The sequence below is a fragment of the Monodon monoceros genome, unplaced genomic scaffold (assembly GCF_005190385.1).
Source record: "Monodon monoceros isolate NGI ecotype Baffin Bay Population unplaced genomic scaffold, NGI_Narwhal_1 Super_Scaffold_16, whole genome shotgun sequence".
Lineage (NCBI taxonomy): Eukaryota > Metazoa > Chordata > Mammalia > Artiodactyla > Monodontidae > Monodon > Monodon monoceros.
The window spans coordinates 60,534,746-60,670,059 of record NW_021703772.1 but is presented as its reverse complement, the minus strand read 5'-3'; the positions used below and the strand labels follow the sequence as shown (position 1 = coordinate 60,670,059).

Here is a 135,314-nt window from a genome sequence, read left to right as displayed (position 1 = left end):
AAAGGAAAGTAGTGTTAGGGATGGTCCTTGTCTTTCAATATTGTAAGAGCGTTGATTCATTCTGTTCTGTGCTAGTACTGATAGACTGTAACCTCTACCACTTGAACCATATGGAAAGGAAGGTGCTTGAATGAGTGAATGAAAATCTGTGAAGTGTACAATTTTTCATCTTTCCATTTTGTCGGGCAATGCTTTTTAAATGTCTTTCCCACAATCCTGGTATTTTAACATTGGCATTGTGATATTTTATAATTAGAAAACGGTGTACAATTAAGTACATTGGAGAGAATGGAGCTCTGATTATAGCTCCAGCTGCTCAGTGGCTGTGAGAAGCAAGTTGTTTCAAACATGACATAGTGCCCGAGGTGGTGGTATTATGCCTGAATCTTGGGCATAAGTCTAGGTAAAAAGCCATCGGCTTTGCCTCATTTGATGGTTTAGTGATGGGATTCCCATTGAGATTCCCCACACACACACCCCGCCCCAAGATAGAGGCAAGAAACGAGTTCTTGCTTTCCTGCTATTATCTTGCTGATTGCTAGGCAACTAGGGACCTTACAAGTTTGGGAAAAATACCTGGGAATCTCTCTCTTTTTTTTTTTTTTTTTTGGTTACGAGGCATTTGGGATCTTAGTTCCCCGACCAGGGATCGAACCCACACCCCGTGCATTGGAGGCACGGAGTCATAACCACTGGACCGCCAGGGAAGTCCCAGTGGGAATCTTATTTTTGATTCATTAAAAAATGCTAGGAAATCTTTTACTTAGAGATCTGGTTTACAGGTTCTGGGGGCCTCTAGTGCTACCAAAGAATAGGAAAGTTACCCCAAAGGCAAGAAGAAAAGAACGGCCATGTTCATTATTTCTTTTGAAGTAGAGGATTACAATTAACATTCTTTTAACTAATCAATTTTAATGCCCTAAGAAGGTAATAATTTGCTTGCACTTAATATATTATAATTTTTAAATCCTTTTCACGTATAAGAAACACGTTTTAGAGAAAGATCCTACAATCCTAACCAGAATGCCAACTGGAAGACTTTGAATAGTCATCACATTGTAATGCTTTTCTCAATAGGACAGTGCTCTCAGACCTTTTCTTGGAATTTAGATGTACAGATTCTCTTTCTGCCTGCCATGTTCACTGTCCCCAAACTTCTTAAAGTTCAAATGGGTTTCTGGTATTTAAGTTTTCAGTATGTAGCTTCCAGCCACTGATAGTTTGAACATAGCCAATCAGCAATCTTTTACAAACTTTTCTAAAATTACAGTATTTTGTGTTGTTAGTTTCATAGCAGGAATCTCAGTTTTGGCTTCTTAATATTCCATTACCAGTTCCCAGTCAGAGGACGGAATCAGCTTGCACTCAGGTAAGCTTTCAGAAAAGTCTGTTTCACTTTGTGAGGTCGTTTATTCAGGTCTGTGGTAATGTATTATCCTGCCTCTCTTGTAATGCACTTGATTTGGTTGGAAAGCTGTGGGGCAGTGATTGTGTAGGCGTGGAACACACCCACGTGGTGCTGAACACGCTGAGACCCGACTCTGTGACTCCGGAAATCAGTGTACCACCAGTAAGGCTTTGATGGCGAGTAATTTTATCTTTTGTGAATTTTTGTAGTAGATTAAAAAAAAATTTTTTTTCTGAACAAATACAAATGCTTTGGATCAAAATCTTTTATACTTAAGGGTGGCTTGGTATATGGAAAAAAAGAATACTGGGCTCAAAGGTCCCAAGTTCTATTTCTGAAACTCCCCATTACCAGTAATATCACCTGGGACAAGGATCAGTATTCTCATGTTAAGTGATGAAAATATTTGCTTTCTGTGAAGGTTACATGAGATATATGTGAAGACTTGTATATTATGAAGTACCAAACAAATAAGGGATTCTTTTTTCTTTTTTTTTAAGAATATAAGAATGGAGAGAGACCATTTTATGTAGCCATCTGTGCAGTGTAACAAGAGCTAATCTAAGGATTAGGTGGCTTGGTGTTCAAGAAAAAATTTTTTTAAGAAATCACGTCACAACTTGAACTCTCAGATGTTTAGGAGTAGAAGTGAACTGAGGGAGAAATATTAATTGTCCTTAATAATACTTTTCCTAGGAGTATTTTCTCTTACTGCACTCTATGGTAGAATTACAAATTATGCTAGTAGAAAAAAATGACCCACTCAGTTTCCAGCTGATACTCAGCTCTTGCTCTTATGTTAGTTACATAACTAACATATCTGGAGCCTTAGAAAAGGGGAGGTGGAACCCCTTTTTCAAATCAATGAGAAAACAAACTTGATCCAGCTACATAGTAGTAGAACTGGAATCAGTCACTTCCACGAAAATCTGGGGAACAGTAGTTACTCAACTGTTACAACTTATGAAGTACCCATCCGTCTTCCCTAGGGTCAGTCCCCTTGGAAATAAGACAGGCTCATTTTAGGAAGATGGTCACTAGAAAGAGGAGCTTCGGTCCTTGAGGATCTGTGTTTGGTTGCCAGGCGTAGAGGAAGCCCTAAACTTAGTTCTGCAGGAATAGCTTTTATCTAACTCATATCTAGATTAGTAGATCTCTGCTGTCCCATTGTATCCAAAATATGATTTCCAGAAATAAGTCAAAACCTGACTTGTTAATGAATACTAATTGAGCAAGAAACTTGGTAAAATGACTAGGCCCTTCTTTTTTTTTTTAAATAAATTTATATTTTATTTATTTATTTTTGGCTGTGTTGGGCCCGTTGCTGTGCACGGGCTTTCTCTAGTTGCGCCGAGCAGGAGCTACTCTTCGTTGCGGTGCATGGGCTTCTTATTGTGGGGACTTCTCTTGTTGCGGAGCACAGGCTCTAGGTGCGCAGGCTTCAGTAGTTGTGGCTCGGGATCTAGAGTGCAGGCTCAGTAGTTGTGGTGCACGGGCTTAGTTGTTCCACGGCATGTGGGATCTTCCCGGACCAGGGATCGAACCCGTGTCCCTTACATTGGCACATGGATTCTTAACCACTGCGCCACTAGGGAAGTCCCAACTAGGCCCTTCTTAATGGGCCTCATTTCTAGTAATGTTTGATACACTCCTGAATTTGTCAGTACATTGAGGGTCATTAGATGGATTTGGAGGACCCTTCATCTTCCAAGGCAAAAGAAATGGCCTTAGCCCTTCGGAAACTCAGGAGCTTAAGGAGAATTTGTATCAGGTGAGAAAAAGGACTTTTGTATTTTGTGCTGAAAATCAGATAAGGAGTACAGTGTGATTAGTAGAAGGTTACCCTTGGGTTTTCCTGCTTATTTTAGGCAAGTCCTTCATTTCTCTAGGCCTTCATCAACTGTTGTAAAATGGATGCTGCTATCATATCAGCGTTACATGAGAATAACCAGAATAATACATCCACATAGATCAAAAGCCCTAAAAGGCTAATTGAATATCAAGATATTGTGCTTTAGTTGGAATTATGTCAACTGGGAGGAAACAACTGACTACTAAATCCTAATGTTTGGTTTGTAGATAAACCCCTTCAAAACATGGGGGTGCTGAGGTTGTATTTCTAGTTCAAAGTATCTTAGAGTCAACTTGTGTTGAAACTCAGTTAACCATACCTTTGAGCAAATGTCTTCATCTCTGTAAGCTTATTTCCACATCTACCACTTCACAGGGCTGTTATGGAAATAACCCAGAATATGTGTGAAAATGAAGCACTGTACAAATATGAGGCATTGCTATAATGAGAGGTGATGATAACTTTCAACAGGTTCACTTACTGCTGCTCTTCAGTAGCTCCTACAAGTTTATAGGCTCTATCTCTTGGCTGTTAGAGGTTAAAAACAAGCTTTTACAAATTCAGAGATCTCTGCTGACACTTATGCTTTACCACAAAAGGCTTGACCAGTTAGGATTCCTGTCTAATCTTATCTTAGCTTTTTTTTTTCTTCTGCTTCCTCTACTGAGAAAGACCACAAAACCAGTATGAAATAAGTTTCAAAGGAATAGGATTGGAAAGATGTACTCAAAGATCTTATACCAACACTTTATACGTAATGGAAGTGTATGTCTCTTGTTTCCAGAGTCTGTTTCCTCTGCCTTATAAATTAGTACATTCTGACCATGTATTAATAACTGGTAGCACTTATTGAGCATTTGCTACATGATTATACACACACACATATACATACACACACACTCACACACACACGTTCTCATCCTAGCTCCCCTATAATGTGGGAACTATTGTGATTACTAAGTTAAAAAACAGAAACTAATTTGAACCCAATTTCTGTGGTGTAAATGCTTCCACCATGGCCAATAGCAGACTACCAATGTGATGTCACTGAACATGGAGTTGGGAAGATAAACATATAATGGGCTCTCACTGAGCTGTTGCAAACCAGGTCCAGCATATTGTCACTGTGCTTAGGGACATTAATTGACTCACAATCTAGGAACTGCACCTAAGCAGTCTGATGATACAGTTGTGTTCTTAAACACTATACTACACTGCCTTTATGATCTTAGTCAACAAGTCAGTTTTTTACTCAGATAAGCCTACATCCAGTGCCACAGGCTTAGAAGACCATAAGATGTTGTAACTCTGTAAGAAACAGAGGAATTAGGATTAGTCTTCTGGCTTCTAGGAACCTACAAAGTGATCCTAGAACTTTCTGTTGTCCTGGTTGCCTCAAACTTCAGGAAGAAACAGATTAGATATGGAATGTAAGTGTCCACTGGCTAAAGAAGATGGTGGTAGCTGTAAGTGACTTAACCTACAACTGATCAGGACTTCCTTGTGGCATCTCTATTAACAAGGACTCTGCCTGAAATCCACTTAGCAATCACTACCTTTCTCCTTCCTAGGTCCTCCCCTAACATTTTCAGGGCCTGAGGCAATAGGTGAAAATAGTTTTATGTAATAAAATCAAGCTAACAAGATATTAAATTATGTTCACAACAACATGCGTAGACAGCTTGGCTTTCAGAATTTTCAGACTTCTCAGAATTCCATGTCAGAAGGTAGCAGCCAGGAGACAGCCAGCCCACAGCCCATTCCTCTCCTCTTCCACTGCTCCATCTCTTACGAGCCACTAAGGAACATTTGTAGATTCTTCAGCCTACATGCCTAAGTTTTATCCCTCTGCAAATAGCCACCTCTTGGCCACTGTTAGATATTAAGGTGCGATTTTGGGAAAATGGGCCTGACTGAAGAGGCTCATGCAGGCCATGGAAGCTGAGCTGTCTAGGCAGGAAATTTGAGTCCCGGGTGCCTTGAACATGACCTTGAATGGAACGAAATGGGCTCCATATGGTCATATCCTATTGGCCCTGCAGATGGGGACACAGCTACAGGAGGGCCTAGACGTAGAATTCTTGATTTAAGAGGCCCTCTCAAATGAGGCAGCTAAAGGCAGTGCTGGGCCTTTTCCTAAAGTCAACAGAGTAGGTTTTTAAAAATTTATTTTTATTGAGGTATAATTAACATATAAATTGTGTAAGTTTAAGGTGTACAATGTGTTGATTTGATATGTTTATATATTGCAATGCATAAATAGGTGTAGCATGATACAGGTGTAGCATTAGCTACATGTTGTCACAAATGGCAGGATTTCCTCCTTTCTCATGGCTGAGTAATACTCCATTGTGTGTGTGTGTGTGTGTGTGTGTGTATAAAGCTATATATATATAAACTATATATATATACATATATATATATAAGATAATATATATGTTATCCATTCATCTGTTGATGGACATTTAGGTTGTTTCCATCTCTTGGCTATTGTGAATAATGCAGCAATAAACATAGGAGTGTATATGTCTCTTCAATGTCCTGTTTTCATTTCTCTGGATATATACCCAGAGGTGGAATTGCTGGGTCGTATGGTAGTTCTATTTTTAACTTTTTGAGGAATTGTTGTAGTGTTTTCTATAGTAGCTGTACCAATTTATGTTCCCACCAACAGTGTACAAGGGTTCCCTCACCCTCACATGCTTACAACACTTTTGTCTTTTTTTTTTCATAAATTTATTTATTTTTGGCTGCGTTGGGTCTTCGTTGCTGCATGCAGGCTTTTTCTAGTTGTGGCAAGCGGGGGCTACTCTTCGTTACAGTGCGCGGACTTCTCATTGCGGTGGCTTCTCTTGTTGCAGAGCACGGGCTCTAGGCACGTGGGCTTCAGTAGTTGTGGCATGCGGGCTTCGGTAGTTGTGGCTTGCGGGCTCTGGAGTGCAGGCTCAGTAGTTGTGGCGCACGGGCTTAGTTGCTCCATGGCATGTGGGATCTTCCTGGACCAGGGCTCAAACTCATGTCCCCTGCATTGGCAGGCAGACTCCTAACCACTGTGCCACCAGGGAGGTCCCTCTTTTGTCTTCTTGATGACACCCATTCTAACAGGTATGAGGTTTTGATTTGCATTTCCCTGATGATTAGTGATGTTGAGCACCTTGTCATGTACCTGTTGTCCATCTGGATATCTTCTTTGGAAAAGTGTGTATTTGGTTCCTACATCCATTTTTTAGTCAGATTATTTGAGTTTTTGTTATTAAGTTGTATGATTTCTTTACATATTTTGGATATTAATCTCTTATTTGATATATGGTTTGCAAACACTGTCTCCCATTCCATATGTTGCCTTTTTTTTTTTTTGATATTTTGCTGTGCAGAAACTTTTTAGTTTGATGTAGTCCCACTTGTTGATTTTTCTTTTGTTGCTTGTGCTTTTGGTGTCATGTCCAAAATATTGCACAGATCATTATCAAGGAGCTTCTTCTGTATGTTTTCTTCTAGGAGTTTTATGGTGTCAGGTCTTCTTTTTAAGTCTTTAATCTATTTTGAGTTAATTTTTGTGAGTGGTGTAAGATAGGGGTCCAATTTCATTTTTCTGCATGTGGTTATCCAGTTTTCCCAACACCATTTGTTGAAGAGACTGTTCTTTCCCCCCTCAGTGTCCTTGGCTCCCTTGTCAAATATTAGGTGACTGTTTATGCAGGGGGTTATTTCTGGGCTCTCTATTCTTTTCCGTTGGTCTATGTGTCTGTTTTTATGCCAGTACCATACTGTTTTAATTACTATAGCTTTGTAGTATAGTTTGAAATCAGGAAGTGTAATGCCTCTGGCTTTTTTCTTTCTCAGGATTGCTTTGGCTCTTTAGGGTCTTTTTTGATCCCATATGAACATTAGGATTGTTTCTTCTATTTCTGTGAAAAATGCCATGGGAATTTTGATAGGGATTGCATTGAATCTATAGATGGGTTTGGGTAATATGGACATTTTAACAGTATTAATTCTTCCAATTTGTGAGCACAGAATATCTTTCCATTTGTTTGTGACTTTTTCAGTTTCTTTCATCAAAGTCCTGTGGTTTTCATTGTACAGATCTTTCACTTCCTTTGTTAAATTTATTCCTAAATGTTTTATTGTTTTTGATGCTATTGTAAATGGGATAATTTTATTTCTTTTCAGTTGTTTTCTTACTGGTATATATAAATGCAACTGATTCTGTATGTTGATTTTATATCCGTATATCCTGCAACTTTGAGCCTGTGTGTCCTTCAAGCTGAACTGAGTCTCTTGTAGGCAGCATATAGTTGATCTTTTTTTTTTTTTTCAATCCATCTAGCTACTTTGTACCTCGTTTGGTGAATTCAGTCCATTTATGTTTAGCATTATTGATATGCAAAGGCTTACTAATGCCATCTTTTTCTTTGTTTTCTGATTGTTTTGTATTTCCACTAATAGCCTAATGGGGGTTTCTTTGTATGTTACAATCTTTTTTTCCTGGCTGCTTTTCTGATTTTTTGACAGATTCATTATAATGTCTTAAAGAAGGTCTTTTTCCATTGAGATCATAGGGTGACCTGTTAGCTTCATGAACTTGGATATCCAAATCCCTCCCCAGGTTTCTGCTCAACTATCATTTCTTTAAATAAATTTTCTCTCCCCTTCTTCCTCTCTACTGCTTCTGGAACATTGATTATTCATATATTTGTTCTTTTGATGGAATCTTATAGATAACAGTGGCTTTCTTTACTCTTTTGATTCATTTATCTTTGTTCTGCTCTATTATTTCAAAATTCCTGTCCTCTAGGTCACGTATCCTGTCTTCCATTTGCTTCACTCTGCTGCAGATGCTCTCTGTTGCATTTTTCATTTCTTTTATTGAATTCCTCCAGCTCCAGAATTTAGTTCTTTTTTATAATATCTATCCCTTGGGTAAATATCTTGTTCATGTACCTCTTTTCCGGATTTGACTGAATTTTCTTGTAATGGAATTTCTTCAAAACAGCTATTTTGAGTTATCGGCTAGATCACAAAATTCCATACCTTTGAGCTTAGTTATTGGAAAATTATTCTTTTGGTGATGACATGTTTCCTTGATTTTTCATGTTCCTTATAGTTTGGTACTGCTGCTTTCACATTTGAAGTAGCTGACATCTTAGTTAAATCTTTACTGTTTGGCTTCAGATGGGGGGTATACTGTTATTTGGAGCTGTTATATCTGGAGATTTCTTTGCCTTTGTATAGGAATACCTGCTGCACTCTTCTTGCCCCCATCTTGTGGCAGAATTCTTAAGCTTTATTTTTTTAAACTCTTTATTGGAGTATAATTGCTTTACAATGGTGTGTTCATTTCTGCTTTATAACAAAATGAATCAGCTATACATATATATCCCCATATCTCCTCCCTCTTGCATCTCCCTTCCACCCTCCCTATCCCACCCCTCTTGGTGGTCACAAAAGCACTGAGCTGATCACCCTGTGCTATGTGGCTGCTTCCCACTAGCTATCTGCTTTACATTTGGTAGTGTATATATGTCCATGCCACTCTCTTACTTCGTACCAGCTTACCTTTTCCCCTCCCTGTGTCCTCAAGTCCATTCTCTACATCTGTGTCATTATTCCTGTCCTGCCCCTAGGTTCTTCATAACCATTTTTTTTTTTTTAGATTCCATATATATGTGTTAGCATATGGTATTTGTTTTTCTCTTTCTGACTTACTTCACTCTGTATGACAGACTCTAGGTCCATCCACCTCACTACAAGTAACTCAATTTCGTTTCTTTTTATGGCTGAGTAATATTCCATTGTATATATGTGCCACATCTTCTTTATACATTCATCTGTCAATGGACACTTAGGTTGCTTCCATGTCCTGGCTATTGTAAATAGTGCTGCAATGAACATTGTGGTACATGTCTCTTTTTGAATTATGGTTTTCTTAGGGTATTTGCCCAGGAGTGGGATTGCTGGGTCATAAGGTAGTTCTATTTTTAGTTTTTTAAGGAACCTCCATACTGTTCTCCATAGTGGCTGTATCAATTTACATTCCCACCAGCAGTGCAAGAGGGTTCCCTTTTCTCCACACCCTCTCCAGCATTTATTGTTTGTAGATTTTTGATGATGGCCATTCTGATGAGGTGATACCTCATTGTAGTTTTGATTTGCATTTCTCTAATGATTAGTGATATTGAGCATTCTTTCATGTGTTTGTTGGCTATCTGTATATCTTCTTTGGAGAAATGTCTATTTAGGTCTTCTGCCCATTTTTGGATTCGGTTGTTTGTTTTTTTGATATTGAGCTGTGTGAGCTGCTTATAAATTTTGGGGATTAGTCCTTTGTCAGTTGCTTCATTTGCAAATATTTTCTCCCATTATGTGGGTTGTCTTTTCATCTTGTTTATGTTTTCCTTTGCTGTGCAGAAGCTTTTAAGTTTCATTAGGTCCCATTTGTTTATTTTTGTTTTTATTTCCATTTCTCTAGGAGGTGGGTCAAAAGGAATCTTGCTGTGATTTATGTCACAGTGTTCTATGTTTTCCTCTAAGAGTTTTATAGTGTCTGGCCTTACATTTAGGTCTTTAATCCATTTTGAATTTATTTTTGTGTATGGTGTTAGGGAGTGCTCTAATTTCATACTTTTACATGTACCTGTCCAGTTTTCCCAGCACCACTTATTGAAGAGGCTGGCTTTTCTCCAGTGTATATTCTTGCCTCATTTTTCAAAGATAAGGTGACCATATGTGCGTGGGTTTATCTCTGGTCTTTCTATCCTGTTCCATTGATCTATATTTCTGTTTTTGTGCCAGTACCATACTGTCTTGATTACTGTAGTTTTGTAGTATAGTCTGAAGTCAGGGAGCCTGATTCCTCCAGCTCCATTTTTCTTTCTCAAGATTGCTTTGGCTATTCGGGGTCTTTTGTGTTTCCATACAAATTGTGACATTTTTTGTTCTAGTTCTGTGAAAAATGCCATTGGTAATTTGTTAGAGATTGCATTGAATCTGTAGATTGCTTTGGGTAGTATAGGCATTTTCACAGTGTTGATTCTTCCAATCCAAGAACATGGTGTCTCTCTCCGTTTGTATCATCTTTAATTTCCTTCATCAGTGTCTTATAGTTTTCTGCATACAGGTCTTTTGTCTCCTTAGGTAGGTTAGAATTCTTAAGCGTTTATGTCTTCTCTGGGTCTTACCACTCACCAGACTGGCTGCCGGAAGTCTCTTTTGTTTTCCAGAAGGTGGTGCTATACCTCAAGTTTGTGGTTTCTCCCTTGCCCACCTATCCTGGTCTTTTTTTCTGATAGTGTTCACTGGACTTGCTCTTGCAGCTGCACCCCAAGAGTGCATAAGGAGCTGACCGCAGAGTGGGGGAGGTGTGAGTTTAGCACCTGGGGCATTGGGGATGCCCATGGATCCAGTAGGGTGATCCTTGGGTGAGGCACTCCCTGAGGCTTGTGGGTAGACTTCCTGCTAAAGTCCTGAATGCTGTCAGCAGAAACTGCATTCCTCTAATGCCTTTTGATTTTCTTATCTGCCTCTTTCCTGCTAACCCCCTAGTCATAGAGTTCCTGCCTCAGTACTTTGGGTACTGCTGGAGAGAAACAGGTTTCTCCTGCTGTGTTCTACATCACTGGGGTAGTTGGGCACTCACTCACTGCTCCCTTTTTTCCCAACAGAGGTTGCCACTGCTGGATAGTTCAGCCCCTCTTGCAGTGTTGCCTTGGAGGTGGGGGTCAGCACTGGGAAAGTCCCTCAAACTGTCAACGAGACTTGGGGTTTTTTTGTTTGTTTGATTTTCCTTCTCTGATGGTGGGCTGAAATCTCCCCTTGGAAAGTCTGGATTTCTGTAAATTTTCTCCTAACCATGTGTATCTGCCCAGGTCACTCTCCAGGGTTTTTTCCTGACTGACTGGACAAGAGGGTTTGGGACACTGTTGCTTGTTCCACAGCCCGTTACTGGATTAACAGGTCAGTGAGACTCCTTCTGGGTCCCTTGACATATGGTGCTTGTTCCCACAGCAGTGCTTTTGTTTGTGGATGGATGTCTAATTCATTGTTTAAATGGGAGGGACAAAAAAGAGGAATGTCTTACTCTGCCATGATGCTGACCAACTGAGTAGTTTTTAAGATAGTTCTATTGTCTCTAATCTCTCCTTCATTGCAAATAAAATTGGTTATTACTGAATACTATTTTATGACCCCAAGAGTGTTCACTGCTAGGATATGCTTTTGAGTATCAATAGGTTCATCACAAAATTGTGCATACTAGGAAGCAGAGTAAACAGCTGATATTTCAGTAATTCCTTGTAAATAATACTTTTCATGAATGGCTAGTGGTACAGCACTTTTTGTAACTATAGGACCAGCCCAGGAGCCACTGCAACACTAGTTCTTTTCAAGAAAATTAACTGGAACGAAAGGCAGGCTACAAAAGTTTTTTTTCTGTTGCTTAACATGGTAATAGTGAGATTGGATCAAGATGGCAGATGGAACAGAAGAATCTACTGTCTCTTTGAATCCTAAATTCCATAAGGTGCTAGAGTAGAACAAGAAAATCTGCTACGGCACTGAAAAATGAGAGGGCTAGCAATGGAATTGAAATTTTGAGGAATGCCAGAAAGAGAGCCCATGGGATCAAATTTATTGGCAAATAAAATGAGAAAAATCACAACACAAAACAGGTAGGCTACTGCAAAGGGAGGAATGGTTTGGAACCCAGAATCAATAGGTGCAAAAAAGCAGGAGGGTGCCCGTGGATGCTGGGCAGGGTGAGTCATTAGGGAGCTGACTGAGAATAACTAAACAAGTCCCATCCTCCAAACATGGGCCAAGTTGGGGGCTGATGGGGTGTCTGTACCCAGCCTATAACATAACAGTGGATGAAGCCAGTGGAGCTGGAGAAGTAGAGCAGTGCCCCCCAGGTACTTGCTTACCGTCAAGAAGAAAAGAGAAGCCTATGCCCAGAATCAAAATACTGATCTGTCCTTACCTGGCAGCACAGCCTACCTCTCTCATCACTGTCTTTGATAAACAGAACAAGATCCATAAAAAGGGGCTCTCAAATATAAAAATCAGATACTAAATAAGCAACCAAACAAACTACAACTATGAATCACCAAAATACTTCAAGAAAGGCCCAAAGAAAAACTTCGAAAAAAAAAAATCCACAGAAGAGGACAATAAGTGTATTTGATATCACAAGGGCATAGAATAAGATATAGCCATTAAATAAAAACAAAAGACAGGCTGAATGGTAGAGGGATACAACTTAAGAGCAAAGCTGTGAGCAGGATGATCTGGCAAGACTCTCATTACACAACCTAGAAGTATAGATGGAGAAAATATCAAAGAAAGCTAAAAGACACAGTATGATAGGTCCAAATATTCCAATACATGACTAAACAGAAAGGAGATAAAAGAATGTAGAGAGACAGAGTAGAATGGATTTTTGTTTCTTTTTTGTCTGAAAAGTCTTAGGATTAAAGGGTTCATCTCCATATAGCACAGAACCAGATGAATTTTTAAAAGGCAAAATTTCAAAACAACAATGATTAACAAATCCTAAAAGCTGCCAGGTGCCAAAAAACAGGTTATGTACAAGTTAACACTGTTGTTGTCGTCATCAGGCCTCTCTTTGATAATTATGATGACAAAGCAAATTGTTTTGACCCAAGAATTCTAGACTTCCAGTTTCCAGTCCTGCATGTAAGAAGGTTATATGTTGCCAGTCCATCATTACAGTGTGTAAACAGCTAACAAACTGAAAGTAACTCTTCCTAGATCTGTAAGGGAAGAAAAGTAAGGTCACAGGACAAAGTACTGTCTCCAAAATTGGAGAGACTGACAGGCATATACAGAAAACCACAACATACTGGAGCAGTAACCTCTGTGGGAACCAATGCTGGGGGTAGGGAAACCTGAATCATAATTGACAAATTGCTGGAGGTTCAGTGTGGACAACTCTGAGTTTAAAACTCCAGGGGAACCCGTGTGCCTAGAGCCCGTGCTCTGCAACAAGAGAAGCCACTGCAATGAGAAGCCCGCACACTGCCACAAATAGTAGCCCCCGCTCGCTGCAGCTAGACGAAGTCTGCGTGCAGCAATGAAGATCCAACGCAGCCAAAGATAAATGAATAAATAAATTCATTTAAAAAAAAACTGGGGCTTCCCTTGTGGTGCAGTGGTTGAGAATCTGCCTGCCAATGCAGGGGACATGGGTTCAAGCCCTGGTCTGGGAAGATCCCACATGCCACGGAGCAACTAAGCCCGTGCACCACAACTACTGAGCCTGTGCTCTAGAGCCTGCGAGCCACAACTAGTGAGCCCACGTGCTGCAACTCCTGAAGCCCACGTGCCTAGAGCCTGTGCTCTGCAACAAGAGAAGCCACTGCAATGAGAAGCCTGCGCACCACAACAAAGAGTAGCCTCTGCTCACTGCAACTAGAGAAATCCCACGTGCAGCAACAAAGACCCAACACAGCCAAAAATAAATATATTAAAAAAAATCAAATAAATGGAATCACACAGTATGTAACCTTTAAAAAAAGATCTTGTAAAAAAGTGAAGGGAGGAGGAGTTACAAGATGTTGGAGTAGAAAGACCCTGAGCTTCTCTCTGGGCACACCAAAATTACAACTATTTACAGAAAAACTATCAATGAAAAAGACCAGAACCTACCAGAGAAGATCTTCTACAACTAAAGATATAAAGAAGGAACCACAACAAAACAGGTAGGAAGGGTGGAATCATGGTATAGTCAAGACACATACTCTCGGGTGACTGACCCAGAAATGGGAAGAACAATTACAATTGCAGAGGCTCTCTCTCAGTGAGGGTCTGAGCCCACACATGAGATTCCCCAGCCCAGGGGTTCTGCACCAGGAAGATGAAACTCCAGAACATTTGGCTTTGAAGACTAGTGGGGCTTTAATTTCAGGAGATCCAGAAGGCTATGAGAAATAGAGACTCCATTCTCAAACGGTACACACACAATCTCACATACTCTGGGACCCAGGGCAGAAGCAGTCATTTGAAAGGAGCCTGGTTCAGACCTACCTGTTGATCTTGGAGAGTCTTGGAGAGGAAGGTGGCAACTGGAGCTCACTCTGAGGACATAGATCAAGGGATCAATCCAAGAAGAATATATAACAATTGTTAACATATATGCACCCAAAATAGGATCACCTAAATACATAAAGCAAATATTAACAGACATAAAGCGAGAAATTTATAGTAACACAATAATAGTAGGGAACTTTAACACCCTACTTACATCAATGAACAGATCATCCAGACAGAAAATCAATATAGAAACACTGGCCTTAAATGACACATTAGACTAGATGGACTTGATATAGATAGATATATATATAGAGAGAGAGAGAGAGAGAGACAACATTCCATCCAAAAGCAACAGAATACACATTCAAGTGCACATGGAACATTCTCCAGGATAGACTGATTCCATGCTAGGCCACAAAACAAGCCTTGGTAAACTTAAGAAAAAATTGAAATCATATCAAGCATCTTTTCCAACCAGAATGCTATGAGACTAGAAATCAACTATGAGGGAAAAAAACCCCGCTAAAACCCAGAAACATTTGTAGGCTAAACAATATGCAACTATATAACCAATGGATCACTGAAGAAATCAAAGAATAAAAAAAAATACCTGAAGACAAATGAAAATGAAAACACAATGATCCAAAATCTATAGGACACAAAACAGTTCTAAGAGGAAAGTTTATAGTGATACAAGCTTACCTCAAACAAACCACCTAACCTTACACCTAAAGGAACTAGAAAAAAGAATAAAACCGAAAATTAATAGAAGGAAGGAAGAAAGATCAGGGCAGATATGAAATAAAGCGTTAAAAAATAAAAAAGATCAATGAAACTAAGAGCTGGTTCTTTGAAAAAATAAACAAAATTGATAAACCTTTAGCCAGACTCAAGAAAAAAAGAGAGGGGAGCCAAACCAATAAAATTAGAAATGAAAAAGAAGTTACAACCAACACCACATAATACAAAGGATAAGAGATTACTGTGAACAATTATATGCCAATAAAACGGACAACCTAGAAGGGATGGACAAATTCCTAGAAATGTGCCATCTCCCAAGACTGAACCAGGAAGAAATGGAAAATATGAAGAGACCAATTACCAGTAATGAAACTGAATCAGTAATTAAAAACAAACAAAAGAACCCTCCCAAGAGATAAAAGTTGAGGACCAGATTTGCTTCACAGGTGAAGGAACACTTATGAACTCATTCTATGAGGCCAGCATCACCCTAATACCACAACCAGACAAAAATACCATGCACACACACATGCACACACACACAGAAAATTACAGGTCAGTATCACTGATGAACATAGATGCAAAAATCTTCAACAAAATATTAGCAAACTGAATCCAACAATACATTAAAAGGATCAGACCCCATGATCAAGTGGGATTTATCCCAGGGATGCAAGGACAGTTCAATATCTGCCAATCAACCCATATGATACACCACATCAACAAACTGAAGACTAAAAACCACATGATCATCTCAATAGATGTGTTAAAAGTTTTTAACAAAGTTCAACATTCATTTATAAACTCTCCAGAAAGTGGGTATAGAGGGAACATACCTCAACATAATGAAGGGTATATAAGACAGGCCCACAGATAACATCATACTCAATGGTGAAAAGCTGAAAGCGTTTCCTCTAAGATTAGGAGCAAGACAAGGATGCCCCCTCTCACCACTCTTATTCAACATAGTATTGGAAGTCCTAGCCACAGCAACTGGACAAGGAAAAAAATAAAGGAAATCCAAATTGGAAAGGGAAAAGCAAAACTGACAGTCTTTGCAGATGACATGATATTATACATAGAAAATCCTAAAGATACCACCAAAAATCTATTAGAGCTCATCAATGAATTCAGTAAAGTTGTAGAATATATAATTAATACACAGAATCTGTTGCATTTCTATACACTAACAACAAACTATCAGAAAGGGAAGTTAAGGGAACAATCCCATAACATCAAAAAGAATAAAATACCTAGGAATAAACCTACCTAAGGAGGTAAAAGACCTGTAGAAAACTTGTAAGACACTGATGAAAGAAACTGAAGATGACACAAACAGATGGAAAGATAAACCGTGTTCTTGGACTGGAAGAATTAACATTGTTAAAATGGCCATACTACCCAAGGCAATCTACAGATTCAATGCAATCCCTGTCAAAATACCAATGGCATTTTTCACAGAACTAGAAAAAATAATCTTAAAATGTGTATAGAAACACAAAAAAGACCCCAAGTAGCCAAAACAGTTTTTTGTTTTTTGTTTTTCTGTTTTTTTGTTTTTTGGTGGTACACGGGCCTCTCACTGTTGTGGCCTCTGCCGTTGCAGAGCACAGGCTCCGGACGCGCAGGCTCAGCGGCCATGGCTCACAGGCCCAGCCGCTCCGCGGCACGTGGGATCCTCCCAGACCGGGGCACGAACCTGTGTCCCCTGCATCGGCAGGCAGACTCTCAACCACTGCCCCACCAGGGAAGCCCGCCAAAACAGTTTTGAGAGAAGAAAAAACCTGGAGGAATCATGCTCCCTGACTTCAGACTACACTACAAAGCTACAGTAATCAAAGTAGGATACTGCCACAAAAGCAGATATATAGATCAATGGAAGAGAATAGAGAGCTCAGAAATAAACCCATGCACTTATGGTCAATTAATCTACAACAGAGGAGGCAAGAATATACAATGGAGAAAAGACAGCCTCTTCAATAAGTGCTTCTGGGAAAACTGGACAGCTACATGCAAAAGAATGAAATAGAACATTTTCTCACATCATATACAAAAATAAACCCAAAAGTTATTAAAGACCTAAACATAAGACCAAAACCCATAAAACTTCTAGAAGACGACATAGGCAGAACACACTTTGACATAAATTATAGCAATATTTTTTGCATCAATCTCCTAAGGCAAAGGAAACAAAAACAAAAATAAACAAATGGGTCCTCGTTAAACTTAAAAGCTCTTTCACAGCAAAGGAAACGATCAACAAAGCGAAAAGACAACATACTGAACGGGAAAAAATATTTGCAAATGATATGACCAATAAGGGGGTTAATAGCAATATCTATAGATATACAGATATATACATACAGCTCATACAACTCAATTTCAAAAAATAACCCAATTAAAAAATGGGCAGAAGACCTTTTTATAAAGAAGACATATAGATAGCCCACAGGCTCATGAAAAAATGCTCAACATCACTAACCAGAGAAATACAAATCAAAACCACCCTCAGGTATCATCTCATACTGATCAGAATGGCTACCATCAAAAAACACAAATAACGAATGTTGGTGAGGATGTGGAGTAAAGGGAAACCTTGTACAATGCTGGTGGGAATGTAAATTGGTACAGCCACTGTGGAAAACAGTATGGGGGTTCCTCATAAAAATAAAAATAGGACTACCATATGATCCAGCAATTCCACTCCTGGGTATATATCTGAAGAAAATGAACACACTAATTCAAAAGGATATACTCACCCCAATGTTCATAGCAGCATTAGGAAGCAACCTAAGTGTTCATCAACAGACAAATGGATAAAGAAGATGTGGTATGTATACATACATACATTCGTACATACATACACACACATACATAAACACCTACAGTGGAACAGTACTCAGCCATAAAAAAGAATGCCATCTGTAACAACATGGATGGACCTGGAGGGTATTATGCTTACTGAAATAAGTCAGAGAAAGACAAATAGTGCATGTTATCAGTTATATGCAGAATCTAAAAAATTAACTAATATAACAAAAAGCAGACCCACAGATATAGAGAACAAACTAGTGGTAACTAATGGGGAGAGGGAAGAGGGAGGGGGAAAGATAAGGGTAGGAGGTTAAGAGGCACAAACTAAATAAGCTACAAGGACATAAGCTAGAGCACAGGGAATATAGCCAATATTTTATAACTATAAATGGTATATAATCTATAAAACTTTTGAATCACTGTTATACACCTGAAACTAATATAATATTGTAAATCAACTGTACCTCAATAAAAAATAATTTTTTAAATAGTTTGCAAAAAAAAAGTGAAGGAGAAATAAAGTTTTTCTCAGACAAACAAAAATTGAGGTAATTTGTTGTCAGTAGACGTGACTTGTCAGAAATGTTAAAAGAAGTTCTTTAGAGAGAGAGAGAAAAAAAAAGTGATACAGGTCAGAAACTGATCTACATAAAGAAAGGAAGTACATCCGAGAAAGAATAAGTGAAAAATCTTTATATTTCTTATTTATTTTTATTTATTATTCTTGATTGATCTAATGTTCAAAACAATAATAGCAACACTGTATTCAAAGACATGTATATATAACATATAGATATACATGCTATGCATGCTTATGTACAAGTGAAATGAATGACAGCAATGATAACAGACAAAAGGGAAGAATTAGGATTATTTTGTAATCATAAAATACTCTCACTAGGTTAGCTGTAAATGTATATTGCAAACGCTAGGGCAACAACTAAAGTTTTTAAATTTTTTAAAAATGAAGAAAAAGAAGTATAACTGAAATGCTAAGAAAGGAGAGAAGATGGAATCATAAAATGCTCAAGTAAAGCCAAAAAATGCAGAAAAAGAATGGAGATGGAGGATGAAGATAGGAATAAAAAGAGCAAGAATTAGAAAACAGTAACAAATATGGTAGGTATTAATCCAAGTAGATCAATAATCACTTCAAGCATCAGTGGTCGGAATGCACCAATGAAAAGAGAGTTTGTCACACTGGATCAAAAAATAAGACCCAACTATATGAAAACCACTTTAATATCAATAAATAAGAAAGAACTCCACTTTAAATATTAAGACATATATGGATTAAAAGTAAACAGGTGGAGGGAATTTCCTGGAGGTCCAGTGGTTAGGACTCTGCACTTTCACTGCCAAGGGCACAAGTTCAATCTCTGGTCAGGGAACTAGGATCCCGCAAGATACACGGTGCAGCCAAAAAAAAGGTAAATGGGTAGAGAAAAATATACCATACTAACACTAATCAGAAGAAAGTAGGGGGCTTCCCTGGTGGCGCAGTGGTTGAGAATCGGCCTGCCAATGCAGGGGACATGGGTTCGAGCCCTGGTCTGGGAAGATCCCACATGCCATGGAGCAACTGGGCCCGTGAGCCACAACTACTGAGCCTGCGCGTCTGGAGCCTGTGCTCCGCAACGAGAGGCCGTGATAGTGAGAGGCCCACGCACCGCGATGAACAGTGGCCCCCGCTCGCTGCAACTAGAGAAAGCCCATGCACAGAAACGAGGACCCAACTCAGCCAAAAATAAATATATTTAAAAAGAAAGTAGGGGTAGCCATATTAATTTCAGACAGAGCAGACTTCAAGAAAAGTTATCAGGGATTAAGAAGTGTATTATATAATGATAGCGGGGTCAGTTCTCCAAAAAAGACATAATAATCATAAATATATATGCACCTAACAACAGAGCATCAAACTATGTGAGGCAAAACTGATAGAAATGCAAGGAAAAAAGATGAATCAGGGACTTCCCTGGTGGCACAGTGGTTAGGAATCTGCCTGCCAATGCAGGGGACACGGGTTCGAGCCCTGGTCTGGGAAGATCACACATGCCGCAGAGCAACTAAGCCCATGCACCACAACTACTGAGCCCACGCTCTAGAGCCCAAGAGCCACAACTATTGAGCCCACATGCCACAACTACTGAAGCCCATGTGCCTAGAGCCCATGCTCCGCAACAAGAGAAGCCACCGCAATAAGAAGCCTGTGCACCACAGCAAAGAGTAGCCCCCGCTTGCTGCAACTAGAGAAAGCCCATGCACAGTAACGAAGACCCACTGCAGCCAAAATTAAAATATAAATAAATTTATTTTTAAAAAAAAGATGAATCAATCATCATAGTTGGAAACTTCAATACCCCTCTCTCAGAAGTGGACAGATTCAGTAAGCAGAAAATCAGTAAGGACACAGTTAAACTCAACAGCACCGTCAGTCAACCGGATATAATCAATATCTATAGACTACATCCAACAGCAACAGAATACACTTTGTTCTCAAGCTCACACTGAACATTCACCAAGACAGACCACATTCTGGGCTATAATATATATGTTAACAAATTTTAACAGCTAGAAATCATATAATGCCTTCCCTCAGACCATGATCTAATTAAACTAGAAATCAATAACAGAAAGGCAACTGGAAAATCTCATAATACAGGGAAATTAAACAACATACTTCAAGTAACACATGGGCCAAAGAAGTCTCAAGAGAAATTTTAAAATATTCTGAATTAAATTAAAACACAACTGGGCTTCCCTGGTGGCACAGTGGTTGAGAGTCCACCTGCTGATGCAGGGGACACGGGTTCGTGCCCCGGTCCGGGAAGATCCCACATGCTGTGGAGCGGCTAGGCCCATGAGCCATGGCCGCTGAGCCTGCACGTCCAGTGACTGTGCTCCGCAACGGGAGAGGCCACAACAGTGAGAGGTCCGCGTATCACAAAAAAAAAAATTAAAACACAACTTATCAAAATTTGTGGGATGCAGCAAAGCAGTGTTCAGAGGGAAATTTATAGCATTGAGTGAATATATTAGAAAGGAAGAAAGATCTAAAATTAATCATCTAAGTTTCTACCTTAGAAAACTAGAGAAAGAAGTGCCAATTAAATCTGAAGTAAGCATCAGAAAAGAAATAAAAACTAGAGCAGAAATTAATGAAATTAAAAACAGGAAATTAATAGAAAAAAATCAATGAAACCAAAAGCTATTTCTTTATAAAGGTCAATAAAATTGACAAATTTCTAGCCAGGTTAAGAAAGAGAAAAATTATTAATTACTAATAACAGAGGTGAAAGAAAGAACATCACTAGATATCCCAAGGACATTAAAAGGACAATAAAGGAATACTGTGAACAACTCTATGCCCACATATTTGATGATGAAACCTAGATGAAATAGACTAATTCCTTGAAAGACACAATTTGCCAAAACTCACAAAAGAAACAGATCATCTGAATAGGATTATATCAAAGAAATTGAATCGATAACTAATAACCCTCCAAAAAAGAGAGCCCCAGGCCCAGAAGGGTTCACTGGTGAATTCTACTAGACATTTAAGGAAGAAATCATAATAATTCTCTACAATCTATTTCAGAGGATACAAGAAGAAGGAATATTTCCTAACTCATTCTATGAAGACAGCATTACCCTAATACCAAAGCCAAAGACATTACAAGAAAACTATAGACCAATATCTCTCTTAAATATAAATGCAAAAATCCTCAGTAAAAAACATTAGGAAATCAAATTCAACAATGTATAAAAAGAATTATACACGACAACAAATTGGGATTTATCCAAGGCAAGACTGGTTCAACATTTGAAAATCAATGTAATCCATAACATCAACAGCTTAAAAAAAAAAAATCACATGATCACATCAATAGATGCAGAAAAAGCATTTGAAAAAATCTAACACTCATTCATGAGAAAAACTCTCTGCAAACTAAGAAGAGAGGGGAACTTTCTCACCTTGATTAAAAAAAAAAAAATCTACAAAAAACCCTACACTAACATCATACTTAATGGTGAGAAACATGAAGCTTTCCTATTAAGATGGAAGAGGAAGAGCTTTCCACTAGGAGGAAGAAGGCAAGGATGCCCCCTCTCAGCACTCCTTTTCAACACTGTACTAGAAGCGCTAGCTCATGCAATAAGACAAGAAAAGGAAAGGTATACAAATTGGGAAGAAAAAATAAAACTTGTTTGTTTGCAGATGACATGATTGTCTATGTAGAAAATCTGAAAGAAGTTGACAAACAACAACAACAACAAATCTCCTGGACCTAATAAGTGACTACAACAAGGTTGAAGGATACAAAGTTAATGTACAAAGGTCAATTCCTTTCCCATATTCCACACAATTTGAAATTAAAAACAAAATACCACTTATATTAGCACTTCAAAATGAAATATTAAGGTATAAGTTTAAGAAAATATGTATAAGATCTATAAAAGGAAAACTACAAAACTGATGAACAAGATCAAAGAACTAAATAAATATTCCACATTCATGGATAAGAAGACTATATTATCAAGACATCAGCTCTACCTACTTTGATCGATAGATTCAATGTAATCCCCATCAAAATCCCAGTAAGTCATTTTGTGGACATTGTCAAACTGATGCTAAAGTTTATATGGAAAGGCAGAAGAAAAATAGCCAACATAGTGCTGAAGAAGAACAAAGTTAGAGGACTGACATTACCTGACTTCAAGACTTACTACAAAGTTATAAAGTAATCAAGACAGTGTAATATTGGCAAAAGAATAAGCAAACAGGTCAAAAGAATAGAGCCCAGAAATAGACCCACATAAGTATAGTCAACTAGATCTTTGACAAAGGAGCAAAAGCAATACAATGGAGCAAAGACAGTGTTTTCAACAAATGGTACAATTGAGCATCCACATGCAAAAAAAATGAATCTAGGCAGAGACCTTACAGCCTTCACAAAAAGAAATTCAAAATAGATCATACACCTAAACATAAAACACACAAATATAAACTCCTAGAAGGTAACACAGGAGAAAACCTAGCTGACCTTAGGTATGGTGGTGACTTTTTAGATATAACACCAAAGACACAATCCATGAAAGAAATAATTAAGTTGGATTTTATTAAAATTAAAAACCTGCTCTCTGAAACACAATGTCAAGAGAATGAGAAGACAAGCCACAGAATGGGAAAAAAAATATTTGCAGAAGCCACAACTGACAAAGGACTGTTATCCAAAATATACAAAGAACTCTTAAAACTCAATGATAAGAAAACAATCCAATTAAAAAATGAGCCAGGGCTTCCCTGGTGGTGCAGTGGTTGAGAGTCCGCCTGCCGATGCAGGGGACACGGGTTTGTGCCCCGGTCCAGGAAGATCCCACTTGCCGCGGAGTGGCTGGGCCTGTGAGCCATGGCCTCTGAGCCTGCGCATCTGGAGCCTGTGCTCCGCAACAGGAGAGGCCACAACAGTGAGAGGCCCGCGTACCGCAAAAAAAAAAGAGCCGAAGATCTCAATAAACACTTCACCAAAGAAGATATACAGATGGCAAATAAGCATATGAAAAGATGTTCCACATCACATGTTATCAGGAGAATGCAAATTAAAACAACAAGATACCACTACATACCTATTACAATGGCCAAAATCTGGAATACTGACAACACCAAATGCTGATGAGAGAGTGGGGCAAAAATAACTCTCATTCATTGATGGTAGGAACACAAAATGGTACAGCCACTTTGGAAGACAGGTTAGTGTACAAAACTAAACATACCCTTACCATACGATCCAGCAATAATGCTCCTTGTTATTTATTCAAAGGAGCTAAAAGCTTCTGTCCATACAAATACCTACACATGGATATTTACAGCAGGTTTATTCATAATTGCCAAAACTTGAAGGCAACCAAGATGTCCTTTAGTAGGTGAATGGATCAATAAACTGTGGTACATCCAGAGAGTGGAATATTATTCAGTGCTTTAAAAAAAAAAATGCTCAAGCCACAAAAAGACAGGGAGGAACCTTAATTGCATATTACTAAGTAAATGAAGCCAATCTGACACACTATGATTCTAACTATTTGACATTCTGGAAAAGGCAAAACTATGGAAACAAAAACATCAGTGGCTGCCAGGTATTGAGGGGAGGGGACATATGAATACATGGAGCACAAAGGTCTTTTAGGGCAGTGAAAATACTCTGTATGGTACCATAACGGTGGATGCATGTCATTATACATTTGTCCAAACCCACAGAATGTACAATATTGAGAGTGAACCCTAATGTAAATTACGGACTTTGGGTGATAAAGATGTATCGATGTAGGTTCACATCGACTGTAACAAAGGTACCACTCTGGTGGGGGATGCTGATAATGGGGGAGGCTGTGCATGTGTGGGGACAGGGGGTATATGGGAAATCTCTAGACCTCCTAATTTTTCTGTGAATCTAAAACTGCTCTGGAAAAAAATTAAGTGTTTTTTAAAATAGTAAAAACAAAGAAAGGAATTAAAATGGCACACTACAACATACTTATTTTAAACAAAAGAAAAGAGTAAAGGAGGAAGACAGGAACAACGACAACCAAAAGAATTGAGACATAGGAAACAAAACCCAACAAAACTAATAAGTGAGTTCAGCAAGGTTGTAGGATATAAGATCAATGTAGAAAAATCAGTCATATTTCTATATACTAACAGTGAACAATCTGAAAATAAACTTAAGAAAACAATTCCATTCATTAAAACATCATAAACAATAAAATCCTTAGGAATAAATTTAACAAAAGAAGTACCAGACCTGTTCACTGAGAACTATAAAACTGAAAACACTAAAACTATGAAACATGAAATTTTAAAAGATCTAAATAAGTAGAGGGAGATTCCAAGTTCATGAACTGAAAGACAAGATTGTTAAGAAGGCAATTCACCCCAAATTGATTTATAGATTCAACAAAATCCCTATCAGAATACTAACTGGCTTTTCTGAAGAAACTGATAAGCTAATCTAAAATTTATATAGAAGTGCAAAAGATCCAGCCAAAACAAATTTGAAAAACAAAGCTGGAACATTTACACTTTCCTATTTTAAAACTTAATATGAAGCTACAGTAATCAAGGCAATGTGGTGCTGGCATAAGTATAGTCATATAGATGAATGGAACAGAACTGAGAATTTATAAATAAACCCTTACATGTATGGTCAATTCATTTTTGACAAAAGCACCAAAGCAATTCATTGGGGGAAGGATAATCTTTCCAACAAATGGTGCTGAGACAATTAGACAGCCACATGCAAAAAGATAAATTTAGACCCTTCACACCATACAAAAAATTAGCTCAAAATAGATCACTGATCTAAATGTAAGAGCTAAAGATAAAATTTTCAAAGAAAACACAGGAGAAAATCTTGATGACCTTGGTTTAGGCAGAGTTTTTAGATGATACCAAAAGCATGATCCATAAAATTTAAAACTTGATAAATTGGACTTAATCAAAATTTAAAACTTCTGTGTTTCAAAAGACACCATTAAGAAAATAGACTAGGAGAAAATAATTGCAAATCTGATATAGAACTCATATCCAGAATGTATAAAGAACTCTTAAAACTCAATAATAAAAGGGAAAACCCCAATTTAAAAATAGGTTGAAGACTTAAACACAAATATCTACAAGCACATGAAAAGATGCCAACATCTTCAGTCACTGGGGAAATGCAAATTAAAACCAAACTGTAGTATCACTACACACCCATTGAATAACTATAAGATAGACAATAATAAAGTGTTGCTGAGAATGTGGAAAAACTGTAAATTCATACATTATTGGAATATATAAAGTAGAAATATAAAATGATATACTGTACTTTGGGGGAGGTGATGGAAATATATTCAATATTAAAATTGGATTGTGGTGATGGTTACAGAGCTCTGTAAAGAATACCTCAATAGAGCTGTTAAAAAGAAAAATTAACTTTACCACTAAACTAACTTCCCATTTATAGTACTGGAACAAGTTAGACAACACCACAAGGAAACAATCAGATATAAAATGTGGGACATTATGTAAGACAAATGACTTACAATGTTAAGGACAAACAAGCAGGGGATTATTCCAGAATTAAAGACTAAAGGTACACAGCAATCAAGTACAATGCATCATTCTTGATTAGATTTTGCATCGGAAAAAACAAAGACATTTCTGGTGTTGTTGAGGAAGTTTGAATTTTGACTATTAGATGATACTGTGAAATTATTGTTGAATTTTTATGTGTGATAATGGTATTGTTCGGTTGCAGCATGTCCTCATTCTTACGAGATATATGTGGAAATATTTAGGGATGAAGTACCATGATGTCTGCAACATACTTTCAAATGGATCAGCAAAAACAAATATGTATTTATAAAGATAAAGCAAATATGGCAAAATGTAAATAAGTGAACCTAGTTGAAAGGTATCCAAAAAGTTCATTTTACCTCTTCAAACTTTTCTGTAGGTTTAAAATTTTTAAAAATAAAAAGTGGGGAGGAGACCTTCAAGATGGTGGAGGAGTAAGACGTGGAGATCACCTTCCTCCCCACAAATACATCAAAACTACATCTACATGTGGAACAACTCCTACAGAACATCTACTGAATGCTGGCAGAAGACCTCAGACTTCCCAAAAGGCAAGAAAATCCCCACATACCTAGGTAGGGCAAAAGAAAAACGAAAAAACAGAGACAAGAGAATAAGGACAGGACTCGCACCTCTGGGAGGGAGCTGTGAAGGATGAAAAGTTTCCACACACTAGGAAGCCCCTTCACTAGCAGGGATGGAGGGTGGGCAGGAGGGAAGCTTCAGAGCCACGAAGGAGAGCACAGCAACAGGGGTGCAGAGGGCAGAGAGATCCCTGCACAGAGGATCGGTGCCGACCAGCACTCACCAGCCCGAGAGGCTTGTCTGCTCACCCGCCGGGGCGGGCAGAGGCTGGGAGCTGAGGCTCAGGCTTCAGAGGTCAGATCCCAGGGAGAGGACTGGGGTTGGCTTCGTGAACACAGCCTGAAGGGGGCTAGTGCGCCACAGCTAGCCGGGAGGGAGTCCGGGAAAAAGTCTGGACCTGCCAGAGAGGCAAGAGACCTTTGTTTCGGTGTGTGCAAGGCAAGGGGATTCCTTCCCAGTGTGCCCACAGGAGGCAGAGCACTGCACGAGCTCCAGAGACAGGCGTGAGCCGCAGCTATCAGCTCGGACCCCAGAGACGGGCATGAACCTCTAATGCTGTGGCCGCTGCCACCAAGAATCCTGTGTGCAAGCGCAGGTCACTATCCACACCTCCCCAGCCCCCGCCAGGAGCCTGTGCAGCATACCACTGCCAGGGTCCTGTGACCCAGGGACAACTTCCCCAGGAGAACACATGGCGTGCCTCAGGCTGTTGCAATGTCAAGCTGGCCTCCGCCACCTCAGGATCGCCCGCATTCCAATTATGACTACTGTACCCCTCCCTCCCCCTGGCCTGAGTGAGCAGGAGAGCCCTAATCAGCACCTGCTTTAACCCCCTCCTGTCTGGGCGGGGAATTGACTCCCGAGGGCAGCCTACACCCAGAGGCGGGACCAAAACCAAAGCTGAACCCCAGGAGCTGTGCGAACAAAGAAGAGAAAGGGAAATTTCTCTGTGCAGCCTCAGGAGCAGCAGATTAAATCCCCACGATCAACTTGATAAACCCTGCATCTGAAGAATACCTGAACAGGCCACGAATGTTCCCACAATTGAGGCGGTGGACTTTGGGAGCAACTGTAGACTTGGGGTTTGCTTTCTGCATCTAATTTGTTTCTGGTTTTATGTTTACCTTAGTTTAGTATTTAGAGCTTATTATCGTTAGTGGATTTGTTTATTGATTTGTTTCTCTCTTCCAGTTTAAAAAAAATTTATATATATATATATTTTTTTTTTTTTTTCCTTTTTCTCTCTTTGTGTGTGTGTTTCTTTGTGTTATTTTGTCTGTACAGCTTTGTTTTTACCATTTGTCCTAGGGTTCTGTCTGTCCGTTTTTGTTTTTGGGGTTTTTTTTTTTTTTTTAATCTTTCTTCCTTTCCTTCTGAGCCCTGTGGTCTTGGTGCTCTGGCTGGGTGTTGGGCCTGAGCCTCTGAGGTGGGAGGGCTGAGTCCAGGACACTGGAACACCAGAAACCTCCCAGCCCCACTTAATATCAATTGGCGAGAGCTCTCCCAGAGATCTTCATCTCAACACTAAGGCCCAGCTCCACCCAACGGCCAGCAAGCTCCAGTGCTGGACGCCCCATGCCAAACAACTAGCAAGACAGGAGCACAACCCCACCCATTATCAGAGAGGCTGCCTAAAATCATACTAAGTTCAAAGACACTCCAAAACACACCACTGGACGTGGCCCTGCCCACCAGAAGGACAAGATACAGTCCCACCCACCAGAACACAGGCTCCAGTCCCCTCCACCAGGAAACCTATACAAGCCACTAAACCAACCTCACCCACGGGGGACAGACACCAAAAATAACAGCAACTACAAACCTGCAGCCTGCGAAAAGGAGACCCCAAACATAGTAAGTTAAGCAAAATGAGAAAACAGAGAAATATGCAGCAGATGAAGGAGCAAGGTAAAAACCCACCAGACCAAACAAATGAAGAGGAAACAGGCAGTCTACCTGAAAAAGAATTCAGAGTAGTGATAGGAAAGATGATCCAAAATCTCGGAAATAAAATGGAGAAAACACAAGAAACGTTTAACAAGGACCTAGAAGAACTAAAGAGCAAACAAACAGTGATGAACAACACAATAAATGAAATTAAAAATACCCTAGAAGGAATCAGTAGCAGAATAACTGAGGCAGAAGAACAGATAAGTGACCCAGAAGATAAAACAGTGGAAATAACTGCCGAGGAGCAGAATAAAGAAAAAAGAATGAAAAGAATTGAGAACAGTCTCAGAGACCTCTGGGACAATATTAAACGCACCAACATTTGAATTATAGGCGTCCCAGAAGAAGAACAGAAAAAGAAAGGGTCTGAGAAAATATTTGAAGAGATTATAGTTGAAAATTTCCCTAACATGGGAAAGGAAGTAGTCAATCAAGTCCAGGAAGGGCAGAGAATCCCATACAGGATAAATCCAAGGAGAAACACACCAAGACACATATTAATCAAACTATCAAAAATTAAATTCAAAGAAAAAATATTAAAAGCTACAAGGGAAAAGCAACAAATAACATACAAGGGAAACCCCATAAAGTTAACAGCTGATCTTTCAGCAGAAACTCTGCAAGCCAGAAGAGAGTGGCAGGACATATTTAAAGTGATGAAAGGGAAAAACCTACAACCAAGATTACTCTACGCAGCAAGGATCTCATTCAGATTCGATGGAGAAATTAAAACCTTTACAGACAAGCAAAAGCTAAGAGAATTCAGCACCACCAAACCAGCTTTACAACAAATGCTAAAGGAACTTCTCTAGGCAGGAAACACGAAAGAAAAGACCTTCAATAACAAACCCAAAACAATTAAGAAAATGGTAATAGGAACATACATATCGATAATTACCTTAAATGTAAATGGATTAAATGGTCCAACCAAAAGACACAGACTGGCTGAATGGATACAAAAACAAGACCCATATATTTGCTGTCTACAAGAGACCCACTTCATACCTAGGGACACATACAGACTGAAAGTGGTGAGGGGACAGAAAAAGATATTCCATGCAAATGGAAATCAAAAGAAAGCTGGAGTAGCATTTCTCCTATCAGAGAAAATAGACTTTAAAATAAAGACTATTACAAGAGACAAAGAAGGACACTACATAATGATCAAGGCATCAATCCAAGAAGAAGATATAACAATTGTAAATATTTATGCACCCAACACAGGAGCACCTCAATATATAAGGCAAATGCTAACAGCCATAAAAGGGGAAATCGACAGTAACACAATAATAGTAGGGGACTTTAACACCCCACTTTCACCAAAAGACAGATCATGCAAAATGAAAATCAATAAGGAAACACAAGCTTTAAAAGACACACTAGAGACTTCCCTGATGGTGCAGTAGTTAAGAATCCACCTGCCAATGCAGGGGACACAGGTTCAAGCCCTGGTCTGAGAAGACCCCACATGCCACGGAGCAATTAAGCCCATGTGCCACAACGACTAAGCCTGCACTCTAGAGCCCGAGAACCACAACTACTGAAGCCCGTGTGCCGAGAGCCCATGCTCCGCAACAAGAGAAGCCACTGCAATGAGAAGCCCGTGCACCACAACAAAGAGTAGCCCCGCTCACCACAACTAGAGAAAGCCCATGCGCAGCAACGAAGACCCAATGCAGCCAAAAATAAATAAATAAATTTATATTAAAAAAAAAAAGAAAAGCTGCCCATTCATTAAAAATCAATCAATAAATAAGACACATTAGACCAGATAGACTTAATTGATATTTATGGACATTCCATCCCAAAACAACAGAATATACTTTCTTCTCATGTGCTCATGGAACATTCTCCAGGATAGATCATACCTTGGGTCACAAATCAAGCCTCGTAAATTTAAGAAAATTGAAATCGTATCAAGTATCTTTTCTGACCACAACACAATGAAACTAGATATCTATTACAAGAAAAAAACTGTAAAATATACATACACACAGAGGCTAAACAATACACTACTAAATAACCAAGAGATCACTGAAGAAATCAAAGAGGAAGTCAAAAAATACCTAGAAACAAATGACAATGAAAACACGACGACCCAAAACCTATGGGATGCAGCAAAACCAGTTCTAAGAGAAAAGTTTATAGCAATACAATCCTACCTCTAGAAACAAGAAAAATCTCAAATAAACAACCTAAACTTACAGCTAAAGCAATTAGAGAAAGAACCAAAAAAACCCCAAAGTTACCAGAAGGAAAGAAATCATAAAAGATCAGATCAGAAATAAATGAAAAAGAAATGAAGGAAACAATAGCAAAGATCAATAAAACTAAAAGCAGGTTCTTGGCGAAGGTAAACAAAATTGATAAACCATTAGCCAGACTCATCAAGAAAAAAAGGGAGAAGTCTCAAATCAACAGAATTAGAAATGAAAAAGGAGAACAACTGACACTGCAGAAATACAAAGGATCATGAGAGATTACTACAAGCAACTATATGCCAATAAAATGGACAACCTGGAAGTAATGACAAATTCTTAGAAAAGTACGACTTTCCGAGACTGAATCAGGAAGAAGTAGAAAGTATGAACAGACCAATCACAAGCAATGAAATTGAAACTATGATTAAAAATCTTCCAACAAACAAAAGCCCAGGACCAGATGGCTTCACAGGCAAATTCTATCAGAGAGGAGCTAACACCTATGCTTCTCAAACTCTTCCAAAATATAGCAGAGGGAGGAACACTCCCAAACTCACTCTACGAGGCCACCATCACCCTGATACCAAAACCGGACAAAGATGTTACAAAAAGTGAAAACTACAGACCAATATCACTGATGAACATACATGCAAAACTCCTCAACAAAACACTAGCAAACAGAATCCAACAGCACATTAAAAGGATCATGCACCATGATCAAGTGGGGTTTATCCCAGGAATGCAAGGATTCTTCAGTGTAAACCAATCAATGTGATACATCATATTAACAAACCATATGATGATCTCAATAGATGCAGAAAAAACTTTTGACAAAATTCAACACCCATGTATGAAAAAAACTCTCCAGAAAGTGGGCATAGAGGGAACCTACCTCAACATTATAAAGGCCATATATGACAAACCCACAGCCAACATCATTCTCAATGGTGAAAAACTGAAATCATTTTCTCTAAGATCAGGAACAAGACAAGGTTGCAAACTCTCACTACTATTACTCAACATACTTTTGGAAGTTTTAGCCACAGCCATCAGAGAAGAAAAAGAAACAAAAGGAATCCAAATTGGAAAAGAAGAATCAAAGCTGTCACTGTTTGCAGATTACATGATACTACACATAGAGAATCCTAAAGGTGCTACCAGAAAACTACTAGAGCTAATCAATGAATGTGGTAAAGTAGCAGGACACAAAATTAATGCACAGAAATCTCTTGCATTCCTATACACTAACGATGAAAAATCTGAAAGAGAAATTAAGGAAACAATCCCATTTACCACTGCAACAAAAGGAATAAAATGCCTAGGAATAAACCTTCCTAAGGAGACAAAAGACCTGTATGCAGACACTGATGAAAGAAATTAAAGACGATACAAACAGATGGAGAGATATACCATGTTCCTGGATTGGAAGAATCAACATTGTGAAAATGACTATACTACCCAAAGCAATCTATAGATTCAATGCAACCCCTATCAAGCTACCAATGGCATTTTTCACAGAAGATGTCACAATTTGTATGGAAACACAAAAGAGCCCGAATAGCCAAAGCCATCTTGAGAAAGAAAGATGGAGCTGGAGGAATCAGGCTCCCTGACTTCAGACTATATTACAAAGCTACAGTAATCAAGACAGTGTGGTACTGGCACAAAAACAGAAATATAGATCAATGGAACAGGATAGAAAGCCCAGAGATATACCCACACACATATGGTCACCTTATTTTTGGTAAAGGAGGCAAGAGTATACAGTGGAGAAATGACAGCCTCTTCAGTAAGTGGTGCTGGGAAAACTGGACAACTACATGTAAAAGAATGAAATTAGAACACTTCCTAACATCATATACAAAAATAAACTCAAAATGGATTAAAAACCTAAATGTAGGGCCAGACACTATAAAACTCTTAGAGGAAAACATAGGCAGAACACTCTATGACATACATCACAGCAAGATCCTTTTTGACCCACCTCCTAGAGAAATGGAAATAAAAGCAAAAATATACAAATGGGACCTAATGAAAGTTAAAAGCTTTTGCACAGCAAAGGAAACCATAAACAAGATGAAAAGACAACCCTCAGAATGTGAGAAAACATTTGAAAACCGAGCAACTGACAAAGGACTGGTCTCCAAAATATACAAGCAGCTCATGCAGCTCAATATCAAAAAAACAAACAACCCAATCCAAAAATGGGCAGAAGACCTAAATAGACATTCCTCCAAAGAAGACATACAGACTGCCAAGAAACACATGAAAGGTTGCTCAACATCACTAATCATTAGAGAAATGCAAATCAAAACCACAATGAGGTATCACCTCACACCAGTCAGAATGGCCATCATCAAAAAATCTACAAACAATAAATGCTGGAGAGGGTGTGGAGAAAAGGAAACCCTCTTGCACTGTTGGTGGGAATGTAAATTGATACAGCCACTAAGGAGGACAGTATGAAGGTTCCTTAAAAAACTAAAAACAGAACTACCATGTGACCCAGCAATCCCAATACTGGGCATATACCCTGAAAAAACCACAATTCAAAAAGAGAGATGTACCACAGTGTTCATGGCAGCACTATTTACAATAGCCAGGACATGGAAGAATCCTAAGTGTCCATCGACAGATGAATGGATAAAGAAGATGTGGCACATGTATACAATGGAATATTACTCGGCCATAAAAAGAAACGAAATTGAGTTATTTTTAATGAGGTGGATGGACCTAGAGTCTGTCATACAGAGTAAAGTAAGTGAGAAAGAGAAAAACAAGTATCATATGCTAACACATATATATGGAATCTAAATAAACCAGAAAGGTTCTAATGAACCTAGGGGCAGGACAGGAATAAAGATGCAGACGTAGAGAATGGACTTGAGGACATGGGGGGGGAAAGGGTAAGCTGGGACAAAGTGAGAGAGTAGCACTGACATATATACACTACCAAATGTAAAATAGATAGGTAGGGGGAAGCAGCTGCATAGCACAGGGAGATCAGCTCGGTGCTTTGTGACCACCTAGAGAGGTGGAATAGAGAGGGTGGAAGGGAGGTGCAAGAGGGAGGGGATATGGGGATATATATATACGCATAGCTGATTCACTTTCTTATACAGCAGAAACTAACACACCATTGTAAAGCAATTATACTCCAATAAAGATGTTTAAAAAAAAAACATTAAAAAGACTTAAATCGGGTTTCCCTGGTGGCGCAGTGGTTGCGAGTCCGCCTGCCGATGCAGGGGATATGGGTTCGTGCCCCGGTTCGGGAAGATCCCACATGCCGCAGAGCGGCTGGGCCCGTGAGCCATGGCCACTGAGCCTGCGCATCCGGAGCCTGTGCTCTGCAACGGGAGAGGCCACAACAGTGAGAGGCCCGCATACCGCAAAAAAAAAAAAAAAAAAAGACATTAAAAAGACTTAAATAAGTGATACAATATGTTCATGGATTAGAAGGTCCAATATAATAACATTAATTCTCTCCAAATGCCCTGCAGAATCATGGCAACTCCAATCAAAATCTCAATGTGTTTGGTTTGTTTTTTTAGTTTTAGGGAGGAAACTGACAAGCTGTTTTTAAAATGGATATGGAAGAACAAAGAACCAAGAAGAGCCACGAGCTCTTGAAGAACAACAAGTTGAAAGGACTTGCTATACTATATATCAAAACTTTTTAAAAGATATAGTAATGAAGAGAGTGTATACAGCACAGAAGACCAATAAAACAAAACTAAAAGTCCAGAAATAAATCTTTGCATATACCAATGCTTAATATATAACAGAGAAAGCACTTCAAAGTAGTAGGAAAAGGAAGGTTTTTTTCAACCAGTGGTGCTGGGACAACAGACTAACCATATAAAGAAGCAAAAAATAATAATAATAAATTACCTCATACCACATGCCAAAGACAGTTCCAAGTAGGATGAAACTTCTGTGAGAGAGGCAAAACTAATAAAGCATTTAAGAAGAAAATATCAGCCATATTCATAACCTGGAGAGAGAAAAAAAATTTAAGTGAAATATAAACCATGCTACCCATAAGGGAAAACTGATGTATTTGAACATATTAAAATTAAAATGTTAATCAAAACATTGTGAAAAGACAAGTCACAAACTGGGAAAAGATTTTGTAACACCACTCATAAAGGAATAGTATCCCGAACATATAAAGAACCCCCTGCCAATTATTAAGAAAAATGGACAAAACCTGAACACACATTTCACTCACCAAAGATGAAATCCAAATAGCCAATAAACTTATAGGCATTTTCACATGCTATGAGGTGGAAAGTAAATTAGTAAAGTCTTTTTGAAGAACAATGTGGCAATATATATGAATATATAAAAGGTGTCAGCCTCATCTGATATAAGGAAAATGCTAATTAAAATCACAAGATAACATTATACATTCGACAGATTGGTAAAACTTAAAGAGCCAATACACTCTTGAAGGAATGTAAATCAGTACGGGCATCTCTGGGAAATAGTTTGGCATGATCTAGCTAAGTTGAATCTTATAAACCTTGTGCCTCTGTGGTTCTGCTCTTAGGTATATATCCTTTTAAAAATGCATACTCGAAAACACACATACAAAATACCCAGAGTCTGTAATATACCCAAACTGGAAACAACCCAGATGTCCAGAGTAAAATGGCAAAATAAATTGTAATATATTCATACAATGGAATAAGCAAATTATAGCTTATATAGCAACTTATAGGGATGAATCTTATAATGTTTAGAAAAGGAAGCAAAAGTATACAGTATAATTGGATTCACATAAATTTCAAAAACAGGAACTAAATAGTGTGTTTAGGAATGTGTACGTGGGTGGTAAAACTATAAAGGAAAGCAAAGAAATGAAGAGCAGGGATGGTGTTAAAGACGACAGCAGGGGTTATGATGGGAGGATCCTGTGGGGGAACTTCTTAAGTATTAGAAATGTTCTCTTTCTTGACCTGGGTAGTTACATGGGTGTTCACTTTATGACTGTTTAAAAAATATCTATGTGTGTGTCTGTGTATACATATACACATAGATGTTTCATGTATTTTCTGTATATCGCACTATAGTAATCAGGTACACAGATAGTAAATATGGAAAAACATTTGACCTCACTAGTAATTAGTAAAATGAAAACTAAAACACCTATCACGATTTGCCTAAAACGTAAAAGACTGACAATATCCATTTTTGCTGCGGTTGCAAAGAAATAGGTGTTCTGCATATACTGTCAGAAGGAAAGTAAATTAGTAAAGCCTTTTTGAAGAACAATGTGACAATATATATAAAAATGTAAAACCCATTATCTCGTGAAGTACCAATTCCAATTTGAAATATCCATCCTAATGAAATACTAGCACATGTACTCAAAATACGTGTACAAAGACGTTTACTGTTCACTGCAGCATTGCTTGCAATAGTGAAAAAATGAATAAATGTCAATAAGGGAGTTTTTGTGAAAAGTATCATAACCCATACACTGGAATACTATGCAGCCGTTAAAAATTAATCTTTGTGAACTGACCTGGAAAGATCTTAAAGACTTCAAGTGAACAAAAGCAAGTCACAGAACAACACATACATAGCATAATCCTGTTTTTAAAATATAAATATGTACATATATTTATATACATATATATGTATGAAAAACAGACCACAAATTTATACTCTAACCTGTTAGCAGTGATTACCTCTGGGGCAGGGAGGGTAAAGGGAGAAGCAGGGTAAAGAGGGTACTTTCACATCTCTCTCTCTCTCTCCCTCTCTCTCTCTCTCTCTCTCTCTATATATATATATATATTTTTTTTTTTTTTGTCCTGAAACTTTTGTAAGAACATATCCGTGGACTACTTGCTTACTTTTAACCAGTGGTAATAGCAAAACAACTGTATTGCTATTTATTCCATTCCAATGAGAACAGCTGAATACATTTGGAAATAACTTGCTTTCGAAGCGAATTCTTTTGTTCCTGGAGGGCCTACACATGATGAACCATGTGTAGGATATTAAGTGACTTGGTCCAGCTCCAGGCTCACCCCTTGAAAATATTTGCATACATTCTCATATGCCGGCTCATTGGCAATAGCAATAATGTTTTCCCAAAGCACTTTGCTAAAGTAAATAAATTCTGATGCTATACATCAAACCACAACCAGAGCAAAGTGTTGATGTGGCTGTCAAGATGCATGTTTAGATCTAAATTAGCAATCACACCCTTGGTGAGTGACTTTTGGAATAAGTTTGTATTTGGATTCATAATGAAGAGCCTAGACTCCACCAAATTATGAGATAGAGCTTTTCTCTTTCTTCTGCACTCCTCTCACTCCACCACAGCCCTTTCCAAATCAAATGATTTCCTATAAAAGTGGGAAAGAGGGAAACCTGATCATTAGTTATTGGGAATCGGTAGTGAATCAAAATAAAAAGTACTATCGGTACCTTTATGAAGGAAAATCCAACTCCATGCATACATTTTGGTGTGCATTTTATTTTTGATTGGAATCATATCCATATGAATGAAAATTGCCAAAGTATTCTTTACTCTTTTGAAAGCTAGGCCCTTGCCTTGCTGTGTCAGAGGAAGGCAAAACTAAGCCAGTAATGCTGGAGACATCCCTGTTTCCATATGCACACTGGCAGGAGAGGAGCTGTCTAGGAAATGCCTTTTGATTGATGAACAGAGGAGAATCTATACACACGTGAAATATAAATAGAAACATATCAGCACACACACAAGTCATTAACCTGGTCCTCCGGCATCCACTGGCATGCATCTGTTCCAAAGGGTCTCTTCTTCAATGGTCTCAGCACTTTGTCTCATTATGCCTTTTATCAGCAAATACCTTTTTATTCCAGAAGGGAAAACAAGCTAGGAATTAAATACATCCAATAGTGAGTGCTTTATTTCCGTAAGTCACCAATAAGAGAATGAATTTAATTTTAATACATTTATTTTCGTGTAATTCTTAATAAAGCACTTTCAAAACATTCTGTACATTTCAAGCCACTCAGAACTGCATTACATTCTATAAATGTGATTTGTCGGGATGAGGTGCCAAGATGTCTCTGTACAAAGATGTACAATATGTACAGTCACTATAAGTGCAAGCTGTGCAAAGCAGTCTAGGACAGTAACTCATGCCAAGGCTTAGAAAACATTTCAACACATAAAACTAAAGATTCAAACTGCGTTGTATTTTTTTTTTTCCTGGGCAAATGATTAGTTTATAAACAAATATATGTATATGTCATATAGAAAGAATAGTTTGACCCCTCAGCTCAGTCAGCACCATGCAGCTGACTGGATGCGTTACGGGGCTGCTCTCCTAGGCCTCTCTCTCTAGGGCGCCACTTTGCCGCACTCGATGGTTGTCTCATCACTGAGCTGCCGCCGCCACCTTTGGCTGAGCCACAGCAACACTAGGAGGTTTAAATTTGGGGAGATAAAGGCCAAACTTGTTTTCAATGCCAGCAAAAGTGGCTGTGGCGAGTCTGTATCCGCCGATGTGGTCGGGATTGGCAGGAGGAAGGTCTGCGATGCGCGACTTAGGTGTTGGTTCTGAGCCAGAGGGTTTGCTGTTGATAGGGAAAGCCAATGGTTAGTGGGCTCGAGACTGATAAAGATGGAAAACTACTGAACACTTTCAATCTGACCCACGTGCCTCAAAGAAGAGTGTCTGTCCAATGAGTTCCTTGTCATTTATGCTGCATTAGTCATTATTTATAGCTACTTTGAAAGCAACACATTCACATATTTGATTAAGAGAAATGGCCTCAATTTCATATACATATATAGATCCACAGAAAAGAGACCAGAAAATATACACTCAAACATCACCACTCTGGGAAGTAGGAATACGGATGATTTTCTCTTTTTTCTGTTTTCCCAATTTTTTTACACTAAGCATAAATTAATCATAGAAAATTTACATCTTTCATTTTGACATAATTTTAAAAGCTAACTTTTAAGGTAATAGACTCACGAAGGTTATTACTAAAATTACTTAACGAGAAATAGATATAATTCTTACTTTTCCAGGATGTAAAAGTATAGAAAAGCCTGGAATCGTGAGACTGCTGTTCTTACTTTCTTTGTGTTAAGTCCCTCTACTTCTTGGTTCAACAGCTAATTCCCTACTTGGCTTCTGAGCAGGAAAGGGTTTCACAGGTTTATGAGGAAAATACTCAGATACAGAATTTGATCTTCTGCTGAAAAGCTGGTAATTGCTTCCTTTGGGTAAAACCTTCGCCAGCAAATTCAAGTGATTCCTCTTGTCCACAGCACAAGCTTCAAGTACTAAGCTTCAAAAGGCCCAATTTCTGGCCTAAATGTCACCAGTGATTTTGTCCATGGGCATAATAGGCTCTCTTTGAATTTTTTTTTTTTTTTTGCAGTAAATCAGTTCTAAGAATGTCTATACCTATCTAATAATAAATTATGGTGAATAATGAAATCTTGGGGGTGTGAAAGGGCTTGACTGAGTCTTAGAAAGTTTACAAAAGTGTAACTAATACAAATTTATATTACTTCTGGAGAAAAGGCCATATATAATAAAATCCAAATAAGGAGCTAAATCCATGAAGCTCAGTATCTGCCTACACGTAGAAGACAGTTATTCACGTTACATTTTAATTTGCTGCCTCCCTAAACTTTCCCCAGGTAACTGCTTAATACTTGTATGATGTCACCCTGCCAAGGTCTTACTCCTCCGACACTGAAGCTTCTCAAGTCCACTGTCTGTTTTAAATGTGTTGGTCCTGCAGGATCCTCTGTCCTGTCAGTTTCTGTTCCAAAACTGCCTTAGTAGGCTGAACAAAGACCTGTTTTGGGTTTTGGTGCTTTCTTTATAAGGGAGTTGAAAAGCTGCACTTACAGGCCTCCAAAATCAATGTAAAACCACCGCTGGAGAAGTTCATAGGTGACCAAAGTAACACCAAACTGGGGAGAGGATCGAAACACTCGAGCTGAAAGAGAAAGACTGGGGCAGTTAACAGCAGGATGACTACGGCAAAGACAACCAGTAATGGGACCAGGACCCCAATGCCAGCCTTTCCACATGGCCCCAGCCCCTACCTGCGGTCCCTTTCCAAAATGCAGAGGGCCCTTCTTCCCGGAGTATCTTCCTGAAACAGTCGATGACACCACTGTAGGTCGTTTGGCCAGCGCGGGCGGCCACCTGCAGTCTTGTCTTGATGACATCAGCAGGGGTCACCAGAGAAGCGGCAGGCACACCTTTCGGGAGAAAGGCACATTTAATTCATCCAAAGTGCCTTAACAAAGGAGAGACATACTGCTAAAACTAACAATACAATTAGCAGCTTTAACTAGAAGCTTCTTAAATAGATACCTGGGTGCTAATGGAAAAAGGATCTATAAGCCTATTAGCTGTTTCAATGGGGTCAGGGCAAAGCTCTTTTTTTTTCTTTCTGAATTAGGAAAATCACTCTATATTGCATGATCCCGAAGAACTGTGAGAGGAAAAAAATGCAGCAATATTACTAGGACAATCCCCAAGTGTTCTTTAGGTTTCAATTATTTTACCTCCTTTCTTTTCTTAAATAAGATACAGTATTTTCATATATAATAGAAAAAATGAGGATAATGCCAATTTAATGAGCTGCTAAATATATCTGATACCAAGCTGTAGTGTTTTTTGCTGATTCCTGTCACCTTACTGTGCAAGGTGAATATCAGCACTCATATATCCACTCACCCGTTTGAGGGGCTAACTTGAGAGCTGACTGTGCCCTTTTCAGACATGCTTGCATGACAGAAGTCATTACAACTAAAGCAGAGGAGGCCAGGCAGGCAGTTAAGGAACGTAAGGGAACTGATCATGAAAAGGCCTTGTCATCCGTCCCCTGTGCCCCAGCTCCCCGGGGCCATGTTAAGATTCAGCAGCAGCAGGACACACGAGATGGATTTCACAACCACACCTTTCACTTATAAAACAAAACAGGGAACAAAGGAGCAAGATAATCTTCCTCAGGGGGAAGAAATTCAATTTGGCCTGAATATCACCGAATGGTCACTAGGCAGATGGGGCCGTGACTCTGGCAGGGGCGAGGCGGGGGGGGTTCTGTTAGAGACGAGGCAACCATCCCCCCGCAGAGCCCTCTACATTGTTCAGACAGAACTAGGTAAACTGCCGCCTTTGGAATGTTCTGAATTCTGAATGTTCTCAGTGCCTGCCAGCAAAGCTTTACAGGTAAAAATTAGAACAGTTCATCTCTCATTCTGAAAACTGACATCGAATGTCTGTGGGCAAGAAGCTGGTGCTGACAGTTCCATGAAAATGTTTACTTGGTTCCGTCACCACTGGCAAAACGCCTGTCCATGATAAGACTGCTCTTCGCTGCTGCCTGGACAGCAGAGAGAAAAGACTGGGGGGAAGATTTGCTGGCCCTCACTTAAATGGGGAGGCTTTGGTGAACGCCCGAAAGGAACTGGATGAACACTCGGTGCCAAGACTGAGCAGGCAGCTTTACTGGCTTTCAAATTATAACTGCAAGTGACTGTCCCAAATAAGGGCTCAAGGCTCCCTGGGAGAGTTTCTTGATCATCACAAGTCATTCCCTATCATTGTGGATGAGAAGAGTAACATGCCCACCCGACATCCCTGGAAGCAAGGGCTCCTGCCACACACCACACTCCAGGGAGTGCTCGGGCTATCCTGCTGTGCTTAGCCAGCAAACCAGAGGAGAAGGTGCCCAGTGAGCCACACAGCAGTGCCAGGAGCCAAGTGGTAAGAGCCACCCTAAGCACCTGGGGACAGCCCTGGGTTTGTGCTCATTCACCTTGCCCGTTTCTCTCCCTGACCAGCTGTAACGGGGAGCAAACATGTGCCCTTTCCTTCTTCTGTCACATCCGAGGGCTGGTGCAACAAAGGACGCCTGGTCCTCCCCTTCCATCCCGAGTCAGCTCCCTCACAGCTCAAGAGGAAGGCTGGAGCATGAGATCAGGAGGAAGTGTCTTAGTACCTTCCTGCACTTGTTGGGCTCCTCTTTCAGATGGAATCTCTTCTGTGCTTAAATCCGGTATCTTAGACCAGATGAGGATTTTCATTCGTTCCGTTAACATTTACTGAGCTCCTATTATTACTATGTTGGCCACGTAGGGAAGGCAAGGATGAACAGAATGAAAACCCTGCCCTCAAGGAGCTTCCAGTCCAGTACAGGGGGTAAAACTTATGCAAACAACCATTAATAAAAGACAAAAAGTGTTAAGCGACAGAGAAGAGATGCCAACGGAGTGCAAGGTGTGTGCTGGGGAAGTACGGCTCACTTTGGTCTGATGAGGACGATGGCAGAAGGAACAGGAACAGCTTCCTGAAGCAAACTCGATTTTGAGCCAAATCGTGTTGATTCCAATATACAGAATTAGAAAGTGAGAGCATGCTTAGACCTGTGCGTCAGGGTGAGGTACAACAAAGCAACTGGTTTGATGAAGAATTTTTCCACCTTAATGCTTAGCTTGGCTGCACCCAAGGTTTCAGGGGTAGAGGAGGCTAAGGAACACGTTACTGATGAAAGCCCAATTGAGATGGGCAGAGCTAATTTGGCTCTAAGTTGCTAAGCTGCATTAAGCTGTTTATCCACATTATGCAAATGTAATTAACTCTCATCAGAATTACAGCACACCTCGCAAAGGAGAAAAATCGATCATATTTAAACTAAGTCAGATACAAACAATAACCTTTCCAGAAATAAAGGGGGGAAGCACATACAGATTCTGTACTTCTTAAAGAGAATGTAGGGGGAGGCGGGGACTCTTTTGGTTTGAAAAAAAAATTGTAGTTACCTGCCATGGCTCCAGCTGCAAGGAGATATATACCTCCCACGTGTCCGTTTTCATCAGCCAGAAGTAGTTTGCAGTGAGCATAAACAGGAAAATAGATTGCAGAGAAGGGAATGTCTCGGAGGAAGCACGCTTTGGCACCCTGTCACACAGTGAGGAAACAGTGCAAAACAGTTGTGTAAACAAGGTGTGAATGCCCACCAGGGATCCAGGGTGACAAGCCTGAGATGTCCCTCAAACAGCTTTGGGACTGATGTGGAAGGGAAACGGAAGAACCAGCCGGGCACAGGGAAGTAGAGAGACACGGCTCAAAGTTTGAGAAACACTGGTGGACCCAGGAGTCGTAGAGTTAGTTAACTGGTTAATGATGGTATTCTGACAACTAAGAATTTTCTGGCATTTCCAGTATAGATTCAGATTTTAAGGTTAATAAAAATTCAATGCTCAAATCTCTAGGCTGCTTGTTCTGTTTGGCTTTGGTGAGTGCCAGGGGGAGGGCGTGTGGATGGGAACAGACTTAGAAACCCAATATTAATAGCTTGATTTCAAAGCAACCAGCAAAAGCAGCCCCCAAAACTAACAAATTACCAATTCAACCCACCTCAGCTTTGAGTCCCTGAAGTACCAGGTAAGAAGCTATGGACAGGAGCAGTGGAAAAGGAAAGTGACTATTTTAGGGAAGGGGAAAAAGAAACCACCAATCTTCCCTCCTCATTCACCATGTCCTAAATAGCAGAGGACGGGGGAAACCCAGACAAAATATTTTAGCAGGAAATTTCCCTGGGAGTAGAAATCCAGCCAGGTACAGCTTGTCTCAGTGACTGAGGTCGCAATGAACACCTTCCTCAACCCCACTATTCTACTCCCCAGGCTTTAGCTAGCCAGGCAAAAACTCCATCTTTGGTACTTGTTTCCCCGATGGCTCTGTTTTTAAAAGACAAACTCAAACATTAAAAAAAAAAATTCCTGGGACTCTCTGAAAGATGATACAGAGAGAAACAACTTTAATAAAATCAGCTTTCAAAGGGAATTCCAAAAAGGATGGAAGTTGGGGGCGGAGGGGAGGGAATATGTACAAAACTCTCTCAGGATAGGCATCATTGGTTTACTGGTCTCGTAAGAGCCTTGTAGCTGTGTGATTCTAATCTAGAGAATTTCTAATTTCCAATTTGTAGCTACAGAAGCCAATTTACACATTTCTACTGTGATGGATCTATAAATAAATCAGATGCTGTGGAAACACAGTTGTCTATAAAAGCTAAATTTACGTATACCCCCTTTATACCAGGCAAAAGAATAGAAAGAAATATTCTTCCTTGTTTAAGAAAAATAATAGCTTCTGCTCCATTACATCTGATGTGTAATGATGGGAGTAAGTACACCTGTGGGGAAGGAATCTGTTGACTGGCGTTTTGCTAAAGTACAGTACACCCTGGTTTGGTTTGGTTTTGTGTTTTTAAATGGAATTCATTATTGACAAATCCCACCACTTAACTTCTTAAAGACCTGAATCCTACCAAACTCTACTACTGTTTCACTGTGGTCAAATTATTAAGACAAAGAGAAGCTCCTACTGGGAAGATAACAATAGAGATAACTCAGACTCAAAATAAACCTAAGACTATTTTGAAGTCCTAAACCAGCCCAAAAAGAACACCAAAGAAACTTCCCAAACCCACCGTCAAATAAAAGGCTGTGAGCCTGCAGCCAGCTGGTCTGCAGGGCTGGCCTCCCTGCTGGCAGCTTCATAAATGCCTGAAGATGACAACAGGAGAGCGTGTTTGTATATCCCAATGCCTCTAATAGAAGTGTCCTGGTTTTTCCTTTTTGTTTGATTTTCTACTCCAGGGACCACCCTGCTGGACAAGATTCCTCTTCCATTTGGCGGGGGAGAAGTCTGGTTCCACATTTTTTTCACATTTCTATTGAGTACATTACAACCTCTCTACTGAGATAACCCAAGGGAATCTACTCACCTTATACAGACCAAAGAGTCCCAGGTCCCGGAGCACATTCAGGGCACTGACCCTGGGTCCTGTGGTGATCTCTCCAGCTACCTGCAGGCGAATCTTGACTATCTCCAGAGGGTTAGTAAAGATGACCTGAGAGCCACCAGCCTGCAGGCAAGAAAGGAGAGATAGAGCAGATTTCCAAATCAGCCCCACCGGAAGTACAGGCAAGAAAAATCCGGAGATGCCTCCACATTGTACCACTTTACGCTTCCCTCTTCACGGGGGAATGAGAGTCCGATGCTTTGGCCTATGCTGGAGGGGCTCACAGGGATGGCCCGAAACTCTGTCTCAAGCTTTGTTTCTATTTGAAATGTCAAGAGTGTTTCCCAGAGCAGTCTTTCCAGGGTTAACCCGGCCATATGCAAAATGGCAAAACTAATAAACTCATTTGGAAAACAAAAGTGAAGCCAGATGTGGCAGCACGAGAGCCAATGAAAGGGAAAGAGATGGTAGAAGATTGATTGGTATCTTTTACCACGCTGGAGCCAAAATTCGGATCTACAACAGTTTCTTTCCTCTTCTTAGCAAGCATTCTCCTTAGCTCAACCACCTGCTTCTGCTTCACTGGACTGCAGAGCAATTAACACAGAGGTGTTTCTGCCCCACAAAGGTGGCTTAAGTCAAAGGGGAAAGTCTCCTCTAGTTCAAATTCTAAAATGTACTATCCTGAACAAAACTCTGAGACAGATCTACAACTACACCCACACAAAAGAAGATAATTTGGAAGGACAATTGCAGTATCATTTCAAGACCAAACCAGAAACACTGTTCAAAGACAGAGCTGGAAAATGGAACATCTAGTTACCATGAGAACAAGAGGGCAAATCAAAGCCACACTCCACACTCTCTAGTGGTGGGTGACTGACAGAGATATTTGAATTTGGCTAATGAAAGTGTATTTGCACCTGAAATCTGTTAACTAGTGGTGGGGGGGAAATGTGTAACAAAACTGCTACCAACTCCTTTTTTGGTTTCTGTGAGAAAGAAAAAAAGTGTTTATGTGTATGTGTGTACATATGGATATATAAAAATAAATAAAAATTTAAAAATATATATATACATCTCCATTCATGAAGTGAAAAAAATCTCATTTCCACATCTTCATCTCAAGTGTAGCTGTTTACATTATATAATCAGAACCACATTCGTATAATCATATTACATTATATAATCATAACTTCACTGTAATAGCATGTCACATGTGAAACAGGAAACGGGTACCTCACTGGTGATTCTAATTCCACAGGTATGGGTGGACTACAAACAACACCCATAGAACTCACAGCAGGGGCTTCCCTGGTGGCAGAGTGGTTAAGAATCCACCTGCCAATGCAGGGGACACGGGTTCGAGCCCTGGTCCAGGAAGATCCTACATGCCGCGGAGCAACTGAGCCCGTGCGCCACAACTACTGAGCCTGTGTGCCACAACTACTAAAGCCCGCACGCCTAAAGCCCGTGCTCCGCAACAAGAGAAACCACCGCAATGAGAAGCCTGTGCACCACAATGAAGAGCAGCCCGTGCTCACCGCAACTAGAGAAAGCCCATGTGTGGCAATGAAAACCCAACGCAGCCAAAAATAAATAAATTTATAAAAATTAAAACAATGGGGCTTCCCTGGTGGCGCAGTGGTTGAGAGTCCGCCTGCTGATTCAGGGCACGCAGGTTCGTGCCCTGGTCCGGGAAGATCCCACATACCGCAGAGCGGCTGGGCCCATGAGCCATGGCCACTGAGCCTGTGCATCCGGCGCCTGTGCTCCGCAACGGGAGAGGCCACAACAGTGAGGGGCCCGTGTACCGCCAAAAAAAAAAAAAAAAAGTAAAAATTAAAATAAGTTATATAAAAAAAAAATACAAGCAACATTCAATGCCACCTCAGTACTCTACCTTCACCCACACTCCCGTTCATTTTTTCTAAAACCCACAGCCCTCCCAGACCCCCTTTTCCAAGGGGGAGCAACAAGTCCCAGCCCATTCTCCTAACTGGCCAGGGGCTATAAACCAACTAAATACTCTTGTTTCAATCCTGATCCCTTACTCCTATCAACATCCACAACTGCCAACAGTGACACAAGATTCCTTTCTTCTTTGTGAGACACTTACTGTCTTGGATTCCTCAGGGCCCTAATCCTCTTTTTGTCCACCAAACACAGAGGGTGCAGCAATTTGCTCTCTGTGGACTTCCTGCGACTCCCAACTCGACACAATCCAGACCACTGGCACACAGGCCCCTGAATGACGACTGACCCAATTTTACATGTTGGTTTGCCTGTGTTTCTCTCTCTCTTTTAATCTAGGGCACTGCCGGCAGGAGGAAGTATTTCAATGTTTCAATCGAAGCAAACAATACTTTCAAAAGGATTGCTGGGTGAAAAATTATGTCAAAATGATAATCCAAGTAATTGCTCCCCGTAGCTAGCATTAAAGACCAAACCAATCAAAAAAGTTTACTACTTCCCTGAAATCTCTTGTTTAAATAATTGTTGCAAAGGCTATCTTTGGGGAAATGCGCTTTATGTTCTAAACTAAAGCAGATTAAATTAAAAAAAGAACCAATTTTTATTATAATCCCCCAAATTTGCCACCACCAGATGATGTCAACCCCTGGGCGCTACTCATTAAACATGGACGTTATGTTTAAATAAACACAAGGTTCTTTCATGTTTTTAACCATTAGTAAATTATAACATCCTGCAGAGCAGGAATACTCCAACTAGCGCTCCCCCCAGCCACAGCTCCCTCCTCCTCGCTCTCTCACAGACCCTTCTGGAAATAACTGCCAGGTTACTGAGGTTTGTATTTCTTTAACAACTCTTCAAATTTCTTTCTACGGGTACATGTAATAGGCTTTCAATTAGAACAGTACACAACTAAAAGAAGGACACACAAACACATTAACCACTGCACGCTTTGAAGATCTGTTACCCAGCACATATACTAAGTCCCAGCAATGCACTGGAAACAACCACAAAACTAAACATACATATACATATATATATATATATATATATATATATATATATGAAATATAACAAATGTGTGTAAACAATTAAACAATGACACTATGATCAAGGCACACACCGTGAGTTTGTTTCACACCTATGTATGTACTCTACTATGACTGAAGGAGAAAATTTCTACCAAGTTCATAGTCTGTATATGCTTTAAAAATTAATAATCATTTTTAAGAACTTTATGATAGACCTGGGAATATGTAGACAAATATTATTCCAGATGAAATGGAACAAGACCCCATGGGGCACTCCTAGGTAAAAATCCTTTCTGGGTCCCCTGTTTCTAGTTTGTAGGAAATAGGCTTCATTCAGCCTCCTTGACCTTCCCTTAGTTCCAAAGGGCAGATTCAAACAGTTGCTTTTCAGGGAAGGGAGGGAACACAGAAACAAAGCAGGAGCAATCAAGAAACAATACTGCAGCCATGGGGCAGGGTCCTGGTGCCTCCTCAAGGAATATACATAACAAAATACCTTTGAGTTCTTCTGCAGGAACTAAGGCCCCTACCCAGGTGGAGGACGGTAACTTCAGGTTGAGCACAGGATTCCTGGGACACTGCCTGGTTATCTCACCACCAACCAATCAGAAGAAAGGTACACAGTCAGGAAGACTCTGACCCCCCTCCCCAAATGATTCACCCTTTAAAAACTTTCACGGTTGAGCAGAATCTTTGAAGTTGGTTTTTGGACACGAGTCTGCCTTCTGCCCAGACTGCCGGCCTCCTAAAGCAAACTTCCCTTTTCCAACCAACACTTGCCTCTCAAGTACTGGCTTTCAAGAGGCGAGCAGCTGAACCTGACTTCAGTAATACAGAAACACTGAGTAATAAAGATTGCTATCTAATTTGTCTAAAACTTTGGATATTTTATAACACTTAAAGGAAAACATACAAGGCAAATACAGATTGTCCTTTTTTTTTTTTTTTTTTTTTTTTTTTTTGCAGTGTGTGGGCCTCCGTTGCGGAGCACAGGCTCCGGACGCACAGGCTCAGCGGCTGTTGCTCACAGGCCCAGCCGCTCCGTGGCATGTGGGATCTTCCCGGACTGGGTCACGAACCCGTGTCCCCTGAATCAGCAGGCGGACTCTCAACCACTGCGCCACCAGGGAAGCCCCTCAGATTGTCCTTTTTTAAACGCTGAGGTTAACCACTCTCATACATATTAAACTGGGAACAGGGGGCAGGGGGAATAAGATTTGCAATTAATTCAATCACTCTGATAAGAAATGTAGTGACAAAGAATGAGGATTATGATGTTATCACATCCTTAACTTTTTCCCCTCTGAGAAACAAACACCAGGAAAATATCATTTTTCCTCTATATTAAGATGCTACTGATTATTAAGTGATACCATGAATTTAATAACAGCTTTCCACAGGGAAAAAACACTACTTACAGTAAATATAATCACTTAATATACAGAATTTCAGAAATGTTAAATTGTGAAATAAAAATATAATTTTCAATTTAAAAAGTACCTGTATTTTTACAAATATGCTAACGTTTGCTATTTTAAAAAGCAATAAAATTAAACAGAAAAAAAATTTTTAATGCCCATAAGTAAACAGTTAAGTAGAAATAATTATATGCTCTTAATCAGGCAATAAGATTAGGTAATAAATCATGCCAAGTGACATAAACACAACATAAAGTATTAGGTACCCATTGATTACAAATATATCAAAATTTACCTAAGTTTATCAAAACCAGAATAGCTTTAGAGATGAAAACATTGGTTGCTCCCCTGGAAGGAGAAATAAATACCTAGGAGAAAGAATTTGCAAAGCATATGCTATTATATCTTTTAAATTCTGAATCATATGAATGTATTAACTATTCAAAAACAAAAAACAAGCCCCCCACGAGCACCACAAATAAGAAACAGAACTGGCCTTAGAAACAATGGCTCTTTTTACAGACTAGGTCCTCTCTCACACATTCTTCCCCATGGTAAACCTGGTAATTCATACACTTTAAATGAATTTTTAAAAACTAGTTAGCACTTGTTATCTGTGGATCCAAAACTTTTAAAAGGCTTATCAACATACACATATATGAACATCAAAAAAATCTAACCAATTAAAGCTAGTGATCTGAAATAATAGACACAAGATAAATAAAATTTCAGGTTAAAGCATGATGATACGCAACTATAACATAAATACATATGGACGTTTAATGTGTGTGCATATGTATGTGTGTTCATGTAAGTATGCAAGCATAAAGTTAAGACCACACTGGTTCCTGGGGATGGGAGTGGGAGAAACTATTTCCAAACAGCTCTTTAAAGAGATGTGCAAGCTCAGCTTGCCAAGGAAGACATGGCTTAGGGAGCTGGCTAGCTACCAATTGTGGCTCCCAGGATTAGTAAATGCTCCAACTAACAAGTGGACCTCTTGCTGCACCTATATGGGCATGGGTATGGGTGTGTGTGTGTGCCCATGTACACATATAGGCCAAAGACAGAAGAGTAGAAAGATTCCAGGTTTGGAAGGCTGTTGACCTATATGGTCGTTAACTTTGTAACTTTAGATAGGTCATAACCTTTCCATTCCTTGGTTTCCTAATATGACAACAGAGATTCCAACAACCTCACAGAGTTCTTGTGCACTAACCTAAGGTGAGAGCGCTACGCAGATTGAAAACACCTGCAGCATAATGGGGTTACATCAGTCCTTTGTTGAGCAATAAATACATTTTGAGTTTTATGACTTATCCATTCAGAAGTATCGACTCCCTGAAAGAGGTAGTAATGTGATCAGTCAGGTAAGTGCTCTGGCTAAGTTTAACAACATAAAAACCAGAGAGATGATTAGAAAATACATGTAGGTCAGTTCCTTTAGACTTTTAAACTTCCTGCTTTGCTGACTCAGAAAGACATTTTTTCCCACTTAGGTTTATTAATGTGTCTAAAAAACTCTATATCATCTTTTTCTTTTATAAAACCAACACAGAGACTATTAAGATAATTAGTAGGCAAGTCACAGCCTGGGAAAAATATTCATAACACATACACCTGACAAAGGACTGTATCCATGATTTATAAAGAACTCCTACAAATCAATAACAAAATATGAATAACCTAATAAAAATAGGCAGAAGACTGGAACAGATACTTCACTGAAAAAGATGTAAAAAGCCAATAAACACATGAAAGGATGCTCAATATCTTTAGTCATCAGGGAAATGCAAATTAAAACCACAGCAAGATATCACTTCACACCAAGCAGAATGACTAAAACAAAGACTAAAAATATCAAACATTGTTGAGGATGTGGAGTAACTGGAATATTTGTACACTGCTGATGAGACTGTAAAATGGTCCACCCACTTCAAAGAACCAACAGGCAGTTTCTTTTAAACTGAACATACATCTACCCTAGTCTACTCTTAGTCACCCAAGAAAACTGAAAACATATGTTGACAAAAATATTTGTACAAGAATGTTTATAACAACCTTATTTATAATAGATAAAAACTGGAAACATGGGGCTTCCCTGGTGGCGCAGTGGTTGAGAGCCCACCTGCCGATGCAGGAGACACGGGTTCGTGTCCCGGCCCAGGAAGATCCCACATGCTGCGGAGCGGCTGGGCCCGTGAGCCATGGCCGCTGAGCCTGCGCGTCTGGAGCCTGTGCTCCGCAACGGGAGAGGCCACAACAGTGAGAGGCCCGCGTACCGCAAAAAAAAAAAAAAAAACTGGAAACAACCCAAATGTCCATCAATAGAAGAATGGACAAGCAAATTGTAGTTAATTCATACCATGGAATAATACTCAGTAAAATCAAAAACAAACAAAAAACCCAATACTGATACCCACACAATAACAAGGATGACTCTTGAAAACACTCTGTTAAGCAAAAGAGGCCGACCATAAAAGAATGCATTTCGTGCGAGTTGTTGATATGAAATCCAAGAAGGAACAAAACTGTCGACAGAAATCAGAACGGTGGCTGCCTGGGGGAGGGGAGGAATGACTGACTGGAAAGAGGCATGAATTAATTTTCTGGAGTGAAGTGTTCTTTATCTCACTCTTGAGTGGTGATTTCATGGATGTATACAATTGTTAAAACTCATTAAGCTGACAGCTAAGTTTTTTTAATACATTAATTATACCTAAATAACATATATATGTATATATATTCAGATATATGCTAAATTTCTATGATATATATCTATGTAATATTTTTAAAAAAAGAAAGAAAAGCCACTACAAAGTTGAATGGTCTCATCTAGATTTACTTTGACACATGGAGAAGGCCTTGATTTGATTCCCTAAGACAGCATCATAGAACAAAAGGAGCTGGTCTTTTCTTTAAAATCAAAATATTTGGGTGTACATGAAAACTACAGCATATATTAGCTGTGTGATTTGGGGTGAGAGTTAGCCTGTCTGACCCTCTGTTTCTCATCTACCCATTTTATAGGAGGTAGTAATAGTGCATGTTAAGGTAATTGGAAAAATTCTAAGTTGACAACGAAGTATTGATATTATTCCTGCACACAACAGATACCATAATTAAACACTCAATTATATATATATATATTTAATAAATTTATTTATTTTCATTTATTATTTTTGGCTGTGTTGGGTCTTCGTTGCTACCCGCGGGCTTTCTCTAGTTGCAGCGAGCAGGGGCTACTCTTCGTTACGGTGCGCGGGCTTCTCATGGCGGTGGCTTCTCTTGTTGTCGAGCACGGGCTCTAGAGCACGTGGGCTTCAGTAGATGCAGCTCATGGGCTCTAGAGCACAGGCTCAGTAGTTGTGGTGCACAGGCTTAGTTGCTCCACAGCCTGTGGGATCTTCCCGGACCAGGACTCAAACCCGTGTCCCCTGTATTGGCAGGTGGATTCTTAACCACTGCGCCACGAGGCAAGCCCTAAACACTCAATTATACTTATGTCTGATATGGACATGTAATATATGTATGTGTAACATATATGTATACATTTATACATATATAAAGGGAGACTTTCTAAGAGAAAAATGAAAACATATGGCCTGACAAGAACGGCTTACCTGTGAGAACAATGAGAAAAATTATTTGAAACCTACTGTTACATATACATTACTCATAAGCATCCATAACAGATATTTACTGAGTAACTGTATCCATATGCATACACTCTTATCTCATCCCCACCTAAAGAAGGGTGGAGAAATTTAATCTAAAGTTCGAGTTATAGATACAACAACAAAAAAAAACCATATCACATCTAAATCATAAATTCTGAACTATTAAGTCTTTTTTGAGAAGATTTTAATATAGATAAAATAAGTTTGGTTAATGTTCCCAATGAAGATTTAAAATTTGAAAACGCACACTCTGTTTATAATTCTGTTCCCAAAGGTTATATCTATTTCCAAAGTGAGAAGCTCCACTGTGATTTTCTGCTGCCCTTAGAAAGTGAGAGCTGCTTGCATTTCTAATCAGGAAGTCAGAGCCAACAAAACTTCCATCTGGTTTAAAAAAGAATGTGCATCATATGGTCACCTTATCTATGATAAAGGAGGAAAGAATATACAATGGAGAAAAGACAGTCTCTTCAGTAAGTGGTGCCAGGAAAACTGGACAGCTCCATGTAAAAGAATGAAATTAGAACAGTCCCTAACACCATACACAAAAATAAACTCAAAATGGATTAAAGACCTAAATGTAAGGCCAGACACTATAAAACTCTTAGAGGAAAACATAGGCAGAACACTCTATGACATACATCACAGCAAGATCCTTTTTGACCCACCTCCTAAAGAAATGGAAATAAAAACAAACAAATGGGACCTAATGAAACTTAAAAGCTTTTGCACAGCAAAGGAAACCATAAACAAGACGAAAAGACAACCCTCAGAATGGGAGAAAGTATTTGCAAACCAAGCAACTGACAAAGGATTAATCTCCAAAATTTACAAGCAGCTCACGCAGCTCAATATCAAAAAAACAAACAACCCAATCCAAAAATGGGCAGAAGACCTAAATAGACATTCCTCCAAAGAAGACATACAGGTTGCCAACAAACGCGTGAAAGGTTGCTCAACATCACTAATCATTAGAGAAATGCAAATCAAGACCACAATGAGGTATCACCTCACACCAGTCAGAATGGCCATCATCAAAAAATCTACAAACAATAAATGCTGGAGAGGGTGTGGAGAAAAGGGAACCCTCTTGCACTGTTGGTGGGAATGGAAATTGATACAGCCACTATGGAGAACAGTAGGAAGGTTCCTTAGAAAACTAAAAATAGAACTACCATATGACCCAGCAATCCCACTACTGGGTATATACCCTGAGAAAACCATAATTCAAAAAGAGACATGTACCACAATGTTCATCACAGCACTATTTACAATAGCCAGGACATGGAAGCAACCTAAGTGTCCATCGACAGAAGAATGGATAAGGAAGATGTGGCACATATATACAATGGAATATTACTCAGCCATAAAAAGAAACGAAATTGAGTTACTTGTAGTGAGGTGGATGGACCTAGAGTCTGTCGTACAGAGTGAAGTTAAGTCAAAAAGAGAAAAACAAATACCGTATGCTAACACATATATATGGAATCTAAAAAAAAAGGTTCTGAAGAACGTAGAGGCAGGACAGGAATAAAGACGCAGATGCAGAAAATGGACTTGAGGACACAGGGAGGGGGAAGGGTAAACTGGGACAAAGTGAGAGAGTAGCACTGACATATATACACTGCCCAATGTAAAACAGATAGCTAGTGGGAAGCAGCTGCATAGCACAGGGAGATCAGCTCGGTGCTTTGTGACCACCTAGAGGGGTGGGATAGGGAGGGTGGGAGGGAGACGCAAGAGGGAGGGGATATGGGGATATATGTATACGTATAGCTGATTCACTTTGTTATACAGCAGAAACTAACACAACATTGTAAAGCAACTATACTCCAATAAAGATGTTAAAAAATATATATAATGTGTGTGCATGCGTGTGTGTGTTTATGTCTGTACATGCACAAAAGCACACCTATAAAAGCATTAGGAGGAAATATACCAAAATGTTGACAATGAAAAATAAAACTTTCATTTGGTAATATCTCTGCTCAAAGCAAAACACCGGAAAAAATTAAGGTTAAAAATTTGTGTGAAAGATCAAAGACCTAAATGTAAGATCTAAAACTATAAAACCCTCAGAAGAAAATAGAGGTATAAATCTTCATGATCTTGGATTAGGCAATGACTTCTTAGATATGACACAAAAAGCACAAGCAACAAGAGAAAATATAGATAAGTTGGACTTCATTAAAATCAAAGTCCAGTTCTTCAAAGGACACAGTCAAGAAAGTGAAAAATATTTGCAAATCACGTATCTGGTAGGGTACACTAAATATATACAGAACTCTTGTGTGTATACAGAATACCCTAAATACATATAGAACTCTTATAATTCAATAATAAAAGACGAACAACCCAGCTAAAACATGGGCAAATATTCTGAATAGATCATTCTCCAAAGATAAACAAATGCCAGTACATTCATGAAAAGATGCTCAACACTGTCAGTCATTAGATCACAGTAAGATACCATTTCATACCACTAGGATGGCTATAACGAAGAGACAGATAATAATAAGTATTGGCAAGAATGTGGAGAAATCAGAACCCCCATACATTGCTGGTAGGATTGTAAAATGGTGCAGCCACTTTGGAAAACAATCTGGCAGTTCCTCAAAATACTAGTTAGGGTTACCATATGACCCACCAATTCCACTCCTAGGTATATACGCAAGAGAAATGAAAACATATGTCCACAAAACTTCTTACATGAATGTTCATAGCAGCATTATTCATAATAGCCAAAAGGTGGAAACAACCCACGTGTTCAACAACTGATGAATGGATTAAAAAAATGTGGTATTATCTGTATAATGAAATATTATTCAGCAATAAAAAAGGCCTGAAATACTGATACATACTACAATGTGAATAAACCTTGAAACGTTACACTAAGTGAAAGAAGCCAGACACAAAAGGCCATATATTGTTTGATTCCATTTATATGAAATGTCCAGAAATGGTGAATCTATAAAGACAGAAAGTTTACGAGTAGTAGCCTAAGACTTGATGGGGAGAGGGCGGGAAAATTGGAAGGCAATAGCTAAAGGGTACTAGGTTTCTTTTGGGGATGAGAATGTTCTAAAATTGACTATGGTGATAGTTGCACAGCTCTGTGAATATACTCAAAACTGCTGAATTGTACACTTTAAGTGTGGGGAATTGTATGATATGTGAACTCTATCCCAATAAAGCTGTTATTTTAAAATTTTTTCCTGAAACATAGCAAGCATTCGATGAATGAGAGAATGAATGAAAGACTGAACGAATGGAAACATAAACCAAATATGAAAGAATATAGATTAGAGACAGAAATGGTTTGAATCTCAGTTTTTCCATTTACTAAGTGCTTGATTTCACTGAGCTTTTAGTTTCTTCGACTCTAGCTGGGAATAATGAGATAATGCCTATAAAGTGTTCAGTCCAGTGCAAGAGGCTCAAGAAACGGTAGCTATTATTACAATGAATTATAATCATAAGCACGTATTTTCTTTGGTGACATGTAGAAGTGAAGCAAATCACGATAAGGAATTCTACTTTCAAATTACCACAGTGGAATATGATTAGATATAAGATTAGGTTTTATCTGGTGAGAATGGTCAGAACTACCCTTTTTCTATGAGATATAAACATTTCCTAAGTCTAGTTCCTTGCACAGGAAGAAACTCTAAATCCTTCTCAGCCTTGACAGCTTGTTGGATGAGAATGAATAAATGGAAGAAAGAATGAATGAAAACATACCAAATATGAGTTAATAGAGATTTGGAGACAAAAGTGGTTTGACTCTCACCTTTGCCATTCACTAAGTGCTAGATCTCTCTCAGGTTTTAGTTTCTTCAACTCCAATTGGGAATAATAATGACAGAATGCCTATAAAATGTTCAGCCCAGTAAGAAAAGTCCCTACCGCTCATTAGCATTCTAGCAGATTAGAGCTACAGTAAAAGCAAAAACCAGCATCAATGATAATAGTAATACTGTAGTTAAGTTGAGTGGTAGGCTCATGGATGCTCATTTTATTATAACTTTTTGTTTATATAATGTGTTCTCTTTTGCATATATCTAATATCACATACTTTTAAAAACAGATCACAAAATAAAACAAACAACAAAAAAACACATAATGCTTAAGGACTGGATATTTTCATTTCTTGGTCACCTCAATGATCTAGTTAGTGTACATCATTTTTCCTAAAGGACGGCACAGTCATTTTCAGAGCAGTAGAATTTCCCTGCCATATGTAGGGAACTCAAGACCCTAGTCCTAGCTGATTCTTCTGCTATGGAAAAAAAAGCTATAAAGTCAATACTAACTGCTCAGTTTGAGCCATTTCTTCTGAATTAATCTGCATTAGGTCAACACATTAGGTATTGGGCTGGCAAAAAGGTTTGTTCAGTTTTCTCCGTAAGATGGCTCTAGTAGCTCTTAGTTGCCTTTAACTTCATTCAAAATAATTTTGTTAGACTGTATGTGACAGCTGTCATATCAGCATGCATTTAAAAAAAGACTTGTCAAAATTGGTGAATTTTTGTGTAGGCATTTTAATATCGAAGATGGAAGAAAAAAAGCAACATTTTCGGCCTATTATGCTTTATTTGTTATTTCAAGAAAGGTAAAAACGTAACCGAAATGCAAAAAAAGATTTGTGCAGTGTATGGAGAAGGTACTGTGACTGATTGAACGTGTCAAAAGTGGTTTGCAAAGTTTCGTGCTGGAGATTTCTCTCTGGACGATGCTCCATGGTCGGGTAGAGCAGTTGAAGTGGATAGAGATCAAACCGAGACACTGAGAACAATCAACATTATACCATGCAGGAGATAGCCGACATACTAAAAATAACCAAATCAAGCGCTGAAAATCATTTGCACCAGCTTGTTTATGTTAATCGCTTTGATGTTTGGGTTCCACGTAAGTTAAGCGAAAACACCTTCTTGACCGTATTTCCGCATGCAGTTCTCTACTTAAACATAATGAAAACGTTCGTTTTTAACACAAATTGTGATGGGTGATGAAAAGTGGATACTATACAATAATGTGGAATGCAAGAGATGGTGGGGCAAGCGAAATGAACCCACCAGTCACACCAAAGGCCAGTCTTCATCCAAAGAAGGTGATGTTGTGTATATGGTGGGATTGGAAGGGAGTCCTCTATTATGAGCTCTTTCTGGAAAACCAAACGATTAATTCCAACAAATACTGCTCCCAATTAGACCAACTGAAAGCAGCACTCGACAAAAAGCATCTAGAATTAGTCAACAGAAAAGGCATAATCTTCCAACAGGATAACGCAAGACCATATGTTTCTTTGATGACCAGGCAAAAACTGGTACAGCTTGGCTGGGAAGTTCTGATTCATCTGCCGTATTCACCAGACATTGCACCTTCAGATTTCCATTTATTTAGGTCTTTATAAAATTCTCTTAATGGAAAAAATTTCAATTCTCTGTAAGACTGTAAAAGGCACCTGGAACAGTTCTTTGCTCAAAAAGATAAAAGTTTTGGGAAGATGGAACCATGAAGTTGCCTGAAAAATGGCAGAAGGTAGTGGAACAAAAGGGTGAATTCGTTGTTCAATAAAGTTCTTGGTGAAAATGAAAAACGTGTCTTTTATTTTTACTTAAAAACCGAAGGGACTTTTTGGCCAACCCAATACATCTTTAAAATTGAGTGATGTCTGGAAGAACAGCTGTACTCCTCTCACCCGGTGGCACTGACAGCATTCAGCCAAACACCCACAGGACACTCCACATTCTATCACCACCCGTACCCAGGATCCTGAGGGTTGGGTTCTCCTGATCAGCCTCACGGGCAGCCACTCTTCCTAGTGTTTATCTGGTGGCTGCTTACCATGTTTCATTCAGCAAAAAGAGTATTCCTATATTCCACAGTGCCTGATATTCTATCAGCAGAGACTCATCCTTTTTGTTTAAGGTTATTCTCTGTTGAAATATGTAGACTTTTGGGAGAAGTAGCAGATTGTGCTTTAACAGTCATTTATACTGTAGTGTGATCGAATTCGTCAGTAGAAACTCAATAATTATACATTTTCTTTCCTCCCTGAAATGAAGAGATGTAGAGGAAAGAGGGAAGCAGAAAGTGTTTGTGGTGAAGCAGTGCATACAACCTAATCATCCTCCTATAGCCCAACCTGACTATTTTTCACGCTGTCAATTTCCAGCTAGACAATCCATCAAAGCGTCCAGAAATGAGTCAAAGCGTCCAGAAATAAATCTCTTAAGGAAGAGATTCAGACTGTCAGCACAACCTCGAGGCACCCCAGACTTCAAGAGAAATTCCCAAAGTTCAAACCTAGAAACAGGGTCAATACCTAGGAAGAACAAAGGAACCAAATACCTGATTATAATTTAACCACTTAGGACACATGTCAGACAAGGGAACAAGTCAGGTTCATGGGCAAAAACCTCCGGATATTACAAATGGAAACAAATAATTAGTTACATGGAACACAGAGAGCATGACTTGGAAGATTTCTGACAAACGTACACAGTGTTGTAGCAAAGCTGAGTTAGGAAATTTCTTAACCAAATTAAAACTAAAACGACCGAGAAAAAGAATATTTATGATACACAATGGTTCTTTCATTAGAAGAGAAACACTTACAGCATCTAATTGGGGTAAAGAGGAGAAACAACAGTAAGAACTAAGCAAAGGTCTTAGTCTATGTCTATTATTTGTCCTCCATGAAAAAAGTTAGCCAAAGACATGAGTTTTCTCCCTGAGAATGCACTTGGGCACGTGTGCAGGTATAGCGGCAAATGCACATAAGTACACACGCACGCGCACACGCACACTCACACAAAGGGAGTGCGCCAAGCTACCTTTTCCATAAGAACTTTGGTTGCAGAAAGATGAGGACCCAGGTATGTGCCAGGCTGACAAATATCATGAAGGAGAATCCAGAGCACCCTCTCTCTCTGACCCTCAGGGAATCTTCTCTGAATTAAAAGCTGCAAAGGTCACTGACCTCATCGCCTCAGGTTCCACAAGCAACTGAGGAGGGTTTAGCCAAGACTGTCAGCCAAGTCAACTGGAAGTCATTAAGGGTTTCAGGGACAAAATGGACTAAATAAATCTTAAAAAAAATCATGTACTACCAAATGTGAAAGGGACGCCACAAATAAGATGAGTTGAGCTGAAAACTTAGATTTGAGAATTGGTCTAAATCCAATGTCATGCTCACACTTTAAAGACAGAATCTCTGAGTTCAGACTTGTCAATAGCTTCAACATAGTTATGGTTGTTTGCTCTGGTCCCTAAAAGGAGGAAAATTATAATTATACCACAATGGCTTACTCAATCCTATACCTAAAATACAAGGGTCCAATTAATCAGTCACCTCACACTTAATTTAAAGTTCCAGTCAATGTAAATATAGGGTAACCCTACCCACTACTCTGTTTTCTGTGGTATTTAAAAAGAAACAGAATTAGAACTCTAAAAAGTGTAAAAGGTAATGTTTTAGGAGCTTCTAAGAATACTACCTCTACAAAACTACCACCTCTTTTCTGCCTCAAAACCAGTGAGATTATGCAATGAAATTTTAAAAATCATTCCTTATTATCACTGAGAAAATCTGCTTAGAGTCCCTTGAGTTCAGGGGCATGTCACTCAGATAGTATATCCAGTGTGCAAAAATCCTAAGGAACATATTCGCCATGAGAAATCATCAGTATTAATACTTACACAACCTCCAGCAAGGACTTCTGCTAAAAGTGGAATGGAGCCATCTCTCCTGGTAAATTTGTCCCGGACAAAATCATTGACCTAATTAGAAAGACAACATCAGTTAACCAGAATTCCCAATCATTACCTTTAGTGGTACATTACTGGTTTTCCCAAATCAGCAAAATATTTGTCTCATATAAAATTTAAAATTAGCAAATGACTACAAATAAGTTTAAAATTTTACAAGTGCCTTGATAGTGTGCTAGTCTTACCAGCATCAGTTTTCACTTTTGGCTTAATGATAATCTAAACAAATGACCTAAGTTCAATGAGAAAGAAACTTACAGTCAGTTTAATGGCCTTTTCTGGAGCAACCCCTATAAGTTGTGGTATCAGACCTAGGTAAACAGAGAGAATCATTAGCGGTATAGATGTACTAGACGTGAATACACAAGCCCAACAAGGTGGTTTCCCCCGTATTATTTACCCGTCAAACATTTTAGGGTTTTTATTAAAATGGGAAAAGTGGCTTAACCTAAAAACTATGCATATGTATATAATAATTATTCATGTCAAAACAATGTTATACTTCTTGAGGCTATAAATCCTTTTCTTAAGCATGCCTCCTTTAAAGCCTGATTATCTAACACCTCCCAAAAAGTAAGAGGAAAGAATGGAACCCATGGATCTTGTCTACTCCCAGAACACTGCCAATAGCAGTGAAACCAGATTACCTCCCTTTACAACCAACAACATACTAACATACACAGATGCTTTAGAGAAGCCGATGTTGTATGCTTGGAAAAGCTCTGCAAAGCGTCCTGTTAAGTAGACCCAGATTTTGCCACAAATGATGCTACCTGCGTAATAGCATACAGTGGCTTGGCTAATACAGAAAACCAACTCCCATCATTTTCTCTTTACAGAAACCCAGAATTCAGTACTCATTTATTTAAAAGAAAGCCAAAACTGCAAAGAAAAATGCAGTTTTAAGTAACATTTAATGGGTATCTTCTACAAGCAAAAACAGCCCATTGTTAGCCTATTTGCTAATATATGTCAAACTTAAGACATTTCAAAAGATTTCTCCTAAAACAAAGGAAATCATTATTCTTAGAAAGTTAAATTTTCCAGGCTGGCTGCAAAAGAAAAAATATATAAACAACTCAACATCTGTAGCTATTCATAGGGCTCAACTTTCTAAAGCACACAGATTATCGAAATCGCTAAAATACATTTTTTGCATACATCTTTTAAAGATGCTAACAATAAACATACTATATCCTTTAAATCACCCAGCCAAGGGGAAGTTATGTATGTGTTTGCATGCTTGCTGCTGATCTTAAGCCTACTTTGAGGATACTGCTGAGTGATTTTCTGCAAGTTGAGAGCCAGCAAGTAATCGTACATACAGCCTACTGTCAGTCAAACTGAATTATCAGTGACAAGCACAAATCTGCACACACCTTTAATGGGTAGCAAACTGATTTAAAAGAATAAATCAGCAGATGGCAGTCTTAACTTTCTAACTCTCATGATTATCAGGCCCTATTACTTTTAAGCTGACTCCCATACAGCCGTGTCAGCATGTGTGTTTGTTTTACTACTTGTCTCAATAAGGCTCACGGAATTTTAATAAAGTATTGATTTATGTCATTTTATCATTGTTGCCTATAAAGAAATTTAGGCTAGTCTGTCAACAATTTTGTCAATCATCTGACAAAATAATGGACCACTCCTAAGCAATATATGACAATCTCAACAATCACAGTGTTCAGATACAGGACTCCTACAATCTCTCACTTAAAGGACTGATTTTATCAACTCACATTCTGAATCAAGCTAATGATCCCTCCACACCCTCCACCCCCAACTTGCTATATTGGACCCATTTAATTAACATGACATCTCTCCCAAATGAAATCTTCTGTAAGCATCCATCCATTGAGGAGGCTAAACTGTGAGGTGTATGTCTAGGTTCCTTCTCTTTTAAAGTATACCAAGGAGGAAGAAAGATTCTTACTCAACAAAGAAAGACTGGAGATGTCAAAGAAGCAAACCACCATAGCGCCACTTAATCCTCAGATTCCCTATTAAATAAAATCTAGATATGCAGTGTTTAATATAGTCTAAAACAAGCACTCACATGCACAGATCTGCATTCTAACAATGCACACCTCTTCCCATGGAGTAAATGTCATACAGCTAGATTTCAGATGGGCTAGAGTTCTGCATATCTGAATAAAATTCATCACATTCTTTCTCAGGAGCAGGGTATTGAGCCTAGTTTGATTCCAGAACAACTCTCTTCTCTTGTTCTATACAATGCCAAAAATGAACATCCTCATGACCCTCTCCTTCAAGTATAAGTATATTAGAACTACATTTTCACTTGAGTATCTGCACATAATGCCAATCAGAAGTGTTTTTCCTCCTGGTCATGAGCATAAAGCTTTGCTCAGGCCCAGTTTTTCTTTCCGAGGAAGAGGTTCTAAGCCAAACAGTTCAGCAGAGCTCAGAATGAGCTCAGGATTAATGGGACTGTGTGTGCGAACAAACAAGTACAGTAAATTACATAAATGCCCTGGAATTGAGCATGTAGAAAGTTTTTCAAAGAATTCCAAGTGGCGCCCAAAGGGATTAAAAAATTAATCTCCCTCCCAAAGGAAACCCTAAATTCTAATGTGAAAACATGTACATGAAAGTCTCCCTCTCCTAAGAGAACAAGTTCCTACAAAGCCGATGGGGGTGGGGAGAATTCTGCATGGGGCTGCTGCCTCTGATGCCGATAGCCGTGTGCTCAGCTTAGAGTTGGTGGTAACATTCCCTGCAAAAGAAAATCTCTCTGCTTCCACTCAGTGCCTCTGAACTACAGGGAGAAAAGCAGCAAGAATAAGACTTGGAGCAAAAAGGTTTTCTTTTCTTTCTTTCTTTCTTTCTTTCTTTTTTTTTTAACCTTCAGATGACTCACTGGTCTCCCTGGAAGAGACAAAAATGTGCAATATTTCTTTCAGGTGAAACAAACAGAGTGTAAACTCACCTTCAAGTGGCAGCCTGGTTTCTATTTCACAGAGGAGAGATATATTTTTCCTCTCTAATTCTTTGAGAAAAGAAGCTCTCTATTTCTTAGCTGTCATCCTCGTATTCCACCTGCAGACATGTGCCTTAGTTTGTAAGAGCATGGTGACCACCATAGACCCATGCTGGGGAAAACACAGGCTTCAGATTGCAGGAAGAAGAAATAAAGACCTTGTCTGCAGACTAATATTGCGAGTTACCAGCAAGAATGTAAAAAGGGAAATGAGCAAGGAGGAAATAAAAAGAGAGAAACAGCCCTAGTCTGACTGAAAAGGCTATGCACTGATTTTCACAATCAGTGAGTCTGAAACCTGCTGCTGGTGAGATAAACTCACTAACTTCAGCAGCTGAGATCTGCTTGCTCACCCCGGTAGAGTCCAAAGAAGCCCTCATAACGCAAGACTTTCTTAAAACAGTCAAAGCTGTTTTTGTACATCAGCTCCCCGACAACAGAGCCGGTGCCACGCTGATTCTGCATGCGGGTCTTCACCAGGTCTATAGGGTACACCGCAGTGGCTCCCACAGCTACAAACGAAAACAATTGTTAGGCTTAAAAGAGAGCACAATTAAACGGAGAATCTGTAAGGACAGCAAATCTCTAAATCAAAGGACTAGAAAACAGAACACAGTATATATCCTCGCAAAAGAGATTTTACGTAATTTTCCCTTCTTCCATACACAGCTGAAGGATCACAGGCTAGCAACCACTGGGATCCATAAATACAGCTGCTTCAGAGAACTGTAATGGATTTTCAAGTCATCACCAACATTAGATAATCAACACTCAATTTCCTTTAACAACATTAAACTCATATATAACATATTTCTTTATATTTTCCATTAAATGCCTACATATTATACAAGTTACCTCTTAAAATAACTATATATCTATACATAGGTGGCTGCAATTTTAAAATTTAGTTTACTACAGCATTTTGGTAAATTAACCTTAGTTACAACTATAATATTGGAACCAAATCTCAACATGACCCTCCCCCTACTCACAGCATTCGGTTTATAAAAATAAAAAGCCCAGGCTTTAGAATTTCTCAGGGACTGAAAAATTTATAACATGAATTAGAGTATTATATTTTTCAACTGTTGAAAACCAAAACATGCTTTGCAACTTCTAAAACAGATTGAAAAGAAAAAATAATAGTTTCATCAGTTTAGGCTTCTTTTGAAAAATCATAAGTATTTTAATCACACTACTAGGTTCTTCTCAATAAAGCAACTTCAGATTTTATACATTTTCTGTGGAGAGATTTAAGCAAAAAAAGCCTCTCAAATTTTGCCCAGGAGCAGGGAAGAGAGGTTCATTTTAACAAATAACCTTCAAGTCTAGATATTCTTCAGCCAGTAAAAGATGAGGTGGGGGGGGGAAACAAGCAGAAAAGCAAAAGCGAATCACTGTGAAAGGTTGTTTTATTTCATAAGGTTCTGGAATTTGTACCCCAAATCTTGATCTCTTACCTGCCCTCACTCCTAGCACCAGAAACACAGTCTTATTCTCCATTTCTTCGTACTGGCTTTAACCAGTATAATTAAGGGGAGTGCAGCACGCATCCAAGACTTTCACATGATTACAGAGGTTTTGTCTTGAAGACAGACTGGAGCCAGAGGGGCCATGGCTGTGCTATGACAAGTCCTCTGATCGTAGGTTAAAATAAAGAATACTTCAGAAAGCCCTGCAGTCGTGACCCTTGGGAACAATGAACTGAACCTTTGCTGATCTGTCCCGGTCTAGTGAGATAATATTACATGAACGCAAGCTTGAAACAGCACATAGACATGTCACTCACCTCCAGCAACTGAGCCCAGAGTGAATCTGTAAGCAGACTCGGCAATCTGGAGCCAGACAGGCCTGCCTAAACTGTGAGATTGCTGTGGGGAAGAAGAAAACATGTGAAAAATTTTGGAAAAGCATACGGCGAATGAAAAAAGCTATAATTTGGCTGTGTTAAGATTTTGAAATAGATACTTCTATTATTAGCATTTAAAACCCATATCTGGCCAAACAGACACAGTAGCTTTTTCCCCCCATTTGCACGAGCCTATTAATGCCTCATTTAGCTGCTACTACTGGGGAATACACTATCATTCTACAGAAGTGAATCTTTCAGGTAAGTAAATATTTCAGGTTTAAAATCATTTCCCCCTTCTTTACTTTAACCAACTTAGAATTTTAAAATCTTTCTAAAATGTATAAAAACTATCGCGATTCCTAAATCAGATAATATTGATCATAATTTTCCGCCTCTGATGACTGAAGGTCAACATATTCATGCGTCCATCAATTTCTGCATCGAGATCTAACGCAGCTGTTTGTGCTATCTTCCCACGCTTGACAACTATTACTTCTTTTACCAACAGCCTCCTAGTTTGATTTTGCCGCTTCTCATCTGTCAGGGCTGGAGAAATCACATAACTAGAATTGTTAGGATTATATGTAAAGCAAGGTCAAGGACTTCTCTTTTGGGCTAAAGTGAAAAACTTTAATAGCTGCTATTTCAAGGGTTCAGAGCCTTTGCCCCTTTATTTGAGGCTTTGAAGCTCAACCACTGAGGTTATCAATAGATAAGTATAGTATTTCTCACCTATGCTACTGAGCATTTGCTCTCCTAGACCTATGTATTCCTCAACTCTGCCTACGCAAAGAAAACACCTGAGGGACCTTAAAATATATATCCCTGAGGCCTGGGGTTTATAAATTTTTAAAAGGCTTCAAATCATTCTGCTGTGTAGTTAGGTTGAGAACCACTGTCCTAGCCATGTTTGTAGTTCTAACATAAAATCTATGTTGAAAATAAAGCTAATGGGAAAAACCTAGTGTGGTTCAGAATGTTATTTCATTGGTACCCCACAGCATAAAGGACTTGAAATAATTTGTCTATATTAGTGTGTCAGTCTTGTTCTTTAATATTTTCATTATGAAAATAACAGTTATGTGTATAAACAGTCTGAAATGAAGGAATAAAATACTGCTTTATCATAAGAAAACTTGAAAAATAGCAACTTGAATGAGCTTTCAAAACACAGCATAATAAAAATGTTTAGATACTCTCACTAGAATAATTTAGAATAATTTAATGGAGAGGGACTCCTTGCCTAAAATCTAAAGGAAAGAAAAAAGTAAGCTAGTCTACTCTCATTTGCTTTCATTTGTACAATCTCTTCAAAGTTCAATTAAGGAAGCTAAATATGGCAAAACCAGATATTTATAAACAATTTGGGAAGCAGCCTACAGAAAGGTTTTATCTGTCTTCTTGTTTTGTAAATTTTGCACCACAGTAAGCATCATTTCTGTTTGAACAAAAGCATCTGATATCTAAATATTTAACGTCTGATTGTGATCTCTGTAGGCAGAGATCTTTAAAAGCTCATTATGCTTGTCATAGTGCTGTGGTTCAATATATTCTATAGTGAAGGAAAACAAGTAATGTTTGATGAAAAGTCAATAAGAAACCCTTGGAAAATCTGGCAATTAGTCAAACACCATTACTTCAAACAAAATCACTACATATTTTATAAATGTCAACTGTCCCAATATACCAACTTTACTATGATGAAATTAGGTGATAGCATACATCTATTACATCCAAAACTGAATTTAATACATGGAAGAAACCATCATAAAAAAAGGCGAAAAACTGCACAAAGACATAATCATGATTTTGTAGGGAATACATTTTTTTCCTAGCAAGTTAGCCCAAGCAACTGCATGGCCATCCATTACGTTTGATCTACATGCTGTAACAAAAGTGAGCAATTAACAATTTAATATTGATATTTTATTTGAAATTTAATAAGGGAAAGAGTAGAATATTTTAACAAAACCTTGAGTATAAGCCTAATTTTGACTCATTCACAGAACAGCAAAAAATATGCCGTCCACAAAGATATTTTTTGTTCCATTTATTACTATGATAATAATACTAACTTTAGACTGTTTAGAGATTTGTTGTCCCCCAAAAGGTGAAAGTACTTGACCAAGCACTCAGGACTGTTGCCCTGATGCAGCCCTCAGGGGTCCAGTGTTTTTCAATCTTCTGTAAATAAATTCCCTTGTGAGACCATAGAAGGATGCTTTACTCTCAGCAATTTCTAACCACAGTGAGACTACAGTGTACTATTTTGCCAGTCAGTCCACTATACATACAAAGGTAAGATGGCCACACTATGGACAGGACAGGCGACTTGCCAAAGGTCTCACTGTGAAATAGGGAATAAGCAGAGCAACGGCCCCTGTCACTCCACTGCATTCTCCATTATAACTGAACACTCGTGGCAGGCAAAGATTGTAAGCACTTAACTCCAGTATATGATTTCATTTATAAATTATATGCATGTTTTACTGTACTAATTATATACATAAAAATCTAATATATATTATTAAATTACATATAATATACATCTAAACATACAAAAATAGAAATTATAAAATAATGAGATGAAATAAAATGATTTTTTAAAATTTAATTTTGCATTTATTAATGCAAAACCCTTCTCGGTATCACTTTAAAATATTATATTAACTGAATATGCTTCAGTTAGTTTTTCAAATATTGAGTGAACACAATGCGGGTAATGAGTTAATTCTGATACTCTGTTTCAAAGACAATCCAGTTGAAAACAAACGCAATCTGTATCTCTGAGGTAAAGATGACGTTCAACATCACACATTTTAAAGAAATTCAAGTTATGGCATTTTGGCTTAGATTTTAAAATCTTTTATAACCAATGTGGCTGTTATACTACCTATATAGCATACATGTTTTTAACTTCTAAAAATGCACACATAAAACTTTTTTTCCGAAATCGAAGTTTCTCAGTCACAAAACTGGGTGAAAATAAATCCATTCTCGTAGATTATGAATTATTTTCAATCATGACTCCTTTCAAAAGAATATGTTAAATTTAAAACTCACTGACTAAAAAGAGCTATGGTCCCAAATATGAATCAAGTATTGGGGAGGGGCAAGATAAGGGTATGGGCCATATGATATCACTGATATGTGGAATCTAAAATACAACACAGGGCCTTCTCTGGTGGTCCAGTGGTTAAGACTCCATGCTTCCACTGCAGGGGGCACAGGTTTGATCCCTGGTCAGGAAAGTAAGATTCTGCACACCGTGCGGCACAGCAAAAAAAACCAACCAAACAAACAAACAAAAAACCCCGACACAAATGAACATTATCTACAAAACAAAAACAGACTCACAGATACAGAGAACAGACTTGTGGTTGCCAAGGGGGCCAGGGGGTGGGGAGGGGGGACAACTGGGAGTTTAGGATTAGTGGATGTAAACTATTATATATCAGATGGATAGAGTGTGTGGGATAGTGTGGTCTTTGTGAGCTTCCACCATGGCATACCGGGGCCAGGGCCAGAAGGTGCAAAAGGTGATGGTGCAGCCCATCAATCTCATCTTCAGATACTTGCAAAATATATCTCGGATTCAGGTGTGGCTTTATGAGCAAGTGAATATGCGGACACAGGGCTGTATCACTGGTTTTGATGAGTATATGAAGCTAGTATTAGATGATGCAGAAGAGATTCATTCTAAACCAAAGTCAAGAAAACAACTGGGTCGGATCATGCTAAAAGGAGATAACATTATTCTGCTCCAAAGTGTCTCCAACTAGAAATGATCAATGAAGTGAGAAATTGTTGAGAAGGCAATGCAGTTTGTTTAGGTGTCCTTTGTTAGAAGTGTAACTCTAAAGCATTTATTCATATTGTTTTGCTCACCTTTATGTTATTACCAGATGACAATAAATGCTGTGGGATTGTTTTTATTTTTTAAAAAATGGATAAACAACAAGGTCCTACTGTATAGCACAAGGAACTATATTCAATATCCTGTGATAAACCATAATGGAAAAGAATATGAAAAAGAATATATATATGTATAACAGTCACTTTGCTGTACAGCAGAAATTAAACGCAACGTTGTAAATCAACTACACATCAATGAAAATTTTTAAAAAACTAAAAACAAAGGGAGGGTAAGTGAGTAAGAGACACAAGCTACTATGTATAAAATAAATAAGCAACAAGGATATATTGTACAGCACAGGGAAATATAGTCATTATTTTATAATAACATTAAATGGAGTATAGTCTATAAAAATACTGAATCACTGTTATACACCTGAAATTAATGTAATATTGTAAATCACCTATACCTCAATTAAAGAAAGAATCAAGTAACCACTAATTCTCTTATTCATACAAAAGCTTTCTCCTGTGTTCAAGCACATCTATTTTCTTTATATGCTCTTCCTTTAAAGAATGTTTATAAGCCCTAAAAAATCCTATGAAAACTGTAGGATTATACTGTCTTTAATTCTTAGCTAAAAACATCTCTAACTATAAATACCCAAATGCCTTTTGAAAATGCCACCTCTGCCCTTATTAAATTGCATTCTATTTTTTAAAAAACATACAATATACAGTTACTAAGGGGTTTTTTTTTTTAGGCTTAGCTATCACTATAACTTATGGTTCACTTATATTCAGGTATGTAAATTAATATAATTAATGCTATGGATTTCATTTCATGAATATTCATAAGTAGAATGCTACTGTAGCTGTCATCTCTATTAATGACTGTGTACTGAATTTTTTAGCATTTAGGCTGAAAGAAAATCTCAGCACTAAGATCACCTACCGTGAGCAAATGGGCCAAAGGAAAAGGCACTCTTTTCCTTAAGGTTATGATTATGATCATGGTGATATTTAACAAGATTAATTAAGTGTTTTTCAAAGCAAAATAAGAGTTGAAAATCTTAAATGATTTTACACCTGCTGCCTAAGCGTATGTGTATGATAGGAAATGAGGAAATGGCTCGAGAGCTCATTGAGAGAGGAGAAAGTTCTTGTACTTTGTTGTTAAATGTACCTTATCCTATAAATGAGAATTAGATAAGGCAAGATTATGTCAGTTAACAAGTCAGGCACCCTGCCCAAACCAAGCTGCTTCATGGAGTATGCCAACCCAACGATGAGAACTCCCTCTTCCAAATGGCACACTATTGACGGACAGAAGAAAAGGAAGGAAAAGCTGAAGTCTTTTATACTGAGCATGGGTTGTGGCGGGAGAGGGGAAGGCTAGACTTTACACCAACTAAAATATATGACTGTAACAGCAAAATAAGCTTAGGGAAAATAAAATTCTTTTGTCTGCAAATCACATCTATGAATTTAATATGGCTGAATTTGAATTCCATACTCTTGGCCTCATAAAACAAGATTAAAACCCAAAGCTGTGACGATATATACTTTTTTCTCAGTGAGAGGTGAGGTTAAATTGTGTTAGAGACTGTAATAAATCTTTAATTCTAATACTTTAAATGAGGTAAATGGCTAATAAATACATAAATAAAACTAGTATAGAACCCAATCTCCTCCTTTTTGAGAACAGATTTCCATTTATGGTAAAACTATTGCAGATGACAGAGGTTAAAAGTTCCAAAAAAAAAGAAAAGAGTAAGTGGATTGTAACGCTTTCTCTTTACTCATGAAAACAAAGTTCTCAAGAAGGTCCATTAGAATGCAAAACACACAAAGAGACAAACTCCTATTTGTCTAAGAAATGCTATATAGAAAACAGAGAGAAAAATCATTCTAATAATGTTCTGATAGAACCCCAGCCAGCTTATATTCCAAAAGTTCTTTGTGTGAGTGGTCTGTAGTTTGAATGTGATTTCCCATAGAAACAAAACTTTAAAAAAAAAGTATTTATATGCCCAAGCAGGTCCATCATAGATAATTTACCCCATATAGTTGAAAAAGCAATTACGTGGTATACAGTAAAGAAAAAAAAAAGAAGTTGCCTACCCATTCTCACATTGGGCTAGATAGAATTGGTCTTTAACCTCCAAAGCACTTCATGCTTTAAAAATGTCACATCCTCTTCTCTCTGCAACCCACCTCCTTTTATTTAACCCATTTTACCCAATTAAAAATTTCCAATTTTCTCATTGGTCATCTCTATACCACAACATATTTACCCATTCTACTATGGACACTTACTGCAAATAATGCTGCTATATACATTGTTGCATGTTCCTTTTAATCAACATATGTACTTATTCCTGTTAGGGACTACACCTGGGAGAGGAACTGTCAGGTCACAGGATATATGTCTCTTCAATTGTAGTTGATACTCCCAAATAGTTTCCAAAGTTGTGATGCCAGAAGCTTCTGACAGTTCCCATTCCTCCACCTCCTAAACAACACTTGCCATTGTCAGAGTATAATATCGGCCAATCTGGATAGTATAAAACAGCATCTAATTGTAGTTTTAATATGTATTTTTTTCTGTTTACTAATGATGCTGAACTAACTTCCCATCCCCTCCCCTCCCCTCCTCTTCCCTTCCCCATTTGGATATCTTCTATCTTTCCCTTTTGTGTAGCCTGTCTTATCACCCTTTCAGTGATATGTTTTAATGAACAAAGGTTCTTAAATTTAATGAAGTTCAAGTTATTAATCGTTTTCTTTATGACAGGTATTTTGTGCCCTGTTTGTGAAATCTTTGCTTATCTCTCGATTATGAATATAATCTCCTATGTTATCTTCTCTAAGCTCTCAAGTTTAGAACATCCCAACTGGAACGTACATTTGTGTATGGCATGGGGTGAGAATTTTTTTTCTATATGATATATATCAGTCATAATTTTAAAAAAATACAACGTAGAATTTCAGCCAGCACAAAAATTTTAAAAGCAAAACATTTCAGGCAATAAAGAAGAAAATACAAAGATATAATTCTTCTTCACTTCCCATCCCCTTCCACCTAAGGGAAGTGGATGAAGGTGGATGAAGGAGTTGTGTCATGTCTATATTTGAGCCCAACTTGGAGTTTGCTCATATTTAACAACAATAACAACAACTGTAATAGCAGTTAACATTTATTGCATGCTTACTAGGTGTAAGTGCATTATCTCATGTAATTCTCACAATAACCCTATGAGATGGATACTACTGTCTCTTCTTAATAAATGAGGAAACTGAGAAAGGAAAGATGTTACATAATCAGTCCCTAAGTTCTTAACCTCTGCCTCTCTCATAACTTCTACTTCTGAACTCACAGATTCTCCATCATGCATATGTGCTTTCATAACAACTTTCATAGATTGAGATAACAACAAAACATGCCTTCCTTCCTATTTTGTTTTTTTTGTTGTTGTTTTTGGTTTTTTTTTTGCGGTACACGGGCCTCTCACTGTCGTGGCCTCTCCCGTTGCGGAGCACAGGCTCCGGACGTGCAGGCCCAGCGACCATGGCTCACGGGCCCAGCCGCTCCGCGGCATGTGGGATCTTCCCGGGCCGGGACAGGAACCCGTGTCCCCTGAATCGGCAGGCGGACTCCCAACCACTACGCCACCAGGGAAGTCCCTTCCTATTTTTTATCTAAGTTTCAAGTAAATTCCTATAGAGGAACATTCTACGTACAAAATGTTAATAATCATGTATTCATATTTGGTAGTATAGAAAAAATAAGAGAATCAAAAATGTCTTCTGAAAGTGACATGGAAACAGTTATGGTTAGCACTAATGTAATTCTGTGGCTTAGAGAATTTTAAAAAACAAGTCAGTCACTAAAATTGAAGTCTATATGGCTGCCTTAGAATGCCTCATAAATCTAAAATACGTTAACTGAAAAAACCTGTTTCTAGACTGAAAACTGCAGAAAGTTTATTACTTTGTTTGCTATAATAACTTAGGCATATTTTTATATTATTCTATTGGGTCCTAGCCTATATTCCTTACATAGCTTTTAATGCTACAAGGAAAAAGGAAGATACATTAAAATTTTTGAAAAAGAAAAAAATCTATTGATTCACATAACTTTTACAGAATGCAAGAACTTAAAGGATTCTTAGAAATATCTGCAGGTACTAATTTTACTATGAGAAAGTGAGGCCCACAGAAACTTGTACCAGATGCCAAGGACAGTAAAGGTCAGAATTACAATGGATATAACTGGGGATATTAACTTGAATCCCTCTTACATAATCTTCATAAATCTATTTCTATGAAATTCTAAAAATTATTTATGACTTCTTTGAGTTTTATTTTCCCAGGTGTTGTTTTTACCCTAATTTACAGGGAAAAAATAGATTTAAAATCTTCATTTTATTTCTCTATTCCTAACCCTCAGCAATAAGACTACCCAATCTAGCTGATATGTGAAAGGAAAAATAATACAGTCTCTGACCTTCCTCCTTTGAGACCAATGTAAGAACACCCAGGATCTCTACATGCTCTCTGGAGACTGCAGATCCCTGTGCCATCCTACTGTTAGAGAAAAGGCAGAGAAGGCACTCTACCACCATCCTGGATGCCAATCAGAAACAAAGGGTAAGAAGAGTTAGTAGTGGTTTTTATCACTGCCCATTTTCTAAGTATCTGACAAGAGCTTTGAGGCCATCCATGCCAGCATAAAAAGCACCAGTGCTGCCACTGAAGGCACATCATCTTCGAATCTGTCTTCAAAACAATTTCCAACAGTATCAGAATTACATCACCTTCCTAAGGAATCAGAAATATGAGTGACGCAGACTTAGGGCGCCAAAGATTACAAAAGTAACTTTCATTTATGGCCTCCAGGAAAATCGCTAGGGGCAAGAAAGGCAGGTAAAACAAAAAAGAGTGGCAGAAAGGCTTAGAAAGGAGGAAATGAGTGGGTTTTTTTAATTCATCACATTGTTTTTAATAAGCTAAATGAGATATTCCCCAGTTACAAATATTAAGGACACCCCCAAGGAAAGCTCTATTAATAGGCCTGTAACACTAAAAAGTATCTCCTTTTGAAATGCAATTTTTCAAACTTCAAGAATAAATTTTTATAAATGTGTACTACAATATATGAAGTTAAATTCAGTAAGAACTCTTTAAATATTTCAATACATCTCAAATTTTAAATAATTTTATTAAATTTTACTATAAATCAATGAATTGGAATAAATCCATCTATTTTTTTAAAGGATCTGAGAACGTGTAACAAAAAGAAACTTTGATGTCAGCAGATAAGAGTTTTTTGCTACTAAAGAGGCTAAATCACAGTGGGTTACAGATATATTTTAATTTACACACACCAAGAAAAGTATTAACATAAAATGCAGATATAAAAGCAATTATTTTCCATTTTCAATTTACTTACCTGACTACAAAAGTTCTTGTTTATTATACAAAGAAAAGCTGGAAATTCTAATTCGTTTCAGAGGCAGAACCATCATTCCATGGAGTTCAAGTAGAAGAAAGACTTGCTACTGAAACTTCCCACAGTGAACCACACTTATATACCTAGATCTTTCACTAGCACATGTGGCTATTCAACAGTGTGGTAGCAGTAAAGAAAAAGCAGACTTGGTCTCTTTCCATGGCACGCCCATGTAGCTTTTTTCTCTCTCTTCTTGTCTCCTGTCTTCATCCCCCCTCTCCCCACACCCTCTCCATCTCTCCTAGCCTCAAAGGGCATCACAGTCTCCTAAAGAATCATGAGGGACACGGGTTTCATGTGTATTAGACAAGGACTAGCCCTCCTATAACCCTCACCGCCGCCCCCCCCCAAAACTATATGACCATTGCTGCAACTGAGGCTTCCTCCAAATGCTCCAAAAGTAGGGCTTCAGCTTAAATCAGATTTTTTAAAAACTGCTCCATTCCACTATTCAAGTTAATATTATGGGGTTTATTTTCCCACCAAGACAGTATTTTTGAAACCAGAAATAAGACTGCATTAACTTTATAGGACTCAGAGCTATTGTTTTTATCACTCAAACAAAAAACTAATATTATCAAAAATGTAATAATAATCAAGGTTTTCCTTCTGATTCATTAATCAGATAGTTTTCCTGTGTTATTGTTGTAACCTATAAGATACATTCTCAGTGAAAGATTTATTTCAGTAAAGGAATGTTTTGTATTTTAAAAACCCTATAAATATCAGTTTAATGACACAAAATGAACTTAACACTTATCTTTAAATGTCACTAGACAAATGAAAGGAAAAAAATGCTACTCCTAGGGGAAGGGAAGCCAAGCCCATGTATGTCTGCACTCTTATTTTCCTCATCTTAATAAGCTAAAAGAAAAAACCACAAACATAAATCTAGTTGCTCCATAAAATACTCTGTGAGGGTAGGCGTAAAAGTTCTATAAAGGTAGTCTTTGAGCTAAGTAAAATCTTTCTGTAAAGCAGTTTTTAATTTTCATAGATTCAGGAGCCTGGGGCTGTCATGTACATACTACTTCGGCATTTTTGAAGGTGATTCTGTTTATGAGGCTCCTCCTACCTGTCTCTGAAGTTCTGCCAGGTTGTAAGGTAAGGCCGCCTCAGCCAATGGGGCTATTCTCTCAATATCTGCCAAAGTCAAGCGCCTTCAGGCAAAAACACAGGAAAGAAAGAACTGTTAGATACCAACAAACTCCTCATACTAAGATCATCTTTCTTCAGAATAAAAGAGGGTAAAACGAACTATGGTTTAAAAGTAGTATTTCTCTATGCACACAGATCATTTTAGTGAGAGAAATAAAAAAAACTTCAGACGCTGCTTGCCACACAAAAAGCAAAAGACTCTAAAGAAATAATGTGGAGTACACAAATTTAATGACTCCAAAGACAGATAATAAAATTAAAGAAATAATTCTTGCCAGAAGCAAAGTATAAACATTGACAGTTCATACACACATGCATTAAATACGCATAAGTGCAAAGTCTCTTGAGAAGGATAAAAATAAGTGATAAATACCGGTTGTCTTTAAGGGGAAAAGGGAGAAGGGTAGAAGGGAGACATTTTTACGGCATGCTCTTTTAAACTCTTAAGAGTTTTGAACTACGCGAATGCACTACTGTTTCAAAAAAATTTTACTTTAAAATAAGTACATTCCCTGAACTAGCTAGTACGTCACGTCAGATCCAGTTTTGAGAAGCACTTTTTGAAAGCGTTTATTATCATGGAGGTATAATACCTTTACTAAAAATGTGAATTCTAGATGGATGAGACATGGCCTGATAGTTCATGTCAATCACCAAAGACGGGCTGGCTTATCCAGTATCATCTCCAGCTCAACAATTCATTATGTAGCATGAAGGTAATAAATCATCTATGTACACTCAACTTCTATTAGTCTTCAGTTCTAGGGTTAAAACCCATTTTTTCAGATATGCCTACACTTAAGTAACTACTACAGGTGACTAATAAAATCTGATCACTTAGCAGATCACACAGGTCCTACTGGGTGCCCAAAGACAAGGGTTTTTCATCTGGATTTGCATGAGACTTTGCACATTAAATACTCTCTATGTGCTTTGGGTTTTCTCAATCTATAAAACAGAGGCATAAAACATCTGAGCTTAACTATGATGATAATGTCACAGGCATATTTCAAGAAAATGATACTCTCCAACACAAAATGGTATATACTGTTTAGTAAAATCCCCATTCACAATGAATCAAAAAGATTATAAGATTCCTGAACATGTACTTCAATTTATTTTATAAATTTAGGCAAATGTCCACAAATCACTAACACCTCTAGAGTCCAGATTAAATCAATTTTTTTCTGTCCCTCTCTTACTTTTTGCCACTTCCCTCTCCCCCTCCTCTATCATTTTTCTTCCTTTCCCGTTTCCCTCTCTCACACCCTTTCAACCCCTTACTCCCTTTCTTTTTACCCTCTCTCTCCATTTCTTCCCTCCCTTTTTTCTTCCCCTCCTCTCTCTATTTTCCCCTCTTGTCCTCTTTCCCTTTCCCTCCCTCCATCTCCCCCTATCTTTAGTCTGTCTTCATCTGTCTCTCCTTCCTCCCCTGTTTCTCATATCTGTCTGTCTCTCTTTCTTGAAATGTATATACTGAATAAACTATTGTTTAAAAGAACACCACTGCTTCACATTAAAATAACTGTCCTAAAAAATATCATGAAGAATTATTGGAATAGTTACCCTGTAGCATTATATAAGTCTGAAAGCTGGTACAGGATATCAATTTCTAGTGGGGTGACTTGTCCATAGCGTATGGCACTCTGGGCAAATTCCTCTGGAAGAAAAAGAAAATATTTTAAAATCTTAAAAGATTCTTAACATATAACAAACTTCTACCTTAACCAACTATTATCTGAAAGCTAAAAACATTTCAGTATTATTTTAAAAGGCTAAAACTGAATTTCAATGTCTAAGTTCAATTATATAGAAATAACCACAAAAGTATGAAAGCTGGCAAAAGATAAAATGTTAAGATGATGAAACAGTAAAAGCAGATAAAGATAAATTAACTTCAGAGATAAAACAATCTCTTTAGGATCCTCTCTCTTGTCTTGTTTATTTGATTTGGTCTCCAGAGTTACAAGACAAAAGAATTGGCTCTTCTCCAGTCACCTAAAACTTCCCACTACAATTCAGCAAAAGGAGTAGGCTTGCCCATCTTTCTGTGGCAACTCCTTCCTCATACAAACAAGCCGCTGCCACTAACCTGTTTGACAGACTGGGCCAAGGTTCTTTTCAAAACTGTCAAAGCCACTTTTCCATTCCTGACCTCAGCATCCCATTAAATCCACCTGAATTTCTGGAGACCATTATGGTCCAAGTGAAGCATACATACATGGTATCATACTTTCTAGATCTGGCTTCAGAGTAGTAAACTTAGACCAACCTCATTCGCTAGATAAAGTGAAAATGCTGAGATTCGAATCAATGTATATTTTAAAAATCTTACCCTTTGTGACTTCAACATCTTTCCTTGTGCCAGCTAGAGTGCTATATATCTTACGAACAAGCTCCATGTTATTCAGTAAGGAGTTAAATGCATTGAAGTACGAGAAGCTAACCTGGTGTGAGATACTTCCTCCAGCTGCCTAGGAAATGACAACACAGAAAGTTAAACAAACAAACAAAACCAAAAAAATACATTTATGGACACTGAACTTTTCTCAAAGAAGATCCAAAGGAGTCTTCATTACTAAAATGATTAACAGCCAGTCCATAAATACAAGGAAGGTATCGTGCTAAAACACTGTCAGTGTGTTTCATGCCCTCAAGGAAGTCTATGTAATTTAGGTGTTAAGGAAGAAAGCAACATCTGGAAGTTGGACTTCATGGTTCATCTACCTATAAGGTCAAAAACAACAAATACAATTATCACAGATCAAAACCAATGATTATTTAAACAGGATTTTCAAGACCTTCAACTATGGAACTCCTGCTAGTTCTGGATAATCCAAACCTCAATGTACAATATAAGGAGCATTTTTTAAACTTGCTTTTTTCCCCACACACATATACAAAAACCAGTGGTAACTTTAAATTTTAAGACTATTTCACTATGTCAACTCTCCTAATCTTTTCCTTTCTAAGCTTATTGTTATAGTTAAGATATAAAACAGTCCACGCTAGGTTCTGAATCTCTATCACAAAAGGTACAACTACCAAAAGCTCCAAAAGATGTAGAGAAAGTCTAGGGATATAAATCATGTCTTTAGTAGAATAGCGCTAAAGAGGCTCTCTCATGCCTGGGGAAGGATGGGGGACAATATGGCCTTCATTACCTCTACAGGGTGAGGAAGCAATTTCTCCCTCTGTCCAACACTTGGACATAAACTCAAAAGTGAATATTTTTCATAGCTTGCAAAAGCCTAATTTCTAAGCCAAGAGGCAGAGGAACCCAGATGATTAAAAACATTCTCTATTAAAAACTCAAAAGAAATACTCATAGAAATACCAGTGTGACAACCTTAATCATAAAGGTCTACATTAAGGACAGTATAGGTAATGCTGGGCATATGTTCCCACCCCCACCATCCCTCACACACATGCATTAACCTAAATATATATGATATTTGTATTAGCCTGAATTTGGATACCAGCGACCCAAACGCCAGACTCAAATTATTTAACACATTCCTCCAGAAATTGAGATGGCATTTGGTAAACTGAGGCTATAACAGGTCTATCTAACCCAACTGGAAAAGATTAAATGGGTCCCCTCACCCCAAGGCACTGAGTCCTTCTCTCTAGGATTTTCTTTCCTTCTTCCCTCCTTCTCTCCCTTTCTTTCTTTCCCTCCTTTCATTTTTTGGCTGGGGTATGAGGTGAGGGTAGGGGAGTGGGTGATGAGTGTCAAGGAGGTGAAATGTGTAGGAGAAAGTGACATGCTCCATGTTCAAATTCACTGAAGAAAAAGAACAGAAGTTGATCTTTCTACCCCCGGTCTGAATCAGGGATAATGATCTTCAGCTGAAACAACAAAAGCACTCATTGGCTTCCCTCCATTTAAAACAAGCAGCAATCAAAAACTTATACATAAGTACAACACATGAACAAGAAAACTGATAAGTGAGGACAGTTTCACCATTCTTTGTGAGGAAGTGGATGACATCAGTTTGCTATTGGTCCAGATGATTGCTTTACAGAGATTAGCAGTTTAGAGAACAAAAAACTGTCTGGTGCATGCAGACTGAATGCACAGGTGAAGGGGCAGAGAGAGGAGTGAGCCACAGAAGCTGACGCCCACATATTTCCTCCATACCTTCTGCCACAGCCATGGTTATTAAAACAGTGTAGAGGCCAGTGATGATCCCTCTAGCAAACAGCACCCTGCTGGCAACAAATGAAGGAGCCATCCTTATAGCAAGGCTTTGGGAGCCTGGTGGGATGGAAAGAGGCCAAAGGTGAAGGCAGTAGTGTCTGAGAGAAGTACTGCCCACTGGAAAAAGTAATTGCACACCCTTGTCTACAAACTCCCCTGTTTTCTTTAGGGGGACTCTGTAAATGGAAATAAACAATTTGGAAATACATGAGAGCAAGATGGTGGTGCTGAAAAAAGCAGCTATGATCTGGGGAAAGACTATTCACTATCACCCCCACCACCACCTCCCTTACACACACCTGTTTACCTATTACCAACCAAGCATAAAGTTAGAATAGTTGAGAGTGTGATAGGCCCAGGGATGCAATCCAGGACAATGGTTTCAAAGGTTTAAGGAAACAGAAAGTTGAAGTGGTTGCTTTTTACTTACTGAAACTAAGTTCTCCTCCACAAAGGGAGTAAGCATGTGAGACCGAATGGTAACCATGATGTCACTGAAATCCAGACCAGAAATCATGCCACTTTTGCTTTTGTCTTTCAGTGCAAAGGCTTGTCTTGCATGTTCCAATTGTAGTTCCTGGAGGGAAAGTTAGAAATGGGGCCTTAGGTTAACTAAAGCACATCCTGAGTGTATGTTTTAGAAAAGAAGGATAGACATCCTTCCCCTACATGCATTTACTACAAAAATGAACAATATACAGCTCTGAATGTACAACAAAACTCTTCATTTTTTTTTAAAAAGCACGTTTTCCTGAAAATATACTACATGTTACTCCTTAGGAAAAGTGAATCACAGAATGTCAATAAAGAAAAGGGAGGAAAAACCACCTTTGTTTACTTGAGAAGTTTTCATCACTGAAAACTTTTCAGAGTATCTTTTCAGTGCTTTAAGTTCTACCTTTAAAATAACTAGTAACTCTCCTGCTTGAAGGCATTCTTATCATCCAAGAGTACTTTCTGAATTACAGCTGGCTCTCCACATCCGAGGAAATTCAACCGCAGATTCAACCAACTGAAGCTTGAAATTCTAACGTGAAAGTTATGAATAACAAACTGCATAAATAGTGTTCAGCTATCACTCTGTGTGGCTTTGAGTGATACTCATAAACTGTAGAATAATACAGAAGATCTCTGAACTTTTAAACTACTGGGCAGCTGACTTTTGTAATAGGTGATATCAAAAAAAAAAGGTGCTAGTAATACCCTAAGGACTATATAAAAGTCAAAATTTAGAGCATTTCTGCCCTGAGGACATATGACATAATCCAAATAAATCTGTTATCACAACATAATGATAGTGCTATTAGATGTCATTTTCACACTATTTGCAACTCTGGAAATAATACTCCTATCTAAATATATAAATATTATTCACAAAGTGAAATATTGTAATTTAATATTGTAAATATTGTAATGGCAATTTGCATTGCCATTCATTTATAAAAGCCTACAAATCAATGTTGATTTACCCTTTTCTGACATTTAAAACAGCTTTTGATAGAAGTTTCACCCTTTTACTAATTAATTATATTTTTCTATATCTCAATAGTAATTCAAAGACATTAAAATTGCCTTAGCAGGCGTTTGTCTCATAATTCATTAAGTTATACATTTGTTTTATATGGTTTTCTGTATTTGTATGATATTTAACAATAAAACAAGTTTTTAAAATATTTTTTCTTAGCAGGTTGATAGGCTACAGACAAGTATATCAAACCTACTAAATCTTTCAATAATCTTAACTTTTAAAAAATTTAATAACAACATTGTGGAAAACGTCTAAACATTTTAACATCCATCATCACACATGTAAATATTTGAATTTGAAATATTTATAAATATTCAAATATTCTATTGGTCTTGAAAAGACCAATAGAAGTAGAGAAACTAAAAGTCAACTGGTAAAAATGTATGAAAGATAGAGTACAAAATAAACAACCAGCATGATTTGACAAAGTTTTTTTTCCAACCCCTTCTGCTTTTTAAAAATTTCAACTTATTAAGGTATAATTGACAAATAAAATTATAATACATTTAAAGTGTACAATGTGATGATTTGATATATGTATATATTGTGCAAGGACTCCCACCATTGAGTTAATTAACACATCCATCACCTCACATATTTATCTTTTTTTTTTTTGATGAGAGCACTTAAGTTCTACTCTCTTAGCAAATTTCAATTATACAATACAGTATTATCATCAGCATGTTATAGATTAGATCTTCAGATCTTATTTATCTTATAACAAAGTTTGTGCCCTTTTTCCAGCCTCTTCCTATTTCTCCCACCCCCTAGACACTATTCTACTCTGTTTCTACATGTACAACTTCTTTTTTTTAATTCTACATGTAAGTGATACCATGGAGTGTTTGTCTTTCTATGTCTGGCTTATTTCACTTAGCATAATGCCCTCCAAGTTCATCCATGTTGCTGCAAACGACAGAATTTCCTTTTTAAGTTGAAAAATATTCCATTGTATGAATGTGGAATAACATACGTATATATACACACACACACACACACACACACATATATACACACACCACATTTTCTTTACCTATTCTTTTGTCAATGGACACTTAGGTTGTTTCTACACCTTGGCTACTGTGATAATGCTGCAATAAACACAGAAGTACAAAAAAAAAAGTAAACACAGGAGTACAGATAATCTCTTTGAGATGATGATTTTATTTCCTTTGGATATATACTCAGAAGTAGGACTGCTGGATCACAGTAGCTCTATTTTAACTTCCTGAGGAACTTCCATACTGTTTTCCATAATAGCTGTACCAGTTTACTTTCCCATTAACGGTGTACACAGGTTCCCTTTCCTCCACATCCTTGACAGCATTTGTTGTCTTTGGTCTTTCTAATAACAGACATCCTAACAAGTACAAGGCAATATTTCATTGTGGTTTTGATTTGCATTTCCCAGATGATCAGCAATGCTAAGCAACTTTTCATGTACCTGTTGGCCATCTATAGGTCTTCTTTGGAAAAATGTCTATTGTGGTCCCTTGCCCATTTTTTAATTGCGTTTTAATTTGTTTTGTTTTGCTACTGAGTGGAATGAGTTCCTTGTATATTTTGGATATTGACCCCTTATCAGATATGTAGTTTGCAAATATTTTCTCCCATTCCATAGCTTGCCTTTTCTTTTTGTTGATTGTTTCCTTTGCTGTGCAGCTTTTCAGTTTGATGTAGTCCTACCTGTTTATTTTTGCTTTTGTTTATTTTGTTTATTTTTTAATTTGATGTCAAATTCAAAAAATCATTGCCAAGATTGAAGTCAAGGAGCTTACTCTCTCTGTTTTCTTCTAGGAGTTTAAAGTTTCAGGTCTTACGTTCAAGTTTTTAATCCATTTTGAGTTGATTTTTGTGTATGGTTTAAGACAGGAGTCCAGTTTCATTCTTTTGCCTGTGGCTGTCCAGTTTTCCCAACACCATTTATTAAAGAGACTACCCTTTCTCCACTGTGTATTCTTGGCTCTTCTGTCAAAAATTAATTGACTATATATGCATGGGTTTATTTCTGGGCTCTCTATTCTGTTCCACTGAGCTACGTCTGTTTTATGACAGTGTCATACTATTTTGAATACTATACCTTTGCAATATAGTTTGAATTCAGGAAGTGTGATGCCTCCAGCTTTGTTCTTTCTCAACATTACTTTGGCTGTTTGGGGTCTTTTGTGGTTCCATACAAATGTGAGGATTGTTTTTTCTATTTCTGTGAAAAACGCCTCTGGAAGTTTGATAGGGATTGCAATGAATCTATAGATCACTTTGGGTAGTATGGACATTTCAACAATATTAACTCTTCCAATCCATGAACACAAAATATCTTTCTATTTATGTCTTCTTCAATTTCTTTCATCAATGTCTTATAGTTTTCAGTTTACAGATCTTTTACTTCCTTAAATTTATTCCTGTTTTCTTCTTTTTAATGTTATTGTAAATGAGATTGTTTTCTTAATTTCTCTTTCCAATAGTTTCTTGTTAGTGTACTGAAATGCGACTTTTTTTTTTTTTTGCGGTACGCGGGCCTCTCACTGTTGTGGCCTCTCCCGTTGCAGAGCACAGGCTCCAGAGGCGCAGGCTCAACAGCCATGGCTCAGGGGCCCAGCTGCTCCGCGGCATGTGGGATCTTCCCGGACTGGGGCATGAACCTGTGTCCCCTGCACCGGCAGGTGGACTCTCAACCACTGCGCCACCAGGGAAGCCCACAACTCATTTTTGTATACTGATTTTATATCCGACAATTTTCCTGAAGTCATTTATTAGGTCTAATAGTATTTTGTGTAAGCGTAAAGTCTTTAGGGTTTTCTACATATATTATGTCCCCTACAAGCAAGGACAATTTTAATTAATTTAATTAACTTAATTTTAATTTTTCTCTTTCCAACTTGGAAGCCTTTTATTTCTTTTTCTTGTCTAATTGCTCTAAGGGCTTCCATTACTTTTTGAATAACAGTGGCAACAGTGGACATCCTTGACTTGTTCCTGATCTTAGAGAAAAGGCTTTCAGCTTTTCACTACTGAGTATGATGTTAGCTGTGGACTTGTCATCTACAGCCTTTATTATGCTGAGGTATATTCCATCTACACCTAATTTAAGAGTTTTTATCATGAAAGGATCTTGAATTTTGTCAAATGCTTTTTCTGCATCTATATCTATTGAGATGATCATGATTTTTATCCTTCATTGTAGTGTATTAATGTGGTGTATTAGCATATGTTGAACCATCCTTGCATCTCAAGAATTAAGTCCCACTTGATTATTGTATATGATCCTTTTAGTATACTACTGAATTCAGTTTGCTAATATTTGGTTGAGAACATCTGCATCTATCTTCATCAGGGATACTGACTTGTAATTTTATTGTAGTGCCCTTGTCTGGCTTTGGTATCAGGGTAATACTGGTCTTGTACAATGAATTTGGAAGAAGTATACCCTCCTATTTTTTGGAAGAGTTTGAGAAGGACTGATATTAATTCTTCTTAAAATGTTTGGTAATATTCATCAGTGGAGCCATCTGGTCCTGGACTTTTCTTCATTGAGAGGTTTTTGTTTACCGATTCAATCTCCTTGCTAGTAACTCGTCTGTTCAGAGTTTCCATTTCTTCATGATTCAGTCTTGGTAGGTTGTATGTGTCTAGGAATTTATCCATTTCTTCTAGGTTTTCTCATTTGTTGGTGTATAACTGTTTATAGTAGTTTCTTACGATCTTTATCAGTTGTAAGGTCTTCTCTTTCATTTCTGATTGTATTTGAGACTTCTTTTTTTCTTAATCTAGCTAAATGTTTGTCAGTTTTGTTTACTTTTTCAAAAAACCCATTCTTGGTTTCATTGATCTTTTCTACTGTCTTTCTAGTCCCTATTTCATTTATTTCTCCTTTGATCTTTGTTATTTCCTTCTACTGACTTTGGGCTTATTAGTTTATTCTCTTTCAAGTTCCTTGAGGTATAAAGGTAGATTGTTTGAGATTTTTCTTTTTTCTTAATGTAGGTGTTTATCACTATAACCTTCCTTCTTAGAACTGCTTTTGCTACATCCTTTAAGTTTTGGCATGCTGTGTTTCCATTTTCATTTGTCTCAAGATATTTTTTGATTTTCTTTTTGATTCCTTCTATGAACCATTGATTACTTAGGAGCATGTTGTTCAATCTCCAATTTGTAAATTTTCTCCTCTTCTACTTTAGTCATTCTCCCTAACATACTCCAACTTTCTATCACCTCAGCTCCAACCACATCACCCTTCAAATGAAGCAGGAATTTTTTATCTTTATTTCAACCTTAAAATATGGTTGAAAGTGCTCTCCAAGAAAAGGCTATTCCTAAGCAGCATCAGAAGCACACACAGCTCCACTCTATCTTACATAGGCTTTCCCTTCCTCACTCTTTTTTTTCCTCCCTATTTATGCCTTTGTTATGTCTTTGTCTTTTCCATGCATGTCTTAGACTCTCAGAAATATCCAGTGGCAACCATGGGCATGATTAAGCCTTATTAATGACATTAATTCTGAAGAAAAGCAGAATCCTCACTGCAAGAGTAATGCAAGAGTTATGCTGGAAGAACAGATTTTCTATTTTCTATTAGGTCAACAGCTGAAGGACTCCCCTGTATCTTTTAAAGATATATATTTGAAGTATCACATATGAAACTATAGAGTGTATGGGATTGGCTTCCAAATGCTCCAGTAGGGAACAGAGTGGAGAGTATAGATAAAAAAAAGACTGGCCAACATTTAATAATTGTTGAAGCTAGTTGATGGGTACATGGGGGTTCATTATACTATTCTATTTTTAAATATATTTGAAGTCTTTCAAAATAAAAAATTAAAATTAAGGACTTCAAAAAGAAGCAACCAAAGGAAAAACGTTCTGCATATAAAGCTCTCCATTTATGTAGTATAATCAAAACATCAGGGTAGAATAGATACTGTGATCACGCTAATGAAAAAAACAATACTCTGGACCTATAAAAGATAAAATAAAGATATTCTAAAGAGATAAAAATACTCTAATAAATAAAAGATAAAATAAAATAAATCTGCTTCTAGATTGAAAGGGTGGGAAAGGGGAACTGAGGGAAAGGGTAAATACAGGAAGTTATGTTAAAGCTAAAGATCTTGTGTTTTTAGAAATGCATCTCATCTAACTATGAGATGAAAATAGCAGGGGTTCAGAAATACTGTGGCTTTGGATGAGACTGAACTAGTACATTTAACTCTCCTGTCTTTCAAGTCTCTACTCTTCACTAAAAATCACACTAAAGAATGAAAAACAAAACAATACAGAAACTCAAGGACAAAGAGAACAGAAAAGAAGACAGCAACTACATTTTTAAGATTAGAGGGACTTCCCCGGTGGCATAGTGGTTAAGAATCCACCTGCCAATGCAGGGGACATGGGTTCGAGCCCTGGTCTGGAAGATCCCACATGCCGCGGAGCAACTAAGCCCGTGTGCCACAACTACTGAGCCTGCGCTCTACAGCCCGCAAGCCACAGCTACTGGGCCCGTGTGCCACAACTACTGAAGCCCGCACACCTAGAGCCCATTCTCTGCAACAAGAGAAACCGCCGCAAGAAGCCAACACACCACAACGAAGAGTAGCCCCTGCTCACCACAAGTAGAGAAAGCCCAAGTGCAGCAACAAAGACCCAAATCGGCCATAAATAAATAAATTTACAAAAAAAAGATTAGAGGGCAAAAGAGCAAATGACAACTGGCTTAGCAGGCCCAAGAAAACCAGAAGTGAGGAAAGCAAAAAAGCAATCCAATGTACATGACAGAATTTGCCAAAGACTTGTGAATTGGCTATACTAGTACCCCCAGAAGTAATGGTGAAGGTGGAGCTGAGAACAGGAGGCTTACATGGAAGCCTGTTTATACAGCAATTAGTTACCTGCTATACTCCACCACAGCCAGGCCACTAGCCCTTTCCCAACCCTGGAAGACAACTAGGTGAGTCTAACAGAGGATCTCCGGACTAAGGGAGACCAGGCACAGATGAAAACAGGTAATTAAATGAAAGTCCATCTCCATACTGAATGTTGCAGACCGCTAACCCTTTTGTCTTACTCAGCAACCAGAATATCAAAAGCCAGATCTAGGGCTTCTCTGGTGGCGCAGTGGTTGAGAGTCCACCTGCCGATGCAGGGGACACAGGTTCGTGCCCCGGTCCGGGAAGATCCCACATGCCGCGGAGCGGCTGGGCCCATGAGCCATAGCCGCTGAGCTTGCGCGTCCAGAGCCTGTGCTCTGCAACGGGAGAGGCCACAACAGTGAGAGGCCCGCGTACCGCAAAAAAAAGCCAGATCTAATACTCCAGATGGATGGCTAAATCATTATTCTGATTCCCCAATCCAAAGTAAAAGACCTGAACATACAGGCATTAGAGAGTCCCTGGAAAAAGAGCCCAGCCAGAGAACTTTACAGTAAGGTCCAGTTAATAAATCCTGCCATGAACCCAAAGCTCCCAATAAGCCTCAATCTTAATTTTAATATGAGCAGAGGACCAAGAACCATCAGACATAGGAGAAGAGCTACTAACATGAAAAAGAGAGACCCAAACAAAGAGAAGGAAAGTAACTTGACAGAAACAGACACTTTGCAGGGAGAAGAAAATTTAAAAAAAAAACAAAAAAACAAAAAACCCTGCCTCTAATATGTTTGGAGAAGTGAGAGAAAATACTACATCCATGAAAGAAGAACAGTATGCTATTTTTAAAAGAAATATTTAGAAAACCAAAAAGAACTCTTGAAAATTAGAGATACAACAAAAGAAACAATAGAAGGTTCAGAAGGAAAACAGGAGAGAAAAGAAAACTAAAGGATCATATATTTATTATATTTACTAGTTCTAGACAGGAAAAAAAATAGAAGAAAAGTAGAAAGACTATTTTCAATAATTGAAGTACATAAGCTTTCAAATTAAAAGAGCCCCTGAATGCTCAGCACAATGAATAAAAATAAACTCACATCAAGGAATATCATCATGAAATTTCAAAATGCTGAAAAGAAAAAAATCTTAAAACTCTCCAGAATGGGGAAAAAAAAAGTTTCAAAACAGAATAAAGATTAGAATGGTACTGGACTGCTCAGTGGCAACACTGGAAGCTAGAAAACAAAAGAGAGATATTTTCAAATTAGGAGGAAAATAAAATACTAAAATTCTATACCCAGCTAAACTAAAGGTAATGATAGAGCAGAGGTTTTCATATATCAAGTCTCACAAAAAAATTATTTTACTTTCCTTAGGAAGCCCCTGAATTAAGTATTCTACCAAAAAGAGGGAGCAGGGACTTCCCTCGTGGTCCAGTGGCAAAGAATCCGCCTTCCAATGCAGGTGATGTGGGTTCAATCCCTGGTCGGGGAACTAAGATCCCACATGCCACGGGGCAACTAAGCCCGCGCACCGCGACTACTGAGCACGCGCGCCTCAGCCAGAGAGCCCGTGTGCCGCAGACTACAGAGCCCATGCACTCTGGACCCCGCGCGCCACAACTAGAGCAAGAAAACCCACATTCCACAACTAAAGAGAAGCCTGCACACCACAACAAGCGCCGCAATGAAAAATCCCATATGCCGCAACGAAGACCCGACACAGCCAAATAAATAAATAGATCAAATAAATATTTTTTAAAAAAAGAGGAAGCAAACCATAATAAAGGAAGAGATGAAATCCAGCAAATGGGAGGTTCAACATAACAGAAAAGCAGATGGAGTCCCCAGGATGAAGGTGAAGGGAGATCACAAGCTGACAGCTATGTAGTAAGTACAAAGTCCAGTATCAGACAGTTCCAGGAAAATGGTGTAGGGGCTGTGGAAAACAGTCTGGCAGTTCCTCAAAAAGTTAAAAAGTTATGGCCCAGGAATCTCACACCTTAGGGATATACTCAAAAGATTTGAAAACAGGTATTCAAAAGCATACATGTATACCAGTGTTCATAGCAGCACTATTCATAACAGCCAAAAGGCAAGAACAACCCAAGTGTCCATCAACTAATGAATGGACAGACAAAATATGATATATCCATACAATGGAATATTATTCAGCCATAAAAAGGAATGAAGGACTAATATATGCTACACACAGATAATCCTTGAAAACACTATGCTAAGAAAAAGCCAGACACAAAAATTCATATTGTATAATTCCACTGATATGAAATATCCAGAATAGGTAAATCCATAGACAGAAAGTAAATTGGAGCTAAGGAAAGGCAAGAATGGGGTGTTAGGGCTGCCCTGGTGGCACAGTGGTTGAGCGTCTGCCTGCCGATGCAGGGGACGTGGGTTCGTGCCCTGGTCCAGGAAGATCCCACATGCCGCGGAGTGGCTGGGCCCGTGAGCCATGTCCGCTGAGCCTGCGCGTCTGGAGCCTGTGCTCCGTGGAGGCCACAACAGTGAGAGGCCCACGTACGGCAAAAAAAAAAAAAAGAATGGGGTGTGACTGTTTAACTGGTACAGGGTTTTCGTCTGGGGTAATGAAAAGGTTTCAGAATTAGAGCTGGTGGTTGCACAACACTGTGAATGTACTAAATTGTGCACTTTCACATGGTTAATTTTATGTTAATTGAACTTTACCTCAAATTTTTTTAAAAAGAAAGCAAGCTCCTGGATTGCTCCAAGAGGATGAAATTGACCAAACACCTACTCTGTTTTAAACATATTAAAATGAGATTTTAGTAACTGAGGCCAAGTCTGAGAATGAATTGGCATTAATATACAGAAAATGAAATAATAAAAATTAGAATCGCTAAGAAAATCATTTTAGTCATGCACAGTGTTTACAAAATTGTGGTGATTCAAATATGATTACCGACCTAAGCAGAATCATGACATAATTATATGGAGGGAGGGGACAGAAAATGTCCAAGTCTGTGATAGAGAGGGAAAGGTGAAAAAGCTAGCTCCTAATCTTCCATAGTTCAAATTAAATAAAAAATACCTAAAAGTGAAAAATTAAAAAGTAGAAGTGCCAGCACATGTTTATTATTTAAAGCTATGAAAGTAAACACTGAAAGAAACAATTACGAGAATTTAAATAAGTTGCCTGTGGGAGTGAGAAATGAAAAATGGGGGTGAAATGCCACAGAGGATTGCTATTTTTTGTAATAAACCTAATAAAGCTAAAAGGGAAGGAGATGGAGGAGGAGTGGTATATATTTACGCTGGTTATGAAAAACTAAGCTCACCTGAAGAAACTGTGTGAATTCTGTGTAGTTAAGATGCTTCTTCCGATTATGCCCAAAATGCAGCCGGATAAATTCACAGTCCCAGTTAAAAGGGATATGGTGATGAATAGTAGTCTGCCCAAAAATTTCTTTGACATTTTCTTGAAAGGGAAAACAAAAATAAATAAATTATATCTGGAATAAGTAGTTTAGTCCACTGCAATGTTCCTACAGAAAGAAATTAAGAGAAATTTTAAAAGTCAATATTATCTGTTTCTACTAACATTAGCTGCAAAATTTTTTGTGCTCAGAAACCCATGCACAGGAGCACAATTGATACAAAATATAATTTTACAGTTAAGATTGTGTACCATTACATATAAGGCCATGAGATTCTTAATTTCTCTTGATTTAATTTTAATTAGAAAGTGATTTATATCTTGCATTATAAATGGCTGCTACTTTGCATTCCAGTATAAAATCAATAGTGTTTTCCCGGTTCCTCAAGGAGTCGAATTAAGTCCTTTATCAGAAGCATGAATACCTAAATTACAGTATAATGCAATATTTGTCATACTAAGTATGGCTTGATTGAGGCTTGATTATTACATTCACACTAGCCTGAATATGTCTATTGAAGATAGGTATAAGAAATACTATCAAAAGCATATCATTAGCTCAGCAGCAAGCACCTTATTAAAAGCTTCTGATATTGTCAAAAATATGGTCTTGACACAAAGCTACAAGATCCCCATAAAAACCATGATTATTAGTCTCAGCTATTAAAATATTTTAAGATAAGTGAAATTAGTGATTCACTTTTAAGTAAAGAAGGACTAAACACAGTATACTAACTTTTAGATAGGAACCAGTCACACTGTGTAATATACAACCAAAACGCTCTGACAGCTTGTCTTCATGCACTAACAAAGTCATTCACTTTCTTACACCATTCTACACTTACTATGAAAGTCAATTCACAAATGACTGGTACTTTAACAAGCATAGACTGGATAGACTAATTTAGAAGCTCATGCCAAAAAAAAAAAAATCGTTAACAAAGTTAAGAAAGCAGGAAGCCCGTTTTACTGCTGTCTTAACAAAATTATTTTCAAATTTAAGCCAATTATATTAGTGAAAGGATTTTACTATCTATAGCTATCAATTATACTAAAGAATTAGTAAATACAAGCTTAATGTTTTATAATCTCCAACTATGCTATTTTATCTAATTTCTGCAAATTCTTTGAGTAAGATATAAATCTCATATTGTAAATGGTTTAATGGATTCCCTTTAGTTTTAATATACTTTTTTTTTTTTTTTTGATAAAAGCATTGCTATGCTGGGGGAGCAGTAGGGAGTGTAAGAATCCTGAACTGGAAATCCTACCAGTCTGGACTCAACATGACAGCCCTGAATAGGTCACAGTGATTAGTCAGTTGGAAGGCGGCATTGGATGTCACTGGGGAGATGGGATTCTCATCTTTTCTTTCAAATGGAATGTAGCATTTATTTCTGGCCTAAATAGCAACAGTATTTCAGAGTTTTCAAATCATGTCAATTATTTTCATCTTCCATAAACACAAATTAAATATATGAGTTTTTGTTTCTGAAAGCAAAGAATTAATGCAATACAGCAAGTCATGGGATCCTAACCAACACAAAGGATTACCCTTGAATCTATATGAAACTTCAACAAGTTGTAAGATATGTTAAAGTTTACAAAATAATTAAAATAATAAGGATGGCAAAAAACTATTTAGAGTTAAAAGTATTATGGCCGTTTAGCAAAGATTTTTTTAGGATCCTCCTAATTCAATTAATTAGTTGCTTCTCTTTCCAAATTAATTAATTTGATTTCTTATTTTAAGTGTTAAACTAAGGGAATATGAAGAAATTAATGGAAAGCATATTAGGATAACTTAAATTACTACATATATTTAAGTAACATTAAGATAAATTATTAAAGGGAATGAGTTATTTTATAACCTTTATTTTAAAGGTCACAACTCCCAAAACTCAACTATTTGATAGGAAATATATGTATTGCTACCTAAATAAGTTTTATATAACAGTGGAATAAAACTGAATTCCCTTTGTATGACTGGAAAATATCAGAATCTAAAGTGCGAAACTATATCAAATAAAGCCAAAGATTCAAAAGCTTTCAAACTTATGAAAATTTAATGAACCATGAAAATTGTCTTCTATTATCACAAAAAGGATATTTATAAACCAAAATTACAATGTATAATTTACATTCAGAAAAATAGCTCTAAAATAAAAACTTTTAACTAAAATCCTATTTTGTAAACTACTTAGCAACCTTTAAATAAAATCTTACAATACCTTTGAAACAATTAAAATGATGGCTTAAATTACTCATAATAATTTCCCCAAATATAGAAGTGTCATTTTCCATGAACATTTGTTTAAACATTTCTCCCTTCACCCAAAGTGGTCAGTTGACAGCTTTGTATATGGTTTTATTATGACCATTATTATGTGCTGTTGTTTATTAACTACCCCCAGACACTTTTAATTATTTTAGCCATGTCACAGGCTACAAAATTTCAAACCTACTTTGGCACCTCTCCATATTCCACTTCCCTTCTGTTATTATTTCCACTACCAACTGCCTAAGGCTAAATCAGGAAGCTTACAGAAATAATTAGTACAACTATTGTTTTGAAGTCAAATTCATAATTACCACTTTACTTTTACCAGGATATGCTTATTTAAAAAAAAAAAAAGTTATACAAAAGCTCCAGAACTGGAGAGCTTATACTTGTGTGAGGCAATAGCCCAAAGAGCTGATGATCTTCTTATCTTACCCAGTTTTATCAGGTTCTGTGCGACATGAAAGGGAGCACCAATAATCTCAAATATACCCAATATATCTAACTGAAACTACATAGCAAGTTTCCCCCCAGAGAGAATCCCGTCTTTCCAGTGGCAAACAAGGGTCTTTAGCTCTCCAAGGAGTACTATTTCAGTGGCCACAGTTCTGGCTTGGATGAAAGGGATATGATAGTCACATCTTATTGGCAACAAGATCATGATCAAGTGTTTTATACTAGGTTGGCACTGCTAAGGGGAAATAGGAATCCATTTGTTTTCTGACATATAGAAAACAAAAGACCACTTTTTCACTTCCTGCAGAGCATGGGCTCATGAAAGAGATGGTTTATAATTCCTCTGAAAAGGGAACTGGGGCCAGATACAAAAGTAGCCTGTCATTATGTTCTATTTGCTTAAAGGAGAGGAGCACAATGAGTTGTCAGGAGGGCAGGTAATGGTGACAACTGTGATTAAGTAAAAATGTTCACAGACATATAACATTAGTCAGTTTAGCTGTATCAGTCACTTATGATGATTGCACTAGATGAAATACATCGAAGCATATATATTATGTAAATATGTCTTAACAGAAGTTTTAATTTCCCCAGCAGCCCACACTGTGTCTCCCCATCTCATCCACCCTCATCCCTCCCCTGGTCCTTATGGGAGCTTCCTACTGGTCTTTTTCACCTTTCTGCAGTACAAAATTACCTCTGACCGGGGCTGGCACTCTTCTCCAAGACTGCCGCCATGCCTGTTCCATGAATGAGCCTGGAAGGAGCTGCTGTACCAACGGTGTGGCCAGAGAACTCCTCCTGTAGGTATACAAGCCATCAGCCCTGTGACACAGCCCACCTACCATCAGCCCAAAGACATACTGATTCCAAGGATTCCAGCCCAGCAGGAGCCACTCCTTCCAACTTATAGGCTTGAGATCAAACATTTTTATTGTCAGGGGAAAAAAAAGTCCTCAATAGCTGAGTTTCACCTGCACAGTTCTTAAAGTGAAGTCAGAGGGGCTTTTAGAAGGACTCCCACCAGGAACAATGAATATCCTTGTGTATAACTGAACAAAAACAATGGCAAGACTTGCAGAAGTAAAGAGTTTCTCAGTGAGGGAAAACTTGGGGGGAAAGAAGAGGAACGACTAAGAAACTAAAAAAGAAAAAAAAGGAAAACAACAACAAAAAGATCAACAACAGGAGCTTGTAGAAGTCCCAGCCAACCCAGCATGTCAGGCCAGACTTCTAGGTTCTATTTCCAGGTGGCTCATTAGTTTCCGGGGTGACTCCTCTGTTTTACTGAGGGAAAAGTATTTCTATTAACCCTTTACCTACCTCCAAAAGGGACTACTGTACCATCAGTCAACAGAGTAGTCCTGCTGCCAAATATATGTAAAGGTCCACTTCTCAGGAAAAATGAGTTTACATTTAAAGAGCATCTATTACTATAGAAGCTAGATGCTTCAACAATCTATCACCAAATGGCATAAAAACAAGTAAAACCATGTTCTCTTTTTACCTCAAATTCTAAGCTACTCTATAGCCTTGAATATTAATGTGACCTTCTCTGCGATACCTGAAAGGAGTCTCAAAAAGTCTTCCTGATTTAATTTGAACACCCAAGTGAAGCTCTCATTCTTACCAAGTTAAACTAGGCATTTATTACCATTAGAATTTCATATTATACCATGTCTATAGCTTTGTTTCCACTGAGAGAGGATATGACATTTTTCATATCTAGACTTCCATCTCCTAACTCTTTTTAACAATAGCAGTGGTCATGCCTAAAACAGCCCAATCAGATTATTATTCCCTTTAGGGAAAAAGAGTCTGTTTTAGAGGCACAAATGGAACACATTTTTATTTGTTATACATAATGATGGTCAAACACGGTACAAAATTGAAAGGAATCCCTACTTTTTGAGGGTTCTACAGTCGGGGTAAAGATGTGCCCCTGGAAAAGTTTTCTTCAGAGAGTTCCCATTCCCAGGCAAACACTTTGGAACACAATGTTGATGAGATTTTTAATAGAAAATTTAGAATATATAACATTTATTAGTTAATAGGTAAGAGTGTTGTTGGGGTTTTTTTTTAGAATGATTACATCCTTGTTAAAGCAATAGGGTTTTTGGTTTTTTTTTTTAACTTGGGACAAATGCATGGCAACTATTGACAACACAATGTAGAATAGCTGGTTATCTAGGGTACGTCAATCTAATTCTATTGAGCAGAATATCCAGTACACTAGTGGACAACAGTGAGACCAAGGCAAGTTTACACAATATCTAGCACACACCAGTCATGCAATGTCCCCTATAAGGCTCATGCCACCAGGCAGAAACAGATATACAAGCCATTAAGTAATCATCCACAGCATGCATTAGAAGTTTTACTAAAAGAACACCAAAGAAGAAACAACTGATGATTTTATTCACTCTTTTAAAAACTCCAAAACCCTCTCTTGAGCTTGTACATTCTAAAATGGATGACCAAGGTCTCAATGTAAGTCCTCTCGCCCAGAGCAGAGGTATCTCTAATTAAAAAAAAAAAAACTTGTCCAGCATTCAAGTAAATGTTGTTCAATACTGATATATATAAATGTTTGCAAAGATACACACAATTTAAGTACACAATTTGATGTGTATAAAAAGCATATCTAAAAAAAAAGCATAGATGAGAATATACACAAGTACACAGATAACATCATCGTCATAGTCCATGAGATATACTGACGGCGTAATAGTCTTTCCCCACTCCATTACACCTTGCATCCAATAATCTCTCCCGCCTTTCTCTCCTGATGTGCACAAGAAAAATCTATACTTTAAATAAGCTCCAAACTAGAAAACATAAGGCCATCTGGTGAAAAGGCTTTAGAGTTAGAATGGATCTAAATTTTCCTTTTACCTAAACATACGTCTATAAATACATAAGCACAATTCATTTTATTAAGTGAGTACAAACATGAAAACTGACCTTTATCATAGATCCAAAATCCTATTAAAACAAACTCCAAGTTAATTATTTCCTTATGTTGAAATTCTGTAGTCTCGAATACAGCCTGAAATGAGTGGGCCTTAGAAATTTTGTTAAATGGCATCTGTAACAGTTTCAATGCTTTTCTTCTTTTCTTAAGAATATAAAATTAAAATTTTTCTCCTTCATTATGATTTTTTTCATTTTAGTTAAGAAAGTTTGTCTAAAAATGAATCCTCAGAATTCGGGATGTAGGGCAGGGAGGGGAAATGGTCAAGGTCCCCAGCAAATAGGTGAGCACCCTCAAGAGAACCATCCAGTTAGCCAGGGACCACAGGAACAATGTCGAAAGTGAGCTCAATTTTTTTCTCATTCCATAAGAATCTTCCTAACTCTAGATTATGGAGCAGCAGAATGAAGGATTCTGGAGGGCTTATATGCTCTTCAGTTCAGAACAGGTGCTATAAAAACTAAAATTGATTTGTTCTGCTTTTAATCCTAATTATATTTTCTTGAAATTTTAACTCATAAATCATAGTCTGAGGGAAAAACAAAAGATCTATAAAACGCTAAAGTTGGAGTCTAATAACTACAAGCTTTCATTTGCATGAAATAATGTGTGTATAAACCATTCAGCTACTTCCTACACATTTTAATCTGCTAATCAACAATGGCATGAGTCTCTATTGTTAGTCTGTTGAATAAACTGACTTGAGTGACTTATTTTTAAAATAGAAATTGGAAAAAGCAATCAAATGGAGTAGACACAAAGAATCATGATACCAAGGTAAAGGGGACCAAAAAAAATAGAATTTGGTTTTGGGAAATCTAATCCTTAAGAAATGGACACATGACGGAAGCACGGGTATACTGTCCCTAAGGCAGATATTTATATCAAGTTATTTCCCAAGCATCTGTGCATCACATTTGGAAATAAGGTATATGAACATGTGTGATACTTATAGAAAATGCAGCATTCTCAGCAGTACAGGGTTAATGCTGAATGATGAGATGATAAAGGCTTTATGCTTTAAACGATAAAATCTGGGTGTTTCTGAGGAAAATCAACATTCTTTAGGAGGCAGAATGGCCAGAGCTTGCTCCAAAGCAGAGAGAATGCCAAGATAAACACAGACACCTAAAGAGCTCTGCATAGGTATTTATTTGGGAAAATCTTCTGATAACAGAAGACAACTGGGTCAGTGGGCAGAAAGAAGGAAACAATCAATGCCAAGCTAGAACATGTGCCCACTAAGATGACAGCAAAGGCGCACTGGTCCTTTCAAATACCTGTATTTTCTCACCATTCTCACCATAGCAGCGATACATCTTCCTCTGGGTTTAACTAGAGGATATTTGTTTTATAACCAACACTACAGTGAATAAATATTTAGCGCTGTGGCTCAGGGGAAGCCTGATTTTCAAGAGTTTCCCTACCACATATTGATTCCAATTCACACCACTAAAGGGGTCCAAGTTGAGGTTTACAAGATGAAAAAGTTCTGGAGACCTGTTTCATTACAGTGTGAATATACTTAACACTACTGAACTGTACGCTTACAAATGGTTAAGATGCTAAGGTTTATGTTAGGTGTTGTTTTACCACAATAAAAAAAATCCAAATATTAAAAAAAAAAAGGGAGGAGTGCTCTAGGTCCTTGATAACACTACATTATTTTTATTGAAAAGCCTCTTGCAGGAAAAAATTAGCTGATACTCTTACTAAACACATACTAATTTCTGCAAGTAAGCCTCTTCAAAAAACTAATACATGGCTATAGATAGAAATCCTAGCTTGTATGCTTTGAGACATCCACAATGTGCTAGATTATGTGCCTACCAAAGGATTTAAATTGATTTCTACATCCAATTCAAATGGCAACTTTAATATTCTAGCCTTTTTGCCTAAAACCAAAAATCTAAAATGGGGGTTCAGAGAATGCTAACTATTCTTGCCTTAAGTCCCTCCTTCAGTTCCATTCTTAGGTGTTAAAATGACATAGCAGCAATTTTCCAAAGATGCTCCAGAGAAGCTCTGAACTCTCTACCCAAAAATTCCTGAAGGTATGAGATGATTACTCCACGTTGTTCAGTCTGTTTCATAAAAAATGTTGCCCAGGCTGGCCCAGAACAAGATAATTTTACACCACCTACTTTAGGAATGTGAAAGTGTCAGAGAGTCAATGAGTTGATGTAACAACATTCCTAAATTCCTTAATTTTTTGCAATAGTCTAATGCTTAAAAGAAAATAAAGCCATTTTAATTTTATCTATGTAAATCCTTTTAGGAAATTAATACTTCATTTTTTGACTAGCTCTTAAAATAAGCAGCAATCTATATGCAGTTACTAAATTTAGCAATTAAAAACTGAACCAGCCTCACTAACTTCACTTAAACATATAATCTTTTTTTTTTCTTACCAAATGTCACCTCTCCATTTCCACTCTTGTCAAACAATTGGAAAGCCACTATGAACATGGAATCTGGAGCACATAAAACAGATTCAAATGCCAAAAACTCTTGATAGGAGATCAACCTGGAATAAAATATAAAATATTATTGGCTGGTAACCTGCCTTTACAGTATGAATTGTAGCTCAGGGTAACCAAATAACTGATGAAGGGAAGTGTCTCTTTATAGTGGTATTCCAGATAAGAAAGAAAGAACGAATAATAGAATGTTACCATTTTGTAAACCCTTAACTCATTAATGGACCTGGGCAATAATCAATAGCCTCTAACATGGCAAGAAGAAAGAGACTAGACTGAAAATAATTGAACCTGAATCTGATCAAGTCTCTAGATCAGAGTTTCTAAAGCTTGGCCCCCAATCGTACCATTTGAAGCTGGATAACTCTTTGCTGTGGGGGCCTCCTGTGCATTCTATCATGATTAGCAGCATCACTGGCCTCTGCCCACTAGATGCCAATAGCACCTGCCCCACCGAGAACCACTTTAGATGTAATCAACAATTTACAGAAAAATACAAAGGACAAAGGAACATCTCAAATTAAACATTACCACAGAAACACAATCAGCAAAAATGCAGACTGTGGGAAACTACAGAGTGAACATTCTGTATATGCAAAAAAAAAAAAAAAAAAGAACTTTTAAAGAAGATATGGAGGAGAACCTCATTAAAGACCTAAGAGATGTAGCAATTAATTACAAAGATACAGATCTTATTTGGATTCTGTTTAAGCAAAGTAAAAAAAATTTTTTTTTTAGTTTATAAGAAAATCAGGAAATGGAAATACTGTTACAACACAAATGCTTGATGATATTAAGACATCAATGCTTTTGAGGAGGTTTTGTTTTGTTTTTGGTAATTTTTCTTATCTTCTAGAAATACACACTGAGATATCTACAGATGAAATATGTCACCTGGAATTTGCTTCAAAATACTCCAGAGGATGGAGGAATGGATGGAGGTGTAAGTGAAACAAATTTAACAATTATCTTAATAATTATTAAAAGTGGGTATATTTACTTCATTAAAGTGAACCCTAAGATTAACTGGGGACCTTGGTGATTATGATGTGTCAGTGCAGTTCATTCTTGGTTAAAAAAAAAGTCTTAAAAAAGAATTAACACTCAGGGTAGACATTTTTGGCAAAACTTTTGTTACACTTTTATATATGTATACATATTATATATGTGTGTGTGTTTGTTGGATTGTGATGTAAAATGTACTTTTTAGATCAAAAAAGTTTGCAGGCCACTGTGGTTAAATTATACTGGCAAATAAAAGCACAAACTAACCTCAAAAAAAGTGGGCGATGAGTATATTGCATTTATTATACTACTCTTTGTTTTATATATGTTTGAAATGTCAATAATAAAATTTTTAAAGGAAAATTCAAAACCAAAAGGAAGAAAACTAACTTATTTCATCCTATAATACTCAAGGTTGTGAAATTAGCCAGTGGCCAAAACTACACTGAAATTGCCTTCAGTGATCTTATGGAGTAGGCATATGCTAGTTTAGTCATCTTCCACAACAAATCTTGCTGCAAATATTTCATACCATGTTGCTGCTACTGATAGTGACTAGTATCCAAGTGACAGTATATATCCAAGAAATACATATAACAGTATATATCCAAGAAATTATACACACACACACCAGTAGTGCCACATTCTACTCTCAAATGGGCTGATTCGGACAATACATTTACAGTCACGCTATCCAAAGGAACAGACCTAATTCTTAATGTAGCTTCTAGGCCCACAGGATCTGACTTCTCCGTATCTCTTCCCTGCTCTCTGCACTCCAGGCCACTCATTTTAAGCTCCTAAAACAATCCATGCTCCTTCCACTCAGGTCCATCATTCAGCAATTCATTTTCCTTGGAATGATCCCACCATCTCCAAACTTCTGTCCATTAAATTTCCACCCAGTCTTTTTTTTTTTTAAATATTTATTTATTTATTTTTGGCTGTGTTGGGTCTTCGTTTCTGTGCGACAGCTTTCTCTAGTTGCGGCAAGCGGGGGCCACTCTTCATTGCGGTGCACGGGCCTCTCTTGTTGCGGAGCACAGGCTCAGTAGTTGCGGCTCACGGGCCCAGTTTCTCTGTGGCATGTGGGATCTTCCCAGACCAGGGCTCGAACCCGTGTCCCCTGCATTGGCAGGCAGATTCTCAACTACTGCGCCACCAGGGAAGCCCTGACCCCAGTCTTTACATAGCTCATCTCAAATATCATTTCCTCAAGAGAATCATCTTAAAGTCCCCAGATGACTTCACATCCCCTTCACACCTTACAGCAGTACTGTACTTTTTTAGCGCCCCTCACAGAATTCTTGTTAAAGTAATTATGTAACTCATTGTTTAAAGTCCAATTCCCCGTTAGAAGGTAGGCCTGTCAGAGCACAGGCTTGATTCAGGGTAGGAACTCATAAATCTTCTTGAATAAACCCAATTTAGAATACATGACTTTTTAGAGATACCTGTTTTCCAACACAGTATTAAGAAAGTGACTACATTTTACTTTTCATTTTATGCCCTCATTCATCTAAGACATATTTTACATTCAAAGTTACATTTTCTATTACTTAAAACATTTTGAAGTATGTTCAAATTACACAGATTACATTATATCCAAAGCAACGATGTACACTATGCCTTTGCCCTTTTTTGAGGGAAAGAAAGGCTTTGTGGTGGTAGTATTCAGGGCACTGAAGACTATGCCGTCACTGTGCCCACGCTGAAGAATCCTTGGTGAAATTAGGAGCTTGAGTGCCTAATGAATCCTGGGAGGAACAATCGAAACTGTTTATCAGGCCACATGTCATAACACACCTTATGCATTACTAAAAAATATAGTAAAACTCAAAAGTATGATTATCAGTACACAAATTTTAGGGTAGTAAAAAACAAAGAAGTAACAATATATCAGGTATCATCATGACTATGCACACACTCCTAAAAAGCAATGAGCAATATGTGGTTTTAAGCTCTGAACAAAACTAAAGATCAATGAGAATGTATAACACAAATACAATAGTGATCTAGGAAATGAGTTAGAGTAGACTTTCACTTTCTACATTATGTAATTCAGAAACATTTGAAATTTTTATATTTATAATAAAGAATTAGCATTATTTCTTCTGCTCATAACATTAATTTTAAAAATAAAAATTAAAAGTAGCTAGGCTGATTATAGGAGGGAAGAACAATGCCCAGCATCTTGGTTTTTCCAAAACAAGTCTCGGGAATTAGACATCAAAAATACAATTACCCTGAAATACAGAATATGTAGCTTTAAAGCATATTTCATGCTCAGTAGTAAAACCTTCTGTATTTATGAGAAGAGGTCAAAGACCTTTTCCTTAACTAGCAAAGGTCATAAATGGTTGGCTGGCAGACTGAATTTGGCCCACACGTATGTTTTCTTTAGCATGTAAAGCATTATGTTTTTAGTTAGGTTTGTTGCCAACATTAGGAAATCCTAAGATTTCACAAAACTATCCAGTTTTCTGGTTTCTCTTGATAAATTATGAACTTGGGCAACAGGTTTCTGGTTCCAAGCAGCACCAGCTTCCTGGAGCCTAGCAGAAGCTGCCTTCTTCAGAGAGACCAGGGCTTGCCAGTTATCTACACCTGCCCCTGCAGATTTGAGACTCTTGCAGCGTAGATTTCCAACTAAGTGCCATTTTGTTTAAAATATAAATTCTATGGACTTTATTAAATATCTATATTTTTATCTACCAGTATATTCAAAAAGGCAAATCATATATTCATGAAATTTAGAGCCAGAAGGACCCTTAGAAAATCTGAAGAAGTGATCTGTTCAAAGACATTCAGCAACCCAGTGGGCCACGTTGAAGACTCAACTCCTGCCTTCAATCCAGTGTTCACCATCCTGCCCTCCAATCCCAAATTTAAAGTTATAGTTGAAAAATAGAAAGGGTATCTGGTACCTATAGCAAGTAGAACATTATTATAATATTCAGCCAACCCTCAATACCCAGAGTTACCTTTGTTATACAATGATTTATTTAAAGAAAGAAAAGTCAATTAAGAAACACAAAAGCAACTTAAAAATAAGTCACTTCATATTATTCACCCTTAAAAAGGAACGAAATTCTGATACATCCTGCAACGTGAATGAATCTTTAAAACATTATGCTAAGTGAAATAAGCCAGATGCAAAAGAGCAAATATTGTATTTCACTTCACTTCACTGATGTGAAGTACCTAGAACAAATTCATAGAGACAGAAAGTAGAATAGTGGTTACCAGGAACTGGGTGTTGGGGGAGAATGGGGACTTGTTTAATGGGTATGAAGTTTCAGTATGGATGATGAAAAAGTTCTGGAGATGAACAGCGGTGACGATAGCACAACAATGTGAATGTACTTAATGCCACTGCACTGTACACTTAAAAATGGCTAAAATGGTAAATTTTATGTTATATATATTTTAATACAATAAAAAATAATAAGTCACATGGGGTTTCCCAGGTGTGCACGTTTGTCAAAACTCAGGAAATGTACCTTTAATATTTATATTTTTCACTGTGTGTAAATGTTACATCTAAAGAAAAAAACCTCAAAACAAATATTAAAATCTAGTTAATAATGTGCATGCTGAAATATTTAAGAAGTGTATCAATGTCTGCAATTTACTTGAAATGTGTAAAAAAAAAGACGGACTGATGTAAAGATAGACGATAGATACATGAAAAGAAGTAGAGAAAGATGTTAATGGTAGAATACATGTGGTGGGTATATGGGGTATTCACTGTAAAATTCTTTCAACTTTCCTGAATGTTTGAAATCTTTCATAATAAAATATTGGGAGGAAATGGGGAGTGGGGATAGGCCACTTATTCTCTCTGATATGCTCCTTATCTATTTTTAGTCCACAGGCATTTTATACCACATTGTAATGTAACAATACTTTTCAGAAAGCAAGAAACAGTCTGCTTATCTGGCAACATAAAGCAAACATGTTCCAGAATAATTTTTAAAGCTCTTTTTCCTTTATTCTGCCATGATTCTCCTATCTATAAAAAGAATCCGATCAAGACTTCAGCAAAACAAAGGCAAACCACAAGCCACTATCTGTGGAGTGAAGAAACCGTTGCTTACTTCACACTTTGATAAATAGTTTGTTTTCTTTTCTTTTTTTTTAAATTTATTTTTGGCTGCATTGGGTCTTCTTTGCTGCGCGTGGACTTTTCTCTAGTTGCTGTTGTCTTCGTTGTGGTGCATGGGCTTCTCATTGAGGTGGCTTCTCTTGTAGTGGAGCACGGGCTCTAGGCACGTGGGCTTCAGTAGTTGTGGCTCCCGGGCTCTAGAGCGCAGGCTCAGTAGTTGTGGCGCACGGGCTTAGCTGCTCCACAGCATGTGGGATCTTCCTGGACCAGGGCTCAAACCCATGTCCCCTGCATTGGCAGGCCGATTCTTAACCACTGCGCCACCAGGGGAGCCCATAGTTTGTTTTCTTTTAACGAGGATGAGGGGGCACCTTCACTTTTTACCCTACCTGCTGTTTGACTTTTTTCAAAGAACATGTATTCATTTTATAACTTTGAAATAATATATTTTATTAATTTGATGTTTTAAAATTTTCCTAAAGAGATCCTTTTTAATTTACTGAATGGAAACTAATAAAATTTCACAACATTAATATGATAATTTTGTAATTTTTAAAACAACCAAGATTTCCTCATTAAATGTTTTTCTATATGCATGTAGAATATTAAAGGAAAACACTTGTGAAAAAGAAAGGAAGGAAAACTAGAGTTTTCCACATTATAGGAGAATAGGGCCTCCTGATGAAATTCTGACTAGAGCTAAATATAGAAACTATGGTTCTAGAAGTTACAGTTTCAAACAAGAAACTGTCTACATATTTTAGATTAAATCACACAATAATGGTCCCTGAGATCTGCAATTAATGCACAAAATCATTTTGCTTTTCATTATACAGCCAGAACTTCAAAGTTTAAGCCACAATCTCACAAATAATGCTTGGCTAATGGCTTTTACTTTTAGATAACCCATCATGCTATCTATACTATACAATGCTGTTTCTACATGGCTCTCCAGAGCAAGCACCTGCATCAAAACACTCCTGCTTATTTTACTATCTGTTGGAGGAAAGGGAGCAGGGAAGAAGAGAAAGGGGGCAGTTTACATGCTAAGAAAACATGGAGGGTAAGGGCAGAGCATGGGGCCACATTTGACCACTCCCAAACCTCCTTTTCCGATACACTTAACTAAATCACTCAAACTTGTTTATGCTAGTTGTATTAACTGAGATTTGGCCTGGGGTAATTATAAACAATATTATGTGATTCTATTTCAAGTTATATATCTATAGGACTCATCATCAAAAAGTATAATAGAATCAAGGAATACCTCTTGGAGCTGGAAAAAAGATGGACCAACTGAACTATTCTAACTTTTCATCATTGCCCAGGGTAAAGGGGCGGGAAACAGAACAATGGGGAAAAGATAGTTTTTTTTAATTAAGAGAACTTAATCTTGTGTTATTGGGGAAGTCAATCAACCTCTCTGGAGCTCATTTTCCTTAAACGTTAAATGAGGAAGGGTTGGCTACTTGGAATAAGTTAAACATTATCAAAGCCTCTGATTTTCTTAAAAGTATTAAAGAAACTTTAACAATGATATTTAACTTTTTTTTAACATCTTTACTGGAGTATAATTGCTTTACAATGGTGTGTTAGTTTCTGCTTTATAACAAAGTGAATCAGTTATACATATACATATGTCCCCATACCTCTTCCCTCTTGTGTCTCCCTCCCTCCCACCCTCCCTATCCCACCCCTCTAGGTGGTCACAAAGCACCAAGCTGATCTCCCTGTGCTATGTGGCTGCTTCCCACTAGCTAGCTATTTTATGTTTGGTAGTGTATATATGTCCATGCCACTCTCTCACTTTGTCCCAGCTTACTCTTCCCCCTCCCCGTATCCTCAAGTCCATTCTCTAGTAGGTCTGTGTCTTTATTTCCGTCTTGCCCCTAGGTTCTTCATAACCTTTTTGAAGTCATAGACCCTTTTGAAAAACGTGTGATTTCTCCCCAGAAAAATGCAGATAAAAATTCACTCATTTCGCATTATATTTCAGCAAGTTCAGGAAACTCTGAAGACTATCCAAGAACGGGAGGTTAAGAATCACTGTGTTTCTAGGGCTTCCCTGGTGCCGCAGTGGATAAGAATCTGCCTGCCGATGCAGGGGACACAGGTTCGAGCCCTGGCCCGGGAGGATCCAACATGCTGCAGAGCAACTAAGCCCGTGTGCCACAACTACTGAGCCTGCGCTCTAGAGCCCACAGGCCACAACTACTGAGCCTGCGTGCTGCAACAACTGAAGCCCGCGCACCTAGAGCCCGTGCTCCGCAACAAAAGAAGCCACCACAATGAGAAGCCGGCGCACCGCAAAAAAGAGTAGCCCCCGCTCGCTGCAACTAGAAAAAGCCCATGCGCAGCAATGAAGAGCCAACGCAGCCAAAAAATTAATTAATTAATTAATTAAAAAAAGAAAAAAGAATCACTGTTTCTAGAAAATTCCGCCTTTCTCTGCTTTTAGAAATAATCTGTTTCATAAACATATATTTATCATATATTTATAATTTTTATGACCTAACTCTATGAATCAGATTTCCTACCCAATCTCAATCTGATTTATTCCAAGGAGAGAGGGGAAAAAGGAAGTTTAAGATGTTTTTAAAATTTGAAATAGAACAGATTTACCTTTTCGAAAGAGAAACAGTTTTTGATTTTTTTTTTTAAGTAAACACTATTCAACAGTATTAGATTCTTTACTAGCCAAACCCATTTTTGATCTATCCCACTCTGGCAACTTAAACACTTGATTACACTTGACCACACTTTAACAACACAACTGATTCTGGCAGAACCACATGAAGCTTCAAATAAGATAGACAAGTAGGATGGATCAGAGCAGACAGTCACAAAAGGAAGCATCTGAAAAGATATGGATATCTGAAAGCAAGTCTCAGGCCAAATTAATGACAATAAATACTCTAATAAAAGTTTCTAAAAGAGCTTTAATAAATTTGAAGAAGGAATTCTGATTATATGATTAATTTTTATATGCCTTACTGTCTAATCACTATTGAGAGACCCAATGACTGAATGGTCCACAGTAACTCAGCAGTTCATTTGACTTTTTTTAAGAGACCAGGCACAAAATGTATACAAGTTCCCCGATATCTGCCATTGATAAATTATACAAAATCTTTCCAAGATATAAAGTACTCATAGTAACTTTCATGCACTGTGCTAGATTCTATGAGAAAATACAAATGAATACAATAACCCAGGATTCAAAGAACTTAGAAACCAACACTTCTACTTTAACTATTACAACAGCCTTCTAAACGAATTTCACTGCATGCAAGTCTTGTCCTACTCTAACCTTCCATTTTTCTAAAATCTGATCGTATTTGTGATAACAGAAATAAGGTTTAAAGACTTAAAACTAGTTTTGCCTAGTTTTTCAAAGTTCTTCACACAAGCACCTCTACAGGTAGGGTAAAGAAACTGGGCCCTTGGAGGCCTGGGGCTGTAGCTTGGAACTCACAAAGCAAGGCATATAAATATTCCATTCCCTCCATAATACAGTCATACTTGATTTTAATATAAAAATGCTGTTTCCCCTTGATTTGAGTAAACTGACACTCTAGTAAGATACACCTTGTAACTTCTGTGACTGCACACATGTATACACTGCCAGGCTAAAAATACCTCCAAATCTGAGAGTCACAAGCCTACAGGATACAGTCAAAGCTTAGCACATGAGGTCCCCAGCTGCACTCCAACCGCTCCTCTGACAACAACAAAGTAATGCCACAGCCCCACCAAAGTACTTATAACACAACCTCCTCAATGTGTATGCAGCAGAGACATGCAAGTGGCCCTTGATGTTTCATGCCACTGTTGTTCCCTTTCCTGGAATTCTCCTCCCTATTTGTCCAACCACCAGCAAGCTCCTTTTTGTCTTGCCAGATTTCACTCAAGCATCACTTCTTCTAAGATGCTCTCCTGACCACCCAAAACATAGTTAACCATGCTTTCTTAGGCGTCCTTTGTATGTTTCATATGGTTCTACTATAACACCTTATTCCCAAAGTATTACTTTTTTTCTTTGTTTACTCATCCTCTTTCTCACTAAGCCATGAGCTTCTTCTTACGGTCAGGAACCTCATTTAATTTGTTTGTATTTCTAACGTCCAACAGTGCCTGGCAAATGGTGGTTGTTCAATAAATATTTGTCAGATAAATGAGTACACAGATAAATGAATAAATACCACTCTCTAAATTCTTCCCTGATTTATTTTTCTTCATAGCAGTTATAACCACCTAATGTTATAATTTACTTTAAAATTTTGTTTATTGGTTTTCTATGATTTATTCACTGATGGAATTCTAGTACTTAGAACACTGCCTAAAATATAGTAGGTACTCAATATTTACTGAATGAATGAATGAATGAAAGACACTTAGTTACCTGAAAACCATTCTGCTCAGATTATTCAATATAAAATACGGCTTTTGCATGTAATTTTTTTCAAAAAAAGAAAAAAAAGAAAGAAATGCTAGTATATTTGATAATGGCACTAAATAACAGTTTTTATAAACTTCTAAGAAAAGATACGGTTTATTAATATTAAAATTCCAGATGGTCATGGGTAAATTCATGGTTTTCCTATTTTTTAATATAATATGGAAGAACATTAGTTTTTTAAAAAAGTGCATAAAGGTTCTTACCCATCCTTAGTTTGATCAGCTACTCCTGCCAAGAGCTGCACGATCTTCGGATTGCTATTTGGATCATTATACAGTCCAAGATAGCGCTGGACAAAGTCTTCCGGGGTCATGTAATGTTCTCCATTGACCTCAGTAGTGGCATACTAAAAAATAAATAAATAATGTATACTTAAAATTAAAAGTATTCAATATCATTTCGTAGCCAACAAATGTTTTCTGAAAGGGTAAATTAAAGGCCAGTATCATAATCAAAATAAGAATAATAAATGCAGATTTTTCTCTGTATGGTCAAAAAACAAACACCCAGAGCCTGAGTCAAGAACATCAGTAAGGTACTGATACATGCTACAATATGGATGAACCTTGAAAATATTATAAGGTAAAGAAAACACACAAAATGCCACAAACCACATGATCCCATTGATATGAAGTGTCCACAACAGGCAAATTCAGAGCTTCAGAGAAAAGAGTAGTTGCCAGGAACTAGGAGGAGGGGTGAATGGAGAGTAACCACTTTACGTAGGGGGTTTTTCTTTGGGGGTGATAAAAATGGTCTGGAATTAGATACTGGTGATAGTTATACAACATTGTAAATAAACTAAAAAACACTGACTTGCATACTTTAAAATGGTAAATTTTATGTAATGACTTTTATGTCAATCAAATGTATGTGTAGATATATATGAAAAAATATGAGAAAGACGAAGAAAGGTGAAAGGGCAGCCAAGTGAGCAAGATGGAAAGTGAGAAGATAACATCTGGAGACTTCCTGCCTGCAAGAGTCGGGGGGTGGGGATGGGGACACAACCTGCCAAACCTTGAATGACAACAGCATAGCAAACAAGACCTGCCATCATAGGTACTCATTCTAAGTTCCAGGAGTGAGAAAAAACAAAAACATTCTGCCTTTTATGCCAATAATTTTAGAGAATAAAATAATAATAATACCTGCCTATCATATAAATGCCTCCTTATACATTCAGGGTTTTATGTACTATGGTGTGACCAAACATGAACAACCAAAGCCTTCATCTTTGGGTTGTAGTTGATCAATTTAGCTACTTCAGTCAACTATCAAAGTAGTAACATCAGAAAATTTGCCAGAATTGAGGAATACAAGGGCCCACTAGTGCCAAGCACGATAAATTCAAACAAACAAAACAAAAACCCACACCAGAGCCAGGCCCATCATCATAAAACTGCAGAACATCAGGATAAAGAGAAAATCTTAAAAGTTTTCAGAGAGAAAAAATAGGTCATATATAAAGAATTATGAATCATGGGCCTCAATGTTTCCCAACAGAAACAGTAGAAGCTTGAAGACATTGCAGTAAGGCACTGAAAATTCTAAGAGAAATGATTTCTCACCTAGAATTCTAAACTGAGTCAAACTTTCAACCAATTGTAAGAGTAGGTTAAAAGTACTTTGAGATATCCAGGTTCTCAAGGTTTTTTTTCTCCCTTTATGTACCCTTTTTCTCAGGAAGCTATGATAATTCGCTCCATCAAAAAGAGAGCATGGGGGTTCCCTGGTGGCACAGTGGTTGAGAGTCCGCCTGCCAATGCAGGGGACATGGGTTTGTGCCCCGGTCTGGGAAGATGCCACATGCCGCGGAGCAGCTGGGCCCGTGAGCCGTGGCCGCTGAGCCTGCGCGTCCGGAGCCTGTGCTCCGCAATGGGAGAGGCCACAGCAGTGAGAGGCCTGCGTACCGCAAAAAAAAAAAAAAAAGAGAGAGCATGGACCAAGTAAGAGAAAGACAGGGGATCCAGGAAACAGATAATCAAACCCAGTAAAGTGGCCAAGGGAAATCCCAGTACAACATTTTGCTGCAGGTCTCTGGAGTGCCATTCCTGGCTGGGGCAGACAGAGGGCTCCAAGAGGGCAAGCCACTAGGGAAACTGTAATGTCAGGGTATCCAAGGCATTTGGTACGTGGAAAATAACATAGGGAGGAGCTTAAATCTTTACGCAAATGCCCTCCTCTCAATGAGACCTACTCTTCATCAGCCTATTTCGCATCACCACCCATGCCTATATCATATTCCCAATTCCCCCAGGGTGCTCTGCTTTTTTTCCCCCTGGCACCTATCACCTTCTAACATACTATATATTTTACTTCTTTATTATGTTTACTGTATCTCCCAACTAGAATGTAAATAACACAAAAGAAGGAATTTTTGTCTAGTTTGTTCACTGATGTATCCCCAAGCACCAAGAATAATACCTGGCACATGGAGGGCACTCTAAACATTTGTTAATGAATTAGTACTTGGTACACAAATCACTAAGTAAATGAAAAGTTAGGTAATTTTTAACTCTATAAAAACATTAAATTATGAATAAGTACTTCTTTTGTATAAAAATAGAAAATATTATAATACATGACTTGGCTGAAAATAAACAGAACTTAGTCATAATAATGTAGATACCAAACATTAATTTAATAACAATTACAAATATGCTCATAAGAATGGAGGGAGAAGAATGGGGGAGGAAGTAGTATAAAGAAGCTAAGTCCTCATCTGCTATAAAAGAAAGTCAATAGTGTCTAGAAACAGCAGTATAGAAATATGAAGGGAAATATCAAAATGAATAGCTAGAAAAGTTACAAGAGCTTGCTTCTAGGAAACAAGATGAGGATGAGAAGGATAAGAGCAAAGGACGGTTGGTCTGCTTTTTGGTTAAGCATTTCAAATGTCCTCATTTGTGAATCTGTCTAAACCAAGCCACTAGCTCTTTCAATAAGGAGAGAGTTAAATTTTTAAATATTTCCTTGGTTGTACTCTGAAAAATACCCCATAGAGGCTATCACAACAAATGCTCTATCAGCCTGCACAAGAAGCAGCCCAAAGGTGGACACATTTTTACTAGCTGGTACTACCAAAAGCACCTAACTAATATCACCCCAAAATAAAGTCATGTTCTCTCTACATGCTATAAAAGTCATTCCTGAAAGGGTCCTGCGTTTATATCCTGGCTCTACCACTAACTCGCTGTGAGTCCTTCAACGATGCCATTCTCCTCCCAAGCCTCTAGATAAAACACGCATCTATAAAATGAAAACTAAATAATCTTTGAATTTTAAAACAATACACATGCAAACACAGGATAAAGAAAAAATAAACTGAATGGCATTGATAGTGATAGTGAGTGGATTCTACTAATTCTAATCAACTGCTTCTTCTCCTCCTTGAAGTTCTTCAATGTATAACATAACATTGTTATGCTATACATTGACATGTATACCCTGACATGTTTACCAAGATACGAAAACCACCAGAGTTAAGGACAGGCAGGAGTGGGGAAAGGCACAATGTCGGGGAGACTACTGCAACTGGAAAGAGGGATCAATACAAGGAAGTATAAAAATAGAATTTTAAGAGACTGACAAGTCAACAACTAACTAGAATGAGTGCCAAAGGTATGAGAAACATACACTGGGAACCAAAAAGAATGATTCATTTTGCGGATAGGTGGGAAGGGATTGGTGGGAAGGAAAAGAAAATAATGTTTAGAATAGGCCTTGAGAGTAAAACTTAATTTCAACTGCAAATGGAGAGAAGTATTTCAGGCTTAAAAAAAAAAGCAAACAAATACAGAAATTTAAAACATATATTTATTTCTTTTTGGGGGGAGGAGGAGTTAGTTGGAGAAAGAAATGGTAACAAAGAGAGGGTATACAAAGATATGTAGAAGAAAGTGAAGCTGAAAGGCAGTTTGAGACCAGATAGTGGAAGACTTGGAATGCTAAACTGAATAGTCTGTACTTTATCCTGGCCATGGGAAGCCACTGAAAATTTTATGACAGGAGAGAGACATGATCTGACCTGTGCTCTCTCTGGAGGCAAAGTAAAAGATGGACTGGAGAAGAGAGAAACTGACTAGGGGCAGGGAGACCAAGCAGTGGCTACTGCAACGATCCAGGTAAAAGAGATTGAGGCCTGAATAAAGGCAATGGGAGTGAAAATGCAAAACAATGGGGACTTTCACCCACTGCTAGCAGCTTTTTCTTTTATTTATGATTTTAATGCTGTCAATTCATACCATTCAAAATTCAAAAGGATATACAGTGAAAAGTCTTCCTCCCACCTCTGTCCCCAGTCACTCAATTCCTCACTCCAGGGGCAATCAATTTCTTGCATATGCTTCCAGAGATGTTCTGTGCATAAACAAGTAAATTTTATATATAGGAGATATATATATATATATATATATATATGCCAATATATATACATACAAATATGTACGTATGAATATTCTTATCCATTTCTTTTTTACACAAATGATAACATACTGTTTACATTGTTCTATACACCTTGCTTTTTCAAATTCAGGCCTTTTAAAAAGTGATTTAGGGCTTCCCTGGTGGCACAGTGGTTAAGAATCCGCCTGCCAATGCAGGGGGACATGGGTTCGAGCCCTGGCTCAGGAAGATCCCACATGCTGCGGAGCAACTAAGCCCGTGTGCCACAACTACTAAGCTTGTGCTCTAGAGCCTGTGAGCCACAACTACTGAGCCCATGTGCCACAACTACTGAAGCCTGTACGCCTAGAGCCCATGCTCCACAACAAGAGAAGCCACGACAATGAGAAGCCCGCGCACCGCAACCAAGAGTAGTCCCTGCTCACCGCAACTAGAGAAAGCCTGTGTGCAGCAGCAAAGACCCAACACAGCCATAAATAAATAAGTTTTTAAAAAGTGATTTAGCAATATATATGTACATACACACAAATATACATACATGTCATATATAAAGAACCATAGAAATGCTCATATTCTCTGACAAAGAATCCTGGGCCAACTTTTATGAGAAATTTAAAAGAATTAAGAACTAAATATAAAATAAGAAAATACAAGAGATGGGTTATGGTGATCTTTGTTCTCTCACTTCACAATTTGAGTGTTGCTTTCTTTAATTAGCAGATGTCAATTTTCAAAAGAAACAATATGAAAACATTTCAGAGTTAGTATTAACAAAATACAGCAACTAATTGTTCATTTCTTTTGTCACGGAGGTGCCTAATATCTAATACTAATACCTGAATTTGATTGCCAGGACTATCACCACTATATACACAGAACACAAACACACACACACACACACACACACACAGAATGTATACTGCACTTACTGAATCACCAGGATTTCACAACATTCTTGACTTTAAAACTATCAGGAAATAGAGCAGCCTTAGCACAAATCACCAAGGACACAGTGGCCAACAAGGAAAACAAATGCTTTTGTTGACATGTACTTGGAACAGGCTTTGCCAGTATCTTAGGTTATAAATGATGCCAGAGAATCACTTACCCTGAGGTATTTTGCTAGTGTTTTCCCCAACTCTCCTAGTCTATTTTAACTTGATTTTAACTGAAAGATAAAGTGCATAGCTCAGAGGAAAAAAACACAAGTCTTCTCACCTACAAGGAGTCAGTACTTGACTTCTGCAGGAGACAGTTAACTAATTAACTCATTAAATTAGAGACAATTACTTGGCAATGTCAGTGAGCCTGCTGCCTGAACAGACAAAACAGAAGAGGGAATTTAGAACTGAAACTAGAAATCTACTCACAGTCAAGAGACTAAAACATTTTAGGTATTATGTTAACAAAGAAAAGCAGGTACCTCAAAAACAAGTGATACGTTTAAACTGAAAAGTATTTTTTAAAAGAAGACTGACCTGTTTATTTTAAATAACTTCATTGCTTTCAACACTTATTTTAATTGACTGGATAATAATGTTTAAACAGACCAAAAAAAAAAAAAAAAAACATGGCCTAAAGTAACACATACAGCTAGAAATAGGAAAAGGCTAAGTGGCCTTATTGAGACCTTCTCTTTCTGCTAACCAAAATGACTTGCATGTTTACACTAAAAACGATAAAAAGCAATTTTAAAAAAGTTTTGGATCTCCTAGGCTAACACTTATGCTAAAATTTTAATATATTAAAGTAATTTAGTAGTTTCACAATATCATTTCCTTTTTTTTTAAGTTTTTATAAAATTAATTAATTTATTTATTTTTGGCTGTGTTGGGTCTTCATTGCTGCAGGCAGGCTTTCTCTAGTTGCGGTGCATGGGCTTCTCACTGAGGTAGCTTCTCTTGTTGCAGAGCATGGGCTCTACGTGCACAGGCTTCAGTAGTTGTGGTGCGTGGGCTCAGCAGTTGTGGCTCACTGGCTTAGTTGCTCCGTGGCATGTGGGATCCTCCCAGACCAGGGATTGAACCCATGTCCCCTTCATTGGCAGGCGGATTCTTAACCACTGTGCCACCAGGGAAGTCTCACAATATCATTCGTATTTTGTTCCTATCATTTCAAAGACTGAACTAAAATGACTTTAAATGAAATTAACTAAATATTATATCCATACTCCAAATAACTTTAGAGTTAATCGTTTGCCATTTCAAATATGTTTCTTAAGCAGTCATAAATCCCTCTTGGGCAAGAAGTCAAGGACACATGAAAGACACAGACAAGAAGTAGCTGACGGTATCTGAATAAAAATAGGTAGTCTGTTCTCTAGATTAAACTTTTTCCTAACTTAACGCAAGTATTTTAATGTAAAAGTGCACATAGCTTTCACATTTCCAGAAATATTTGAATTTACTTTGAGTATAGTTCATATGTGTTTGAAAAAGCCTTGACATTCTGAAGCTTGAGAAAGAAAATGGATCTTAATGAAAAATTAGAATCTTTATACATTTATTCAAAATTATTGCTGATAAAAGACAGTAGGGTTTCATATCCAGATTTATGTTGTACTTGCACTGAACTACCTCTAGCACCAAGTGATAAGATCATGTTATCTAGAAATGTTTTGCCTATCAAGCCTACAGATCAACACATCAAGACCTCACTTGACTGTAGTAAATTGGATAACAGTAACTCCTTTGCAATTTACCAAATTTAAACTTAAGTAACCTTTAGAATGTATGCAACCTACATCACAGGTTAACTATAAAGTAGACTTTACGTAGAGTCTATACACAACCCTAAATTTCCATTGAGTAAGGAAAAAAAAATGTTAACTTAAAATTCAATGACATGAATGAGTAAACCCAAATAGTCTAAATGATATTAAATTACCTGTTTAAATGGTTTAAGTTCAAAAACAGATTTTATTTGATGTTCGATATTTCTAAAAGATTTTCCAGAGATTATAAAGGAAAATTCTGACAGGCTGTGACTAGAAAGTTGGTTACTTTTAAAGAAATTATACAGTGTGTCAAGATAAAGAATTCTCTTTTTTCAGTTACACCAAAACAAGGTAATATATCTAGAAGCACTACTTATTAAGCCGAAAATCTGCTTAAATCAAATCTTTCAGGTTACTTTGTTTTCACTTTTTTTTTTTTTTTTTTTTTGTGGTATGCGGGCCTCTCACCGTTGTGGCCTCTCCCGTTGCGGAGCACAGGCTCCGGAGGCACAGGCTCAGTGGCCATGGCTCACGGGCCCAGCCGCTCCGCGGCATGTGGGATCTTCCCGGACCGGGGCACGAACCCGTGTACCCTGCATCGGCAGGCAGACTCTCAACCACTGCGCCACCAGGGAAGCCCCTGTTTTCACTTTTAAAACATTTATCAAGCACCAACTTTGTGCTGGGCATTAGGCCTGGTACTATGGATGTAGAGATCAAAAAAACTTAGTTCCAGCCCTCAAGTTGCTCAGAGAGGATGGCATGATGGACACTGAAACTAAGGTCAGAAAACAGGGACTAAGCCTGGGTCGTTAACTAGTAGAGATTTCTTGAGCAAACACATAGCTTCTCAGAGTCTCTTTAACAAGAAGTTACAGAAAGATAGATATTTTTGTAAGGGAGAAAATGAGATCTTGAACACCAAAGTACTTGGAAATTGTAAAGCTAATGCATATTGACATAGTTATTCTAAAATGCTTAGAAGACACAGAAAAGCAAAGGATCCCAGTTTCCCTCTTGCGTATTGAATTTTTCAGCTTCTGCTCGAACATGAAGGAGTTACTCTTCTAACTCCTCACCTTTATCCAAACCAAGGTTTCTTTGGGGTTGACTTCCACTATTCTTGGGTTTACCAGAAAATCAGTCCTGACTGGTCTAGGCAGCTTCATCTGCTCAGCCAACATGTGGCTGTAATATGAGTCAAAACACACTGTTCCTCCATGACTTTGCTCCAATTAAGATACACTGACATTTTCAGATCTTAACATCCTTGCAATTTCAGTAATTCTCAAACGACAACGTCACAAAGTCCAGTAACTACAAATATCACGTAGAGCATTTCCCATATAAAAAAAGGAATTACATGAACAGTGGAGGAGAAAGACAGGTACCAAGGCAAGAGCTGAGCATATGAAGCTAATCCTCTTGCTGTCCTTCACTATCATTACTGCTCTTACTCCTAATGGAAGCCAAATTTAGTCAGGAATGCATGCCCTTTCACTACACAAGCACTCTATGCAACAAGCAAAGACCGCAACAGATCCAACAACACAAACCCTGTTACAATAGTACAATGTGGAATTCATCTATCATAAATAATATTTTAATGAGAAAAAATAATTTTTAACACATATGGTCACATAAATTTTAACAACTCTATTGAGCCACATTAATTTTTTTAAACAGAGATTTTAATTAGTGACACAAAATTTTTCTGATATTTACTAAAATCTACAAATGCATTAGGAAAAGGCAGTTTTATACATCTAATTAGCACTTTCAGTTGCATATTTCACGTATACTAGAAACAAAACCTTCTATTTAATTTTGCAAAGAAAATTCTCCAGAAGTCTTCCTTTCTCACTCTGATTGCTTCATGAAATACTATTCTCTTTTTGCTCTAATATATGTATTTTTTACTGTCCATTACAGCAAGTCCTACTGTCAGCTACTAAACAATGCAATTTCTAATAGAATGAGGAGGTGTAAGACTCTCCTTAATCACTGAAATCAACTAAAGCTACCATAATAAACTAAGTCTATCAAAACAACCCCTAAAAATGGCCAAAAACCTTGTAAATAAAATAATGACCCCAGACAAGTCAATAACTGGAACTAGAATGCTTTTCAAGGCAGATTAAGTTGAATAATTAATTTGCATTGTTTTTAAAATAAATACTTCAATCTCTTGGTCTAAGTAACCATGGGAACATACAAGGAGCGTATACACTTATAAGCCGGGGCAAATCACGTTTGACAATCAAGGTGCAGCTCCTAGGAGTACAGAATGCTTTACTGTTGGTAAGCCTTGATTAAATAGCAAGATTTCTGCCACGGAGAAAGAAGGCCCTTTATCCTGGTAGGGAGCAAAGACAGATCAACAAAATGCAATGTAGGAACCTGGCTTGGGTCCTGATTTTAAAAAAGCAACTTTAAAAAAATCAAACAAGGGACTTCCCCGGTGGCGCAGTGGTTAAGAATCCACCTGCCAATGCAGGGGACACGGGTTCAAGCCCTGGTCCGGGAAGATCCCACATGCTGTGGAGCAACTAAGCCCGTGTGCCACAACTACTGAGCTTGCACTCCAGAGCCTGCGAGCCACAACTACTGAAGCCTGTGTGCCACAACTACTGAAGCCCACTCACCTAGAGCCTGTGCTCTGCAACAAGAGAAGCCACCGCAATGAGAAGCCCGCGCACTGCAACGAAGAGCAGCCTCCGCTCGCCACAACTAGAGAAACCCCACGCGGCAGCAACGAAGACCCAATGCAGCCAAAAATAAAAATTAAAAAAAAGTTATCTTAAAAAAGAAATGAAACAAGCATGGAAATTTCAACGTGAATGGAAATCCATGTGGTTAAGGAAAAATTTTAGGTGTGACAACGTATTGTGGTTTGGTTGGCTTTTCAGAGTCATCATCCTTTAGAGACAGACACTAAAGTATTTATGCATGCAGTGATAGGATGTCTGGGAATTGCTTCAGAATAATCCAGTGCAGCTGCAATATAGATGAAGCAAAATTAGCTATGATAGTTGGTGAAGATCAGTGATGGGTACATAGCAATTCATTATGCTACCTTCTTTAAATTCATATATGTTTGAAATTTTCCATAATAAAAAAGACTTTTTAAAAGGTTACAAAAAAACGAGATGATTCTACACTTACTACCATACCTGTATTGCCCTACAATATTAAGTAAAAAAGGCATGTTGTATTAACATACATAAAGCAAGTCTCTTCCATTTACCATACAACCTTGAAGAGGTTGCTTAACTGTTCTGGGGCTCAGTTTTCTCATCTATAAAATGGGAATATTAATGGCACCTACCTTATAGAGTTGTTCTGAGGATTACATATGATTTGTATAAAACACTTAAAACATTGCCTAAGACATAATAGGAAGCAAACAATAGCACAGTTCTAGAAGCCCAATACTGGCCATGGCACTGGTTTCAGTGAACGATGTTTCAGAAATTTCAGCAGCACTAAGTAAAAGAGAGCTGGACAGAACAGGGAGATGATGATTTTTTTTAAATTACACACATAAAGAATGAATTACAAGTCTCTCTTTCACATCTGTGTCTTGGTATTTCTTGGTTGGACTATTTTTCCTTCTCTGATTCAGAAAGAACAACTGAAGGTTCAAAAGAAAACTCTGCATATATCTTCCACAGTCTCCCAGTCTTAAGACCATGGCTCTACCCCTTCTCAGAACCTACAGACTTGTGAGAAATTACCTTTTACGGTGGTATTTCTGAATGTGGGGATTTGTGAAGATCTTCAGATTTATATCTCAAGAATGTGAGTAGGACTTCCCTGGCGGTGCAGTGGTTAAGAATCCTCCTGCCAATGCAGGGGACATGGGTTCGAGCCCTGGTCTGGGAATCCCACAGGCCGTGGAGGAACTAAGCCTGTGCGCTACAACTACTGAAGCCGGCGCACCTAGAGCATATGCTCTGCAACAAAAAAAAACCACCGCTATGAAAAACCTGCGCACCACAACGAAGACCCAACACATCCAAAAAAAAAAAAAGAATGTGAGTAATTAACTGATTAAATGTACATAATCATAAACACTTACTAGCATCTTAGTCACTTTATAGGTCCAGCAAAGTTACCTGGGGAACACAAGGGACTGAGATCCTTTTCAGGAAAGAAAAGTCCTCACCTCAGAAGAAAAGGAAGGGGACAAAGAAGTAAGCTTTACTAGATTCTCCATGTGTCAGGCACTATTTACACATTACCTTATTTATCTTCATAACATCCCTACATGCTAGATATGGTTACTCTTTCTTAGACAGATGAGGAAACAGACTCCAAAAGTAATGTAAACACCTAAGGTCATATAGCAAAAAGGGATCAAATAAGGATTCAAGTTCTGGTTAGATTACAAAGCCCATGTAGGTTCCAGCTACACTCTGTTGCCTCCTGGATGAAAAGGAGTCAACCAAGGCCCAGCTCAAGATATTCTAGGAATGCTGTGGACAGGAGGAAATTAAACTGAAAGAATCACAGTCTACTCAAGGCAGTCATCCACGAGAAAGTACAGAAATGTATGAGAAAGCTTACATTTCAATATGATCTATCTAAATACAATGTATTTAAAATATAAATTGAATCATTCCACTTCCAAGGTGAAGGACCTTCAGCGGTTTCCATGACACTCTTTATAAGAAGAATCCAAACTCTTCCTCATGGCCTACAAACAAGGCCCTGCTTGGTGTGGCTCCTTCAGCCTCATCTCTTACTGGCCATGCACCCCCTCACTCACTGATGCTTCAGGCACACTGGCCTCATTTTTGTTTGTTGAACATACCAAACCCTATCAACATCTAGGCCCTTGCACTTGCGGAACTCTCTATACCTACCTTTCAGTTCTCAGCCCTAATATCACTTCCTCAGGGGCCTTCACTAGCCACCATCTTGAAAAACAATCACCTTTTCCATCATTCCATTTATTGGACTTGTCACAATCTATAGCTGGTTTTGGTTTGTTTATTTGTTTCTCAGTGTGTGGGCTTTCTTATTGTCTGTCTCACCCCTTCCTAGAATGTGAGGTCCTACCTTCACTAAACTCCTCTATCTTATCTACAAAGGTAGAACCACACATATGACTGGCCTATCACATAGAAGACAATTAAAAATGTATTGATTGGTAGTAGAACATAGATGGCATTTAATAACACATTTTTTCATCTTTTCCATTATTTTTTAATCTGTCTAGCTGATTCAAGGATAAAGTCTTCACTATGTTGCTAGTATGCCCTTAATGCCTAACACTTTTTTATTAATAAGAACTCTACATAGTTTATGGCAAATACTTTATAAACTAAAGATAAATGTTATCATCTTCAATTCCTATAGTCTGAAAAACTGGTGAAAACCTGCTAATCAGTGTGGCTAAGAAAACTATAGATCTCCTTCTGTGTGTGTCTTACTGGGTTCTACAACCCAATTTACACTGCGAAGTCCTTTTTTAACTTCAGGTTCTGAATTACTAAGTTCTTACTTTTTAAATTATTCACTTGCTCAAAATTTAATACATATACATTGAAATTTTGTTTTTATTTCCCCCGAATTCTTTCCCCAACCAAGTTAACATTATCTATCCTTCCATACCTTTCTTAATGCCCATTAAATTATATCAAACATATATATGTTTAAATATACATACAACATACATGAAGTAATGTTTAGAAAAGTAGAATCATTCTACATAAACTTTTTTACATCTTTCTTTCCTCATTTATAGTACATTGGAAATCCCTCTAAATCAGCTGGAATAAGCCTAACTCATTCTTTCTCATGTCTGCATAATTTTCCATGTTATGGTTATTTCATAATTTTTCTACTGCTTCCCTTTGATAGCATTTATTTTGTCCCCCCCTTTTTTTTTCTATTTTTTGACGGACAATTGAGTGCTGCCACTAACAACCTTGTACATATATATTCTTATGAGTATTTTTATTTCTCTGGGATAAATATCCCAAAAGTAGGACTGCTTGTTTAAGTGGTATCTTTTTATTTTAAACCATTGCCAACTGCTTTGCAAAGAGTCTTTGTTTCCACAAATGCAGTATGAGAGCACCTTTCTTCTCCACATTTGGCCTCAGTAGGTGTTATCATCTTTCAATACTTGATAATCTTATTAGAACTGTAATATTGTGGTACACGTTCTACACTTTGGAAAACATAGTCCTAACTCATATTTCAACAAAATAGAAAAGTCTCCTGCTAAAAGCCCTGCTTAATTCCCTTCTCAGCCACAGGTTACTGCCAAAAGTAAATAAATACGTAATATGTAAACAAATATTTACTGAATAAAGCACATTTCTTTCAATCAAAAATTTATATGTTATCATAAAAACCCTAAGGAAGAATCACTCTTTGCTTTACATTAGCAGCAGCATCTTCTATACCTACTTTCTAATGTAAAATAAACAAGATAGAAAAAATGCATTTTCATCATTTTATATGGGATATGATCTTCATTGTTACATTGGTGATAATGAAAAAAAAGAACAGGATCAAAATAATATTTGGTTTCTACATTGCCATACATTTTTGGTCTAGCATATATAACGGTACAGTCTCAACATGTATTGTTTTTATCACAGAATACATCGGTAAATGAACAACAGAAAATCTATCAACTAAAAAAAAGACAGAGGGCTTCCCTGGTGGTGCAGTAGTTAAGAATCTGCCTGCCAATGCAGGGGACACGGGTTCGAGCCCTGGTCCGGGAAGATCCCACGTGCTGCGGAGCATGCCTGTGTGCCACAACTACTGAGCCTGCGCTCTAGAGCCCACAAACCACAACTACTGAGCCCACGTGCCACAACTACTGAGACCGCGCACCTAGGGCCCGTGCTCCGCAACAAGAGAAGCCACCGCGATGAGAAGCCCGTGCAACAAAACGAAGAGTAGCCCCTGCTCGCCACAACTAGAGAAAGCCCGTGCACAGCAACAAAGATCCAACGCAGCCAAAAGTAAATAAAATAAAATAAATAAATCTATATATATAAAAAAAAGACAGAGATCTTGAAAAATCATTCACTTAAAACAGTTTTTTGTTTTGTTCTGGTTTGGTTTTTTCGGCCCCACCGTGCAGCTTGCAGGATCTTAGTTCCCAACCAGGGATTGAACCAGGGGCCACAGCAGTGAAAGCACCAAGTCCTAACCACTGGACAGCCAGGGGAGTCCCTTAAAACAGTTTTTTGATAAACCTACTTTGTCACAAAGCACAGACCAAACCAGATTAACTCTTCATTTTGAAATTCGTCAGGCTTACAACAAACAGCCTGTGACATTCCTGTTGTCCTCACCTCACCTCCCTCTTCATTGCTTCTATTGTCTCCTTTTGCTACTGTATACCTCTGATGTAGCAAATTTGGTTAAATGATAGTGTGTGGGTGAGAGAGGTAAAAGAAGGCATAAATCAAGAAATGACAGTTGTAAGGGTAGCAACAGTAAAATATTAGTTTGACAGATGGTTGTAAAATTATAGCAGTCTAACACATAAGAATTCATAGCTTTGCTCCAATTTTATGAACTTGGGTGACAGGAAAAAGCAGAATCCTAGTGAATATTATTGTTCTTTTTTAATTAATAGAAAACATAGCTCATCAAAATTTGAGAAACAATGAACACAGACAAAATAAACCTATTTCTCTATACTCAGAACCATGCTTTACTCTCATGAACTTGCACACATCATTCCATTAAACATAGATACAACAGCACTTTCAAACAGGAATATTTTGCTGTTTACAAAACAAATGATTTTTTGAGCCACACCGACTATTCGTGAATTTAGACAGTTAATGCCACAGATCTAAATTTTACAAAAGAGAGCTTCCAACTGCATTCTAAAATTCAAAATTAAATCTTCTCCTTAAGTAGCTCAAATGACCCTGAACTCAAGTGACCCCCAAATCCTACCAAAACCAAATTATACTACTAACAGAATAATCTAGATTTTAGTCTTTGACTATACCCTTTTTGTGAAACTCTAAACTCCCATGGGATCATTCTCCCTAGTTCCCCTCCTCCTCCTTCCACTTCAATTGAGGATATCACTTATAAATCAGTCCCTTATTCCCTGTCTTGTTTATTTTATAAGTAATCCCCCTAACCCAAGGATTCATCTACCACCTGCACAAGTTTGTATCATTTTTTTTTTTTTTTTTTTGCGGTACGCGGGCCTCTCACTGCTGCGGCCTCTCCCGTTGCGGAGCACAGGCTCCGGACGCGCAGGCTCAGCGGCCATGGCTCACGGGCCCAGCCGCTCCACGGCATGTGGGATCTTCCTGGACCAGGGCACGAACCCGTGTCCCCTGCATCGGCAGGCGGACTCTCAACCACTGTGCCACCAGCGAAGCCCCTGTATCTGATTTTTACTTACTGGGACACATTTATTTAGCAACCAAACTTCAAACCACGCCCCCCCCCAAATTCCCAAAATAGATGCCTTATAAATTAACATCTATTCTAAAAATGCCAGATTCACTAATCCTTCCTTTACTTTCACATTTAATACCAAATTCAATTGATTCATCCCTTCCAAGGTCCCTGGTATTGTCCTTCCATTCCATTTCCTCAGCCATCAGCCACTCCTGGTCATTATCTCCAACATGAATTATTTCAATAGCCTCTTAACTGATCTCTCTACCTACTTCCAACCTCTCCATACTTTATCCAACATACACAAAGAGCTGCCAGAATTCACCACTTCAGTTTGCCCACTCAGAAACGCACAGTGCCTTCCTACTGTTGCAAATCTAAACTCCTTGGCCAAATGTTCTAGGTAGTCACAGTGTAAAGGTACTTTTTTTCATCACCTAAGTAACCGGATTTTTTTTTCTTTAACTTCTTAAAAAACACAGCTGCTGTTAGACCCTTACATACCTCTAGCCTTCAAAAGTCATCCCATTTCAAGGTCCCACAAGTGGCAGAGTATAAGGGTTAAGAAGATGGATTCTATAGTTTGATTTGAATCCAAATCTCTACCACTTATGAGCTAAGTGACATTAACCAAGCCAATTAACTTCATCTGTTTAACAGGGACAACAATGCTATCTCCTAAGGTTGTTATGAAAATTAATAAAATACCCTTACCTGAAATATTGTAAATTAACTACATGTCAATTAAGAATTATTTTTAAAGAAAATTAATATAATACCCTTAAAGGACTAGGTCAATACCCAGCATACTACAGAATGATCAGTAAATGATAGCCACTGTCATTATTATCACATGACCACAATTATCTGGACAAACCAACTTGACTGTCATACCAGAGGCTATGCATTTGCCTTCATTATTCTTGACTCCCTCTACCAAAAACTGTGGGAGATGAAACCCGTCTCAAAGAGGAGCTTGTCACATGTCCATTACCATTCAAGTCTTGGCTCAATCCTCCCCTGTAATTATTCAATATACTAAACTAAATACAAGTGCATACATGGCACACAAATAATCCTCAGTAAATATATGTAGCAACATTAAGTTATAAAGAAATGCATAGTTAGTATGTATTTTTGCCTATTACCTCTAAAATATTTATAAACCATATGTATCTAAAACAAAACTTTCTAAATAATGTCCTACAGCTTCAAGTAACTATAGTTTGAAGTATTTCAGACAGAAATTTTAAAATCTATGTTACTTGCTAACTGCCCTCAAACTGATTCAACTAAAGCTGCTTCAGCTACTTGACGGTAAGTTATCTCCTCTGTCTCTTACCAATAACTCTTGGGTCAGTGCTTTACAGTTAGTGCTAAACATGCAATTATAAATTCCACAAAGTTTCAGTATAAAAAATAAGGGCATCATCAAAATAATGTGTAAAAAGATAAGATTTAAAAGTTTTCAAAAAGCTAGGCACAGTCCCAGCTCTCTCTGTATTTGCATTCTCCCCTCTCCCCAAAAACCAAATCCATACAGAATCACAGATTTTTTCCATAGGATTTTTAAAGCTGAAAGGACTTCAGTTCACATTCCCTTATGGCCCACTGAGTCCCACATGAGAAGATGAAGCCCAGGAAAGCCAGATAATTAGCTTACAGGTACCACAACCAGATAGAGGCAGGGCTGGCAACTGAACCCAGTGTTCCTAACACCCGGGTCAGTGCTCTGTTCATCACCTCCAGCAGCATTTTCAAATGATTTCTTCCATGCCTACTTAATTTAGAAAATAAAATTAACTATATCACATGAACTCCTCATAAAACAATTGAGTACATGGTGTGGTTAACACTGACATATTTTTGGTTATTTTCAAGAACAACTGTGAGGAATAAAGGTTTTGAACCATAAATAGAGCATTTCTATCACAATTACTTTTGTTCTGGAAATGATGCTTCCCTTCAACGGATTTTATAAAATTTAAGATTCTCATTTTCACTAATTGGTCATCTGTGAAGCGTGCTCCCCAACAATAGCTTAAGCAACTCACATGTCTCAGATAAAAATGTCATCTATTCCAGGCTGATCTGTATATGTTAAGAGTCTGTTCCTAATATAGAATCATAGACTTTTGCAGTTGGAAAGAACCTTGGAGATCACCTCTCATTTTACAGAGGAAACTAATACCCAGCAGGGACCTGCCCAAGGTCAAAGTTTCTATACGAGAACCATGTCCAGAATAGAAAGTTCTTAAAAGAAGATTTCAGAGAAAAACACAACATTTGGTAGAACACCTTAGCTTGTCTCCCTTTATATGTACTTAGGTACAATTTCCTGCACGCAGAACTTTTGAAATTTAAGAAAAGAAAGCAAAACAAAAAAACTAAGCCAATTTTTTAGACGTCTACAGCAAGTCACTGATCCTAAAAACTTAGCAGAAGTGAAGGTGGATCCTTGCAAGAATCCCAAACAGTAACATTTTGTAACACAACCCCCAATGCCCATGGACATAATATAAATAAACAGAGGGAGAAAACACACACAAATTAAGACCAGCTATAATATTCTTATCTCTGTAACAAATTACGCAGTTGCTTAGAAGTAGGAAAACTTTATAAGCACACAGCTTTCAAGGAAAAAAGAATTTTAATCATCATACCTATCAATTGCACAAGAGTGTCAATACATTTTGAAATTTTATTTTGGTCACAATGGTTAAGAGAAGATGGAAATCCTTTTTAGTGTTTTTTTACATGTCTTAAGTCATGTTAAAAAATGTGAGGGAAATCTTTTTATAAAAACGTAATAAGAGACTTATAATCTATAATATCTATTGTCAAGTTCTTAAGAATACATGAAAATAGAACATTCCTGAAAGTTAAGGCCTAAAAAGTACTAGACTTATATCTCCCCCACCAAGAAAAAGCACAGCCCATAAGCCAATTTACCTGTAGGAATATGTTTCTTAACTCCTGAGGATCACCTCGCTTGGTTGTCTGCACCTGTAAGAAAAAAAAAAGCCAGTTAACGCTTCACTAGAGACCAGGCAATCTCTTGAGATTACAGTTCACAAATGCCAGCAATCAATGCTCTTATCTTTTATAAGGGCATTTAGATTAAAACAAACCAAAAGCACTAATACTGATAACAACTGTCAAATTGGAGCTCTGTGACCACAGGGTGGAAAGCCAGGTGTGAAGAGCCTAAAATATAGCAAATCTACCACATAGATTTCCCCTGGACCGGAAAGGGAAGGCCATGAGGATCAATCCCCTACCTTACTCCACATCCACCAGCAACACATTTGGCAACCACCCACCTTCAAATCAAGAGACCATTAAGGCTAGTAGAGACAACAGGAAAGTTGAAACTCCCAAATTAATCGCATGGCCTACTGGCCTTTCTTCCCGTGGAAAGCAATCCAGAATATAATTATCTCCACGCCCCTCTCTTTCTCCACCCAACCTAAAATCATGAAAACCGCTGCAACGTTTCTAAATACTTTAGCCATCCTGCCACCTGCAGCTCAAATGCCAACCACTGCCCCCGGCTCCAGAGGCCCCAAAATACTCACTCACCCCCTCCCCCACCGCGGTACACAGATGCCTTAGGCATCCCCGGCTATATATGCCACTTCCTCCCACTCCCTTTCTGATGCCCTCCAACCCCTGGCTCACAATTCCATGTACCCAGGGCAGGATACTACGCTTCCTTCACCGATCTGTGGTCCTTACAAGCCCCTCCAACTCAAAATCCCTCCTCCCTCCCCTCCCCCGGCCGGGCATCTTCTCCCTCCGGTCCAAGCCCCGCACGGCTCTCCCTGGAGCCCCAGGACACGCTATCTAACAATCAGGCAAAGAAGTAAATAGGAAGAGGTGAGGGGCTGCAGGCACGGTCCCCGGAATGTCTCTTATGAAATAAAGGCAGCAGCAGAGAGTTAGAGTCACCTTGACCGCCATGCTGTGCTCAGAAGCCGGGGACGAGCGAGTGAGCGAGCAGGGCCGAGCTGTCAGGGCACGCGCGCGCCGCCTTCCTGGCCGCGCCCGCCCTCCCTCCCGCCCGCTCGCCGGCGTCGCGCGCGCCTCTATGCAAATGAGCCCGGGGCGGGCGGGGCCGGCAGGGGGCTCGGCGTCCCGGCCAGAAAGAGCTGGCCCGCGGGGCGGAGGGGTACGTGCCTCCCGCCGGGGAGAGTGGAGGACCAAGCCGTGGGATTCCGGCGTGCCGCTTGGTTGCCGGCAGCTGAGCAGCCGCCAGGAAAGCCCCAGGTCTCTTAAGGCCTCTTAGTGGGTGTGGCTTTGGGAGCCGACTCCAGCCAAAGTCGTTTTCTCCTGAGACTTAGAGCAACACTTGGGGCCTAGATTGAGCAAGATTTCGAAGGATCAAAGAACATGTTCCGTTTAAAAGAATAACAGCAAATGAATTGATGACAACTAAAGGGAAATACTGACAATAAAACAGATTGGGAACCACTCACTCTGGGGAAAGCCTAAGTAAACATAACTTGAGAAATAGGTCCTTAAATTGGCATGCGATGAATACGCTTAATATACTTTTGCTTCGTGTACTGTTATAAAGCTTTATTAGTAGACTCCACATTCCTAATCACCCAAATCCTTTGTGCATGAGGTGGGGCACAAATGCCAAGGGGGAAAAAAAATCCATTTGACAGGGCTGGCACTGAATCCTGGCTCAACTTGCCTCTACATAAATATTTCCAGCCCTGTCTAAGAAAGGGTAGCTCTACTTTGAACCAAAATAATGTCTCTCAAACTGAGTCTTGCCATTATGACTATATGAGCCAAATACTGAGTCATTCAACAAATGTTTGCTGGGCATCTATTATATGCCAGATACAGTCCTGCTTATAAAGAATACAAAGATTAATAACATATAGCCCTTACTGTCTAGGAGTTTACAGATGGTCAGTGCTTCCCCACAACCCCAAACCTAAGTGTATTTTTTTTGTTGGTTGATTGTTTGTGTTTTTAAACCAAGCAAGCTTCCTGTTTAAAAAAAAAGTCTAACAACTCCAAGGTTTAGCTTATCTCATTTAGCGCTATAATCCCTCTCCACCCTCTTTTCCATTTCCAGTGTTGAATCTCACAGGAGGCTTCCCTTTTCTCCAGCCTCACTAATCATAATATTTGTGTTAAGTATCCAAGTTAATATTGTAGAAATGAGGCAAGTGGACTGGCAAATGGAAATTGTTGATAAGGAATGATATATTACTAATACTCCTAAAGTGAGCTTTTCTGCTGCAGTTGCTTTAACTGTCTGCCACCATCACATCTCTTTCTTCAGTCCGTTCAAAATTCTTTTAACAATGTAATTGGACATAAAGATTTACAAATTCATATTTTGTTTTACCAGTACCTTATGTCCCTGATACTCTGCTCTATTATTTTATGAAGTTTCTCTAAGTAGGAATCTCAAGTTGTTTATTTTATGCTACTTTTCAAGGGAAGGATGTCTGTTTGTAGCCCAAAATCCCTTAGTTTGAATAAAAGTACTTAAGGGAAAGGAAGACATTTATATAAAATGAAGGGATTATTTTCTATTGGAACACATTGTTGTTGACCAAATCCATACCGTTGGAGTGAAATTTAGGGACAGACTGGCCACTTGTAGAGAGGAAGACAACACTACATTTAGACAGAACCCACCACAATAATTCATATGTATAGGCAGGCCCAGGCCACAAAAACAATTTTCTTGAATAAAAAATAGCTGATCTTTGAGCAAGCTCTAGAGTTTCACTGATGCCAATCTAGTTGCAATGGAGATGATATAATAATTTAAAACTAAGGCTGCCAGCTACCCTAAATAAAGAGAAGTTAGGAGAGCTCAGCTACCCTAAATAAAGGTGAATTTTGGGACTTCCCTGGTGGTCCAGTGATTAAGAATCCGCCTTCCAACGCAGCAGATGCGGATTCAGTCCCTGGTCAGGGAACTAAGATCCCACATGCTGCAGGGCAACTAAGCCTGTGCGCTGCAACTACTGAGCCCACGTGCCACAGCTAGAGAGCCCTCATGCCACAACTACTGAGCCCACGTGCCATGACTAGAGAAGCCTGTGCAACAGAAATAGAGTAGCCCATGTGCCACGCACCGCTACAAAGACCCAGCACAGACAAAAGAAAAAAAAGGTGAATTTTGCTAGGTTTTTCATCTATCCAAATATAACAAACAATAAATTGAACAAAGGTATTAAAAGTATGTACTGTGGGGTGAACTAAGTATGGAAATGAATACAAAAGCCTATGAGTTAGAGCTTCTGCCCTGAAAAACTTTGAAATCTGTCGTTCTGTTATGATGATTGGCTAATAGTATTATTCGATGTTAAAACAAACTACAACTTACTTTTTCCTGAATTGTAGATGATCAGGGTTGAGGGAAAACTTATTAGTTAATGGAATAACAAAAGACAAACCTGTCAAATAAGATTCACAAAATATTTGGGAAAAGGAAGTAGAAATAATTCAAAACTTTTTATAATTTTTAAAAATAGAATGCCAGTATAGAAATGTATAACTTTCTTTAGACTGCAAATGATATTTGTAAACAAGAAATAATTTTAACACCTTGGCACAACTATAAGTTGAAAACTTGATAACTGAGTCTAAAAAGAATGACATTTCAGAAAGTGAAATTGGAAGTTAAAGGCTAAGAGACTAGCTGCAAAGGTACTGTCATTAATAGTCACTTTTTAGAGTTGGTTTCATAAAATATTTAATATGAAGCTTGACTGAGCTGGAAATTTAAATCTGCTTGTGAAGTCCTTGCCCATGAAAATAATATATTACCCCCAGATGCAAAAACGAAGTATGGGCTTACTAGACAAATCCACAGAAATATGTCTCCAACTCCCAGGCAGCTGACATTGCATTAACTTTGTGGGTGAAAGTTGGAATTATCCTAATGCCTAACGCCCTAATAAACTAAAATGTAGTTATTAAAACAAGAGGCAATTTCCAATGAGCCTGTTCTGCCACAACTCCTGGCCCTCCTTCTATCTTTAATAACATGTTCTTTCTGTTTATATTCTAGCTCCCTCTGATTATTTTACTGACATGGATACATTTTTGTTCCCATTTCCATATCCCACACAGCTACAACGGATGCCATCTTGCAAGAACTAAATCAAGGTGGTGTACAAACATGTAGTAGAGCATTAGAATATCACTGACTAATTAAACCAGGAGTGGGGTTCCTCCTAGATTAAGGGTACATACACCATCACTATGATGAGGAATAAGCTGGCATTTATGCCATCCCCACATCAAGATGCTCACTTAACATATTTGAAATAAATAGCATAATGAAATAAATGGCACATACACACAAAGATATTTGAGCATCTGGAAATTTTAAGTGTAGATTGGTTTGAGCCTACATCTAGAAGTATAAAATGGTTCTTTATATTTTATTGAAATATTGCAAAACCTACAAACTTTATAAGTTGTGCTTTTAACGTTTTCCTTGCTAAGAGTCTATATGGGGAAACGGCAGGGGTAGACTGGGCAGAAGTATGAAGGGTTAAGTGTCCAAGTCTGAGCAAATTATGTTTCAGTTGGTAGGCTGACCTGGAAATCAATAAATCAGAAATTATTATTTCAACCCAAGCCACTTATAGTTAGATACTAGATAAATGACACATTTTAGGACTTCTCTATACTGTACAAGTATTATACTCCATGTAGGAACATTGGCGCTAATTGAAATAAATTCTCATTTTGGTGGAGAGGGAAGAGTAGCATATCAGAAATCAGATGAAATAGCTGTACTCTTGCAATTGCAACTTCCTAAACTGCTCTTCCTCACAGTCTGACTCTAAGTCCTATAAATTATGCAATGCAGATAACAGTGATCTTAGTTTGGGACCACAGTCTTCTTTATTCCCTTGTGGAGGCAGTAACAGCCAGTTTTCTTTTCAATAGATTTTGTAAGGAATTCATGGAATGAGCTGCTCTAGATGTTGAAGGCTGTGAGTGCCCTATTACTGTATTAGTCATGTACAAGCTGGTATTTAGTGGGAAACCTTATGATCAGATGGAGGATTGAACAAGGTGAGCTTTAATGCTTCTTTGAACACTCTAATGTGATGATTTGGAATGACCCAAATTTTAGTTAACAAACATTTATTAAGTGCCTTGTGTTGGTACTAAACTTGCTGTTGCAGCCATAGGAAATATAAGAAAAATAAATAGCATGATTCCCAAAGTATGGAGAATATTTTATTGCGGCAACAGCTACTATTCATTTTTTCAATGAATAAAGCTGAAAGAATGATACCAAAACCTTTGTATATAACAAAGGCCAAGGCAGCTTTAGGTAATAATTGGGTAAAAACTCTGTGGTTTGTCACATATTCCCATTCCAATCAAAAGTATATAACTGGAAGAGCAAACATCCTGCCCAGTCCCTCAGCCGCTCGCCCCTCCCCTCCTCTGGGGATTTACTTGGATCTGGTGTTTGCCTCCCTTCCACTCAGAGGTCAGTAAGGAAGGATGCTTTGGGTCTGATCCAAAGTAAAGAAAAAATTTCCACTTTAAAAATTGTGGGGCTTCCCTGGTGGCGCAGTGATTGGGGGGTCCACCTGCCAATGCAGGGGACGAGGGTTCGGGCCCTGGTCCGGGAGGATCCCACATTCCGTGGAGCCTGCACTCTGGAGCCCGCGAGCCGCGGCTGCTGTGCCCGTGGGCCACAATCCCCGCGCCGGGAGCCCGTGCTCCGCGACGGGAGGGGCCGCCGCGGTGAGGGGCCTGTTCGCCGTGGCAGGCGGTGGGCCCCCAGCTCGCAGTGGCAGGGCAGGGCCCGCGTGCAGCAGCGGGGACCTAACGCCTCCAAAAATAGATAAATTTTTTTTAAAATTGTGCTGGGAGAAAAACAAAGACCCCAGAATATCCAAAGCAAACTTGAAAAAGAACAAAGTTGGAGGACTTACACTACCTGGCTTCAAAATTTAGTATAAAGCTAAAGAAATCAATATAGTATGGTACTGGCTGGCAAAAGGATTGATAAGTAGATCAATGGAACAGAATAGAGAGCTCAGAAATAGTTCCAAAATTATAAAGTCATTTGATTTCTAACAAAGGTGCCAATGCAATCTAATGGGGCAAGGAGTCTTTTCAACAAATGACACGACTAGCTAGATATCCATGTGGGAAAATAGAGAAACTTCAACCTCTACCTCAAAACATATACTAAAATAAATTTGAGATGAATCATAGACCTAAATGCAAAAGCTAAAATCATAAAGCTTTTAGTAGAAGACATTAAAGAATATCTTCATGACTCAGAGTTAGATAAAGGTGTTTTAGTCAGAACATAAAAGTCAATAACCATAAATTAGGAAATTGATAAATTAGATTTCACTAAACTCAAAAATTTCTACTTATCAAAAGACAGCATTAAGAAAATTAATAGGACAAAAACAAAAAAAAGAAAAAGAAAAGAAATAGGCAAGCCACATCTAGGAGAAAAACTAGCAAACATATATAAAACAAAGGACTGATATCCAGGATATAAAGAACTCCTAAAACTCAATGGTAAATGAACAGCCTAGTTTAAAAATGGGCAAAAGACACAAACACTTCACAAAAGAAGATATACAAATTGCTAATATGCACATGAAAAACTGCACAACATCATTAGTCATCAGGGAGATGCAAATTAAATCACAGTAAAAAGATAGTACTACATACCTGCTAGAATGGCTAAAATTAAAAAGACTGAAAACACCAGATTCTGGCAAGGATGTGGAGCAACCAGAGCTCTCGTGCACTGTGGTGGAAGTGTAAATAATATAGCCACTTTGGGAAAAGATTGAGCGGGTTTTTATAAAACTAAACATATACCTACACTATGAATCAGCAGTTCTACCTTTCAGTGTTTACCCAAGAGAAATGAAAATATGTGTGGATAAAAAGACTTGGTCAAGAATGTTCACAACCACTTTATTCATAAAAGCCAAAAACTTCAGACTTCCCTGGCGGCTCAGTGGATAAGACTCTGAGCTCCCAATGCAGGGGGCCTGGGTCCGATCCCTGGTCAGGGAACTAGATCCCACATGCATGCAGCAACTAAGAGTTCGCACGCCACAACTACAGAGCCGCGTGCCGCAACTAAGGAGCCTGGGAGCCACAACTAAGGAGCCCACCTGCTGCAACGAAGTAGCCCATGTGCCGCAACTAAGGAGCCAGCGAGCCACAACTAAGGAGCCCACCTACCACAATTAAGACCTGGTGCAACAAAATAAATAAATAAATAAATAGATAAATAAAAGCGAAAAACTGGAAAAGCCCAGTCGTCCATCAATAGGAGACTGGATAAACAAACTATGATATATTCACAGAATGGAATACTATTCAGCAGTAAAAGAGAGCAAACTACTGATACACACAATGACATGGATGAATCTTAAAAGTATCATGCTAAATGAAAGAAGCCTTACATAGAATCATATACAAAAGAGCATATACTATGTGATTACATTTATGTGAAGTTCTAGAACAAACAAAACTAATCTATGGTGGGAAAAAGCAGAACCATGGTTGCTTAGGGAGAGGAACTGACTGGAAAGAGGCATGAGGGAACTATCTGGAGTAATAGTAATTGTCTATGTCTTGCTAGGGGCTTCGGTTACAGGTGTATGTATTTTCCAAAATTTAGGGAATGTACACTTAAGGTTTATACATTTCATTGTGTGTCAATTTTTCCTCAAAAGAAAAAAAATCTGCAAATAAATATTGAACTAGGTAGGTAATGACATGAAGTATTTAAGGAGAAGAGTACTGGTATATTAAATTTACTTTGAAATCCATAAAAGAAATAAGACAATGGATGGATGGATGGATAGATAGATAGATAGATAGATAGATATGTTATACCTAACCTGGGGTGGGGGTGGTATTTAGGAATTCACTGTTAAAATTCTTTCAACTTTTGTATACTTTTGAAAATTTTCATAATAAAATGCTGGGGAAAATCGTGCTGGGTCTTTTGATACTGAAGATGGCTATCCAGTTATGTAATTCTGTTATTTGGCTAGAAATTGTAATGGACCTTGTTTCTTAAACACTGACACGTCTCTGTGCATTGTTGCAGGGTAGGGAAAAGAAACTGAAACTGTTTGACAAATAATATATCTCTAGTATGGGCAGCGAAATCTATGAAGACTATATTGCACTGAGGAAGAAAAATGTTTTCCTTAACATGGATTCAGACAGTAATTAT

General features: G+C 38.1%; 1 protein-coding gene and 1 pseudogene across 3 annotated transcripts; one reads left to right on the top strand and one right to left on the bottom strand.

The window, feature by feature from the left end:
- Window positions 1-37,192: 37,192 nt before the first annotated feature.
- SLC25A12 (solute carrier family 25 member 12) lies at window positions 37,193-128,086 on the bottom strand. Of its 2 annotated transcripts, XM_029224943.1 has the most exons (18): window positions 128,027-128,086; window positions 127,028-127,081; window positions 108,753-108,895; window positions 98,909-99,024; window positions 90,689-90,828; window positions 80,411-80,557; window positions 78,112-78,250; window positions 77,343-77,436; window positions 75,694-75,778; window positions 65,186-65,267; window positions 63,750-63,908; window positions 60,651-60,703; window positions 60,324-60,404; window positions 44,499-44,639; window positions 42,526-42,664; window positions 39,799-39,957; window positions 39,599-39,689; window positions 37,193-38,300 (listed from the first exon to the last, which is right to left on the bottom strand). In XM_029224943.1, the coding sequence occupies exons 1-18, from the start codon at window positions 128,036-128,038 to the stop codon at window positions 38,102-38,104; spliced, it is 2,034 nt and encodes a 677-aa protein (XP_029080776.1). In that variant the 5' UTR covers window positions 128,039-128,086; the 3' UTR covers window positions 37,193-38,101. The 2 variants fall into 2 exon arrangements, with proteins under 2 accessions (XP_029080776.1, XP_029080777.1); XM_029224944.1 differs by lacking the exons at window positions 108,753-108,895; window positions 127,028-127,081; window positions 128,027-128,086 and adding an exon at window positions 94,221-94,324 and having other exon boundaries at window positions 37,610-38,300; window positions 98,909-98,917.
- LOC114896713 lies at window positions 68,714-69,184 on the top strand (annotated as a pseudogene). The gene has a single exon (XR_003793886.1). The product of XR_003793886.1 is annotated as a small nuclear ribonucleoprotein E pseudogene (transcript).
- Window positions 128,087-135,314: the final 7,228 nt, after the last annotated feature.

What these genes read in the sequence shown, in the direction of transcription:
- SLC25A12 (XM_029224943.1), bottom strand. An exon ending in TAAGAAACATATTCCTACAG is followed by an intron (nt 108,896 to 127,027) that starts GTAAATTGGCTT and finishes TTTATTTTTTAG; the next exon opens with TATGCCACTACTGAGGTCAA. An exon ending in TCTGGGCTCAGTTGCTGGAG is followed by an intron (nt 63,909 to 65,185) that starts GTGAGTGACATG and finishes TTTCGTTTGTAG; the next exon opens with CTGTGGGAGCCACTGCGGTG.